Source organism: Diospyros lotus, chromosome 4 (genome assembly GCF_014633365.1).
Source record: "Diospyros lotus cultivar Yz01 chromosome 4, ASM1463336v1, whole genome shotgun sequence".
In the NCBI taxonomy this organism is placed as follows: domain Eukaryota; kingdom Viridiplantae; phylum Streptophyta; class Magnoliopsida; order Ericales; family Ebenaceae; genus Diospyros; species Diospyros lotus.
The window spans coordinates 4,050,418-4,170,718 of record NC_068341.1 but is presented as its reverse complement, the minus strand read 5'-3'; the positions used below and the strand labels follow the sequence as shown (position 1 = coordinate 4,170,718).

At 35.9% G+C, this 120,301-nt stretch overlaps 4 protein-coding genes across 4 annotated transcripts; 1 reads left to right on the top strand and 3 right to left on the bottom strand.

Annotated features, from left to right (window-relative positions):
- Nucleotides 1–11,285: 11,285 nt before the first annotated feature.
- LOC127800466 (sugar transport protein MST4-like) lies at nucleotides 11,286–39,066 on the bottom strand. The gene is made up of 5 exons (XM_052335084.1): nucleotides 38,747–39,066; nucleotides 37,515–37,843; nucleotides 16,712–16,836; nucleotides 12,405–12,696; nucleotides 11,286–12,286 (listed from the first exon to the last, which is right to left on the bottom strand). Exons 1-5 carry the CDS (start codon nucleotides 38,880–38,882, stop codon nucleotides 11,582–11,584), a joined length of 1,587 nt encoding a protein of 528 aa, XP_052191044.1. The 5' UTR covers nucleotides 38,883–39,066; the 3' UTR covers nucleotides 11,286–11,581.
- On the bottom strand, nucleotides 11,286–103,620 carry LOC127800467 (sugar transport protein 13-like). Its single transcript, XM_052335085.1, has 6 exons — nucleotides 103,342–103,620; nucleotides 102,251–102,576; nucleotides 100,957–101,081; nucleotides 99,851–100,142; nucleotides 99,001–99,741; nucleotides 11,286–11,545 (listed from the first exon to the last, which is right to left on the bottom strand). The coding sequence occupies exons 1-5, from the start codon at nucleotides 103,475–103,477 to the stop codon at nucleotides 99,037–99,039; spliced, it is 1,584 nt and encodes a 527-aa protein (XP_052191045.1). The 5' UTR covers nucleotides 103,478–103,620; the 3' UTR covers nucleotides 11,286–11,545; nucleotides 99,001–99,036.
- Nucleotides 50,367–52,200, top strand: LOC127800469 (adenylate isopentenyltransferase 5, chloroplastic-like). The gene is made up of 2 exons (XM_052335087.1): nucleotides 50,367–50,617; nucleotides 50,841–52,200. Exon 2 carries the CDS (start codon nucleotides 50,892–50,894, stop codon nucleotides 51,999–52,001), a length of 1,110 nt encoding a protein of 369 aa, XP_052191047.1. The 5' UTR covers nucleotides 50,367–50,617; nucleotides 50,841–50,891; the 3' UTR covers nucleotides 52,002–52,200.
- On the bottom strand, nucleotides 73,725–75,947 carry LOC127799162 (uncharacterized). Its single transcript, XM_052332917.1, has one exon. It carries the CDS (start codon nucleotides 75,945–75,947, stop codon nucleotides 73,725–73,727), a length of 2,223 nt encoding a protein of 740 aa, XP_052188877.1.
- Nucleotides 103,621–120,301: the final 16,681 nt, after the last annotated feature.

The window sequence follows — 120,301 nt, the reverse complement described above, 5'->3', positions numbered from 1 at the left end:
TAGTCTTGTGTGAATTGATTATCTTTATCTGCTCTTATTAAAAAAAAAAAAAAAATTTGTGTTTCAAATAACGCTATTCCTAAAGTTTTGAAGTTATGCACTGATAGCCGGTTAAGTTTGCAATACGAAACATGGATGCATTGATTTCTTATTTGAAAACGTATGTGCATTAGAATAAGTAATTTGCATTCATCGGGGATTCAAAATTTAAAAATTGGTTATCGATCATAAAGTCAAAGGTAACAGTAATTAGCTGATTAGTACATTGTATGATCCCTCAACAGAAGTGGAGACTATTACCCAAGTAAGTGTTTGAGCCTAATAACCATTAATTCTGAGTGAAATAATACTTACTCTAAATATGCTCTCTTGTTTATCTTATCTTTTCAATGGCTTCAAAATATCAATTCGCTTTGAATGTCTAGTATGATAGCGGATGAATTTGACTGGTTTCAAACTTCGACTTAGATGACTGAGAAGCATGATAGGGGGATCAATTTCTTTCAGTTTGAGCCTATTAAACCTTTTTCTTTCTTTAAATTAACCTCCCTTACTATCCCATTTGAGCCATTTGTAGTACAATTTCTTTCGTTACTCTTGGTTAACCCATAACCATATGAATTTTATCCAACCTGGTGTGATTTTGGGAATTAATCTGTCTTTCTATTTTCATATTTAAAGAGAAAAAGAAAAAAAAAAGAGAAAAAAAAAGAGAAAAAAAAAAGAAGAAAAAGAAAAAAAAAAAGGGGGGGGCAAATTCTCTTAGCTATTCAGCATAACTGTTTCAAAATAAATGCTAAAAAAAAAAAAAAAAAATCCCGACACACCCTTTGCACACTCTACATTTTCTTTGACAACCCGTATTAACCTTATAGCCCCATTACAACCCAGTCTGGTCCTTGTTGATGCTATAAATCATGTGATCTCAGAATTTGAGTTTGGAGTAGGGAATCATGTTTAAATTCAGAAGTTACTCATCTAGAGCATTATTCCAATCATGAAGCTATGTCAATTTCCTTGTTCTTTCATGAAAATACGTTCCTTATATTTGGGATGGCACCGAGTTTTGAACTTGTTTTGCATTTACTTTTATAACGGTGCACCCCCTTGTGTGTACACCTGAGGAATCCTTTTTATTGGAGAGAAAATTCATAGTGAGATTTGAAGTCAAAACTTTGAGGGAGTAAGTCTGTGTGTTGGTTATCCTAATTTCTATTCCTGAGATTGTATGACCTTTAACCAAAAATCTGATTTAGAATGCTAAATTACTTATTCGATTTTATGCATTTTGGTTTCGAATTTGAAATTTTTACATTCATATAGTTATTGTGAATAAAGTTTGGCATGTATAGTCTGATTGCTAAGGGACTAGCAATGTTTAAGTTGGGGGGTATGATTAGTGGTTAATTTTGTAAAAATTTTGTTATAATTATACCCTTCTTTCGATCTTAAATATGGTTTAAATTAGATATTAATATATATTTTATGGTTATATGTAAATTTAAATTGAAAGATGAATGAAATGAAGTTCTAAAGTAAATAATAATAATATATAAAATTATATATAATACATATATATCATTATATGCATGCATGTAATATATATAATATAATCTAATATATGTATGTGCCATGTGTAATACATATATATAATATATAATTTATTAATAACATTAAATTATTTTTATTTTTTTTTAGGCATGAAGAATTCAAGCCCATGAAGACTTAAAGTCCATGAAGAATTCAAGTCCATGAAGAAATCAAACCCATGGAGAAATCAAGTCCATGAAGAATTCAAATCCATGAAGAAATCAAACCCATGAAAAATTAAAGTCCATGAAGAATTCAAGCCTATGAAGAATTAAGGCCCAATTTGAGCAACCCATAGAAAATATTATTTGGAGAAGGCCCAAGGATTATTTTTAATCCTAATGAAGATTAAAAACCAATTTATAGAAATCTATTTTTATTTTTTATGTGAGAGCTTTATTAGGTGTGTTTTTTAGCTAAAATCCATTTAACTATTAGGTGGATATTATAGCTAAAATCCATTTAACTTTATGAGTGCTTTATTAGGTATGTATTTTAGCTAAAATCCATTTAATATTAGGTGTGTATTATAGCTAAAATCCATTTAACTTTAAGTGTGTGAGTGCCCATTAGATATAATTATGTCTAATTGAATAATTGAAATTGTGTGGTTTGTATTGCATCTTGTGGCCTATAAATAGCTCACTTGATTGTATTTGTAAGTGTGATTATTATTCTTGAATAAAAGTTTAGTTGTTTCCTTATAATTCTCTTTTTGAGAATTGTTCTTGTTCTTTCTCATTTTCTTTAATACTTTCTCTTATAATCTGACTTTTTTCTTTCTTCTTTTAAATTCTTATGTCATTTATTATTACTTTATTATTCACCGCCTAAATGGCCGGTTAATTTGTGCCTTTAAATTTCTGCAATTTTAATTCTTGTCATTTAATTATTCACCGCCTAAATGGCCGGTTAGTTTATGCCTTTAAATTTCTGTAATTTTAATTCTTGTCATTTAATTATCCACCGCCTAAATGGCCGGTTAGTTTATGCCTTTAAATTTCTTGTCATTTAAATTCTGTTATTTAAATTACGTCATTTAAATTTATGTCAATTAACTTTCAAATAAAAATGAGTAGTTAAATCTAATCTTGGGTTAAGGCAAGGACAGTGTCCAACGCCAATGATTCCCAAAGAAAGCTGCGCTTTAAATAAGTAACATTAATTTAAATTTCAGTATGAGTGTGTATTAATTATTAAAAAATCACTAGGTTTGGATTGGAGCGTAAGCCTAACTTAGAGCTTTCATGCCATGTATGAGAGTTACTAGAACTGGAAACGCTATCATACCCAAATCCGGATGATTAATTTAGTTGTTTTGTATATTAATTGTAATTGAATTTATGGTAGTTGCTTAAATTAGAATCCCGCATATCATGTATGGGGATTGCTTAACCTAGAACTATCATCATCTCTAATTGCATTTAATAACAAATCCTCATATCTGAAATTAAATTAATGTTGCTAATCTTTTATGCTAAAATTTGGGAATCAACGGGTTGGTACTGAAATTGTCTTAACTCAAGCACTATCCAAATTCATATTTTTACGTTTAATGTTTATTTCAATTTTTGCCTTACTTTATTTTCTAGTATCTGTTGTCTAAAAACAAAACCATAAAAAATCTTGTTGTCAATTTGTCCAAATGCGTGTGCGTGTGTGTGACATTTTTTTTCTTTTGCCATAAATAAATCTCTCAGTGGACGACCTGGATTCATCCAGAAAATATAAATATAAATTTGGACTACAACTGCACTCGTACACTGGCGAGTATAAACCTCTCACTAAAATAAAAAAAAATATAAAAGTTTTATTATGATTTGTTTTTATTGTGTTTTAATTGCAGGGTGAGAGTGCAGCCAGAGAGAGGCGCAGCGGCCATGGAAGCTGGCCGCGTAGAGCAGCAGCGGGGGGGAACGACGCGGGCAGCAGCGCAGCAGTGGGTGGCGGCGCCGGTCGCGAGGGTGGTCGGTGGTGTTGCTGGCAGGAGGCGGCGACGGCTGGAGGAGCTCGATTGTGGCAGGTGCCCGCTGGTGCGCACGCCATGGAGAATAAGAAAGAACAGTGGGCGCGGGAGAAGAAAGAAAGGAGAATGAAGAAAAGAAAAGAAAAGAAAGAAAACGAAAATAAAAGAAAAGGAAAAATATATGAAAAATAAAGGGATTTTGGGATTATTTCGGCATGGAAAGTGATCAGGTATGTGGGTAAAAATTAGTAGAAGCGTTATATGTTTACATTATAAAATTTACGCGGTTAGATTTAATTAATTTAAGCTATGATTTTACTAAATGCAGCAAAATATTTTATTTCGCATCGAGAGCGTAGAAAAGTCAAGAATCAATCGTTTCCAGACAAACTCCTAACTGTTTCCTCATGTTCTTCATTTCCTGTGAGAATCTTCGTTATTTTTCATATTTTAAACCCTCCCTCACTGTGACTCGGTTCTACGCATAAATAATAATAATCCGCGTAGTAACCACTTTATGACTTTTATTTTATTAACGAGTTTATTGTTAATGGAATGAGCTAAACAATGATGTCTCGGTATCTTTCTTTTCGATCGTCACAGAGGTTCGTACCGCTCCGCTTCCCTTGGGAATGATGCCGAACCTGTTGGGCTAGGTTCTTAGAAGATTGAACTACAGTTTAATTGGGATATGTGAAGAGTCTTACTAGGAGAAGTGTAGTGTGTAGTAACATGTGTATTGAGATGGTTTCCTATGTATGATAAGTGATGAGATCGTGAATGTCATAATGGTGTTTAAGTTGTCATGGATTAAGTGTGCGAAATGATGGGTTTAAGTGACTAAGTTTAATGTGTGTCTTAAGGGTATGAGGTACAAAGCCACTGATTGTCGATCGTAGGTCGTGGCAGTTGATGGCTAGATGTATGGGCGCCAGTCATCGGCTGTTATGATAAGCACTAGACGGGTCAGAAGAGCTAGTATTGCCAGATTCCCGCCTTAGTTTTTGCATATCATGATGTGTGTGCTGCATAAGGGCTGAGTTACACTCTCTGATGGGACATGCTTTGTGTGTGATGGGATGTGTGAGCATTTGCATGACCCGATTGGTCTAAGAGCCAATTTGGGTACCCTAAACGAACATGTGCATTTAGAGCATGCCGTATGTGTGTATTCCTATGTGGGCGTAGCATGGCCTGATACTTGGTTTATGGGGCCTTGCCATCACGTTTATGCTACAGAAGCCATTGCATTTCTTATGTGTTGCATTGCATGGTTCTATTGTTACTGTTATTCTGGGCGGGAGTACTATGCCAGTCCGAGTGTCGGGAGTACTGACTCGAGTGAGTTTCGGCTCGGCTTAGATATTAGCTCGGGGAAGGCCCGAGGGAAGATTAATATCGCGGAAGGATATGATAATGTGATGAATGACAAGAAGAACATATGAGCGTATGATAGGTATCAGGAAGAGCATGTAACGAGTATCAGGAAAAGTCGACTAATGTCAGGAAAAGGCGAGTCTTTATGGATAATGATATGGTAGCCTATGTTAGGCTACAACAGGTTTGTATGTGGAACTTGAGTGCCAATGTGTGATTTATGTGGGCCCCTAGTTCCTTTATGTGCAGTTAACTTTATGTTATGCATGTAGAAGTAAGGCACGTATGGATTATGACAGGGTGTGGTTTCATTGGCATGAATTGCATGGGGTATTAAGGGAAGAGTCTTGTCTGTACCCTATAGCCTTTATTTCATGAGCTTGTTGAGTCTCGCGACTCATCTTTGCTTTCCATCATTCCAGGTAAGAGAAACGTCTGTGATAGCAGGTACGCAGCAGGGATTGGGTCCTAACCGTCATGTCATGGTAACAAGTGCAGAACCTCCCAAAACTAGATCCTGGGTGTTGTTGTGCTTGTGTTAAGGTTAATGTTTTATGTTTGAGATATATGTGTTTTATGTAAGCCAAATGGGCACACGGTGATCAGCTATGTAATGACGATTATGAGATACCATATTAAAGGAAGATTATGGCTTAAATAAGGGCTGTGTGTGAGTTGTAGTTGTGTTATTGTTCGGTATCATTTTAGTAATGACCCTCTCACGGATCCTCTATTTGTGGTAGGGGCTCCGGGAGGCGGGCCGTTACAATTTATCACTTGTGTCACATTCAGTAAATGTTCAATTAACATGTACACATATGTCTACTATATCCATCTCATAGATTATGGCATATGACTTACCATTCTTTATTATTAGTATCTTATACTAATCAAAGGTACGTAGTAATCCATGTGTCAATACATAATAGATTAATCATAGCCATCTTTTGAGAAATCTAAGCACTGAAAATCACTTTAAGAAATCTTTGATTCGAAAGCCTGTCATACATTCTTAATACTTAAGAATAATATTTTCATAAAAAAATCTAAGGGCTCACTCATATATTAAGATTGGAGAGTTATGAATGAAAATATGATCATAAAACATGAAAATATATTTTATTATACTTACAAGAATTACATCATTAGTCTCATAATTACAATTGCTAGATATCATTTAAATATAGCATTAGGGCACTAACACTGACAACAAGGTCAAAAGAAATTGAGAGAAATATACAACAACAAATTGTCGCCCTAGAGAGTGAATAGGCCAAAAGGAAAAACATATCAGCTCTATGGGAACCCATCACATGAAAAGGCCTCCAATCAACAAAGACAATCTCGAAATCCACAGTAGTAGCCCGATCGACGTGTCAACGAAAAGGAAAGTTAGATAGATGCTCCCACAAGAAGACCTCAAGCCTGGCACAATAGGGAAGAAAGAGATAGACGGGCTAGCAAGGGGAATGTGGAAGGGGAAGAGGTAGGGGGCAATTGAAAGGCCCATAGGGAGAAAGAATTAGAGCCGATCATTTTGTCGCCAATGATAACCCTATTTTATAATGAAATTTGGTGCAGAAGTACATTGTTAAATTTCACAGTACTAGGATGGAAGTCACCACGATGGAAAGAAACAAGCTAGATCAAAACCATAACAAAAACCCCAAAATTGCCTAGAAAATGGATGGGAAATTGTCAATTCCAAAGACCACCAATCGCCAAAGACAACCCCATTCCTCGATGAATTTTGACGAAAGAGCAAACAATCAAAATCCACAATACTAGGCCAGTTGACCACGAGGAAGATGGAGGCTTGGACAGAAGGAATCGCGAGACAGCTGCATGCACGACACATGGGAAAGAGAGGAGCAGGGAAAAGGAGAAGAAGGCAAACTTGACCTGTATGCGCACAGAGGCAGCGTGAGGAAATCTATGACCGAGGGGATAACTTAACTGGAGGACCTGCCAAGAAAACATACTCACACACCACAAGATTAAAAGCATATGAAAAAATAACGTGGAAAAATAGGAAGAAAGGATTATATCAAGCAAGAAGGAGGAATGCGCCAAAAATAGACAAAAGCCAAATCTTACAAAGTAAGAGAGAAGCGTATTAAAGCTAACCGAGACTAAATCGAGGTTTGGATTTGGTAAGCAAGCTGAGTAGGGGAACGCATATTGTCATGAAAGCAACGGTTATTGCACTCTTACCAAATGAAATAGACAACTGCCTGAAGTGTAAGCCGAGTCAGCATTATCCATGAGGATTTTCCACGCTATTGATGAGCGGCCATGAAAATCCCACGGGACTAGCAACACCAAGGCTAGATAAACTTCACCTGATGTCTAAGCTGAGAAAGAAATTGCCAAGAAAAAGAACAAGCCAAAAAATAACACACAGTTGTGGCGCTCAGAAATGCCCCTGCAAAGTTAACACCTATTAAGAAAAGGCAAATTGAGATTAAGGCAATTGAGAGTGGACAAAAGCTCCTTAATGGCAAGCCAAAGAAAAAAAGCATAGAAGGGGATGCCTGACCCATGCTAAACAAGATGAAACTAATGGACCTTATTACCTTTAATCTGCAAGGCCTTCATTGTAGATCGCACTAAGAAGTCACCATCAACAGTTGGGAGCTACTAGGGGCAATCATGGGAATATATGTGTAGAGGACCCGACATCGAAGAGAGAATGAGCTGAAGAGCCTGAGAGGGGCCTGACTCAGGTGAACACTAGGCGTCTTGAACAATAATGTCAGACACTTTGGCAGTAGAGCGACGGGATAATTAATGAGGAAGGAAGTGAGAAAAGAAATCAACAAGCACCCTCAAGGGATGCTAGTGATCATGCCATAAAAAGATCCTATAGGCATCCCCAATAAACCACCCAAAGAATCGACAAACGTTACCTCTAAGTTGGAGAAGCTTGTGCCAATACCAAGGGCTAGAATAGGGGATCAAAAGAAACCAAAAGCACTACTCTCTAATAAAATACGAGTGAACCCATAAGGATTTAGACGAAGCCTGCATGAGACTCCAAATGAGCTTAGCCACCAGGGTTTGGTTTCATAAGAATAGGGGATGAAGACCTATATCACCTTCATCTTTAGGGTAATAGATGTCTAACCAAGCCACTTGGACCTTATGGGAGGATAATTCTGAGCTACTCCAAAGAAACACACAAATGATCTACTAAAGCTCTTTTAGGACTTTTTTTAAGGAGAATAAAGATAGATGCCTAGTAGACATCGATAGTATGAGAGCAATAATTGAAGTCTACTAGCAAAGGATAAATGGTGACTACACCAAGTACTCACCCAAGAACAAAACCTAAATACCGAATAGGCAAGGAATCTTGACGGAACAACAAACAAAGAAATCACTACAGATAAATCGATGGTTTACTTTTAGAAAATCTTAAAAAGATATTTTTTTAGTCTTTCTAATTTAGAATACAAAATTGAAATATTAGAAAATTAGATTTTTTATTTTTAATTATAGATTTAGTCAATGAATAAAGAAATTAAAAAAATATCGATTTACAAAGGGGCAGCCCTATCGCAAACATAGAAGCAACACCAGGGTTCCTCTTAAACACCCCCCCCCCCCCCCCCACACATATATATCAAATTCACCATAGAAAATTAATAGAAATCCATTGACATTTTAATTAAACTGTAACACCCCCCCCCCCCCCCAACACACACACACATATATATATCAAATTCACCATTGAAAATTAATAGAAATCCATTGACATTTTAATTAAACTGTAATACAGGTAGAGCCAGCCCAAGAAAGTTAGGGTCTTAGGCGAAAAGATTTGTTGAAATCTTTGAGTATTAACTTTTTTTTATAAAAAAATAAATAATCTATTTTTTTATACAAATATTTCATCATTTTATTAAAAAAAAGGTTAAAATTCAATCAATTACAAACTATAATAATCTCTTAACAATAATAAATTTTTAATTAAAATATAATGACTCAGAGATAAAAAAAAAAAAAAGAAGAGCCAAATAACTTACTACAATAAATAAATAAAAAATAAGAACTAATTTTTCTTAAAACTCTAAAAAAGTCCGTGCAATGGTGAAAGATTAAAAAATGGTGAAGGAAAGTTTAAAAAAATTATAATATTTTGTATTTAATTTTTTATAAAATATTTATTATTAAAAAAATAAAAAATATATATATTACAAAATTTTAAAATTTGGGACCTTCCAATTTTGGGGTCTTATGCCATAGCATATATGGCTTTATGGTTGGGTCGACCCTAGATGCAAGTTGTATTCAATCAAAGATTAGGGGGGATGCAACTGCAATTCAATCAAGAAGAGAGAAAACAAAACTCTTAACCAATTCTTCTATCAAATGATAGTACATATATGTATAGAGATATAAGTGGTAATTAATGTAAAAATGTGGTGTATGCTTATTATATTAAAGAGACCATAACTTCTCTTTGAGTATGAAATTAACTTAAACATCAGAAAGTTCACGAGTGATCTTACCTGCACACTTAATCAATTTCCTCATTTGCAAGTCACTCGTCATCAAGACACTTACTTGTCATCAAGAAGGTCACTCGTCATTAAAAAGAACACTCGCTATTTCATCAAGACAGTCTCTTACACTTAAAAATTTATTATTATATGTTAACAAAAACATGAATAATGGTGAGAAGTTAGAAAGCACAGGTGAATTGGAGATTAGAAAGTGAATAACCATAGCAAATAAAAAAAGAAAAGAAAGGAAAGGGTTTTTGATGAAATTTCAATATGGGCTAGGACAAACTAAAGTTTGGCATAATTTCTGAGAAATTTTAAAGTAGGTAAATGGGTGTCATTTGATCCCAATTTTTTTTTTAAATTACGTGTTATCACTCGTGTTTTTGTCAAATTTGCTTTAGGATCATCGCGAGAGAGGTAAATCAGAGATGTGTCTGGGTGATCAAGATTTTTTTTTTTTAAGCTGCCGTCCACTAGTACTTACCAAAAATCACTCCTAAAATGATGTAATTTTTTTGTTTTTTTTAAGAATCGATCTCACAATGACAACCTCTAACATGATTTTATAACCCTTTCTTTTGCCACCCAACTATGCTCTTGGGGCATTTGATCCCAATTTTTGTCCAGATAGAGGGTGCAAGTTAGTGAATAAGTGGCACCAAATAATTCGAATTTTGAACAAGAATTGATGGGTCAAATGAGTAGCGAAATTTGGTTGCGAGTATTTGCTTGTTACTGGGAAAGCTAGCCAACATTTTATTTTTTTTCAAAAACCATGACAGTCATTACTTGGGGCAATTTTTTATAACAATTTGAAAGGTCGAATGAATGAGTTAGTATTATTTTACAAAGTAATTTTAATTTATAAAATAAATTAAAGAACGAGCCAAGGGGCCATACCCATTGGACTTGCTGGCAGGTGGGCGGTTCTAAACTGGCCCGCACAGTGCAGGCTGACGCGTGCCAGTCCGTTTTACTTTTACATTGTTTTATTAGGTACTACTCATTTAGTCCCATTTATCATTTTGTTTCTACCCATTCAATTCAAACCCTTTTTTTAATTTTAATTTTATAACTAAACCCCTTATTAAAAAAAAATATATAATTCAACATGTCCATATATTTTGTGATTCAAAAAGTAATAGGATTTATTTTTAGAAAATCTTAAAATTATATTTTTTATGCTTTCTAATTTAGAGTGTAAAATTGAAATACTAGAAAATTAATTTTTTTATTTTTAATTATAGATTCAATCAATGAATGAAGAAATTAAAAAAAAAAAATTGATTTACAAGGGGGCAGCTATTACAAACAGAGTCATGCTATTTGTACAGAACATATATTACAGAAATATTTACAGAAGAGTCAAAATATCTATTTTGCCCCTGTAATTAATGACCTAAATACCCAAAACATCTCTCTCTCCCTATCTCTCTCTCGCTCTCCCTCTCACACCATCGACTCCAGCGGCGGCGGCAACAGCGACAAGCGGCAGCGAGGCGAGGCGACAGAGGTGACGGGGCGAGGCGGCTGAGACGAGGCAGTGGCGAGGCGAGGCAAGGCGGCGGCGAGGCGAGGTGGGGCAAGGCGAGGTGAGGCGGTGGCGGGTGAGGTTGCAGCGGCGAGGGAAGGGGGGAGAGGGAGAAGGGGATGAACAGGGATCAAAATATCGCGAAATATCATGATATTTTGATGTCAAAATATCACGATATATCATCCTATAAGTATTCTGTAAAACTTTTTTCTGTACAAATAGCATTTTTCATTACAAACGTAGAAGTAACACTACTGGGGATCCTGTTGACCACATATATATATATATATATATATCAAACTCACCATTGGAAATTAACAGAAATCCATTGATATTTTAATCAAACTGTAATGCAGGTTGCAGTCTTGCAGACCCCTCATTCAGCCAAAGATTAAGGGGGGATGCAACTGCAATTCAATCAGGAAGAGGCGAAACAAAACTCTTAACCAATTCTTCTATCAGACGACTGTATATATATGTACAGAGATATAAGTGGTAATTAACGTAAAACCGTGGTGTATCAATTGATTTATTTAATCTAACTTTCACTAATTCACTTGATTCCAGGTTTAGCCGAAAAAGATGGATCCTCATCATCAGTTTCTACAACTGGGAAGCGGGATCAAACCCATTGGTGTGACCAATTTTATTGCCATCCATATTCCCGCCAGCCTCTCCCTCATCGTCCATGAACCTCTTCCACAGCCAATGCTGCTTCCACACTCTCTCCGTCATCTCCTCTATCGGCACGTTCTTCGTCTCCGGCAACAGAAACAGCACGAAGATCGACATGATCACCACCCACCCGGCGAAGATCAGGAAGATGCCATACTCGAAGTGGCACAGCATTGAGAAGAAGGCCTGAGCCATCACAAACGTGAAGAGCAGGTTCACGCAGACCGCGACGCTCTGCCCCGCCGACCGGGTTTCCAGAGGGAAGGTCTCGCTCGGGATCAGCCATCCCAGAGGCCCCCAGGACCAGGCAAAGGACGACACGAATGTGCACACCATGATCACCACCACGATGGCGTGGCCTTCGTGGAGGCTGGTGGAGTGGTCCTTGACCTTGATGCCCAGAATTACGGCGATCACCGTTTGGGAGAGGAACATCTGGACGCCGGCTTCCAGCAGGAGAACCCGGCGGCCCAGTTTGTCGACGGAGTAGATGGAGACCACGGTGGAGATCACGTTCACTGCGCCGGTTATGACCGCTGAGTAGAGGGAGGCATCGTCCTTGAATCCCAGTGTGCTGAAGAGCACTGGGGCGTAGAACATGATTGCATTGATGCCAGTGAATTGCTGGAAGATCTTTAGTAGAAAAACCATTGTTAATTGCATCGCAAGTCCTTTTAAGTAAAATTTACAACAACAAACAATAAATTAATTAAATAAGATCGTACTATATGGGCCGGCTATATGAATTTACCTGTAAGAAGACGGCAATGATGAGCTGAGGGCGGTTCCTCCTCTTGAGGAGGCTGCGGAAGGGGTGCTTGACTTGTTTGGCAATGCGGCTGGCCTCGAGAAGCTCCTGGAACTCAGGTTCAACGTTGTAAATGCCTCGGATCCTCCTGAGAACAGACTTGCCTTCTTCCAGGCGGCCGCGCTCGATCAGGCTGTTGGGGGTGTCCACCACGAAGAGGGCCCCAAGGGTTAGGAGGCCGGCCGGGACACCAGCCAACCCTAGTGACAGCCTCCAGCCCCATCCTGCTTCGATCCTGCAAGGAAATTAAACACGTTGATCAGTACAAATTTTACACTATCAAAGCCTAAAACCCCCACTCAGCAAAAAGCAAAGAAGTCTAAAATCCCTGCCGACTAGTTTAGCCTGTAAAAACTAATTAGTAGTTTTAAGTCACCTTATAATTGCTTGACCAAAAAAAGTCACCTTATAATTGCTTGACCAAAAACCATTTTTTATATAATGATACCTTTGCCACCAAACGGTGAGTGCAATTTTGTGCACCCCATTTAAATGTGGATAACTAAAATGGGAGAGAGAGGGGCAAATAGGATTGCGCGTGGCCAATGTAAGTTGACCCATTTCTTCTCGTCTCATTCTCTCTCACACAACACACACTCTCTCTCTCTCTCTCTCTCCATCTTCGGCCAGTGTTGTACATGAGATTTTGGAACCTTGAGTTAAAATGTAAAAATGGGCCATCGAATAATATTTAAATTTTATTTTTTATAATAAAATATAAAAAAATAAACAAATATTTATTTAGATACAGGGGCAAAATAATGATTTACAAATATTCATATAGACACAAGAGAAAAAAATAAACAAATACTCATTTATGCACAGAGGAGAGAGAGAGTTCATTATGCAAATTTTGGATTGGGGGGAGTGATTTATATAAGGGTAAAATCATCATTTAGACACATGGACAAAATAGTCATTTTCTCTCAATTTTATGAGCTCCCCTAAATTAACATAATTTGTGGGCCCTGAACTATGGGCTCTTGAATTGCACTATAGGTATGAGCCTGCCTTCGGCAAGACCTCTTCCACAAGTGAATAGGAGGTGTAATGACGGGGATGGTGGCAGTTAGCGCTGGTTCAATATAGGATAAGGGCTTGCTACGGTAGCCACGAACTTGAGGCAGAGAGGGAGAGGTTGAGGTTGCTGATGTCTTCCTCTTCAACTTGAACGCACATAGTTTCCGGAATACAACTATCTATAGGGTATGTTTGGCTAAAGCTAAATTAATTTTTTTGTTTTGTTATATATATGTATATTATATTATGTTAAATAATTAAAATAATATATATAATAAATTTAAGATTATTAAATTTAATGTTATTATTATAATAATTTTATATTAAATGCTATATTTTTAAAATTATAAATATATTTATTAATATATTTATAAACGAGTTATTCATAAATTTTTAATCGAACATGTTCAGGAGATTATAATTGAATATGTTCACAAACTTTAACAAGTTGAGTTTTACTGAGTTCAAACTCGACTCTTTAACAAATTAAGATTCAATGTTAGCTTCAAACTCAACCCGTTTATCTTAAAGAACAAAATCAAATGATGTGTCGTTGAGCTGAACATCGAGCTACTTGTGAACAATTCAACTCATTTATAACCCTAGCGAAGAGAGAAAGGGGACAAATTTGGAGCTTTCATATTCTATTATCAAAATTGGATTAGTCATTAATTATAGGTTTCCTAATTAACTCCATGAACTAATTTTTGTTAATAACTTTAAAATCAGCTACTTTTAGTGCTACTTGAACCGACGGGATGATAGGCTTGATGATCGAATCAGACTTCATCACCATCTAGATGAAGCTTGATGGGGCTTCATGCAACTAGATGGTGCAATGGAGGTTAATGCAAGGCAATGATAGGATGTAGCGGCGATTGCGCTAGGTGTTGTAGCGGGGTGACGACAGAATGCAGCGGTGATGGCGCGAGGTGCTGCAATGGGGCAATGAGAGGATGCAGCGATGATCGACGAGGCGAAGGGGATGAGGTGAGGAGGAGTTTGCTGGAGACGACTATGGTAAAGGAGAGAGAAGGCAGCAAAGGGAAAGGGTGGTGAATCTACAAATTGGATGGGAGCATTTTTGTCATTTGATGCCTTTGGTCATCTTCTTGATAACTCAACTGTTTGTAAAAATAACATTTTTCATTTAAAATTATTAACTGAAGCAAATCAAATAGGAGTAGATACTTGAAACTAATTAGGCAATATTAATGAATTAAAGCAATTAAATTTATATATTTTAGCTGAAGAACTTGGGGTCGTAGCCATTGTTGAAGGTGGCAAGAATGTAGTAGGTGACGATGTGGCCGATGAAGCCCCAGACGAGGAGGTCGACAATGTTGAATCCTATGGGATTGTTGGACTTGAGTAGGCTTGGGTACTCTTTGGCCTTGTTGTCGCCAGCCATGAAGTGGGTCATGCTGTTCTGCTCGGTAGCCCTTGGTTCGCCAGTTCTCCCTCTAGAAGTTGAAGAACATGAACCTCCCTAGGAACAGGGACAACCCCATGCTCAAGCTTATCACCAGCAACGAGTCTAACTTCGTTTTTGTGTCGTCGCCCTAGCTCCGCCACTTATTGGCGGCCGTGAGTTTAACGAATGAAGGTATTGAGGGGAAGAAGCAGGAGTCGGTTGGCTTGTTAAGGGGTCTGAGACCTTGGAAGGTGGGTGCGGAGAACAAGACAAAGGCCATGGAAGAAGAATGAAGCTTTGGAAGAAGAAATAAGATGAAGAAGAGATAGTGGATGGGAACTATCAAGAAGAGGTTATATGTTTGTTTGGTATTTGTGAAGCAAAGTCTGGAGAGATAAAGAGAGTCGCTGCTAGTGGAGGGGACGTGGAGGTGGAGGGCCGTTCTCCGATGACGGTAGGAGGCATGACACACCAGAGGTGGAGAAACACTGCTTGTGGTGGAAGGGTCGTTGGAGGTGGAGCGAGAGTGAGAAGAGAGAGTGTGTGTCGTGTGAGAGAGAGTAAGAAGAGAAGAAATGGGTCAACTTACATTAGGCCGCACGCAATTCCATTTGCCTTTCTCTCTCTCTCTCTCACTCACTCTCCCCCTATTTAATTTAATGGTGGGTAAAGTTACCCACCGTCAAATAGGGTGCATAAAATTGCACTCTCAAGTGGTAGCCCTGACAAGAACACTTTATTTTTGGTATACTGACCAAAACAATTTGCAAGGAAAACAGTCTCAAAACATTGTGGATCGACCACTTTCACATGGGTTTTTAGGCGCCCTTCTATTTTTGGGATTACTGCCCTTGCACGGTTCTCTACTGCTCGTGCCCTTAATTTCGGCATAGGAAATGAATCGCAGGTGGAGTCTTTACCTCACTGCACAGGACAAGGAATCGAACGCACAATCTATTGGTGCGAATCCCAGCTATCGTGACCCAACCACTTGCATTCTTCTGGTTGGACTAGTTGGTCAACCAACAATGATACTTGAATTGATTTAAGAGCAGTGTTACTTTGCCCAATTGCAAATTTTTCAAAAGGACTAGAATACCCTCGCCCCAATTAAAATTTTTTCAAAAGCTGCCACTGCCTTGCCTGCTACTCTTTCACCTCTCTATGGTCGCCAATGCAACCACCGACTGCTGCTGCCTTCTCCTTTCTACCTCATCGTCGTTGCATCATCGTATCAGCGGTTGGAGAGGCGACAAGGCAAAGGCAGCGGCGATTAGTGGTTGCATCAGCGATCATGGAGAGAGAAGAGAGCAGTGGGTAAGGCAGTGGCAACTTTTGAAAATTTGCAATTAAGACAAGGGTATTTTAGTTTTTTTGACACCCTTCGATAAGTCCCTCAATAGCTTTGTCAAACAAAGTTGATTAATTCTTGATTTAATCAGTAGAAATGTTAAATTTATAGGAAAAAAAATGCTCATTCTATCTTTACTTTAACAAATTATATTGCGATTAGTTATTTTGGCCAATCAAATTGTATAAAATTATATTGCGATTAGTATCATAATTTATATCCATCATCCATCAGCATACATTTGTTAATCTACTTTGATGTAAAATTTCAATGGGTGGACCTGGATTCCTGGAATTTTGAGGCATTGAAGTTCAATCCTCGCGTCTATCCCCCAAAGACAAGTCAAGAAGACCCAAAATTTGGACAAAACTTTGTTGGTTTCCTCTCATTTTATAATGTAGAGTGTTTAGAATAGATATATATAAAATGAGAGGGGATGAGAGGTTAGCGAAAAGGATAGCTTACTTTGAAGTGCCGTAATTGACCAGATTGGCGAAGAGGATACCAATGGTCACGTTGAGTTGGAACTGTATGTTAAGTCCCCCACGTATTCTTGCAGGTGCTATCTCTGAGAGGAACAACGGAATTGCCTGAAAAAGATTGAAGCAAATTTATAACTTTTGAGGGTGTTTGGCTTACACTTTTTTAAGAGGCTTTTTCAAGTTTTTTTTTATTTAAAATTGTGTAAATTTTTAAAATTAACTAACATTTAAGTCAATAATGTGTTTGGATTAATGTGTTTTAAGCATAGAGGTTGCACCATAGTTTTTCAGCAAGGTATTTTTTGACATTGTGCTGTGAAAATCTTAGGGTGGCATGTGTTGTACATTTTATGGTGGGGGTACGGTGATTTGGTGATTGAGATCATGGTGATTATCGGTACTAGATAGTCATGGTCATTGTCGAAGAATGGGCAAATATTTTTAAGAATTCTTGCTAAGGTGGTGGTTTGTTAGAATTTTTAGTGAGAAATCCTAATTAGTCTTGAAGATTATTTTCTATTCCTAATATTGATTTCTTATTTAGTGTGTAATCCTATTTATTGGTCAGTTGTTAATTGTTATTAGGTAAGAAAACCTTAAGCTTGGTGAACAAAGAAACTAGTCTATAAATAGGATACTTGGTTTGTTATTCAAAGTGTAAAAATCACTTGTGAGAGCTAGGAATTTGGGGATTTCTTCCCCAAATTCCTGTGATTTTTTCCTTTTAGGTTTTTCTACCTAAGAATCTTTTGTGTTTGAGTGTGATTGGATCTTTTATTTTCTATCTAATGTTTTCTTTTCCATCACATTGATCATTAACCCCAAAATTAGGGCAAAGGCGAACACTTCATGGAAGGAAGCTGAATGGAAATTGGGATTTTAAGGACCTTTCCAGACACCATCCAAAAAGTGTGGCGAAGACCCATTACTTTAAGCTTTTTTTCCTTTGTTCTGTTCCCAAAGGGTCTAATTCACATGTTTTGAACTTCTTAATACCCGTCTCTCTATCACTCTCTCTAATCACTTTCGAACGTCATCTAATATTGTTATTTGTAACGTGAAGATTTGGTGTGTAATATGGAAGTTGTCTTATATAAATACCATTTGTGTTGTAAATGGATAAAAAAAAGGGGGGGGCATAAGGTATAAATATGCCCTCCAACTCTTCACTTATAGCGATTTCCCCTCCCCCCCAAGTTGAAAGTGAACTTATCATGCCCTTGAACTTTTAATTTTTCTACAATCACATACCTCATCTCTCAAATAAGTGCGCGTGAGATTAGGGGTGGATCCAAGAAGCAGGTGGGCAGTGGGTTGCATGGGGTGGGAAGAGGGCGAAGAGTTGGAAATGGTGGGTTGGAAATGGTAGATTCAAGGAACATGTGGGAACTGGGCTTAAGCTACCCCTTGGATCTACCCATGAGTAAGATACAAGCATACTCTTAGTGGGTTGTGGGCGAGGAAAGAGAGAAGAAACAAAGGTTATTGACCAAGAAGGGAGGAGGAAACAAAGGTTACTGACCAGGAAGGGAGGAGGAAACAAAGGTTATCGACTAGGAAGTGAGGAGGAAACAAAGGTTGGTGGTGAGAGATGAGGGAGGAAACATAGATTGAAGGTGTGAAGATAATAACCGACTGACAGAGCTTCCTCGCACCAACAATCAATAGAGGTTCCTCCTCACTCAATGGGTCAGTAGGCCAAGACGAAAACGGTGATTGATGGATCGATCGACCAAGAAGTGGGTCGATCGGCTAAGGTGAGAAAGGTAATGGGTCCCCGGCGTGAGGAAGCTCCATCGGTAATGTTGTTGCCAAAATACAACAATTAAAATTTATGATGTGGGGTCCACTCGAGCTTGGTGTCGGGTGAAGTTAGGTTGCCGTAAGAGATGTCGCCTCAAGGGAAATTGCCGCTAGAATGCTCGCCGCAAGGATTTGCCACAAGCTCTCGCCACAAGCCTTCGCCACGAGCTCTTGTCACAAGCTTTTTTCACAAGGCTTCGCCACAAGGTTTTGCCACTAGCTTTGCCAAAAGCTTCGTCACAAGCTTCGCCATAAGGTTTTGCCACTAGTTTTGCCACAAGATTCGCCATAAGGTTTCGCCATTAGCTTTGCCACAAGCTTCGCCACGAGTTTTTCCACAAGGTTCGCCACAAGGTTTTACCACTAGCTTGGCCTCTAGGTTCGCCACAATACTTGGTATTCGCCACTAGGTTTGTCGCAAGACTTTACCTTCGCCGCTAAGTTCGCCACAAGACTTTTCCTTCGTCGTTAGGCTCACCGCAAGACTTTAACCTTCGCCGCTAGGCTTGCCGCAAGGATTCGACCCTGTTAATGCTGAGAAAATGGGTTAGAAGGCTCGCGGGAATCTTCCCCGCGAAGACCCTCCGATGCCAAAGTCAGTCCCGAATCCCAATGACTATTCACGAAAATAGTAAAAGTGCATTCAAAGTGTCTAGAGTTTACCGAAGTTGGAAGTCCCCATTAATGTCCTGTAGCTGGGTATTTATAGGGCATGATTCTCAAGGGTGGCTGGTGTCGACACGTGGCGGTTGTTGAATGGGTTAAAACCAAGCCAAAAAAGTGGGCAAGGTTGCTACAACGCAGTCACGCAGCAGTGTGCCTTGCGGCCAACATTGCCGTGAGGCAGCTTCTCCTTGCGAGAAACAGCCGCGAGGCTGTTGTGCCTCGTGGCATGCAGTCGCGAGGCTGCACCTCGCGGCGTGCATCCGTGAGGCTGTTGTGCCTCGTGGCATGTAGCTGCAAGGCTGCGGTGTGCAGCTGCGAGCCGCGAGGCAGCCGTGCCTCGCGGCTGCAGGCTACCAGCTGGCGGCAATTGTTGCCGCCAGCTTCTTCACTTCTCTCATCATTTTTTTTTTATTTTTTATCCCCTCTTTTTTCCATGGCACCACAATTGCCCCCTACTTTTCTGTTTTGTCTTTAGACGAAATTGAAGAGTAAAAATATTAGTCAAGGAGTCGGGTTTAGCACCTTAACTCAACCAAGTGCTTCAGAATGCCCAAAAGATCTTATTTCGACCAGGGGTTGGAGTACCAAATTATCTCTAGGCAACCATGCCCTTGATAGATAGACTCCACTACGGGATTATTACCGGGTGTCCGAGCTTATCGGGAGGTCTAGGCACCGGATCAGCTAAGGAGTCGGGTCTAGCTCGGGAGCATAGCATCGGACTCAGTCAATGGATCCCGACGAGCCTCCGGGCATAGTTTCCGGAGCATCCGGTGATCCTATGATGGATCATGACGCTCTGGCTATTATATTCTCCATGTCCGTCTTTCGGGGTTAGCTTATTTAAGGGAATCTGGGTTTAGCCAGTGGTCCAGCACGGGATTCCTACCAGACATCCGAGTTTTTCGGGAGACCTAGGCACCAGATCAACCAAGGAGTCGGGTCTAGCCAAAAAGGCATAGCACTAAACTCAAACAAGGGATCCAGGTGAGTCTTCAGACATAGGCATCAGATGTTCTGGTAATCCCGGGCCAACTCGTGGTCATAGTGATAAGGGTCAATATTTCCTATATCCTAATGAATTATATCCCTATTTTGGCTTTATATTTATGCTTAAAGTAAATAATTATTCGTATTACATATTATTTCAGGATGAAGCAAGGAAGTTGGCTTCTACAATTAATTAGGGGCATAATCGAAGACAATGGATTACCCATTTTTATTGCTCAAATTCAAAGGCCAATTATGGAGTTTAGAGGATGTTTCAAGTGCACTTGGCCCAACTATCAAATGGAATCCAACCAAAGGTCCAAGACCAACCAAAGGCTCAACAAAAGCTCAACTTGTAGAAGACTTTTCTTTGTTTTGTATTTTTTTTATAAGTGATTTACCACCTAAAGTCTTTGGTATTTTTTGTCTTTTACCTAAGGTGAATGTTTTGTGAGTGCCCATTAGATATAATTATATTTAGTTGAATAATTGTGTGATTTGTATTGCATCTTGTGGGCTATAAATAGCTCACTTGGGTGCATTTGTGAGGAATGTGGTTATTACTTAAATCAAAGTTTAGTTTTCTTCTTAAAGTTTCTCTTATAGAATTGCTCTTATTCTCTTTTGTTTTCTCTTGTAATCTTACTTTATTCTTTTTGTTCTTTTAAATTTTATTGTTACTTTATTATCCACCGCCTAAATGGCCGGTTAATTTCTGTAATTTTAATTCTTGTCTTTCAATTATCCACTGCCTAAATGACTTGTTAGTTTCTGCTATTTTAATTCTTGTCATTTAAATTCTGTTATTTAAATTACGCCATTTAAATTCTTGTCATTTAAATTACGCCATTTAAATTCTTGTTAATTAACTTTTAAATGGAAATGAGTAGTTAAATCTAATCTTGGGTTAAGGCAAGGACAGTGTCCAACGCCAATGATTCCCAAAGAAAGCTGCGCTTTAAATGAGTAACATTAATTTAAATTTCAGTATGAGTGTATTTTAATTATTAGAAAATCACTAGGTTCGGAATGGAGCGTAAGCCTAACTTAGAGCTTTCATGTCACGCATGGGAGTTACTAGAACTGGAAACACTATCATACCCAAACCCGGATGATTAATTTAGTTGTTTTGTATATTAATTGTAATTGGATTTATGGTAGTTGCTTAAAATGGAATCCCGCATATCATGTATGGGGATTACTTAAACTAGAACTATCATCATCTTTAATTGCATTTAGTAATAAACTCTCATATCAGAAATTAAATTAATGTTACTAACCTTATGTGCTAAAATTTGGGAATTAACGGGTTGGTGCTGAAATTGTCTTAACTCAAGTACTATCCAATTTTATATTCTCACATTAAGCATTTATTTCAACTTCTATCTTGCTTTATTTTTTAGTATCTGTTATCTAAAAATCATAAAAAAAAAATTGTTACCAATCCATCTAAATGTGTGTGCGTGTGTGACATTCTTTTTCTTTTACCATAAATAAATCTCTTAGTAGATGACCTGAATTCATCCAGAAAGTATAAATTTAAATTTGGACTACAACTGCACTTGTACACTGACGAGTATAAACCTCTCACCTAAATAAACAAAAAAAAAATTTATTGTGTTTTGTTTTGTGTTTTAATTGCAGGGTGAGAGTGCAGCAAAATTTTGGCGCCGTTGCTGGGGAGATTGAGGCAAAAAAAAAAAAAATTATAAATTAAAAAAATAAAATTATAAATTAAAAAAATAAAAAATATATTTAGATAACTATTAATTACTAAACAGTGCAAGAGACTACGGTCAGGTATGATTATTGAAACATTAATTGATTTATTAACATCATTATCTGTCATTGAATTGTCATTTTCATATTCTTCATGTCTCAATATTTTAGCATTTATGTGTCTTCTAATGCATTTGGCCATTCCGATCCCAGTGATAAGAGGTTTTCTTTTAACCAGAGTCAGGGGGAGAATTCTTATCTGTCAGGCTACCACCCAGATCTTTACACTGATTACCCTAGTTCATATGACAATTGGAATTATCCTTGGAATGATGACTCTTTGTTCCAATCTCATGAACCTTTCTCTCCAGTATCTCACCAATTCAAGTTAGAACAAGGGGTTAGATCTGATACTTATCAACCTCAGGATGAAAATTTTTTAGAGGACACCCTTCAGGAGTTTATGCAAGGTCAAATGAGTTTTAATGCACAAGTGGCCGAATTTCAAAAACAAACCACTAGGACCATATGTGACATTTTAGAACAATTGATTGAGCTTACACAGACCTCGAGCGTGAGTGAGCCTGGCGAGTTTCCGAACCAACCTAATCAAAATTCCAAAGGGGGGAAATTGTCATTCAATGCACGCATAGGTCAAGAGTTGGTCCAATTTATATCCATCCCTAGGAATGATGAGTCAATTGAGAGACTTGATGAACCTATGATGGTACAAGCAATCATAGAAGAAAAATTGGACTAAAATGATGTGAGAAAAGAAGAAACCTAGGAGGAAGAAAAGAATAAAATCCGAGAGCCAAAATGTGAAGATGTCATAAGTTTATTCACATTTAAGCCTAAATTTCTATCTTTTAGGCTAGTCGATATTATTGAGGATCAAATTAAACCAAACATGTGTGAGGTGTTTGTGCAAATTAATGTGCCGTACTCTGATGTAATAAAACCAACACCTCCGGATGATATATTTTCAAAATATGTATGTGCATTCATGAGAAAAATCAATTTACATAATTTTGAAAATAACTTTAAAATTGGTGTAACGAATGGGAGTTATTATATGAGTATGTGTGCAACCACTCATTTGATCCTTAACTGGAAAAAAAGAAAAAAAAACTCTAAAAAAAATAAAATAAAAATATATAATAAAATATTTTTTTTAAAAAAATAAATAAATATATATATATATAAGAAGTATATATATATACATATAAGTTGTTCCTTTTCTGCATTACTTAAATAGTGTTTCTTTGTGTGCAGTTTAAATAAAATTTTTACATACGAGTTCATGCACTAAAGACTGTCAGGTATGCCTATCTTCTATCCTTTTATTACTGATTGAGGACAATGCACAATTCAAGTTGGTGGTAAGGTGTACTTAAGAATTGATTTATTGGTGTTTGAAATTGATACATTGTGCAAATAATTTTATTTGACTCGATAATATTGTCTCGTGTGGTATATATATAATTTTATTAGGCTTCTAAAAAAAAAAAACCCTAAAAAAATATATATAATAAAAAAACAAAAAAAAATTGAATTGAGAGAGACAGAATTAACATTGGTGGTAGCCATTTTTCTCGGGCAGTGCAATCATACTGTCCTATAAAGGAAGAGGCACACTGCCAAATGTTAAAAAATGAGGCACCGAGCGTTGAAAAAAGAGACACGCCTGACCCTACAATTATGGCGTGCCTCGAGCCGAATGTAGAATAGTGATACACATTGCTCTATAAGAGACTCCATATTTGAATGAGGTAAGCCACACTTCTGCAAGCAAGCTCAGTCTCCTTTCCTTCGTGTTGTTCTCCGATCAGGTACTCTCGTTCATTTTGCAAGATTCATAGTTTTTAGTTTTATTTTATTATAGTTGTGTTTTAATAAAAAAAAAAATGGATCTTCAACTCTCAAAAATTTGCAAGTACTATTCATCTCTCCCAATGAATGATTTAAAAAAAATTTATGCCTCTAGGTGTGAAAGACTTAGAATGTTGATGTATAATAACATCCCTGAAGATATTCGCTGGTTGATTGAAGCAAAAGTTCGATTACTAGGCAAAACGTCACCTAGTTTTAAGCATTTTTCAGGTTTGGGAAAGAGTAGTTTTGCGAAGAAACGAAGAGCAAAAAGAGTAAATGGTTGTCACAAATGTGCTCGTTGGACCTGTAACACACAATGCAAATCTGTGGGGTTTACGTCCGTAAATCGAGAAGATAAAATTAGTTTCATAAAGGATGGGCTGAGTAAGGAGTCTTTGGATGATATCCGATTGACTCTTGAGACGCATCCGTGTGGAATAGTGCAAAGAGAACTTCTTGCTTTATAGACCCAGTTCATAAGTGACCACCAACGCTATAGTCTTGGGAATTTGACTAAAAACGACCATGTTTGCCAATTTTTAAGAAAATTGGATGGGAAGCTTATCCCCACTTCATAGAAGGTGTTTAAACCGTTTCTGGACGTAAAACCAGAGGAAGATGTGAGCCACAATCACAACTATTTGTACATATGCATAATTTTTATTTGTGTTTATTTCTTGTTGAATTTTTGTATACCTACTTTTGATCACCAAATCTCTTTTCAGGGCATACATAAAGAACAAATATAAATGGAAGGTCAGTTAGTTCGTCGAATCAACACCATATGTGTACTATGTGGCTCTCAACTCGGGAGCGACAGTAGTTACGCACTTGCAGCAAGCGAACTAGGCCTAAAATTGGGAGAAAGAAAAATTAATTTGATATACGGAAGGGGAAGTCGTGGATTGAATGGTTGTGTTTCACAAGCTGCACATCTTGGAAAAACATATGTGGTAGGTGTAATGCCAATCCCTTTCTCTGAACCACGTATTTTCGGGATTACACGTGGTCAACTTATAGAAACGATTTCTATGTCCGAGTGCATGGCTTGTAAGATTTATCAGTCAGACGCCTTCATCGCTTTACCAGGAGGTTTTGGTACACTTGAAGAAATCTTCTGTATAATCTCCTGGGCTAAGAGCAATCTCCATACCAAACACATTGGACTTTTAAATGTTAACCATTTTTTTGATGGGTTGCTCTCTTTTCTTGATCAGGCTGTGGAACAAAAGTTCATTTCTTTTTCAATAAGAAAGATTCTCATTTCTGCATCTACCATTGAGGAGCTACTAGAAAAATTATACGCTTATGTTCCACAGCACGATCCTTATGAGCCTCGGATAGATTGGTCTAAGGTAATCAGAAACAAGCGCCAAAAAGGTTTGATTAATTTAGATTTATCTCTGTAAGGCAAGTCTATGATAAGATGGCTGAGTAAGGAGTACTTTTTGTACTCTTGAGACGCATCTCCTATGACTTGTACGAAATTTCTTTTCTTGTGTTCCTAAAAAAAACTGTGGAATGTTGTTAGACGAGTCTATGATAAAATGGCTGAGTAAGGAGTACTTTTTGTACTCTTGAGACTCATTTTGTTTATCTTATGACTTGCATGAAATTTTTATTTTAGTGTGAAAATATAAAAAATATACATATATGGTATGCTCATTTGTTTGTTTGAGTTTTAGCAGTTCACAGTAAATCTATGGACTTGTGAAGTTACAGATTTTCCTAACAACCCTAATTTATTACTGCAATTCAAGTTGGGGGGTGTAAGGTCTAGTTATAAATTATCTGATTCATATTTAACTGTGAGTTTGCTATTGCTAGCTTGCAGTCTTGTGTGAATTGATTATCCTTATCTGCTCTTATAAAAATAAATAAATAAATAAATAAATATGTTTTAAATAACGCTATTCCTAAAGCTTTGGAGTTATGCACTAATAGCTGGTTAAGTTTGCAATACGAAACATGAATGCATTGATTTCTTATTTGAAAACCTATATGCATTGGAACAAGTAATTTGCATTCATCGGGTATTAAAAATTAAAAAAAAAAATGGTTATCGGTCATAAAGTCAAAGGTGATAGTAATTAGCTGATTAGTACACTGTATGATCCCTCAACAGAAGTGGAGACTATTTTCCAAGTGAGTGTTTGAGTCTAATAACCGTTAATTCTGAGTGAAATAACACTTACTCTAAATATACTTTATTGTTTATCTCATCTTTTCAATGGCTTCAAAACATTAATTCACCTTGAATGTCTAGTATGATAGCGGATGAATTTGACTGGTTTCAAATTTCGAATTAGATGACTGAGTAACATTGTTTTGTAGAAGCATGATAGGGGGATCAATTTCTTTTATTTTGGGCATATTAACCTTTTTCTTTCTTTATATTAACCTCCATTGCTAGCCTATGTGAGCCATTTGTAGTACAATTTCTTTCGTTACTATCGTTTAACCCATAACCATATGAATTTTGTCTAACCTGGTGTGATTTTGGGAATTAGTCTGTCTAGCTATTTTCATGTTAAAAAAAAGTGAAAAAAAAAGAAAAAAGAAAAAATTCTCTTAGCTATTCAGCACAATTGTTTCAAAACAAATGTTAAAAAAAATAAATAAATAAATCCCACCACACCATTTGCATACTCTATCATTTTCTTTGACAACCTGTATTAACCTCATAACCCCATTATAATCCGGTCTAATCCCTTTTGATGCTATAAATTATGTGATCTCAGAATTTGAGTTCAGAATAGGGAATTATGTTTAAATTAAGAAGTTATTCATCTAGGGCATTATTCCAGTCATGAAGCTATGTCAATTTCCCCATTCTTTCATGAAAATACGTTCCTTGTATTTGGGATGACACCGAGTTTTGAACTTGTTTTACATTTACTCTTATAACGGTGCACCCCCTTGTGTGTACACCTGAGGAATCGTTTTATTGGAGGAAAAATCCACATTAAGGTTTAAAATCAAAACTTCGAGGGAGTAAATCTGTGTATTGGTCATCCTGATTGCCATTCCTGAGATTGTATGACCTTTAACCAGAAATCTGATTTTGAATATTCGACTGTATGCCAAACTACTCTACGCATTTTGGTTTCGAATTTGAAATTTTTATATTCATGCAAGTATTGCGATTAGATCATGGCTGGTGTATAATCTAATTGCTAAGGGACTAGCAATATTCAAGTTGGGGGGTGTGATAAGGGTCAATATTTCCTATATCCTAATCAATTATATCCCTATTTTGGCTTTATATTTATGCTTAAAGTAAATAATTATTCGTATTACATATTATTTCAGGATGAAGCAAGGAAGTTGGCTTCTACAATTAATTAGGGGCATAATTGAAGACATTGGATTACTCATTTTTATTGCTCAAATTCAAAGGTCAATTATGGAGTCTGGAGGATGTTTCAAGTGCACTTGGCCCAACTATCAAATGGAATCCAACCAAAGGCCCAAGACCAACCAAATGCCCAACAAAAGCCCAACTTGTAGAAAACTTTTCTTTGTTTTGTATTTTTTTATAAGTGATTTACCACCTAAAGTCTTTTGTATTTTTATGAGTAGTTCACCACCTAAAATCTTTGGTATTTTTTGTCTTTTACCTAATTTTCTTTCATTAGTTAAGTGAATGTTTTGTGAGTACCCATGTAACATCCTGTTCGAGTGATAGGAAGATCCGGAACAACTTACCCTGATGGGCCTACGCGAACTTTCCAGGGGAGTCACCCATCCCTGGATTACCCCAGGTCAAGCACGCTTAACTTGGGAGTTCTTTGCCAACATCCAGCCCAAAAGGTATCCAGCTGGTGTTGTTTCCTTTCTTACACTATCCTCAATATATACTAACTTCTCTGGGCTCTCGGGGTATTACATTCTCCCTCCCTTAAGCACATGACGTCCTCGTCATGCGACCTTACAACTGGTCCCAGAGCTCCCCCCGTTGCATGGCCGATGTGGGATTTGCCTAAGGTGCCTACACGCACCCCCCATAGGGGCCTACACACACACCCCTCAAGACTCAGCCTCTTCGCTGAGGTTTACCCCACCACTGCGCTCAGAGGCTCGGGGGTCGGCTCTGATACCACCTGTAACATCCCGTTCGAGTGATAGGAAGATCCGGAACAACTTACCCTGATGGGCCTACTCGAACTTCCCAGGAGGGTCACCCATCCCTGGATTACCCCAGGTCAAGCATGCTTAACTTGGAAGTTCTTTGCCAACATTCAGCCCAAAAGGTATCCAGCTGGTGTTGTTTTCTTTCTTACACTATCCTCAATATATACTAACTTCTCTGGGCTCTCGGGGTATTACAGCCCATTAGATATAATTATGTTTAGTTGAATAATTGTGTGGTTTGTATTGCATCTTGTGGACTATAAATAGCTCACTTTGGTGCATTTGGGAGGAAGGTGGTTATTATTTGAATCAAAGTTTAGTTTTATTCTTAAAATTTCTCTTAGAGAATTACTCTTATTCTCTCTCTTATTTTCTTTTGTAATCTTACTTCATTCCTTTCTTCTTTTAAATTTTTATGTCATTTATTGTTACTTTATTATCCACCGCATAAATGGCCGGTTAATTTCTGCCTTTAAATTTCTATAATTTTAATTCTTGTCTTTTAATTATCCACCGCCTAAATGGCCAGTTAGTTTTTGCTATTTTAATTCTTGTCATTTAAATTCTATTATTTAAATTATGCCATTTAAATTCTTGTTAATTAACTTTTAAGTGGAAATGAGTAGCTAAATCTAATCTTAGGTTAAGACAAGAACAGTATCCAACGCCAATGATTCCCAAAGAAAGCTGCGCTTTAAATGAGTAACATTAATTTAAATTTCAGTATGAATATGTTTTAATTATTAGAAAATCACTAGGTTCGGATTATAGCGTAAGCCTAACTTAGAGCTTTCATGTCACGCATGGGAGTTACTAGAACTGGAAACGCTATCATACCCAAACCTGGATGATTAATTTAGTTGTTTTGTATATTAATTGTAATTGGATTTATGGTAGTTGCTTAAAATAGAATCCCGCATATCATGTATGGGGATTGATTAAACTAGAACTATCATCATCTCTAATTGCATTTAGTAACAAACTCTCATATTTGAAATTAAATTAATGTTACTAACCTTATATGCTAAAATTTGGGAATTAACGGGTTGGTGTTGAAATTGTCTTAACTCAAGTGCTATCCAATTTTATATTCTCACATTAAGTATTTATTTCAACTTTTATCTTGCTTTATTTTCTAGTATCTGTTATCTAAAAATCATAAAAAAAAATCTTGTTACCAATCCATCTAAATGTGTGTGCGTGTGTGGCATTCTTTTTCTTTTTCCATAAATAAATCTCTTAGTGGACGATCTAGACTCATCCAGAAAGTATAAATTTAAATTTGGACTACAACTGCATTCGTACACTGACGAGTATAAACCTCTCACCTAAATAAACAAAAATAAATAAATAAAATTTTTATTGTGTTTTGTTTTGTATTTTAATTGCAGGGTGAGAGTGCAGCCACATAGGCACCAGATTGCAACTGGGCTCATGTAGATTTTACATGGTTCGGCTTATAGTTTTTCCTACTCCACGGGAATACATGAGATATATTCTTTTATTTATCAAGGGATGTTATTACAATGGAAAATTAAAGACAATTTCGGCCTCTGACCGGGTCGAGTAACGCTTCTGATGACAGGCTTGACTCTACGTCTCGTGCTTCGTCCCTTCCCCTTGGGCTAAAGCTGAGAAGTACCTCTCGAGGTGCACGGTGTTCCAAGCTTTTCCTATCACCTCGCTTTATGGTGTTGGTAGTGTGCACCTGTTGGGGTCTATCATTTTCTGGACTTTGTACGGTCTTTCGCACTTCAGGCTGGGTTTCCTTTCCCCTTCTATTACCTTCCCATGCGTCCAAAATTTCCATTTGGGTGACAAACTGTTTTGCTCAGTCGAACAACTCAGTCACAGAATTTGGCTCGGAGAAAGTTAAGGATCTTCTAAGCGGAGCGGGGCGTATGTAGTTCCGTTTAGTAGGGTTGACACCGCTAACCCGACTGCGAGATCCCTTACTTCCTGCGCCGTGGCTCTGAATCGCTCGATGTATTGCTTCAGGGATTTATTCGGCTTCTGCTGTAAGCTCATTAGATATATTGCACTCTTCTTCTTCGGGAGATAGACGAAGAACGTATTTCAGAATTCTTTCTTCAACTATTCGAATGATCGTATATGTCTTGCTGGTAATTCGATGAACCATTGTTGAGCTTGTCCTGTCAGGGAGAGTGGGAAAGCCCTGCACCTCGTGACCTCATTCCATCCATGTAGCACAGCTACTGCGATAAAATATTGTAAATGCTTCTCGGGGTTTTCCCTTCCCGAGTATATCGAAAGGTGCAGCAGTTCGAACCCTAGTTGCACTGGTCGCCTTTGGAGTTCCTCAGATAGAGGGAACCCTTTCGAGGGAGTTACCTTTGGTATCATCATTACCTGCTTTTGTTCTAGCACCTCTTCTATGAGGCGTTTAATGCTAGACACGTTGAGTATTTCCTGCTTCCTTTCATTTTGGCAAAGAGATGGGTCGTAAGGCACTCCTGAGTAGGTGTCTTCTGCTGTCTCTCTATACGTGGGAGTTTTTCTCGCCCTTCTACTATTTTTCCTTCTCGAGTCCATTACTTTCGAGACTTGATTATTCAGCCCTGGAGTTCTGATTCTTGTCCCCTGCCGAGGGGTTCTGGAAGGGTTGTCTTGGGATCTCCGATGTTCTATCCTTGTATCGATTTGTCCCATGTGAAGAATGTGAATGTCCGGCCTTAGTTTACGTAACAAAGTAGTGACTTCCTGTAGTCTTCTCATAGTCTCCTCATTGTTCACCCTGAGTTCATTATTCTGTTGTTTCAGCTCCTCAAAGTTCTTCCGCAATAGTTCATAATCTGAGAGTAAGATTGTGGGTGGAGCTATTCTTAAAGTTCCCACGAGATTTCTATTTGGAATTGAAGACTGTCCAGATGAGTGTTGTTCCTGGTTAGCGGGCGCTGCATGTGGGACTTGTTCCCCTCGCCCTGTCACGTATCTCCTCAATCCAACTACGTGTGCTTATTCTTGCATCGAATGTTCCATGCCCCTCAGTCCAGTGGTATGGTTGCATTTGAGCACAGGAAAATTCTCAGAACGCACTTCGTTGCTAAGGTGATCTACCGAAAATCCTAGTACTGTAGAGTACACTGGGTAGGGGCCTTTCGTGGCTCCTGCCCTGGTATGAGCGCTCCTTCGGGTGGGGTCAGGCGGGCTCGCCCAACCGGCTGATCTTATCCCTCTCAGCATCTTGTGCTAAGATTGGCTTTTTGTTACGTTTCCCACAGACGGCGCCAAATTGTTGTTGCCAAAATACAACAATTAAAATTTGTGATGTGGGGTCTACTTGAGTTTGGTGTCGGGTGAAGTTAGGTTGTCGTAAGACATGTCGCCTCAAGGGAAATTGCCGCTAGGATGCTCACCGCAAGGATTCGCCACTAGCTCTCTCCACAAGCCTTCGCCACTAGCTCCTGCCACAAGCTCTCACCCCAAGCCTTCGCCACTAACTCTGACCACAAGCTCTCGCCACAAGCTCTCGCCACTAGCTTTTGCCACAAGGTTTTGCCAGTAGCTTTGCCACAAGATTCGACACGAGTTTCGCTACAAGCCTCGCCACAAGACTTGGCCTTCACCGTTAGGTTCACCGTAAGACTTTACCTTCGCCGCTAGGTTCGCCACAAGACTTTTACTTCGCCACTAGGCTCACCGCAAGACTTTACCTTCGTTGCTAGGCTCGCCGCAAAGATTCGACCCTGTTAATGCTGAGAAAATGGGTTAGAAGGCTCGCGGGAATCTTCCCCGCGAAGACCCTCCGATGCCAAAGTCAGTCCCGAATCCCAATGACTATTCACGAAAATAGTAAAAGTACATTCAAAGTGTCTAGAGTTTATCGAAGTTGGAAGTCCCCATTAATGTCCTGTAGGTGGGTATTTATAGGGCACGATTCTCAAGGGTGGTTGGTGTCGACACGTGGCGGTTGCTGAATGGGTCAAAGCCAAGCCAAAAAAATGGGGGAGGTTGCTACAACGCAGCCGCGTGGCAGTGTGCCTTGCGGCCAACACTGCCATGAGGCAGCTTCTCCTCGCGACATGCAGCCGCGAGGCTACTGTGCCTCGCGGTATGTAGCTACAAGGCTGCGGCTGCAGGCTGCCAGCTGGCGGTAATTGTTGATGCCAGCTGCTTCACTTTTCTCAACACTTTTTATTTTTATTTTTTATCCCCTCTTTTTTCCATGGCACTAAAGGTAAATCATCGTCCTCCCACATCTAACCACTTTTTCCTCCCTATCTCTCATCAACAATCTATGTTTCCTCCCCATCCCACGCTAGCAACCCACCTCCCTATCAGCACGTGCAACACTTGGGAAATTCTTAAAATTATAAATGTAATTCTACATAAGGTGTATGTAATACCCAAGAATTTTCAATGGGCTCAAGAGTAATTTATCTTAGGGGTAAAAATGCAATTTGCAGATAAATTGAGCTTATAGGGTAATTTCGATTCAATAATGAGTGATTGAATCGACTACAAGGAGTGCCCTGGAGCTGAGATGTCTAAAGAAATCAATATGGTATTAATGAGTATTTTGAGGCATGATTTATGGCATTGAAATAAATTGAATCAAAAACGATTTTTAGTATAGCTAAAATACAGTTGCGATTTAGGTTAAGAAATCGAATAATCGTAGGGAACTTCTAAGAAGTCAAATGTACCTTGGGGACGTTCATATTTGGTATGTAGAGCAACCTTTTAGCGGTTTCAAGAAGAAACAAAAGGGTTTACGAACAAAATGAAGATTCGGGCCTAAGTGCAGTTTCCCAAAAATGCTAGAAGGAGGTCAAAATGATGTTTTTTTGAAATTTTTTGGAATGAGATGGAAGTTTTAGAACTTGGGAGTCTCAATGAAAATTGTGGAAAGTTCAGGGGCTTGGTGAAAATGGGTCAAAGCATAAGAGACAAAATTAGAGGGGGCAAAAATGCAAAATCCAAAAAATATTGGTAATGGGAAATCGACCAGTAGTTTTTTCGATCGCCAACTACTGATTTTGGCCACGGGGAACCCATAAGGGTTGGTCGGAGATGCCTTAGGGTTAAGGATTAGCTAACAACAGCCATGAGGGTGGCCAGATTTTGATAAAAAAAATCGATAAAAAATCTAGTCGTTTTGTCGAAGCTCTGCAAGTGGCAATTTTGGTCAGATTTTGATGCTTTTAGGTTGATCTAAGTCAGGTAGAAGCTTTAAGGGCTTTGGGTTGGTTGCGAACAAGCATTTGGAGGCTTGAAATCGCCTATAAATAGAGGTATTGGAAGATGTTGAAATGAAAAAAAAAAAATTAAACTCTCAAATCTGAGAGCTCGGGAATAAATAGAGGGCAACGAATAATGGTCTTTTGTTCCCCAAGTCTAGATGATCATACTTGTAAAATTTGAGAAATTTCCATTGAGAGATGAAAGAGATATGGAGCTTCAACAAAAAATTGAGCTTCACCGAAAAATCAAGTTGAGCAATCAAACAATGGCTCCAATAGACTGATTTGAAGCTATAATCCTGTAAAGGATGAAAAGAAGAGTCGTAGGTTCAAACGGGAGGCAAAACGAAGCTCAGATGAAGGAGATATGGCTGAAAAACCAGGCGGAACGCGAGCTGCCGACGTGATGGAGGAAGAAGACAACTAGCGCATGTAGTGCACACGCCAACTGGACCCCATGAGTGAGGGCACATGGAGCAACTTGTAGGGGCGTGTTAGAGCGCGTTTGGGCTTAGAAAAATATGAAACAAATTTCTAAATTCATGAAAAATCAAGATCTAGAGGGTTGTGCAAAAAGTTTTGCGTGCAAATGAAGCTTCGAGGTAAGTTCGAAATTTTCTTTTAAAGTTCTTAGAATATAATGAATTTTTGTGAAAAAATATTGGAGAAAGTAGTTAAAGAGGTATTTATTTGGAATTTTAGAAAGAAAAATTGGAGAAAAATAGAGAAAAAATAAAGAAATTGAGGTATTGAGATATTTTGTGAATAAATATGTCTTATAGGTTTGTTGTGCTCGAGATTAAGTGATTTGTTCAATTTTTGAGATTTGGCACAAAAATCGAGACGATGCACATTTTTTGAGGTGTTCTGAACTTAGTGCAAAAGGTAAGTGGTTCAACCCAAAACCAATATTATGCAAATGATTCTATCATATTGACATGCTATGTTAAGTTACGAATCATATATAGTGCATTTACATGTAATGATGATGAATTATGCATATGTTCACGATGATATTATTGATCATGTTATGCATAGGGGTTTGGGATTAAGGACTAGTGCCGCTACTCTGTCAAAGGTGCACCCATACACCTCAGCCTGGTAAGGAGACTGTTAAAATGGAGAGTAACAGTTGAGTGCGGTCGACTCAAACGAAAGGAATGATGTTATGTTGCATTGCATACACGCATGAGATATGAATTATGTACCCTTATTTAGATGATTCATCATCTAACTTGGGCTTTTCTCCTAAAATATTCAAACATTTCAGATGGAGATTGTAGTAGAAACAATGATGAATGAGGCATGATATGACACTTAGTAAAGTGCAAAATGTAATGATTGAATGTTATGTAGCCCATATGTTTAAGTTCTGCTACATCGAATTCTGAACGTTTTGAGGAATGATGATGAATCTTATTTATGGTTATTGGTAAAGTTAGGGTTTGAGACACGTGATGACGTGGCCGATGAATTCTACGTGTAGATTCGATGTTCTATTTTTCTTCTTGAAGATTTGGTTATGTTATGTTATATTTCAAGTCATGTTAAAAAACTTATGTTCTGTTGATGAATAGTCTTGTACTATGGGATATGTTTGAAGCGATCATGTATTATTAATATGGTTCAATGTATGCTTAGATTCGATTCATGCTTCCACTATTGGTGAATACTTAGCCTAGCGTTTATGATGTATGATGATTCTCATGCTAGGTAGGTTAATGGAAAGTTTGGGAATTAATATGATGTTGAGATTATTCTTAAGGGAAAAAAATATATCCCAAATTTCTTAAAGTTATAACATGCCCGAGAAAGTGGGGTGCTACAGTGTAAGTGAAATTTTTGGAAGATTGGGTCTATAGGGTACACTATCACAGTCTTGAGTGACTAAATCGATTGCAGGGAGTGCCCCAGACCCTGGATGTCAAAGAAAAATGATATAATATTGATAAGCATTTCGAGACACAATTTTAGGTGTTGAAAGAAATTGGATCAGGAAAGGTTTTCGGTACAACTAATTTCAAACCTGGAAAACTGAATAATCATAAAAGATGTAATACCCGAGATTTTTATATTCAAATATTTGAGGAAATAAGACATTTTAAATGATTATGAAATTCTAAAAATAAAAGTTCAGTTTCTAAGCTAGGAAAAAATCGTAAATATTAAAGTTCGGATAAAAGTATAATTCACCTAAGACCTTGAGGTATTAGTGTAATAAATCATTTCTCCAGGGGCATAAGTGCAATTAAAAAATGGCCCAAGGACCAAGTTAAAAGGGGTTTAAGTGCAATTACCCAAAAAGTTCAAGGTAAAATGTAATTTTTAAAACCTTTTTTTCTATGGGCATATAGGAGATTAAGGATAAAGTCTCATGATGATTTTAAAGATAAGATAAAGTCTCATGATGACTTTAGAGATAATGTTGAAGGCTTATGATGACTTTAAAGATAAGATGAAAGCTCGTGATGACTTTAGAGATAAAGATGAAGTCTCATGATGACTTTAAGGATAAGATTTGATTGGATAAAATTTGATAAGATTTTATTGAATATGATTTGATTTGAATTTGATTCGAATAAGAATGATTGTAGAAAATCTTAGAAGATTTGGAATGGTTAAATAAGATTTTAGAAGATTTGAAATGATTGGAATATTTTGGAAGATTTGGAAAAGATTTGAAATGATTAAGAAATATTGTAATATAATATGACTTGGTGGCCAAGTTTCAAATTCTATAAATAGGATGTTCATGGCCAAGGGTTTTCTTATTTAAAATTGTGATAAATTCGTGTTGGACGAGAGTGCTTTGGGTTTAGTGTATAGAGGGCTTTTAAAGCATACGCGAGGCATCACGCGCGTAGAGCAATTGGGCAACGTGTGAGGGCGTGTAAGGAGGTGGTTTGGTCAAAAAACTTGAAGAGTTGCACGAAAATCGAAATTGAGCACAAGATTTGAGGTGTTCTAAGTTTCGTTCAAGGTGAGTGTTCTTATTTAAAAACTTGATTTATTGTGAGTAGTTCTATCCTAAATACTTGTTTTAATTCTACCTAAACTTAATCTGATTACATGCAAAAAGGTTTTGTTGCATGTGAACAGTTGAACCTGTTATGGGTGTGTTCATGTAGGAGACTCGTCCCAAAATATTTTATGCATGTGCATTGAATTTTGTGCGATAAATTATGTATATAAAATGTTGTTTTATATGATGCATCAAGTTGTGATATGTGGCATTGGCATGTGTTTGTGTTGTTTATATGGGATGTTAGCCTAGGATGTTGTCCGGATAATGTAGCCGTAATTCCCTAAGGGTGTTACCAGAATAACATATAGGGGTATCCCGTGCTAGGTGTGCTTGCCGGGATGGCCGCCTAGGGTTATGTGTCGGGCTACGTGGATAGGGAAGTTACACTAGAGTGACTGGTTGTCCGTGTGAGATATGGGTTGGGAATGGGTAATGTTTTTAGTTTGCTTTTGGGTAGAAACGTAATCCCTGACGTGATTGTGGTGAGCCAGGTTCCTGCATTGATGTTGACCTTATTGGGTCGGGAGTGATAACGATTATTCTCAACATGTTAGGGAGATGCGTTGATATTGCCCCTCTTAACCTGGGATTGTGTTGTGACAATGTGTCGGTGGAATGATATTGCCTTTAGAGAGATTGCTTTTTCGCCAAGGTTGGGTTAAAAACTATGTTGGATTCTCTTGGATTGAGGCTTGTCGGATTATGTCAGTTTTGTTTCATGTCTTGCATACATTCATGAAAAATGTGTTTTGAACTCTCACTTAGATGATTCAGCATCTTATTTGGACTTTGTCTCTAGAATATTCAAACGTTCTAGATGAAGGCAACAACGCTAAGGGGAAAAGAATTGACGAGGATTGACGACGATTAGTAGATAGTTTATAGCATATCTTTTAATTATGATGTGTATTTTGATGATGTCATGTTAAATGATAAGTACGACTTTTCATGTTATGAATAAAATGAGTTCGGTTATGTACCATTTGAGATTACGATCTAGTTTTCGAATTTATAATGATTTATTTGTCTTACCTTATGATTCTTACTTCGATATGCTGAGAAGGTATAACGGAATTGTCGAAGAACTATTTATGTTAAGTTTATGTTGAAAAAAAATATATTTTTGAAATCTTACGTTATCTAACACCATGAGAAAAGTGGGGTGTTATAGTACGTTTATCTAATACGCACTTATTTGAGAGATAATGTGTGATTATAATAAAATTAAAAATTAATGGCATAATATCTTCATTTTAAGTTAGGAGGGCAAATGACTATACAAAAAGAGTTGAGGAGATATTTATACTTTATGCCCAAAAAAAAATCTCATTAAAAAATGAATACTAAAATAAGAGTGGTATGTAAAGAACCTGATTAGCGAATCCGACGCCACAGCCGAGCAAGATGCGTCCAATAATGAGCATGGCAAGGTCCTGAGCGGCAGCATTGAACACCACACCGACGAGGAAGAAGAAGCCGGCGATGAGCATAGTGAGCCGCCGGCCGAGCCTCCTGGTGGTGTAGGAGGCGAAGAAGGTTGCGATCAAACCGGCTAAGAACAGAGATGACGTGAACAGTTGCAGGCCTTGATTGTCATATTTGCAGTAGTTCCTGTCCAGATCCAGATGCTCCTTTTCGGTCTTTTTGTAAACCAGTGGGAAAAACTTTTTCAAGAAAGGTTCCATTGAGGTAACACCAGCTGTCTTGACACAAATTACAAACAAAAACCTATTACAAAAACATTACCAAAAATTCTACTTCCTACATTAATATTATCCAATTAAGTAGTGTTTGTTAAAACGAATAAGTTAACATTATATTATCATATAAATAAATTTATTTAAAAAGTTGAAAATAAGAAATTACATAATTTTTTTTAAATAAATTTTAAAAAAATAATAAAAAATACTTTTATTCAGAATTTTGGTTAACAAATATAATATTGTAAAAGAAAATTGATTAAGTAATCAATTAAATAAATTAATTAAAAAAGGAAAAGGAAACATATTATAGGGGCCGGGTTGTTTTTAATTGTCTGAAAGGAAAAATAATTATGCATAGTTAATTAGTTATTAACAAACACCAACTAAACAACAAGGACCCGGCTCCACACTCCTCCGAGAAAAAGAAAACAGCGAAAATGACCCCTCACATTTGGGACGAAGTTTTAAGTGACATTTTTGGTATTTTACACGCTGCTTGCAATCCATTGGCTGGTGGTTGCACTGTTTCAGAGACAGAGAGGACCGGCATCTCCGACTCCTACCCCTGTGATGTGGATCTTTTTAGTATGATTTCATTATTCTTATTTTCTAAAATATTTACAAAATAAATAAATATATATATATATGTATAACATTTACGTGTTCCTCCTCTTTTGACCTAAATCATAGTATGAAGTGTGAAGCAATCAATGATCAAGAAGAAGAGATGCAACAAGAGGCAAAGGTGATCGAATTACAGGCCGATCAATGCTCACGGGCATGAAATGGCGGAGAAAGAATTGAATGATCAAGAAGAAATTAAGACTAGTTGATCATAAACATATACAGATTAAATTAAACATTAATTTAAGACCTCAAGAATATGAATGAAGAGTAACCTGAAACGCCGATGTCGTAACCAAACATGAGGCCGCCCGTGGCGGCCATGAGGCAGGAGATAATGACGATGGGCGTGATCTTGGCCTCGAACTGCGTCCCTCCGGCAGCTGGAGCCGTTATTCCTCCACCCGCCATGGATATATATAACTAACCAGAGAGAAAGAGAGAGAGAGAGAGAGAGATGCTGGTGCTGTACTCTATTATGGATGTGAGGAAGAGAAAGACGAAGAAGGAGGTGATGAGTGATGAAAGGAGTTAATCTAGATTAGAGCGGAGTGCATGGAAGCTGAAGGCTAGAGAAGGGAACGCACGAGGCACGAAACAGATGGGGTGTGTGTGGAGCCGAGGGACCACCGTTGCCATTTTTGAACGTCTAAGCTAGTTGACGGTTCTATGTTCTTCCTTGACGGCTATCAAGTCAAACAACGTGGCCGTCCTTGCACCCCTCCCTCCCATTGTCGGTGACTTCAATTTTAATAGATGAGATAAATCGTAAGAAGTCATCTCATCGCTCGTATTCTTAATTTTGGTAAAAAAAATAAATTCTAAGTAAATATATATATATATACTTAATCCTTAAGATAGAGGTCGTAGACTTTGTTAAAATAGGTAAGATAAGATTATATGAAAATAAAATTAAAATATTTTTTGAATTGAGATATAAAATGATCAAAATAAGTTTGGAAACTATTTCAAGATTTTTATTAAATTGTTAAATTTTTTCAAATGCATTGAAAAATATATGCATCATTTTTTTTTATCGGTAATGTTCAAGATATGCTTATATATCTGGAAAGAAGAAGGCATAAACATATTTAGAAAATATCAGATAAGAAATAATGTGACTTCATTTTTAAGGGTTATCAAATAAATTTAACAAATACAATGAAAAACACTTTTGTTTAAAATATTTTTCATATCTCACTTTTTCATGTTTATATCTTAGTTAACAAACAATACCTAAATATATATGGAGACTGTTTGGCTTACCTTTTTTTCATATGGCTTTTAAGCCTTTCTACTTAGGTATCGCTTATTAAAATGAAAAAGATAAGGTTAGAGTGCTTTTCAGACCAAGATATGGAATAGTTAAGATAAGTTTTTGAAGCATTTCAAAATTTTGTATTAATCTGTTTGTTAAATTTTTTGGAATGCACTGAAGCACATATGTGTCATTTTTTCTTATCTGTAAGATCCAAAATATACTTATCTAGAGGGATGGAGAGATAAACATATCTTGAAAATGTCATATAAGAAATTACGTGACTTTTTTTAATGATTAGCAGATAAATTTAATAAATACAATGAAAAACACTTTTACTAAAATATTTTTTATATCTCATTTTTTTCGGTCTATATCTTGATTAACAAACACTACCTTAAAAGTTGTATAAAAATTTAAAAATAACTAACATTTAAGTTGATAATGTATTTAGATACACGTGTTTTAATATGTTATTTATATAGTTATGTTTTTTTTTAAAAAAAAGCTAATAAGTTATCAAAATTTAATAAAAAAAACTAAAATAAACAAGTCATTGAATAATATAAATAAAATTCATAAAAATACTAATTTTTTAAAAATAAAAATTAATTAAACAAGAAAAAACGCAAAGCGTTTACAAGAATAAGTAGGGGCATACCTCGCAAATATACACGAAAACTACATGAACCAAAAAAAAAAAAAAAAAAGCAAAAACAAGAAATAATGGAGCGTTGCAAGGCTACAACTAAAATGCCTCAACCAGTCGAGTGAATGGGAACACCAACATTTGGTGTATCACTATAAATATTTATCGTTTTCAAAACATTTTTGAAAAACATGAATATGAACGAAACGAAATAAAGTTTAAGGCCACTTTGCAAAACTTAGTATAAATAATCATACACTACAAGAAAAACTCAATTTAGTAACGAAAAATTTTCGTCGCCAATTAGAGACGAATCTGTGATGGAAATTTCAGCGCTAAATTTTTGCAACGGATTTGTGACAAAATTTTCTATCTCTAATTTTTTTAATTTAGCGACGAAAAATTCCGTCACTAAGTTTTTTTGTATTTTTTTTTAAATTTAATATTTAGCGACGAAAAATTTCGTCGCTAAATAACTAAAAAATAAATAAAAATGTTTTAGTGACGCACAACTTTCGTCACTAAATAATAAAAAAATTAAATAAAAATAAAATAATTTAATGACGAAAAATTCTATCACTAAATAATAATAAAAAATTTAATAAAAATAAAATGATATAGCGAAGGAATTTTTTGTCGCTAAATAAGAAAAAAAATTAAAAAATAACTCAATCCTAACACTATTAGATCCTTAACAAACTTCATGTCTTTCTCATGAAGGTTTATTTTCAACTGAAAGTTCGCTTCCATTAAACATCTATTGTCTTCCTGAAGTGTTAATATCTTTTTTTTTCTCCTTGAAGCTTTTTCTTCTAAAGCCCTCATTTGTTCTTGAAGTAATGTCAGTCGTGTTGCGTTTTAACTTATCCAACAAAACTCTGCATAATTTTTTTTCACGACTGGTTCGTTCATCATCGATTCATTGAAACCATTTGCAATCATCATCCTGTCCCACCAAACCATCCAACAATCAATTCTAAGAAAATCATTAACAATTATTACATTTAAAAAATAAAAATTACCTTCTAGAATCGACATCATAAGAATCTCCTTCTAGAATTAGATTTAGTCCATAAAGTCAAACACCAAACAGGCACACCATGTTCATACATGATTCCTTGATGCGAGGTTAAAGAGTTGATTGAAACTTCACCAATTTCTAAATCGAGCATCATCTTAACTAAAATATTTAAATTTACATATAATTGTTAGCACTACATAGTTTACATTGCAAGAACATGCTGCGTAAGAATGATGATAGGGTTTGTGCAGGACCAAACTAGCTGGGACAAGGACTCCTCAAGCTGAGTTGATTGCAATGTGAAACTAGTAACATATAAATCTAAACAAAACATACCAGATGCCAATCAAGTAAGATAACAACACAACTTAATTAATTGAGCCCAAATCACAAATATATTAACATGATCGGGTTCCCATGTTCCTCAAATTAATACTCATAATCAGTTTTTGCTTTAATTATTGATTAGGCAAGTCTCCATGAACATTACCCTAAAATGTCAAAAAGCAACCAGCCGTGACGTTTAAATTATGTTGTATGTAATCATGTTCAATTAAAGTTGCACTTAATTTATAAGATGGCATAATTAGACATGCATGTTCTGCTACATAAACATTAATTATTAATATAAGAAATGTAATTTAGACATTTTAGAGTGACACCTAATGTGATATAAGAAATGTTCAATTAATGTAAACATATAATGCACTAATACAAAAATATTACTTTTGAACATTTAAATAGCATTTACGTATTAATTAACATACAAATACGCAAATTCATTTTAATGAAAAAAGCAATAAAAACATAAGTCTTGGTTTCTCTTAGGATAAGGTTTATCCTATTCATATTTTCCCTCATAGTTCAATCCATCCAGGTACAACTGTACTCTCTAGGGTGGATTTAATTGCCTTTTTGTAAGATTGAGCTAAAGATTTGAAGAAAACATCACCACATCAACAACTTGGAGACAGAGAAAAGCTATGCCAGCAAGCATAGGCTTTCATAGAAAATTAAAAAAAATAATCATCAGAGAGATAGTTACACAGGAAGCTGTAGCACTAAAACAATTGCATTAATTGGAATTCAAATAAAATATTAGGACTAATCCATAATTAACTTGTGCAAAAACACTGCATAGAATTTATGTAATCAAGACTCTAAAAAAATATGTGCAAGAACACTGCATAGGTTTACAACTAATGCCCAACCTTATAGTTTACATCTAAAAAAGTATGTAAGAACATTTTCAGTAGCCATTTTCATTACCCACCATTAAGCCCTAAAATTTATCCAAATTTATGCCAATCCCATATCTCAAACTCTAGGTTTTCAAGACCTAAATCAATGAATACAAAAATCACAAGAAAGAAAATAGAGAGAGCAATTCAAGCCTCTTGATCGAAAATATACAAGAAACATCAAGATATACAAGAAACGCAAAAACAAACAATGTAAAGAATATAGAGAGTAAGCAAAACAAAGAGTAAAATAGTGCGACCTAAACCCTAAATCAGAGAGAAAGAGAGATTATCGTCGGCAATGGGGGAATAACCCGTGACAGTTAGGACGGAGAGCCAACGAGCAAGAGAAATAGAGTCGTCGACAATGGGGAACAGCTGGTGACAATCACGACGGAGAGAGTAAGAGAGAGCGAGCGATAAATAGAGCACAACGTAGAGTAAAATAGTGCGACCTAAACCCTAAATCAGAGAGAGAGAGAGAGATTATCGTCGGCAAATGGGAGAACAGCCCATGACAGTCAGGACGGAAAGCGAGTGAGCAAGAGAAAGAGAGTCGTCAGCAAATGGGGGAATAGCCCATGACAGTTAGAACGAAGAGCGAGCGAGAGAGAGAAAGAAAGTCGTCGACAATGTGGGGTGAGGATAGTGCGAGCGAGAGATAGAGCGACTAAACCCTAATTTGGAAATTGGGTGAGGATAGAGGCTGACCCGAGCATCAAAATTGAAACTGAGGTTATCGCGAGATTTTATTGTCAAAATCTCACGATAACTTCGGTTTGTCAACCCGTGCGTCAGCCCATTTGTTCGTGTAGCATTATTCATATATGTATGTATGTAAAATTACAAAAGCGTAAGGTCCTCTTGTAGGCTACTACAAGAGCGAGAGAAGCTGAGAAGGTAAGAGAGAAGGGAAGAGACGACCAGAAGGCTGAATCTGGAAACTAGAGACAATGCACACGTTAAACATGGTGGCGTTCACGGCGGCCGCCGCGACAGGGCTGGCGGCGTTGGAGGCGGAGCAATCGGGAGGCATAGCGTTCGGATCGGTGTGGTTTTTCATCTATGCCGGCGTATCCTGCGTGCTGGTCCTCTTCGCCGGCATAATGTCCGTCCTCACTCTCGGACTCATGTCCCTCGGACTTGTTGACCTCGAGATTCTCCAGCGCAGTGGCACCTCCACCGAGAAGAAGCAAGCAGGTCCTCCAATTCTCCCCCAATTCTCTCTACATACGTTATTCTTCTGTGATCTATGTATTATATAAGTATTTATCTGCGATGTCTTTTTGGAATTTTCCAGATCCAAAGAAGGCGTGCATGATGAGTGAATTGTTTTTGAATTGAGAAGGAAGGGAAAGCTTGAAACATGTGCTCGATTTGGAAAAAAACTAATCGCTTTTTAAGTTGTTCAAGTAATTTAGATTTGAAGGAATTAAGGACGACATGCATGAGTTGTGGATTAAGTTGTTCAAGTAATTATAACTTCTTGTTGAACTGGAGAAGACATGCATGGGTAGAGACATGAATGATGTACTTGGATAATGGGGATATATAGTGATGCTTCCGCAAGAAAGTATACCTTTATTTTATTCAGTTGATTTAAACTATATGTAGTAAGTATGATTTCTGATGCATTGTAACGTTGTTGTATTTGGAGCTAGCTAGAACTTCTGGAGGGAAAAAAAGAGGAAATGGAAAAGGTAGGAAAAGTAAGGGAAGGGAATCAAGCTAAATAATCTGCTTTTTGCTTTTAGAATATGTCAATATGAGAAGAAAATTATAAGTATTTGTTGAAAATGAAGAATCATTTTTTGGTTTCATTACCATTAAAATAGTCGTTAAGCTATTCCTTTTCTGTTCATTTCTGTTTTCCTCAATAAATCATAGTTCAAAACATATCATTGATGAAATGCCAATCTAAATACACAAATATGCTTCAATATGCATACAAGAATGGCAATTAATGGAGGAACTCAAAGTTACTGTTTAAGTTCTGATTTCTTTTAGTTTGTTTCAATGAATGTTGTTTTCATTGATAAACAAGGCTGAAGTCATTCCTATTATCCTATACAAAATGTTTGAATGCATATAGATGAATGGCAATGGGCGGAACTCACAGTGAATGTTTAAGTCTTAGTTTTTGAGTTTGCTTCAATGGATGTTGTTTTAATTGAGGAAACAAGGCCAAAGATTATACTGGAATTTTTTGAATACTGCATTCTATCAAACTGAATCTGAGCAGTAAAATTCCATGCCCTGAACATCTGAAGGATACAAACATAAGACAAGACCATCTCGAGAAATTTCAGTTCTTTAATGAAGATCTGTCTGGGCACTGTGGTGTAATTTTGGGAGATTGACGGTGCTAGTGTGAGAAGGTTTACAAAGTAATATGCAGTTTTTGCATTCTCACTTTGAGCATCTATGCTGAAATAAAAAATGGAATATTTCATACTTTTACATGATTTCCTTAACAAAAAAGTACAACGATACTGAATTCATGACCCAATCTTAAATCAATTGCCATATACAAAAAGAAAAATTAATTCTATATATAAACACCCACAAAAGTTATTTTCTTTCAACCACACATATCCCTTCCGTTTCTTCCTCAATTCCCTTTATTTTTTATTTACTGAAATTATTAATATATTATTTCAGGGATGGAGATTTTTACAAATTGTAGTGTTGTATTATATTGTGATTATTGCATTTTAAATATATAGTGTTGGTTTAGTTTAGACCTTATTTTAAATGTGTGATCGACACTTATTTTATTGTATTATATTGTAATTATTATGTTTTATATATATACGAATGGTTTAGATCTTATTTTAGAGGGATGATCAACACAAAGACGCAATGAAATGAAAGACCCGCAACCCTAGTTTCAATTTTAGGTTTGTTGGACGATTGGTGAATGAAGGCAACTAAATATATTGGGAAAAAGAAAAGAAAAAAAACTAAGGGCATGTTCTTTTTGCTGTTTTCAACCCGTTTTGAATTTTTAATTTTTTAAAATATTAAAAATGTTTTCTTTTTTCTATTTTCAAAAATAAAGAAAAAATTTGTAAAGGAAACCCAAAACAACATTTTGTTATTTTGGATATTTTCTGTGAAAACACACACACAAAACACCAAAACACAGAAAATGGACAGCCTCCCCTCCCCTCCCACCCCTACCCCCAGCCCCAGCCTCAATTCTCACATCTCTTCTCTCTCTCAAGCTTCGGCCAAACACCGACCCCGCCATCTCTGTCGCTGCTAGAGCCGCCATCAACCTCGCCCGCCAACTCCGTCGACCTCACCCACCACCGCCGAAAGCCACCATCGACCCCCCTCTCCCCCCAAATCTGGCAGACCCCATCCATTCTTTCTCTCTCTCTCCTCTCTTCTCTCCAAAACACCCAAAAATCACAAACCTGAAAACACAGCACCGCCTCCGCCACCGCCGTCGACCGCATCAGCCACTGCCACCGCAACCACCACCGTTGACCACGCCTGGCACCTGCCGTGCGAGCTGTCGTCCACCACCCATCGTCCCTCCCCTTGCATCGCGTCCACCATCATCGCCTCCCTTTCGTGCGAGACCCCATCCATTCTATCTTCTGTGTTTTTAATTCTTTTTTTATTTGATTTTTTTATTTTGTTTTATTTGAATACGAATATGTAATTTGATACGTAATATAACTTTTTTTGTATTAATTTTTTTAATAATAAATGTTTATAACTTTTGTTTATAATTAAGTCACCCATGATGATGACATGATGTGTGTAATACCTTAAGAACCCAGAGAATGGTAGTATATGTCAAGAATAAGTAAGTAAGAAAATAACACTAGCTGAATACCTTTTGGGCTGAATGCAGACAAAGAACTTCTAAGTTAAGCGTGCTTGACTTGGGGAAATCCAAGAATGGGTGACTCATCTGGGAAGTTCGCGTAGGCCCATCAAGATAAGTTGTCTAAGACCTTTCTATCTCTCAATACGGGGTGTTATAAAAATATGTGTCAACAGATCTATTGAGATTTTGTGGATTAGAGAAATTCAGTGGAGAATATTAAATGTATTATATTTTTTGAATAAAAATTAAATTATCGTTAAGTGTTTGTAGTTAATAGAGAAAAATATTAATACAATAGTTGATGTGTTATATGGGATATATTTAAAAAAAATAATAATAATAGAATAAAGGAAGTGAAGGAAATTTAAAGTGAAGTGGCCATGAATAGTGATATGCATATATGTGACGATATAAAATATTAATAGCAAATGTTAATTTAAGTTAACGCAAGTTATGCTAATATTATATTATATTGACTTAATTAACATATCATTTGTATTATAAAAGCAAGAAAACTGGGGATGAAAAAGAGTTCCACGAGCTGTCACCTCAACTAATACATATGTGTGTGTGCGTGTGTCCCTGGCGGCATGTGAAAGTCAAACGCTGTGGAAGAAATGAGGGAGAAAAGATAATTGAAATGAGAAAATTGGCAGGAGGACTTGATTACGCTAGGGAAAAATAATGCTGAATTTTTCCAAACCAATGGCGCCCAAAACGGTGTCGTTTTAAGGCTGAGGCAGTGGTGCACGTTGGGCTGCCACGCAGCAGTTTCTGGTGGCCCTTCCTTTTTGCTTTTTAACCCTTTGTTGCAGCATGCAAATGGTGTAAAATTGAATAGCAAATGGAGAAGAGAAATTACAGAGGAGAAGGTAGCGTGTAAATACTAAAATTGGGGGAGAAATTTATGATTAAACGCGGTTTAATTGAGATTTAATTAGTCAGGTGAATAGTGAAAAATATATTAATAATTTCTTACGATTAGAATTTAATTTTGGGTGCTATTTGATTAATTTTGAAAGATTATGTTAATTTGTAGAGTGTATTAAAATAGCGGTGTATGGGTGTAAAAATGCCGAAATTAACTAAATAGAGGCAAGCTCCCTACTTTCTTTGTGAGCTTCTTCCGTTTATGAATTCCGTGCCTTTTCTTAATTCAATTCAGCTTAGCATATTAATTATACGAATCGAAGATTTTATTAGTATGAATTAATTTAAATTAAATATGAGATTCGTTGAAGTTTTATTGGTTGTGTGCCTACAGGAGTATTATATCACCCCTGTTTAATTGGAAATGATGTTGAACCTAATCTGGGGCTAGGTTCCTAGAGGATTGGTGGTATTTAGTTGTGGTTATAGTTTCCCACAAGTGGGAGTCTTAATAAATGGACACATGAGCTGTTGACCGGTGAGGTGACGTGTTGACCATTTAGTGACATTGGAGTGAACCGTCGACCGGGTTGGGGATGGTCGTTGACTGGTTGATCCTTAGTCACAGATTGTTGACCGATGCCTGGTCACTATCGATCGACTCTGTCATTATGTGATAAATTGCATGGCATTGCAGTGCATGTGACTGAGTTTGCATTCATTGGGGATCATGCTTGTGTGTGTTGGGGGTGTGAGCATTGGCATAACACAGTTAGCTTGCTAAGTGCTGACTTGTGTATATTATGTGAGCATATGTATTTAGAGCATTTGCTTATATGAATTCCTATGTGGTCTTAGTATGGCCTGATGCTTGACTTATGGGGGTCTTGTCATCATGTTAATGCTTCAAAAGCCATTGCATTTATTACTTGTTACATTGCATGGTTATGATACTGGATATTTATGCTAACCAGGGCCTTGGGCTCATTTATTTATGCTAGCTAGGGTCGCGGGCTCATATATCTTTGCTAGCTAGGGCTTCGGGCTCATTTATTTATGCTAGCCAGGCCCTCAGGCTCGTATATCTTTGCTAGCCAGGGTCTTGGACTCATTTATTTATACTAGTCAGGGCCTCAGGCTCATATAATCATGCTAGCCAAGGCCTCAGGCTCATATGATTTATGATAGGGCTTCAGGCTCATATGGTGTGTGCTAGTCAGTCCATGGCAGCTGCAAGTTTGTATGCAGATTTGGATGTTAGGTTGTGCATTTCTTATGTGAGCCCCAAGGACTCCCACTGTGTGCATTGGCTTATTTATTTATGTTAATGGCTGCATGTTGTAATACATGGCATGACACTTTGATTTCCATCATGACATTTGATGGGTAGTACTTAGTGTGAGAGCTTTAGTCCCAACCGTACCGTATTTCTTCTATTGTGTTTGTTGAGTCTTGTGGGTCACTTTATTTTACTATCATTCTAGGTTGAGAAGAATGGTGCCCGGGGATGGTTGTTATGACGGTTGTTATTATTTTTTTTGGATTCTATGTGTACAGGGCAATCCCAGCTAAAAAGATCTTTGGGGTGAGTTATGATCAGGGGCTCTGATTATGTATACGTGGTATTTGATTAATTGATATTTTATTGAGTAAGAAAATGCGCTTGAAATGCATATTTATATTTAATTTATTCCATCTGTTATATACTAATGGGGGTAAATTTTTAACCCATCCGACTGAGTTATCATCTAGCTGTAACTAAAGATGTAGGAAATTTTGAATCGTCACATATGTCCGTAGCTAGCTAAAAGAATCCACTGTTTAAGGGTAACTTTTACAATGCTATGCCTCGAGGCTCAAGCTTTTGTCCAAACCTATGAATGTGAATGTGAATATTGTCTCTTTAGGAATATACCCGCTGTTTAGTCATGGAAAGTGATTTCTTTTTTTTTTATTATTTTTTCTTTTTACAAAAATCTGAATCATGCCATCCAATGTTAATTAAATGTGTAGAAAACTAGTTTTCGATCCAAAAAAATTAGAATATATATATATATTTGAAATAAAAGAGAGTGAAAAGAGAAGATAACTGATGAACATGTAAGATGTGAATCACTTGAGTAGACAGGTAATTAATATAATAGATAAGTGATTATAAATTTATTTCTTAATTAATATTTATTTTAATGTTACCATTTTATAAGTTTTAATTTTTCTGTTATATCTACTTCGTGTCATGTCTCGTTAGAAAGTAAAAAGTTTCAAAATAAGTGTGATGTTTCTAATAACGATTTTGACTAATATGGAGAGTCTTTAGATTACAAACCTACATAAAAGTTTTAAAATTTTGCCAATGTCGCTATTATCTGATCTCATCGACACTTAAAAATAAATTTTTTATCTAAAAACTAATAGTCTAAATAAGATTTTTTAATGCGATGGTGGTATATTAAAAAAAAAAAAATTATGTCAAATCATAGGTAAGTTTATCTATTATCTTGTTAACAGTAAAAAAAAATAAAAAATATTTAATCAATTTTTAAATATAAAGATATTATATTAAACACATTAATTGTAACTGATAACGATTTATTTGAATATCACATATTAATATACTAATTTTTAACACACTATACTAATAATTATAACAAGTATAATCTTACGAAACATATTATTTATAGCAAATAATTATATTATTTTATAATATACTATTAATATAATATATGAATATAATTACACTGTTAATATAAGTAACTAATAATTATACTATGACTACCTTTAGTTCATGTAGATATATTTTATTTTATTATTACTCAAATGTATATTGGTAACGATATATGTAATAATATGGCGTATTGAAATTAAGGAGCTGTGGGATCTGCCAGCGCTATAAATAGAAGATCTCTGATGTCTTATTGCAACTCAGCTTGCCAAGCTTAAGGGGCCTAATATATATACATATATATATATATATATCCTGGCAGCAACTCTATAGATATACATTCAGTCGCTCTTCGTCTTCTCTTATGTTTTTCTTTCACTTCTTCTTCCTCTTCTTCTTCTTCTTCTTCCTCTTCCGCTTCCTTTTCATGCGTCTCTCCTCTATATATATTAAATATAAAAATACAAAATAGAGAAGAAACCTGAAGCACACAGCACAGCTTCTATCAACTTCTATACTCTGCTCCTTTCTTCTGCTTTGTGGGTGTTGCAGAGGGGTTTTCCATCATCTTCACCACTTTCTGGCTTCTCTGATTTCCAAGGTATGGCTCGCGGTCAAAGCTTTTTTCTGGGTTATATATCTTCATTTTGCATCTATGTATATGTACGAAAAAGACAATATGAATATTGATAAAACAACGAAGAAGGCAACAAAGAACTAAGTTTTAATCTGGATAGTTACAATTGACATTTCATCAATTCTTATGGAATTTGATCGTGTTCTTATACTCTGTTTCTTCGCTGCCCCCTTCTTTTCTTTGACAGGAATTAGCAGGATTTTGAACTTCTTCTCTTTGTCAGCAATTAGCAGGATATATGATGAGAGTCTCACTGTCTGCCTGCAAGCAGGCGCAGCCCCTGGTGAGCTTCCCGGGGGGGCTGAACATGGAACCCTTCATCACTCGGCGGCGGAAGGACAAGGTAGTGGTGGTGATGGGCGCCACGGGAACCGGAAAATCCAGGCTCTCCATCGACCTCGCCGCCCGCTTCCCCGCCGAGATTGTCAATTCCGACAAAATGCAAGTCTACAAAGGCCTCGACATAGTTACCAACAAGGTCAGCGAAGAAGAGTGCCACGGTTTCCCCCACCACTTGCTCGGCTTCGTCGACCCTAGTGCCGACTTCACCGCCGCCGATTTCCGCCAGCACGCGTCGCTCGCCATCGACGCCATCGTCAGCCGCTACCGCCTCCCGATCATCGCCGGCGACTCCAATTCTTACATCAAGGCCCTGGTGAACGACGAAATTGAATTCCAGTCTAAATACGATTTCTGCTTTCTTTGGGTTGACGTTTCCTTCCCCGTTCTTCACTCATTCGTATCGGAGCGAGTCGACCGGATGATCAGAGACGGTTTGGTAAACGAAGTCAGGGAAATCTTCGATCCAGAAGCGGATTATACCCGCGGGATCCGCCGAGCTATTGGAGTTCCGGAAATGGACGAGTTTTTGAGATCCGAATCGACCGGCGATGAAGAAACCAGGGCGACTCTGTTCCGAGAAGCGATCGAGAAGATCAAGTCGAACACTTGCAAATTAGCTTGCTGCCAGTTGCAGAACATTCTCAGGCTGCAGAACCAGATGGAGTGGAACCTCCAATGGATCGACGCGACGGAGGCGTTCCTGAAGCGGCGGGGCAACGCCGGCGGCGCCTGGGAGAGCCTGGTGGCAGAGCCAAGCACCATGATTGTGGACCAATTCCTCTTCCAGGACGACTTCGTGGCCGCCGCCATCTCCTCCGCCTCCGCCCCTAGCTCCATCATAGGCGCCACCCCGGCCGCCGTCGCCGCCGCAATTCACTATAGAGAAGCCCCCGGCTTTAGTGAATTAATAACAAGGAACGCTGTCGCGACGCCACGCAGCGAGATGGAATTGGAACTTCCACTGGTGATATATTTTTTATGGTTTTCCTTTTTCGCCCTAGTATAGAAAGGCGGGAAGAGCGGTTACTTTCAGGTTCGTTAAGCACCTGCACCGAAGGCCGATCAGAGCTGGATTTATAATTTTATAATAATAATAATAATACGTATATTGATAAGAGTGTAGTGGCCGTATAATTTTATTTTTCTAGTATCGTTTCATGTTGGTTTCCTAGGAACAGAAATGGTTCAGCTGTTTCAATGAAAAAGAAATGTTCTGTCAGTTTTTTCTTCCTTTGTGTTGTGCTTATGTGTTTTAAGTGAGGAGTTGCTGTTTCTTTTAAGTAAACATGACCAGTATAGATTCTAGTAGAAAAAAGATGACAGATGAAATTTCTCAAAGAAAACCTGATGCGGGTTTTCTATTTGGGTTGGGGCAGAGTTGAAGCAAACCCACCCAATACCCAATCCTTCGTGATCCTTAGTCCCCTCTTATTTGTCACTTCTAAGATTTGCTATTTAAATAGGGCCATTTTATCGGCTTATCCTTAGTCCCCTCTTGTTTGTCACTTCTAAGATTTGCTATTTAAATCGGGCCATTATATCGGTTTCTTTCGCATGTGCAACTGACTGCAGTATATATATATATATGTTGTATATATTGCTTGCTGTATACAGAGAGTATATACTAAAGCCCTACCACAATGCTATACATATTGTGCATAAAAATCAAAATATTTATTGACAATTATATATTATCTAAGTTATTTATAATTATAAATATTAAATACTTCCCAAGTTTTAAGCAACAGTACTGAGAGTTTAGAGCATCAATGGAGGGAGTATCGGGAAGAAGGTCTCATGGAGGGACAGGAACCAACAATGTTAATACAATGGCACCTAGGAGTATATACAACATATAATGTTGATCTCATCTCAATACTGATTGGCATCTGTTCTAATACATAGATGTGGATGTTATGATTTTAATCAAAAATATTAAAACAATGGCACCTAGGAGTTTGATTTCCTCTTATCGGGTAAGCTGGCAAAAAATAATCACAAGGCATCTAATTTTTTTGCGAAATAGATATATCTCTAGGAGAATGACAATCAAAGCTGAAAATACGCACCGCAGGGGTAACGTTGGATTTCAGAATCAATAACAGAGTCTTCTAGAACAGAAACAAGTCATTGCACACACAGCATAATTGAAAAATATCCAGCAAATCCAACAACACAAGTTCCCAACTGCTAGGTTTGGTAGAGAAACTTATCAAGGCAATATTGAATAAAGTAAGATAGCCATGTAAAACATGGAAACACAACTTGAATATTAGTGATTATTTGGTGTATTGATAGCTTAAAATTAGTGATTATGGTATATCATATCATAATAGGCACTTGAAGATGTATATTTTTTATTTTTTTTTATGTAATTAAATTTCAGGGTAATGTTCTATATATATAGCAGATGGTAGTATAGTGGTGATTTTTCAGAAGGCTATATATATAGCAGGTTTCTAAGCCCTAAAGTTATAGAAGTAACCAATTTAGAGAGAGGAGGAAGTATTTTTGAGAAAGTTTTGATAAGCTTGAAAGGGTAATTCTTTCCCTGCAATTGAATTCAAGATGCCTGTAAATGTCAGCTTGAAGTTTGCATAATATATTGCTCGTCTAGAGCTATTTACTCCACATGCAAATCATGAATATGTTCCTGAAAATGAACTCAGCGGATTCTAATACTCGAACTTGGGGTGACAGGGAATGAGAAATGAGGAGCTGTTGCTGAAATATAATGGTTAAAACTGATGGAAGCTTAGAATCAAGGTTTTCTCCGACGGCGGGGCTGGGCCGAGCGGGGAGAGGGCAACGACGTTGGGGCTGGGCAGAGATGGGGTTCCGGCGAACGGCGGAGATGGGAGGAAAGGGGTCGCGGGAGAGGGGGGGAGAAGGAAGGGGGGGAGTTTCAGTGAGTGGGCGGGAGAAATTTGGGAGGGGGTGGCGTAAATGTCGAGAAAGAAAAAGAAAATTAAAAAAAAATAAAAAAATTTCCTATAAAACTCTCGGTCGGTGTTCCGGGACATGTATGATAATCCTAGTATGAAATATGAATAAAGCCGTGTAGGCCCCCACAGTTTGGTGGACCCCACCGAACTTTGTGTGCCTCTGTGGGGTTTGGGGGAGAGATTTTGGGTGCTTTGGTGCGACATGTTTTTGACATTAGCTGTACTATTATGAGAGTGAGACAACGAGTCTTATTGTTATAATAATAATATATAAACCACATTTGGAATATCTCTTGGGATAACGCTATACGGACGAATGGATCGACAAACGAGTTGACAAACTCGATTAAATTACAAAGTTAACCCTTTAGCTAAAATTATAAGTTAACCCCTAATTTTCCCAATGACTTTCTGGGTTGTCAATTTCATTAGAGTTTAACAAATTGGATGCCCAGCTCTCTCTTACTTTCCAACTCTCTCTCTTATTCTCCTGTTCATGAAATTTGTTTCGCTCGGTCTCTCTTACTCGATCTGTCTCTTAACAATGTCACTCGATCTCTCGCTCGCTCTCTCTATTACCCACTGAGGTTGTTTGGCTTACCATTTTTTATTGAACCTTTTAAGTTAGTTAGTAATTAGTATAAAAGTTGTGTAGTGTTTAAATTGATAGTGTATTTGGATAAATATGCTTTTAAGCCGCCAGTTAATAGTTATGTGTTTGATTTGTAAAAGTTGATAAGTTATCAAAATTTGACAAAAATACTAAAGTAGACATTATGCTAAATAATATAAATAAAATTTATAAAAATATTATTTTTAATAAAAAATTATAAATTAATTTCTAAATATTAGATAAATTATACATACTTATTAAAAAATATATTAATATAATATATATACATATTTTATTTTTTTCTTAAAAAATATTACCATTAATATATATATAATATATATATATATACCTATATATACACTTACCGGTCGGGGACGCCACACACCAGCGATGGAGGAGGCAGCGATCGAGGCTGGAGGCGGTGCTTGATGGCAACGGCGGTCATGGAGAAGGGTCGACGACTGGAGGCGACTTGTGGCAGCAAATCTGGAACTAGATCAGGTGATGGCGCGACCCACCAACACAAGCTGCTTGCGGCAACCCAACTGCACGACAATGATGGCGATGTCGGTATGGAGGAGGGGCAACGGTAATAGTAGAGCACAACTTCAGAGAAGATGATGAAGAAGAAAGCTTTGGGTAACGGTAATGAAGGATATTTTGGTATTTTTATTGGTTAACGATGCAGAGATTTTTGGCAAAACTGGGGGTACCAACTTTTGCTAAACGCTGCTCTAGCAACTTTTTAGTGGGATAGCGTATAAGTTGAAACGCTAAGCCAAACAGTTAACCATAAATGCACCACAGCGAATCAGCTGAAGAAATGGCTTATACGCGGTCAAACCGCTAAACCAAACAGCCTCTGAAACCCCATTGCTGCCGGCGTCTCCTCCAACTCACCCCCTATGTCGGAAGCAACAAACACTAATGGTGTGAGAGATCGAACACCCCCACCCCACCTCGTTGGCTTCATCTCCCCCTCTCGCTCACTTTCTCTTACTCTCATTTGTCTTCACCGTTACTGTCTGAAGCCCCATTGCTGCCAACGACGAGCTTTCTCTCTCTGTATTTTTTTTAATCGATCTCGTCTCCTCCTAGCATCAGCGATAAAGGCTGATATCTAGTGGAAGCAAGAACCCGAGGTCTTTGTATTTTTTACATTGGTATATTTTTATGTTTCAGCCTCTAATGCCAACATAGAGATATTTTTATGTTTTTATGTATTTTTATGATGCAAGTGATGTTATGTTTATTCTGTATATGCATTACTATTTTTTGTTTGATGCATGGCACCTAAAGCTCGAACAATGCGTATTTGAAAATCTGTGTATTAAAAATCCACATATGCATAAACGATTATAAAAATGATTTGATTCCAAGCATTGTTAATTTGGAAAATGAGCTCATTTGGGACACTGTTTATATATATATAGATAGATAATATATATTTCATATCACTATGGTTTGATGTCTTTGGATTTTGATGCATTCATTATATGAGAAGGTTTGCATGGCAGTGGGATGATGATCTTACAGGATGCACTTAACACGGCATAGCCAAACTATATTTATGTGTAACTTTCATGTGATACTTAATTGATAACTGTGTTTTTTTTTTTTTTTTTCTATTTTTTGGTTACATTTCAAGTATCCAAAGTGATCAATAGCATGAAAGATTTGATTAATTACAGTTGAGAAACTGGTCCTGGACTGATGGGTAAGTCTAATAAGTTAAATTATTCTAAAATTCTTTTGTTTCTGAATTTTAAAGGTTACTAGTGGCTTGTTCAACAATTATATCAAAGATTTAGATCTTAAGAATTTTTATATGTTCTGGTATTGTTTTTAGTTGAGTTGATGTCTGGTATGAAATAAATTATCTTATTCTAATCTACTATTTAGAATTTTAGATGCTTTTGTTTTTTACTTGAAAACATACTTTGGTTCAAATGAGGCCTGTTTGAGGATCCGGTTGGAGAGTTCTTAACAGCTTGTTGATCTTTTCTGTTACCTAGTGATGATACTGGACCGATCACCGAGGTCTGTCTCGAACCAAGTACCTGCAGGGGCGGGACTGTAATCCCCCGAGAGAACTCCGACGCTCAAGTCAGTAGAAGAAATATGCCTAAAATGAAAATTGAACTAGGAGTCAGATGATCTGTACCTGTAGAAATCGACCTCTATTTAAAGATAAGGTAAAGCACACTTTGAAGAGATAAGATAACTTCTGAACCGGACGTTGGAGAGCATCTCGGTTGATTGAGTCAACCTCGTTCAAAATCAAATATGAGATGAATGATGAAGATATAGGTGACACGTGGCACTTTCTTGAGGCAGGCACGTGGCGGCACCATATTGGGGATCTCCAAGGGTAGTATAGTATTTTTGCCCTTAGTAAAATATTTCCTCATCACTTGCCCCCCCACTCCTTGAGCTGCGAGGGAGAGGAGCTCGGGCAGCTAAAGGAGTAGTCCTCTCAGCTTTCCTGAAAAAATAGGTTTTACAAAAAAAAAATAAATGAATAAGATTAAAGAGCTCTATTATTGGCTATTGTTGGCTTGCTTCCCAACTAAAAATCCCATCACCACTCCCCATGGCCCTCCAAGAATTCTATAAAAAGGGGGTGGGGATGGTTCCCTCCTCACAAACACTATTGGAGTGGAAACATACTTGGAGGTGTAGTGAGAAGGTAAGAGATCTTTCATCTTCCTCTTCTCTTTTATTTTTTATTTTTTTATTTATCTGCTTTTTCATTTCATTTTTTTTTTTAAAACTCTCTCATTTGCGTCGCCGAGACCAGAGGTCTCGGCCACGTTTGGAGCAGGCCGCGCGGCTTGCCTGTGCGCGCGGGCCGAGGCCGCGTTGGCCGAGCCCTCGCGCCTCAACCGCACGGGCGCGCGACTTGCCCGCGCGCGTGGGGCCGAGGCCGCGTCGGCCGAGTCCTCGCGCCTCAGCCGCGCGAGGGACTCCTTGTCCTTTTTTTTTTTTTTTTTTTTTTAGAGGCCCTTGGTCTCGACTTTGAGACCTTTTTTCCCCTTATCCCTTTTTTTTTTTTTTTTGTGCAGGATTCTCACGGGGCTTGAGAGATTCTAAGTGGTGCCTTCAAGTTCATCAATGGACGGACCGGCTCCTTCTTAAGGGTTCTCTCGTGCGTTTTTCTTCCATCCTTGGAATTCTTCTCATCAGCCGGTATTCCTTTGCCTCCATTCTCTTATTTTTTGTGGCTTTTTCTTGTCTCTCTTCCCATGTCACGTTGCTTTGGTAAGTCAATCTCCATGGCCTCCTCTAGCAACTCAGATGGGAATAGCTCGGACTCTTCCAGCTCCTCTAACTCATCTTCCCAGTCTAGTAGGCAAATAGGAGACGCTGGGACCTCTCGGCCTCGTCCTCATGCCCTATCTTTTGATAATGATACCGACACAGAGTTAGAGCTTCACCATAACGGTCTCCTTGATGACCTAACCTCTGCCTATTCTTCCTTGTCCGAGGATGAGGTCTTCGGACTCGCCCGAAAATATCATCTCCCCATTACGGGCTATTGGTATTCTACACCCTCCAACCTTAGAGCCCATCAATACCCTCCGGGGGCTTTAACCATCTATGAAACCTCTCTTGAAGCAGGGTGTCGGTTCCCTTTCGAAAGCACCCTTGCCGAGATTTTTCGACTCGTAGGGTTATCTCCCTCTCAACTAGTGCCCAACGGGTGGAGGAACTTAGTATCTTTCATTATGTGTTGTCAGGGGAGAGGTATTGTCCCCAAAGCTAAACTCTTTTTAAAATTATTTCGCCTCGTATGTGTTGATAAGTCCGACTTTCGCTATTCTTTCATGGCATACCCTGGCTGTAAGTTTCTCGTAGACACCCCGTTGATTAATGGTTAATTTTGTAAAAATTTTGTTATAATTATACCCTTCTTTTGATCTTAAAAATGGTTTAAATTAGATATTAATATATATTTTATGGTTATATGCAAGTTTAAATTGAAAAATGAATGAAATGAAATTTTAAAGTAAAATTTAATAATAATAATAATAATATATAAAATTATATATAATACATATACATCATTATATGCATGCATGTAATATATATATATAATATAATCTAATATATATATGTGCTATGTGTAATACATATATATAATATATAATTTATTAATAACATTAAATTATTTTTATTTTATTTTTTAGGCATGAAGAATTCAAGCCCATGAAGACTTAAAGTCCATGAAGAATTCAAGTCCATGAAGAAATCAAGCCCATGAAAAATTAAAGTCCATGAAGAATTCAAGCCCATGAAGAATTAAGGCCCAATTTGAGCAACCCACGGAAGATATTATTTGGAGAAGGCCCAAGGATTATTTTTAATCCTAATGAAGATTAAAATCCAATTTATAGAAATCTATTTTTATTTTTTATGTGAGAGCTTTATTAAGTGTGTTTTTTAGCTAAAATCCATTTAACTATTAGGTGGATATTATAGCTAAAATCCATTTAACTTTATGAGTGCTTTATTAGGTATGTATTTTAGCTAAAATCCAGTTAACATTAGGTGTGTATTATAGCTAAAATCCATTTAACTTTAAGTGTGTGAGTGCCCATTAGATATAATTATGTCTAGTTGAATAATTGAAATTGTGTGGTTTGTATTGCATCTTGTGGCCTATAAATAGGTCACTTGATTGCATTTGTAAGTGTGATTATTATTCTTGAATAAAAGTTTAGTTGTTTTCTTATAATTCTCTCTTTGAGAATTGTTCTTGTTCTTTCTCATTTTCTTTAGTACTTTCTCTTATAATCTTACTTTTTTCTTTATTCTTTTAAATTCTTATGTCATTTATTATTACTTTATTATTCACCGCCTAAATGGCCGGTTAATTTGTGCCTTTAAATTTCTGCAATTTTAATTCTTGTCATTTAATTATTCACCGCCTAAATGGCCGGTTAGTTTATGCCTTTAAATTTCTGCAATTTTAATTCTTGTCATTTAATTATCCACCGCCTAAATGGCCGATTAGTTTATGCCTTTAAATTTCTTGTCATTTAAATTCTGTTATTTAAATTACGTCATTTAAATTTATGTCAATTAACTTTCAAATAAAAATGAGTAGTTAAATCTAATCTTGGGTTAAGGCAAGGACAGTGTCCAACGCCAATGATTCTCAAAGAAAGCTGCGCTTTAAATAAGTAACATTAATTTAAATTTCAGTATGAGTGTGTATTAATTATTAAAAAATCACTAGGTTTGGATTGGAGCGTAAGCCTAACTTAGAGCTTTCATGCCATGTATGAGAGTTACTAAATTTCAGTATGAGTGTGTATTTTTTTATTTTTTTCTTTTTGTTTTTGCCTTAATCTCCCCGGCAACGGCGCCAAAATTTGACTGCACTCTCACTCTGCAATTAAAACACAATAAAAACAAAACATAATAAAACTTTTATATTTTTTTTATTTTAGTGAGAGGTTTATACTCGCCAGTGTACGAGTGCAGTTGTAGTCCAAATTTAAATTTATATTTTCTGGATGAATCCAGGTCGTCCACTGAGAGATTTATTTATGGCAAAAGAAAAAGAATGTCACACACACGCACACGCATTTGGACAAATTGACAACAAGATTTTTTATGGTTTTGTTTTTAGACAACAGATACTAGAAAATAAAGTAAGGCAAAAATTGAAATAAACATTAAACGTAAAAATATGAATTTGGATAGTGCTTGAGTTAAGACAATTTCAGTACCAACCCGTTGATTCCCAAATTTTAGCATAAAAAAATTAGCAACATTAATTTAATTTCAGATATGAGGGTTTGTTATTAAATGCAATTAGAGATGATGATAGTTCTAGATTAAGCAATCCCCATACATGATATGCGAGATTCTAATTTAAGCAACCACCATAAATCCAATTGCAATTAATACACAAAACAACTAAATTAATCATCTGGGTTTAGGTATGATAGCGTTTCCAGTTCTAGTAACTCTCATACATGACATGAAAGCTCTAAGTTAGGCTTACGCTCCAATCCAAACCTAGTGATTTTTTTAATAATTAATACACACTCATACTGAAATTTAAATTAATGTTACTTATTTAAAGCGCAGCTTTCTTTGGGAATCATTGGCGTTGGACACTGTCCTTGCCTTAACCCAAGATTAGATTTAACTACTCATTTTTATTTGAAAGTTAATTGACATAAATTTAAATGACGTAATTTAAATAACAGAATTTAAATGACAAGAAATTTAAAGGCATAAACTAACCGGCCATTTAGGCGGTGGATAATTAAATGACAAGAATTAAAATTGCAGAAATTTAAAGGCATAAACTAACCGGCCATTTAGGCGGTGAATAATTAAATGACAAGAATTAAAATTGCAGAAATTTAAAGGCACAAATTAACCGGCCATTTAGGCGGTGAATAATAAAGTAATAATAAATGACATAAGAATTTAAAAGAAGAAAGAAAAAAGTAAGATTATAAGAGAAAGTACTAAAGAAAATGAGAAAGAACAAGAACAATTCTCAAAGAGAGAATTATAAGGAAACAACTAAACTTTTATTCAAGAATAATAATCACACTTACAAATGCAATCAAGTGAGCTATTTATAGGCCACAAGATGCAATACAAACCACACAATTTCAATTATTCAATTAGACATAATTATATCTAATGGGCACTCACACACTTAAAGTTAAATGGATTTTAGCTATAATACACACCTAATATTAAATGGATTTTAGCTAAAATACATACCTAATAAAGCACTCATAAAGTTAAATGGATTTTAGCTATAATATCCACCTAATAGTTAAGTGGATTTTAGCTAAAAAACACACCTAATAAAGCTCTCACATAAAAAATAAAAATAGATTTCTATAAATTGATTTTTAATCTTCATTAGGATTAAAAATAATCCTTGGGCCTTCTCCAAATAATATCTTCCATGGGTTGCTCAAATTGGGCCTTAATTCTTCATGGGCTTAAATTCTTCATGGACTTTAATTTTTCATGTGCTTGATTTCTTCATGGACTTGAATTCTTCATGGGCTTGATTTCTCCATGGGTTTGATTTCTTCATGGACTTGAATTCTTCATGGACTTTAAGTCTTCATGGGCTTTAATTCTTCATGCCTAAAAAAAATAAAAATAATTTAATATTATTAATAAATTATATATTATATATATGTATTACACATGGCACATATATATATTATATTATATTATATATATTACATGAATGCATATAATGATGTATATGTATTATATATAATTTTATATATTATTATTATTATTATTAAATTTTACTTTAAAATTTCATTTCATTCATTTTTCAATTTAAACTTGCATATAACCATAAAATATATATTAATATCTAATTTAAACTATTTTTAAGATCAAAAGAAGGGGTATAATTATAACAAAAATTTTATAAAATTAACCACTAATCATACCCCCCAACTTAAACATTGCTAGTCCCTTAGCAATCAGATTATACACCTACCAAACTTTATTCACAATAACTGTATGAATGTAAAAATTTCAAATTCGAAACCGAAATGCATAAAATTAAATAAATAATTTAGCATTCTAAATCAGATTTTTGGTTAAAGGTCATACAATCTCAGGAATGGAAATTAGGATAACCAACACACAGACTTACTCCCTCGAAGTTTTGACTTCAAATCTTATTATGGATTTTCTCTCCAATAAAAAGGATTCCTCAAGTGTACACACAAGGGGGTGCACCGTTATAAGAGTAAATGCAGAACAAGTTCAAAACTCGGTGCCATCCCAAATACAAGGAACGTATTTTCATGAAAGAACAGGGAAATTGACATAGCTTCATGATTGGAATAATGCTCTAGACGAGTAACTTCTGAATTTAAACATGATTTCCTACTCCAAACTCGAATTCTGAGATCACATGATTTATAGCATCAAAAGGGACCAGACTGGGTTGTAATGGGGCTATAAGGTTAATACGGGTTGTCAAAGAAAAGGTAGAGTGTGCAAAGGGTGTGTCGGGAATTTTTTTTTTTTTTTTTAGCATTCATTTTGAAACAGTTATGCTGAATAACTAAGAGAATTTGCCCCCCTTTTTTTCACTTTTTTTTTTCTTTTTTTTTCTTTTTTTTTCTTTTTCTTTTTAAATATGAAAATAGATAAACAGACTAATTCCCAAAATCACACCAGATTGGATAAAATTCATATGGTTATGGGTTAAACAAGGGTAACGAAAGAAGTTGTACTACAAATGGCTCAAATGGGCTAACAAGAGGTTGATTTAAAGAAAAAAAAATAGGCTCAAAATGAAAGAAATTGATCCCCCTATCATGCTTCTCAGTCATCTAATTCATAGTTTGAAACCAGTCAAATTCATCCGCTATCATACTAGACATTCAAAGCGAATTGATATTTTGAAGCCATTGAAAAGATAAGATAAACAAGAGAGCATATTTAGAGTAAGTGTTATTTCACTCAGAATTAACGGTTATTAGGCTCAAACACTTGCTTGGGTAATAGTCTCCACTTCTGTTGAGGGATCATACAGTGTACTAATCAGCTAATTACTGTTACCTTTGACTTTATGACCGATAACCAATTTCTAAATTTTGAATCCCTGATGAATGTAAATTACTTATTCTCATGCATAAACGTTTTCAAATGAGAAATCAATGCATTCATGTTTCGTATTGCAAACTTAACCGGCTATCAGTGCATAACTTTAAAGCTTTAGGAATAGCATTATTTAAAACACATAATAATTTTTTTTTTTTTTTATAAGAGTAGATAAAGACAATCAATTCCCACAAGACTACAAACTAGTAATTACAAACTCACAGTTAAATATAAACCAGATGATTCATGACTAGACCTTACACCCCCCAACTTGAATTGCAGTAATAAATCAGGGTTGTTAGGAATACCTGTAACTCCACAAGTCCATAGATTTGCTGTGAACTGCTAAAACTTAAACAACAAATGAGCACACCATATAGATATATATTTATATTTTCACACCAAAATAAAAATTTCATGCAAGTCATGAGATAAGCAAAATGCGTCTCAAGAGTACAAAAAGTACTCCTTACTCAGCCATCTTATCAAAGACTTTGCTAACAACATTCCACAGTTTTGTTTTTTTTTTTTTGTTTTTTTTTGTTTTTTTTTTTTTTTTAAAGAACACAACCAAGAAAAATCCTGCAAGGTGTACAATAACTAGATGCGTCTCAAGAGTACAAAAAGTACTCCTTACTCAGCCATCTTATCAAAGAGCATTTCTCACAGTGATAAATCTAAATTAATCGGACCCCTTTGGCGCTTGTTACTAATTGCCTTAGACCAGTCTATCCGAGGCTCATGAGGATCGTACTGTGGAACATAAGCATGTAATTTCTCTAGCAGCTTATCAATGGTGGATGCAGAAATGAGAATCTTTCTTGCTGAACGAGAAATGAACTGTTGGTCCACAGCCTGATCAAGAAAAGAGAGTAACCCATCGAAAAAATGGTTAACATTTAAAAGTCCAATGGGTTTGGTATGGAGATTACTCTTGGCCCAGGAGATTATACAAAAGATTTCTTCAAGTGTTCCAAAACCTCCTGGTAAAGCAATGAAGGCATCTGACTGATAAATCTTACAAGCCATGCGCTCAGACATAGAAGTCGTTTCTATAAGTTGACCGCGTGTAATCCCGGAAATATGTGGTTCAGCTAAAGGGATTGGCATTACACCTACCACAGATGAATTTCCAAGATGTACAGCTTGTGAAACATAACCATTCAATCCACGACTTCCCCCTCCATATACCAAATTAATTTTTTTCTCTCCTAGTTTTTTACCAAGTTCGCTCGCTGCAAGTGCGTAACAAATATCACTCCCAAGTTGAGAGCCACAAAGTACACATATGGTTTTAATTTGACGAACGAACTGCCCTTCCATGTTTGTTTCTTTTGTATGTCCTGAAAAGAAGTTTGGAGATCAAAAGTAGCTATATAACAATTCAACAAGAAATAAATACAAACAAAAATCTTGCGTATATATAAGTAGTTGTGATTGTGGCTCACATCTTCCTCTGGTTTTACGTCCAGAAACGGCTTAAACACTTTCTATGAAGCGGGGATAAGCTTCCCATCCAATTTTCTTATAGATTGGCAAACAGGGTCTTTTTTAGTCAGATTTCCAAGACTATAGCGTTGGTGGTCACTTCTGAACTGGGTCCATAAAGCAAGAAGTTCTCTTTGCACTATTCCACATGGATGCGTCTCAAGAGTCAATCGGATATCATCCAGAGACTCCTTACTCAGTCCATCCTTTATGAAACTAATTTTATCTTCTCAATTTATGGACGTAAACCCCACAGATTTGCATCGTGTGTTACAGATCCATCGAGCACATTTGTAACAACCATTCACTCTTTTCGCTCTTCTTTTCTTCGCAAAACTACTCTTCCCTAAGCCTGGAAAATGCTTAAAACTAGGTGAAGTTTCACCAGCTAATCGAACTTTTGCTTCGATCAGCCAACGAATATCTTCAGGGATGTTATTAAGCATCAACAACCTAAGTCTTTCACACCTAGCAACATAAATTTTTTTCAAATCATTCTGCGGGAGAGATGGATAGTACTTGTGAATTTTTGAGAGATAAAGATCCATTTTTTTTTTTTTTAAAAAAAATTATACTAAGAAGAAAGTAAAGAACTATAAACTTTACAAAAGGGATGAGAGTACCTGATCGGAGAATAACACAAAGGAGAGAAGATTGAGCTCAAGAGGGGTGACTTGCCTTATACAGATATGGAGTCTCTTATAGAGCAATGGGCATCACTATTCTACACTCGACTCGAGGCATGCCATAATTGCACCGTCAGACTTGACGTCGTTTAGCGTCTCATTTTTCAACATTTGGCAGTGTGCCTTTTTTTTTTTCAACGCTCGGCGCCTCTGTTTTCAACATTTGGCAGTGTGCCTTCTTTCTTTATAGGGCAGTGTGATTGCACTGCCCAAGAAAAGATGGCTACCACCAGCGTCAATTCTGTCTCTCTCAATTCAATTTTTTTTTTTAATTAATTTTGTTTTAATTTTTTTTTTTTTTAGGTAAAATTTTGTAGACACCTTACCCCCCAACTTAAATTGCGTATTGTCCTCAATTGGCAATAAAAGGATAGAAGATAGGCATACCTGGCGGTCTTCAATACATAAACTCGTATGGAGAAATTTTATTTAGACTGCATATAGAGAAACACTAGTTAAGTAATGAAGAAAAGGAACAACTTATATGTATATATATATATATAAAATTATTTTATTATATTTTTATTTATTTTTTTTTAGAATTTTTTTTTCTTTTCTTCCCATTAAGGATCAAATGAGCGGTTGCCCACCTAATCGTATAATATCTCCCATTCACTACACCACTGTTAAATTTATTTTCAAAATTATATAAATTGATTTTTCTCATGAATGCACATATATATTTTGAAAATATATCGTCCGGAGGTGTTGGTTTTATTATATCCGCGTATGGCACATTAATTTGCACAAACATCTTACACGTGTTTGGTTTAATTTGATCCTCAATAATATCGATTAACCTAAAAGATGGAAATTGAGGGGTAAATGTGGATAAACTTATGATTTTTTCACATTTTGGCTCTCGAATTTTATCCTCTTCTTCCTCCCAGGTTTCTTCTTTGCTTACATCATTTTGGTCTTTTTCGTCCTCCAAGGCTTCATTGACATCTACCTCACTGTGATCAACCACTTTCTTTTCTTGCACCAAAGGGTGTACTGTCCTAGGGGCATCAAGTTTCTCAATTATTTCTCCATTCCTTAAGACAGTCACTCCTATGTCCTGCTCCTGACTTTCACTTTTGATGATGGGTTTTATTACTGGGATTTTGAGTGAGTTGGGATGGACAGGCTCTGACATGCTCAAAGTCTGGGTTAGCTGTGTCAATTGGTTCCTAATGTCCTCTGTAACTCTAATGGTATGTTCTTGACATTTGGACATTTGCGTAAAAATTTCCATTTGGCCTTGCATAAATAGATTGAAGGTATCTTCTAATGAACTCCCATGAGGGGGTTGATATGCATCGAATGTAGACCCTTCATTCGTTTGAAATGATTGAGGCTGGGAAAGGAAGTGCTCATGTGGTTGGGCTACAAAATCATTTTTCCATGAGAAATTTGGATGAAAGTGTGAATTAGGGTGATATGCATCAAAGTCCGAATGATAGTTTTCCTCATGGTTCTGGTAATACATTCTCTCATAGTTGTGTGTGTGTGTGTAACTAGATTGACCATACAATACCTCCTTAAAAGCAGGTATTATAGGGCAGTCATCCGTTAAATGAGCTGAAGTCTCACACACAGCACACCAAACCTCAATTTCATAGTAAGTGGGTAACAAATGGGTAGTGTCTGATTGCAAATCAAAAGTGGTTTGCCTAAGAGAGTATAGATAATCCTTAAGAGGTCTAGACAAATCAGATTCAAAATGATAATTTTCATCATGATAAGTATCTTGTGCTGACAGATTGTAGTAATTTTGAGACATGAATGTAAAGTTGACAATCCAATTCCAGGTAAAGACTCAGAATGATATGAAAATACTGTTTCAAAATTCTACCTGATCTCAGTCTCATATACAATGCACAAACAAAAATAAAGTAAAAGAGAAATAGAGTTACCGATTTTATCAAGAGATACTTATTCTTTTTTTTTTTTTTTTTTTTTTTCTTTTTGTTTTTGCCTTAATCTCCCCGGCAACGGCGCCAAAATTTGACTGCACTCTCACCCTGCAATTAAAACACAATAAAAACAAAACATAATAAAACTTTTATATTTTTTTTATTTTAGTGAGAGGTTTATACTCGCCAGTGTACGAGTGCAGTTGTAGTCCAAATTTAAATTTATATTTTCTGGATGAATCCAGGTCGTCCACTGAGAGATTTATTTATGGCAAAAGAAAAAGAATATCACACACACGCACACGCATTTGGACAAATTGACAACAAGATTTTTTATGGTTTTGTTTTTAGACAACAGATACTAGAAAATAAAGTAAGGCAAAAATTGAAATAAACATTAAACGTAAAAATATGAATTTGGATAGTGCTTGAGTTAAGACAATTTCAGTACCAACCCGTTGATTCCCAAATTTTAGCATAAAAAAATTAGCAACATTAATTTAATTTCAGATATGAGAGTTTGTTATTAAATGCAATTAGAGATGATGATAGTTCTAGATTAAGCAATCCCCATACATGATATGCGAGATTCTAATTTAAGCAACCACCATAAATCCAATTGCAATTAATACACAAAACAACTAAATTAATCATCTGGGTTTAGGTATGATAGCGTTTCCAGTTCTAGTAACTCTCATACATGGCATGAAAGCTCTAAGTTAGGCTTACGCTCCAATCCAAACCTAGTGATTTTTTTAATAATTAATACACACTCATACTGAAATTTAAATTAATGTTACTTATTTAAAGCGCAGCTTTCTTTGGGAATCATTGGCGTTGGACACTGTCCTTGCCTTAACCCAAGATTAGATTTAACTACTCATTTTTATTTGAAAGTTAATTGACATAAATTTAAATGACGTAATTTAAATAACAGAATTTAAATGACAAGAAATTTAAAGGCATAAACTAACCGGCCATTTAGGCGGTGGATAATTAAATGACAAGAATTAAAATTGCAGAAATTTAAAGGCATAAACTAACCGGCCATTTAGGCGGTGGATAATTAAATGACAAGAATTAAAATTGCAGAAATTTAAAGGCACAAATTAACCGGCCATTTAGGCGGTGAATAATAAAGTAATAATAAATGACATAAGAATTTAAAAGAAGAAAGAAAAAAGTAAGATTATAAGAGAAAGTACTAAAGAAAATGAGAAAGAACAAGAACAATTCTCAAAGAGAGAATTATAAGGAAACAACTAAACTTTTATTCAAGAATAATAATCACACTTACAAATGCAATCAAGTGAGCTATTTATAGGCCACAAGATGCAATACAAACCACACAATTTCAATTATTCAATTAGACATAATTATATCTAATGGGCACTCACACACTTAAAGTTAAATGGATTTTAGCTATAATACACACCTAATATTAAATGGATTTTAGCTAAAATACATACCTAATAAAGCACTCATAAAGTTAAATGGATTTTAGCTATAATATCCACCTAATAGTTAAGTGGATTTTAGCTAAAAAACACACCTAATAAAGCTCTCACATAAAAAATAAAAATAGATTTCTATAAATTGATTTTTAATCTTCATTAGGATTAAAAATAATCCTTGGGCCTTCTCCAAATAATATCTTCCATGGGTTGCTCAAATTGGGCCTTAATTCTTCATGGGCTTAAATTCTTCATGGACTTTAATTTTTCATGTGCTTGATTTCTTCATGGACTTGAATTCTTCATGGGCTTGATTTCTCCATGGGTTTGATTTCTTCATGGACTTGAATTCTTCATGGACTTTAAGTCTTCATGAGCTTTAATTCTTCATGCCTAAAAAAAATAAAAATAATTTAATATTATTAATAAATTATATATTATATATATGTATTACACATGGCACATATATATATTATATTATATTATATATATTACATGAATGCATATAATGATGTATATGTATTATATATAATTTTATATATTATTATTATTATTATTAAATTTTACTTTAAAATTTCATTTCATTCATTTTTCAATTTAAACTTGCATAAAATCATAAAATATATATTAATATCTAATTTAAACTATTTTTAAGATCAAAAGAAGGGGTATAATTATAACAAAATTTTTATAAAATTAACCACTAATCACCCGCTCTTCTCTGCCCCACACCGAGATAGGAGGCTCTCAGGGCACCGAGCCCCTCTCTGACATGCTTGAAGAAGAAGCGCCTATTCCCGCAAGGGCTCTTCACCGACCCAACTGGAATGTCCAAGAAACAGACCACAGCAGCGAGGCTTGGGTGATGACTCAGCTTATTTAGGGCCTTCCCACTCGGGCAGACATGGAGGGGGCCGCCGACCTGACTTCGGAGACCTTGGAGTCTTGCTACGGCCAGGGCTTGGTTCAGGTTAGCCCTTCGGACTTTTAATATAGAGAACTCTCGTCCCCTATATTCTAACTTTGTGCTATTTGAACAGAGTATTGTCGCTCATAACGAGCTCCAAAGGCGAATGGCGAGAAATTCACAAAGGATGTTGGAGATGGATAATGCCCTTGCCGACTGCCATAGAACCATCGAGCAGCGGGACGAGGATCTGAGGGCTCAACATCAACAAAACGAGGAGCTTGAGGGACGCCTTCAGGGGCTCGAGATTAGCCACCATGCCCTGGAGGAAGAGTTAGGACGGACTCGGGAGCGCAACCGGGAGCTTGAAGAGAAGTATGCAAACCCCACCCAACTCCCTGAGGTGAGAGGATTTATTAGACATGAGCTACAAGGGGTATGGAAGAGAGGTTTCACTCGCTGCACGAAGGAGGTGCAAAAAGCCTATCCTGACCTCAATTTTTCTCCCGTCAGGTCCATGGAAGATGTGATCGCCGAGCTCAGCCGAGCATCATCCTCCCAAGCCCCAGCAAACGAATCCGAGGAGTCCGAAGAAAAAGAAACCTAGTTGTTAGTTGCATGTATCTTCTTTCCCCAAGTTTGGGTTATATTGGACTTCTGATCTTTCATTGCATAAAAATGCTTCGTATTTATGCCTTTTTTGTAATAGTTTGAGCCAAGTGATCTCTGTTACCTGATTTCTCGCCCCTCTATTTTGCTTTTATTTTAGGGGTGGTCCCCTTGGGGCCATATCTGACCCTTGACTCTTCCTTTTTATTAGGGGTGGTCCCCCGAGGCCATATTTGACCCGTGACTGTTCCTTTTTACTAGGGGTGGTCCCCTGAGGCCATATTTGACCCGTGACTCTTCCTTTTTATTAGGGGTGGTTCCCTGAGGCCATATTTGACCCGTGACTCTTTCTTTTTATTAGGGGTGGTCCCCTGAGGCCATATTTGACCCTTTGTTCTTGCTAACTCCAGTGGAGATGAAAGGACTCAAAAAATTCCATTTGGAGGCCACTGAGTTCGGGGAAGGGAGAACCTCTCCTTCCTTTTTGCCTCTTGCCCCCTCTTCTTATTATTTTTTATATTCCGTAGGACAGTCTGCACATATAAAAAGAACAATAATGAGGTTTTATTGAGAAACATACATAGCTTCAAGATCCTTGGGGGTAACCCATTATTAATAAAATTTCCTCAAGTTCTGAATATTCCACGCATTCTTTATTGGAGTGCCGTCCATAGTTCCAAGCCGGTATGCCCCAGGGCTGAGGGTCTCGGTAACCCGATAGGGGCCTTCCCAAGTCGGCGACAACTTGTTGGAGTCTCGGGGGTTGCTCACACTCACTCGTCGAAGGACCAGATCGCCAGGTAGAAAACTCCGAGCTTTCACCCTTCGATTATAGTACCTCTCAATTCGCTGATTATAAACGGCTTGGCGGACCCTTGCTTCGTCCCGAAGCTCCTCCACTGTATCTAAATTATTCCTCAAGGCTTGTTCATTGGATTCTGGATCAAAATGCTCCACCCTAAAAGTTGGGATCCCGATCTCTACCAGAATAAGGGCCTCTGAGCCGTAACATAAGTTGAATGGGGTTTCTCCGGTGGACCCCCTCCTCGTGGTCCGGTAAGACCAAAGGATGCTCGGTAACTCGTCCACCCAACTTCCATCTGCCTTGTCCACCCGGGCTTTTAATCCATGGAGCATAGTCCTATTAGCAAGCTCAATCTGTCTGTTAGCCTGTGGATGAGCAACTGAGGTGAAGTGCTGCTTGATCCCCAATTCTTGACACCATTCCTTGATCGTCCGATCTGTGAATTGGGTCCCATTATCTGAAACAATCACCCGCGGGATCCCGAACTGACAAACCAGGTTCTTCCATAAAAATTGCTTCACTTTTCGCGCAGTGATGGAGGCCAGGGGCTCGGCCTCTATCCATTTGGAGAAGTAATCTATCGCCGCGATCAAGAATTTTACTTGACCTGCGGCAGGCGGGAACGGACCCAGAATATCAATCCCCCATTGGGCAAAGGGGCACGGCTGAACCAGGTGGGTGAGCATGGCGCTAGGAACATGAATTAGGTTGGAGACCCGTTGGCATCTTTCACATTTCTTGACCAGCTGCTCTGCATCAGACACCATAGTCGGCCAGTAGTACCCTTGTCGAAGGGCTTTCTGATAAAGAGTTCGGGCTCCTACGTGACTCCCACATATTCCCTCATGGATCTCTCTTAAAACATAGTCAGCCTCACATGGCTTTACGCACTTCAAGAGTGGTTGAGTGAAAGATCTCTTGTACAACTCTTCGTTGATTAGTATAAATTTCTGGGCCCTCCTTTTTAGCTCCCGGGCCTCTAAGTCACTCTCTGGTAGCTTTCCATCCTTCAAATAACTAACAAAAGGGTTCATCCAACTTGGCTCTAGATCGAGGCATAGCTGCTCCACCATCTCATCAATGCTTCTTTGAGGTAATGTCTCGATAAGAATCTGTCTAGAATTGGTTGGAAAAGAGGCCGATGCGATCCGGGACAAAGTGTCTGCTTCCATATTCTGGGATCGAGGCACATGCTCAATCTTTACAGATTGAAAACGACTCATCAGTTCCTGAACGAAAACCAAATATTTGGACATGTGGTCCTCCCTAGCCTCGTATTCTCCCTTCACCTGCTGAACAACAAGGTTAGAATCAGATTGTATGTTGAGATGCTTCGCCCCAAGCTGTGCTGCGAGCCTCAACCCAGCTATGAGGGCCTCGTACTCTGCCTCATTGTTAGACACCCGAAAGTCAAAATGCAGAGCGTATAACCAGGACTGACCCTCTGAGCTCTTTATCATTAGCCCAGCTCCTCCGCCCCCAGAGTTTGAGCTGCCATCCACTGCCAACATCCATGGTCCTAGGCTGTCTTCTAGAGGTCCGCCAAGCCCAAATCCTTCGGCGATGAAATCAACTAAGGCCTGGGCCTTAATAGCTGACCGAGGTCGATACTCTATGTCGAATGCTGTTAACTCCATTGACCACTTCAACATTCTCCCTGAGAGCTCTGGCTTCCCCAAAATCTGCCTTAGAGGCTGGTCAGTAAGCACGATGATAGAATGCGCCTGAAAGTAGGGTCGTAACTTTCTCGCTAAAATGACCAGGGCAAACGCTAATTTCTCCATGGGGGAATACCGAGCCTCTGCCACCGACAATCATTTGCTCGTGTAGTATACTGGCCTCTGCCTCTTATTCTCTTCACGCACCAGTACCGAGCTCACTGCCTCTTCTGCCACGACCAAGTAGAGGTATAGCGGCTCACCCATCTTTGGCTTAGTAAGGACTGGCGGTGAGGCTAGACATTCCTTGAGCTCGTTGAAAGCCTCCTGGCACCCAACGTCCCAGACAAAATCTTTGGTCCTGGATAGGGCTTTGAAAAAAGGGAGGCCCTTTTCTGCAGATCGGGAGAGAAATCTCCCTAGAGCCGCTATCCTTCCAGTGAGTTGCTGGACCTCCTTAATGCTTCTCGGGGTCGGCATGTCTAGTATCGCTTTAATCTTCTCGGGATTCACCTCTATCCCACGATGATGCACGATATACCCAAGGAACTTTCCTGCAGAGACACCAAAAGCGCATTTAGAAGGATTAAGTTTCAATTGGAACCTGCGCAAGGTTTTGAAGCACTCTTCTAGATCTGTCGAATGCTCCTCTGCCAGCAGGCTCTTCACTAGCATATCATCCACGTAGGCTTCCATGTTGTGACCCAATTGGTCCTAAAAAAGCCTATTCACGAGCCGTTGGTATGTAGCCCCTGCATTTTTTAAGCCAAAAGGCATAACAGTATAGCAATAAGTGCCCCGATCAGTGACGAATGCTGTCTTCTCCTGATCTTCTTTATGCAACGGGATCTGATGGTACCCCTGAAAAGCATCTAGGAAACTCATGAGGTGGCATCCGGCCGTGCTATCAATTAGGGCATCGATCCGGGGAAGTGGGTAACTATCTTTTGGACAACCTTGTTGAGGTCAGTGAAATCAATACATAACCTCCACTTACCTTCCCCCTTAGGAACCAAAACCACATTGGCGAGCCATTCGGTACCCCTACTTTACTCCCAAACGGTGCGTCATTACTGCCGGGTCTATGCCTGGAATGTCGTGGACTGACCATGCGAAAATATCTGCATATTGGCGAAGAAGGGATACAATCCGGGTCCGAATAGGGTCTTTCAATTGGGCGCTCACCCTCACGCATCTATCGACTCTGTTCGGGTCCAATGGTACCTCTACAAGCTCATCCACTGGCTCAGCAGTCTTTGGGTCTTCTGGACCTTCTAGTAAAAAACTGATAGTGGCGGGAGGGGAAATCCCGACCTCCCCCACAGTAGGGCTCCGTCTTCGTCTTGAATCCTCTTGTGGCTCTAACTGCTCCTGCACAACACCCTTAACTGTGCTAATGGATGCCATGTAACATTCCCGGGCAGACCTTAGGTCTCCTCTGACTTCTCCAACCCTCGCCGCAGTGGGGAACTTAAGCACCATGTGATAAGTACTCGGCACAGCCCGCAGAGCATTTAGCCCCGATCTTCCGAGGATCATATTGTAGGCCGAGGGGACATTCGCTACCAAAATGTCTAACATGACCTGGGCAAACCGAGAACCCTTTCCAAGAGTCAACAAGAGCTGGAAGACACCATCCGCATATACCACTTCCCCGTCGAATCCAATCAAGGGGACACGAGCGGGCTTCAACTGTTCCATTTCGTATCCCATGCCTAAAAAGGCTTGTCGATACAAAACTTCAGAAGAGCTCCCCGGGTCCACGAGAATCCGCCGAAGCTCCCATTTTCCCAATTTTGCTGTGATGACTAGCGGATCATTAGAAATCGGATATCCGGGCAAGTCGTCATCGGTAAAGGAGATAACATCCCCTGGTCGAGCCCTTTTGACTCCCGGACGTCGATGCAAATCAGAAGTCTCCCTCGACTCCTTGCCTGGCACCACCCCAGCCGCTAGAGTATGAAAAATCAACTGTTGCGGAGGACTCCCATCCCCATGGCGATTCTCTCTCCGGGGCGGGGTTCTGGTTCTGCGTCGTTCCTGAGATCTACCGCACCTGCGAGGGGGGCTCCTCGATCCCCTTCGTTCACCCCTTTGTGGTTCTGTATCCTTAGCTACAAATCTCCTCAGGAAACCTCGATTGATGAGCTCCTGGATCTCTTCTTTAAGTTGATGGCACTCCTCCGTGTCATGTCCATGATCTCGATGGAATTGACAATACTTGTCTTTACTCTGCTTGTTAGCCGGGGCTTTCATGGGTCTCGATTTTTTCAAGTAATCCTTATTCTCAATTGTGGCCAAGATCTCAGCCCGAGGAGTATTAAGCAGGGTGAACCTGACTGGACTCCATCGAGGGCCCGACCTCTCCCCCCGTCGGCCCGATTTATCTTCAGGCTTTTGCTCTTGGTTCTGACTTCTCTTCTCTTTCTTATCTGAGTATTCACTTCTCTTGACCCGCATCACCTCCTCGGCATTAATGTACTTGGTGGCTTGGCTCAGGATCTCTGTGAATGTTTGGGGAGGCCTCTTAGCCAGTGACTGGGTAAAAGGGCCAACCCTCAAGGCATTCTGAAAGGCCACCATAGCGATACTCTGATCAAGATTCTCAATACTCAATGCCTCCATATTAAACCTGGCCACAAAATCTGTTAACGACTCCCCTTGGTTCTGCTTGAGATTCACGAGGGTCATGGTAGACCTCTGGTGCCTCCGAAGGGGAGCGAAGTGAGCCAAGAACCTATTTCGAAGCTGTCCGAAGTTAGCGATCGACCGATGTGCCAGACTTGAATACCAGGACCGTGCATGTCCTTCCAAAGTGGCTGGGAAGACTCTACACCACATAGCATCAGGTGCCGCCTGGACCATCATGTGAGAGGTGAAGAGATTTAAGTGATCAGCGGGGTCAGTTGTGCCTCCATATGGCTTAATAGCTGGGATTCGAAGGCGCTCGGATGGGGTAATTGCCATGATCTCCCGACTTAATGGCTGATTAGAAACAATGTCGTGTGGCTCTTCTTCCCTCCGTCTCAACTCTGCAACCTCCATCTCCAAATGCCGCAAACGTCTTTCTCGCTGAGCCCCTCCAGCCCGGGCATAATCGGGACTAGAGGACTCCTCCTCCTCCGAGCCTAGCTTCCCGTACTCGCCACACCTAGAGGGTCCCGCTCCGTCTCTCGTCCCGATGGGACTCCTTCCCAGCGCGGGGGGATTCGCCTCCTCGGAATTCTCTATGACTAGAGTGGCGATCCCCCTGATGTCGACTATCATGATTGGAGTGCTCCACCGGTCTCATCTCTGGGGGCTGCTGTTGGGCCAAAAAGGTGTTGAGCAATTCCGACAGATGTTGGACCTGTCCCTCTAGCTGGGTGACACGATCCTAAGGTGGCGAGGGATTCGGGGGGTGACCTCCTACGGGGCCGCTCTCAGGTGGGTGGTTTTGACTCTGATCTGGGACGGGCTGGGTCCTAGCAGCTCGTGATGGATTTCTTCTTGTCGCCATAACGGGAGGAAACTTGAGCTCGGCCGAGGTACTCGACAAATAAGGGCAGATAAAGTAACCGGCCCCACGGTGGGCGCCAAATGATGATACTGGACTGATCACCGAGGTCTGCCTCGAACCAAGTACCTGCAAGGGCGGGGCTGTAATCCACCGGGAGAACTCCGACGCTCAAGTCAGTAGAAGAAATATGCCCAAAATGGAAATTGAACTAGGAGTCAAATGATCTGTACCTGTAGAAGTCGACCTCTATTTAAAGATGAGATAAAGCACACTCTGAAGAGATAAGATAACTTCTGAACCGGACGTTGGAGAGAATCTCGGTTGATTGAGTCAACCTCGTTAAAAATCAAATATGAGATGAATGATGAAGATATAGGTGACACGTGGCACTTTCTTGAGGCAGGCACGTGGCGGCACCATATTGGGGATCTCCAAGGGTAATATAGTATTTTTGCCCTTAGTAAAATATTCCCTCATCACCTAGCATAATACATACCAGTGGCAACATAATAATGGCTTTCAACTTGCTCGTTTGTATGAGATCATTGAGCTTGTTAGATGTATGGCTTATTTTATTTTGAGTTTATCCCAAAGCTAAATAATGATCATTATTCTTCAAAACCTCAAGAGCAACCCAAAAATTTGACAATTTGCCTTGTTTTTTGTTTTTACCTTAGACACTATATTTTTGGTTGAGTCCATGATGACATGTTATGTAAATTGGCTTGAATCCTAGTTCTAGCTGTTATTTTATTCTTTATAGTTAAATTTTCAATGCTTTTGTATCCACGTGTAGTCCTTTTTTTTTTTTTTTTCTTTTGAGTTTTCAAAGCACCTGAGTATAAGGTGCAGTATGAGAACTGTTTATTGATATAAGCTTTTGTAGGATTTTTTTTTTTTTAAGTAACAAAACCATAATCTCTCTTTTGTGTTGCTTATATTGACCCCTTAATTTGGCGACGAACAATTGCAGTCACTAAATAATAAAAAAATAAATAAAAATAAAATAATTTAGCAACGGATAGTTCCGTCACTAAATAATAAAATAAATTAAATAAAAATAAAAAATAATTTAGCGACAGACAATTGTCATCACTAAACAATAAAAAAATTAAATAAAAATAAAATTATTTAGCAAAAGACTTTTCCGTCACTAAATAATAAAATAAATTAAACAAAATTAAAAATAATTTAGTGACAAACAATTTTTGTCTCCAAATAATAAATAAAAATAAAACCATTTAGCGAAGAAAAATTATGTCGCTAAATAAGAAAAAAATTAAATAAAAATAAAACTAATTAGAGACGAAAAATTCTATCGCTAAATAAGAAAAAAAATAAAATCACTTAGCAAAGAAAATTTCCTCACTAAATAATAAAAAATTTAAATTAAACTAAAATCAAATAACTTTATCGCTAAATATTAAACTAAATAATAAAAAATTAAAAAATAATAAAAAGTATTTCGAGATGGAATAGTGTCGCTAAATATATATATGTCAATTTTATGAGTTATATGATTTAAAAATCTTATCCACTCTAAATAAAACTAGTGTAGAAGAAGATATCACTACAAAAAATCCATAATTTAGTAACGGATTTAGTGACGGAATTTTTCTGTTGCTAATTAGAGAGGAAATTTGGATTTGCGACGGAATATTCCGTTGCCAAATTTTTTATTTTTTTTAAAATTTAGCGACGGAATATTCCTTCGCTAAATAATTTAATTTTTTATTTTATTTTTTAGCGACCGGTAACCCCGTCGCTAAATTTTGCATTTTTTTTATTTATTTTATTTTTATTTCTTAGCGAAGGGGCTGCCCCATCGCTGAATTTTTTATTTTTCTTTTTCTTATTTTTTATTTTTTAGTGACGGGAGAGACCCGTCGCTAAATTTGTATTTTTTTATTTTTTTTATTTTTAGTTTTTTTATTTTTAGTTTTTTTATTTTTAGTTTTTAGTCACAGGGTTTCCGTCACAAAATTTTATTTTTTTTATTTTTTATTTTTAGCAACGGGTGTGCCCCCGTTGCTAAATTTGCATTTTTTATTTTATTTTATTTTTATTTTTTAGCGACGGGACCGCCCCGTCACTAAATTTTTTATTTTTATTTTTTATTTTTTATTTTTTATTTTTTATTTTTTATTTTTTAGCGACGGAAGAGACCCCGTCTTTAAATTTGTATTTTTTTATTTTTTTATTTTTATTTTTTAGCCACGAGGGTTTCCCCGTCGCTAAATTTTGTATTTTAATTATTTTTATTTTTTAATTTTAGTGACAGGTGTGCCTAGTCGCTAAATTTGCATTTTTTATTTTTATTTTTAGCGACGGGGTTGCCCATCGCTGAAATTTGTATTTTTAATTTAATTTAATTTTACTTTTTAGCGACAGGGCTGCCCGTCACTGAATTTTTTATTTTTATTTTTTATTTTTTATTTTTTAGCGATGGGAGAGACGTCGTCGCTAAATTTGCATTTTTTTTATTTTTATTTTTTAGCGATGGCGTTTCTCCAACGCTAAATTTTGTATTTTTATTTTTTTTATTTTTTTATTTTAGCGACGGGTGTGCCCCATCGCTAAATTTGCATTTTTTATTTTTATTTTTAGTGACGGGGGTTGCCCCATCCCTGAAATTTGTATTTTTAATTTAATTTATTTTTATTATTTAGCAACGGGTGTGACCCGTCACTAAATTTGATACGTTTTATTTAATTAAATAAAATATATTTAGCGACAGAATATTCTGTCACTATTTAATAAAAATATTAAATTTAAATTAAATATAAAATTGTTAAATAATTAAAAAATTAAATTAATAATTAAAAAATTTAGCCAGTTGTTACAAATGAAAAAGATAAATTAAAAAAATAAAATTTATTAATTATGTATTAAACAAAGATTAAGTATATATTAAAATGTATTAAATGCATATTTTATGTATTTTATTTACAAACCAAAAATATGTAAATTGATATGATATTGTAAAATTTATACTAACAAATATGTATTAAACTAATTTTTAATCAAATAAAACTTAAATATTTAAGAGATAAATTAATTACAACATTTAAGTGGTATATTAGTTGAGTTAAAATTTACAACATTTATTTTTTTTAGTGTTAATTTATGAATTTAAAAGATTTAAAATTTAAAATAAAATTAAAATAGCAACTGGGTATAGTATATAATTAATATGTGCAGTTAATATCATAAGGAAACTTGCAGTTTGAATGGTTGTGAGCGCGCACGCATGCACAGGCGACTAGAGATCGAAACTGAGGAAGGGAAGAAGGAAGGCGTTGGGATAATTGCAACAGCGTGCGCACATCCTTCTAGCGTAAGCTAATATATTTTTTTTTAAATTAAAGTCAATGACGGAAACAGTTCCATCGCTGATTAGTGACGAAATTGTTTCCGTCGCTGATTATAATTTATTTTAATTTTTTAAATATTTTAATTTTTATTGTGTATTAGCAACAGAAGGTTTTCTGTTGCTATTCAGCGACGGAACACTTTCTGTCGCTAAAATAATATTTAAATTTTTAAATATATTTTACTTTTTATTTTTTAATCAGCGACAGAAATTTTTGTCGCTGATTTCGTCGCTAATCCCATTGCTGAAATTTAGCGATGCCATTTTTAGTGACAGGAAGATGCTCGTCGCTAAATCCTTCGCTAAATTTTTTAGTGACGGATTTTGATGTTTTAGCGATGAATTTTTCCGTCACTAAATTCTATTTTTCTTGTAGTAGGCAACTCGTAATATGAAAATTTTTTCACTATATTATTCATGTGAGTGAAGCCGCCATCTAATCAAAATATGATTACGTAATAAAAAAATTATATATAATAGAATACAAATTTTCATATAACAATTTTTGATTGAATGGTTTATGGTTCAAATGAAATCATGTATCTTATAAAAATTTTCTCACTCATTTGTTGAACTATCATTAATTTTCTCTATAATAAATTAATATTTGATAATACCAATTTAATTATTTGGATCCAACCACGCATGTTTCTTAATTAATTTTTTTATTTCTCTTCATTTTTTTTTATCTTCAATATATTTGATAAATCAGCACATACTCATGATAAAAAGACTAATGTGATTGAATGAAGCTAAAAAGTAATCTAAAGAATATTACATATGACACTTTTTTAATTTGATATGAACATGCATGCTACGCATTATCTCATGTAAATTTTTCTTCTTATTAATCTTATTATTATTTTTTTTTTTATGGTTCAGATAAGTTCAACCATAGATTGAACAAACATTGTAAGTAAACATTTTTTAAAATTAGAATAAGTTCTCATTCTTCTAAACAACAAACATTACAATAATTTATAAATAAAGATTCAATACAAAAAATCTACCATAAACATTTGAATCATATCATTATCTCAAAGTAATTTTTTTATTATTTTGAATTTTAAATGAGATTGCAGAGATCAATGAGATCATTCACGTTTTAGAGGAAAAATATATATACACATATGAAAAAAAAAATCAAATTAATGTATTGATCAATGATCATAGATTTATAAATAGAGGTTCAATATAAAAAATATACCGTAAACATTTGGATCATATCATTATCTCAAAATAATTTTTTTATTATTTTAAATTTTAAATGAGATTGCAAAGATCAGTGAAATCATTCACGTTCTAAAGCAAAAAAATATATATACACATATGAAAAAAAAATCAAATTAATGTATTGATCAATGATCATATGGATAAATGCATCCAAAAAGATAATATTACTTAAATAATTTTGTAGAAGTACTTCTCAAATCAAGAAGTACTTCTCAAAAAATATATAAAAATTTCAAAAAGAAATTTATTCTATCATTGGAATGGATGCACCAAATTTTTTGAGTAATACCCATATTAAGATTGTTTTTGTTCGTAATATTCTATAATTCTATATGTATGAATTAATCGACCAAGATTTATGAAGAATCGCAATATCAACACAAGTAGAGATCGTACATTTGACAGTGCTTGATATGTTGCATAAAGTAAAAATGAAACTAAAAGTCTAGCAATTAATTAACATCAAGTATCTTCAATATTTATAGTGCAAATTAAAAAACATAAATAAATAGCATAGTTATTTAATAGAATAATCTTGATCAATGAGAAGTATAATTTTTAATTATATATTTTATTTATTTGTGTATTTATATTTTATTATTTTTAAAAATAATTTATATTGTATTATTTATTTTGAAAATAAAATATTATATTTTAATATTTTTTAACAAATATTAAATTAAATAATATTTATATTTTATTATTTAATTTTATAATACAATATTTTATATTTTATATTTTATTATAAATATTATATTTGATTACTTTTATAAAATCACCCACCCCAAAATCCCTCTATTTTTTTCAATTTCCCCCCACACCTCTCCCGGCCACAGCCACGTGTCCCCCCTCTCTCCTCCAGCCACATGTCCCCAACCCCAAACTCTCTCCCCCTCCCCCTTTTCAATTTCCCCCAACCCCACTCCCTTTTCAGTCACGTGTCTCCTTCTTCTCACTTCCCTAGCCGTGTCCCCTTCTCCCCAAGTGCGATTTTGTTCGCCCCTTTTAACGAGGGTGAACGTAACTCTCATTAGTTGAGAGTTAAAATTGCTTTTGAACGTTTTCCCCGTTAGTCAAATTGCAGCCTAATTTTGAATACCCATTCCCCCATTCTCTCTTTCTCTCTCTCTCATTTATGCAACCCAATCTTTTGTTTGCTCACCCACTCAACAGCTTCCATCTTCCTCATTCACTCTCTCTCTTTCTCTTTCTCTCTCTCCACCATCTCCGGCGTGCGTCTCCACCAGCTCGGGCCTCCCCTCCAGCAGCGTCCACTTCCTCCCCAACCTGCAACTGTCTTTTCCTACCTCACTCGCGACCGTTGTCGCCGTTAGCCAACTCTTCCTGCCTCGCCTTAGACTACTGTCCTCGTCGCTTCCTCCCTATCCTGTGACCGTCGTCGCTGTCTGCCACCATCGCCGCCTCTTCCTACCTCGACTGTTACATTTCCACAACTAAGCAACCCCGATTTTCAAATATTTGCTTCTTCGTTGATGCTCTGTTTCCTTAACCAGGTTCGATCTGCATACTGCTCTTGTTCGTTACAGTATGTGCAAATTAAAAATTAAGTGTGTAAGATGATATATGTAGCGACCTGTAAATCGTAATTTAACTTAATTACTAATTTATTGTGTTAATTTAATTTAAAGGGAATATTAATATATCTTGTCAATATTATTAATAATAATCTATGTTGTTTTAAGGAAATAGGAAATTAGGGTAATTAATTATTTTATTTTGAAATATTTAAGGAAATAGGAAAAAATTGAAATAAATTAAATTGAGAGATTTTTGGAAGTTTCGGGTGATAGTGTAAATATTAAAGGGGGGTGAGTATTTTGGAAGTTTTGGGGAAGGGGCTGGTGTGATTTCCAAAAAAGGGACCAAGGGTCCTCTTAAATAAAATTGAGCGCGGTATATGTTTGAAGGAGGTGGTTGGCGCGGGTGGTCGCGGGCGTGTGTGGGAGGCGGCTAGTCGCAGGTTCGAGACAAGGGTGCGCACGTAAGGCTGGAAATTGGTTGATTTTTTATCAGCCTATAGGCGTCCAAAACGATGTCGTTTTGGATAGAGGCAGTGGCCTCCCAGCGGCCGCCACGTGGTCGCGTTCTAGCCGCTTGTTTTGGCCAATTTTAAGCCTAATTCTGGCCGATTTTTTATAGCAAACAAAGCAACAAACAGTGAGGATTAAATTCAATGAAGAAGAGCTCGAACCAGCGCTGGAAATGGAGGAAAATGGGAGAAATTAGGGCTTAAATCAACTTTAAGTGAGGATTTAATTTGCCTGGTAAATAGAGAAGCTAGTAATAAATATTCTGTACGGTTGAAATTTCGTTTGGAGCTTAATTTTGTTAATTTTGGCAAATTATGCGATGTTGCAATTCGTATAATTTTTACCGCATTAGGACAGAACAAGCCTAAGGATTTTTTCTTTAAGGTAAGTTTCTTACCCCCTTTGCGACGTTCCTTCTATTATCAATTTATTTACCCTCCATTCGTTGGTTTCGGCCCGTTTATTAATTATGGAATTATGAGTTGTTTGATGTAAATTAAATTTAATAAGCCAGTTTAGAGGATTTTATTTGTTGGTTTGTGCCACCCCTATGCTTGTGGGAATGATGCCGAACTCCCTCGGGGAATAGTTTCTTAGATTATGGATACATGGCTGCTAGTAGGCTAGAGCTGTTGGGCAATGGGGGCAGGGGTCGGCTGTGTAGCGACATTGGAGTGGCTATGGTACGGTCTTTCTTAGGCCGTCGGCCAGACACTCCTAGCCACTGACCGTCGACTGATGCTAGGCACTGCTAACTAGCTCTACCGTTATGTGGTTATAGCATAACTGATTATATTTTATTTCTGTTGCATAGTTCGGTATGCACATGGGTATGGGCTGCATGGCGGGGTTTCCATGTTCTGGTTATTTTTGGCGACAGACATCCTAGTATTGTTAGTTGCATCTAGCATGGGCATATGCATCGTGTGTGATTAACTATATGGGTGAAGCATATGCCTGATGCCTGGATGTATGGGCGCCAGTGTATCTAGTTGATGCTTACTATGCCTCGCATTTTATATGCGCATTGCATGGTTACTATATGTACAGTGGTCTCGGACGGGAGTATCGTTCCGAGAGAGCCTAGAGCTCGATTATTCAGAGGCTCGGGTGTCGGGAGTACCGACCCGAAGAGTGCGCACAGGTTTGTTGAAGACATATGTTTCCTCACAGGGCAGCGGCGGGTTGGTATGGGATTTAGGTACCGGGTGTCTTGTGTGGGCCCAAGGACCAGTATGTAATTTCCTTATGCTATGCTATTATGTTGTAGTGTCTCATGGATTGTGTGTATGTGTGGGACTGTGTTTGGGGTGATCTCCTCTTCTATTTAATTTATAGCTTTCATTTTCTTATAAATTTGCTGAGTCTTACTACTCATCTTGTTTTTCATCATTCCAAGTAAAGGTAAAGCGAAAATTGAGGGAGAAGATAGCACCACCTAGCAGCCAACCGTGTTGGTATGATGTACAGTTAGCTTGCCCCCGTTGTCTCTGTTGTTTGGCAGAATTTTTGTCCCTTATTTTTTACTGTGCTAGATCATTCTTTGTATTCTCTATTTGACGGCACAAGCTCCTATATGTATATATATATATATTATGTGACCGTTGTTTTAATGGGGTACCTATGTGCGTGCATATACATAGTTTTGCTTTCACTGATGTATTTCTTATGTATGCATGCCTGGGTAATTTCCTTGTCTGGTGTTCCATTCTTATCCCTATCGTAAGCGCTCTCGTTTGGGTAGTCCGAGTGGTTGGGATATCCAGGCAGGGGTGCTTACAATATAATTGTTTTGCTGCAGTTAGTATTTAATTTTCTTTTTAAAAACTATCTCACACACATAGTGTTGTCATGTTACTTGTAAAATTAATTGATACCCACACTAAGAATATATTGATATTTGAGAAGAAATATTAGATGTGTAATGAAATAATGGGCAACAAGAAGCTAACTTGAATATATGTTTATCCTAATTTGGACATTTAATTGAACTTTCACTAACACTTGGACAACATTGTGATTATGGCAGTGCCATTCTTTTAAGTATAAAGTCCTTAAAAAGTCACAATTATAGTTTATCTCACTGTTATATTTTTTTTCAGTTGCTTAAAACATACAGCCTAATTTATCATAATTAAATTTATTGTTTGACATAGTGGGGAATATTTTCCCATTCTCCTCTTTGGAAGTTGTTCCTTGTTAGTTACGAGATTCAATTCAATTTCATCAGATTTTGTTTTTCTTCTTCTTAATATCAAAATAGGAAGTATGAAAAACTGTTTTGAACTGATAAATTTATCTTCTTAAAATTGATGTAAATTTTGCTGTGGGAAAATGTTTTTTTTTTGGTCTTTTGATTTTGGAGTTTAACTAGTAATTGTGTTTTCATCTAGGAAATGAAATATTAAAATTTTGGAGTTTTCGATTTTGTTACTATGTCTTCCTCGAATAATCGAAGAATAAGGTAGGACACAAAACCACTCTTTATAACATAATTGAAAATATTGAAATAGTTTTCTATGGATGAATGCTTTGTTATTCATGCATTTTTACAAGTTAATATAGATAATAATAAAAATCTAAATATGGATGCTAATATCAATAGTTCTTGTGAAGAAATGAGTAGAAGCCAACAATTCTCGAGTTTATCAACATTAAACTTCATGAATGAACTAACATTGTAGAAAGCAGTGGTTTACTAAGTGTAAGTTATTCATTAATGAGGAGAGTTGGGCAATATATTTTCCAGTTTGGAAAAATGTGAAGTGAACAATATAATAAACATCTTCATGAGTTTATGTGAACAATATGTTTCGTAGCAAAACAATTATTTATATTTTTATTATTACTTTTGTTGAGCCACCATAAGCATTTGGAGTTTGTTTAAACTATATTATGAGTGTTTATTTGAATTAAATTATGAGTTTGTAGCAGTTACAGTTTTTTTTCTTTTGTATTTGAATTTATTTTTATTAGGTTATTGATCTGCATTCATTCATGGAATCACTTAAGTTACTTTGGCAGTTTTGAAATTGCTTATTGAGTGTTAAAATTCCACTTTTGATATGCTGAGCTTGTCGGTATGTTTGCGGTCAGTCTTAGCCAGCCTTAGCTGCTAGCTTTTGGGGGGGTGGGCCTTTTATCTGTAAAACTAATAATGTTCATACGTTATACCAAAATTGGAGAATATAGAATATTTTCCACATCCAAGTTCCAGCAATGCTTCCTCAACTGTACTTGGAGTTGCATATCTTTGCTACTTTCCTGCTCTCCCAGTTGCTTAGGGTTGCCGTTGCATTTGAAGGCTTTGCTTATCTGCCGTGGGAAAGGTTGGTTAGGACTCTTTGAGGTTTATGATTGCTATTATGTGATAGTTCTCAATATAATGGTCAAGTTCAACATAATACCAAACTCTAAGGTGTCAAAAGGCACACCAAAATTCTAGCAAAAGATGGACACATTTGATTAAAGATAATACCAACTTCAACATAATACCAAATTCTGCGGCCTCCATATTCTAAGAAAAAATGGACACAAATAGAATTTTATAATACCAAGTTTAACATAATTCAAATCAAATTAAACATAATTACATTCTTCATCGTAATAAAGACTATAATCCCTTTTACACAAGCAAAAAACTACATAAACGTACATTCAGACACAAAACTACATAGAGATACACCATAACAACTAAACAATAATGTCATTAACATTGCTTGCATGGGCAGCCCAGTTAGTCAAGAGAGGGGGCACAAAATGCCTTCCGTAATGAATCTTGGATCAAAATTGAGGATCGAGTCTCGCAAACGACAGTGTGAGTACCTCTTTCCAAAGTGAGGGGGCTCCTTGTGTGCGGTGAGCCCGGCTCTAGCCACTGCGTCCGGTTAGTTCACCATGATTAATCTCCTTCTACGTCCTGTCAGGCCGGGTGTGAGAGACACTCAGGATAAGCGATTTGACCTTTTGGACCAATAATGTTATTGACATTTCTTGAGATTATTGTTGTAATCAAATGAGCAATTTGCAATGCTGTCTATTGATTGAGACATTGGACTGTGGTATGATGTGAACGGACCATTTGTCATACTTAGAATGAGGTCATTTTAACGTAATGGTAAAATAATTACAAATGTACAACATGTAATAAATGTTTGGTGTTGATGTTGTGTTATGGTTATTTTATTATATTATGGAAGTAGTGTTAATAATAGTAGTGCTTGATAAAGTATTAACGTGCTTATTAATACTAAAAGCACATAACAAATATTTGGTTAACATTTTTTTATTGTTCCACAGACATACAAAAATGACAAAAATGAAAATTAGTATTTATTAAGCGTTAAAATAATTATCTTAAACTAAGACTATTTGTTATGACAAAAAATATTTTTCAGTTAAATATTCTTCAAGGAAAAATATTGTGTCAAATCCAAAAAATAATATGCCTATTTCTTTTATATTTTATTTCACATCAAAAAATAAATAAATAAAATTACATGATACTACTTATTCCTAATATCATAATTTTAATAATTGCTCATGACTTATGCAAAGTTGACACTCATTTTTTTATTGAAAACAATTAGTTGAGCCAAGCTGTTAAAGTGAAAGAAATAATAATCAAAATAAAGAAAATGCTTAAACACAACAAACAAAATTATTAGAATAAACAATCTAATAATAATATATTTACACAGCAAACAAACAAAATCACTGCAAACAAAATTACTGGCACTGCTCTTAACACTCGATTGGCAATGCAGATGCATAGCCAAAAAAATAACTGAAAATGCAGATGCATAGAGCCCCAAACCCCAAAAATAATTTCTATTCCAAACATACAAACACCTAACTGGAAATGCAGATGCATTGTAAAAGAAATAAAAACAAAAGAAATGCAAACAAAACCACTATCTACTCATTTTAGCAGCCATTCTTTCTTATTTCTAGTAGTCTTTAAAAGATTAATTAAGGGTTTAAATTAGGATAAACATACATTCAAGTTAGCTTCTTGTTACCCATTACTTCATTAGACATCTAATATTTTTTCTCAAAAGTCAATATATCCTAAGTGAGTGTATCAATTAATTTTACAAGTAACATGATAACACTCTGTGTGTAAGATAGTTTCTAAAGAAAAATATTAAATCCTAATTGCAGCCTAGGTTGCACGGAAATGGAAATCGGAAACGTTTCCTCGGAAACGGAAATATGAAAACAGTATTTTTCTAAAAAAGTAGGAAACGAAAACGTGGGATAAACTGTAAATTTAAAAAATATAAGGAGTTTTTTGTAAATATAATTTTTAATGTAAAAAATAAAAAATACTCAAATATAAACAATAAATATAAATTCTATAATGTATTCAAATAAACATAAATATAAAGTTCACAATACATTCAAACAACCATCAACAATATTTAAAAAGTTCTATTATAGCAATTAAAAATAAATAATTATATATACTATCAACAATATATGAAGTAACATATATATTTTCGTATATATATAACTGTTAACTTATATATACTATTAACTTATATATATTTTTACATATATATGTATATATATATATATTGATACGCATACTGTTAAGTGTTAACTGTTAACATATATATATTTTCACATATATATACATAAATATGCAAACTGTTAAGTGTTAAACATATATTAAACATATATATTTTCATATATATATATATAGAGAGAGAGAAAGGGGAGGGGGTTACTTATAGATACAATTGCAGAAAGAAATGGAAGAACAACAGTGGCAACAGGAGAGCCGGGAAAGAACGATCGACGGCTGGAAAAACTTGAAGGATGACGGAGCACCGAAGCAGGTGATAGAGCACAGGAGCAAACGACGGCGCGACAAGGGCAATCGAAGAAGAAGAAGAAAAGAGGGGAAAATGGAGGAGAAAATTTTTGTAGGGATCCAGCTGGCTGGGCAATTGTTGAAATGTGTTTCTGGGTTGGGAATGAGTTTCAGGTGAGTTCTTAAAATTTTGAAACGGCCCGAACATTTTCAAAAATTACACAAACGACCCGAAAAAAGTTTCGGGTCGTTTTTCCTATTTTCGAAACAGGAAATGGTTCGAAAACGCCGAAACGACGTTGCCGAGCCATTTCCATGCTTCACAGACCGCAGCAAAACAACTATAGCATCTTACAGACATTTTTTAATTTGCACATATAGAAACAAACAAGAGCAATGTGAAGATCGAACTTGGTTAAGGAAGCAGAGCACCAACGAAGAAGCAAATATTTGAAAACTGGGGTTGCTTAATGGAAATGCAATAGCCAAGGCAGGAGGAGGCGACGACAGCGGTCGCAAGATAAGGAGAAAATGACGGCGACGGCAGTCGAACCCCGAGGCAGGAAGAATGGCTAACGGCGAAGGAGATTGCAGGCGAGGCAGGAAACGGCAGAAGGCGACAGCAGTTGCACGTGAGGCAGGAAGCGGCAGACAGCGGTCGCAAGCTGGGGAGGAATCGGACGCTGTTGAAGGGGAGGTCGGGCTGGTGGAGATGTATGCCGGAGATGGTAGAGAGAGAGAGAATGAATAAGGAAGATGGAAGTTGTTGAATGGGCGGGTAAACAAAATATTGGGCTGCATAAAAGAGAGAAAGAGTGAGAGAAGACAGAGAGAATGTGGGAATGGGTATTCAAAATTGGGCTGCAATTTGACTAACGGGGCAAGCGTTCAAAAGAAATTTTAACCCTCAATTAACGAGGGTTACGCTCAACTAACGGGGGTGAACAAAATCGCACTCCTTCCCTCCCCCCCTCCAGCCACGCCCCTCCTTGGGCCACACATCCCCCCCGACGGCTCCCTTTCAATTTCTCGCTTCAATCTGTCGCCCCCTCCCCAATTTTTTAAATTCCCACTACCTCACCCCCTATTTAATCTTTTTCCTCTCCCTTTTTCCTTCCCCTCCTCATTTTTCTCCTATGTCGTCTTTCCCTCCTCTACACCACTGGAGTTTTTTTTTTTACCTATATATTTTATTTTTAGTATTTTATTGATTTAAGTGTTAAATATGTTTTGAATGTTTCTTAAATAAAAAATATTGATATTAGTTATAAATTGTTTTATTTTAATTGATATGTCAATTTCATTTTAATATCGATGTTATTTATATTTATTGCATGTATGTTATTGTTTATTTTACGTTTATAGAATTATATATTTTGTATATATTATTGTGTATTATGTATATATTATTGATCATTTATATGAGAAATCATTAAAAAAATGTGTAAATTAGAAATAAAAAATTATTATGCCAATTAACATTTGTAAATGACATATTAATTATATATAAAAAATTTAACAAATATACAATTTTTTTGTAAAAATAGTGTTTTAAGTAGTTATTTATTAAATATATTATAATAATTAAAATAAAAAATCTTAATATTTGTATTTTAATTAGTTCTTATTTGTATTTTAAAATTAAAAATACAAATATAATGTTATAAATATTATTGGTTAGTTAGGTATTCATTTAATACAAGCTTTTAAATTAGAAATACAGATATAATGTTATAAAATTTAATTTTGTAAATTAAATATTAAATATATAAAAATAAAAATAAATATACAATTTTATATTGTAAAAATAGTGTTTTAAATAGTAATATTTATGAAAATGTTTTATTTTCATATAAAAATTAATTTATATGAAATTAATTATATTTTACCATTTATATGATTTAATTTAATTAATGAAAATATTTTATTTTTCAATTTTTACAGTCTGACCTCATTTAAGATAATTAAATTTTAATTTAATTTAATTTAAATAAAAATTTAATTTTTTTAAATTAAAAATATATTTTAGTGATGGTTCCTATCGCTAATTAAATTTTAATTTAATTTAAATAAAATATATAATTTTTTTAAATTAAAAATATGTTAGTGACAAGGTTCCTCGTCATTGATCTATGACAGGGTCTCCCCGTCGCTGATTTGTGACGAGGTCACCCCGTCACTAATTCTGTCACCAAATTTTAGCGACACCAGTTTTAGTGACAGGTGTTTTCCGTCACTAAATTGGATTTTCTTATTTTAGTGTTAGTGACGGATTCTCCGATCACTAAATTATAGATTTTTTATAGTGATACGCAATAAAATCGTAAAACAAACCATGGGGAGTTTAGCAATATACCTCACTAAAAGTTCAGTTTCAAAGTAAAATATAAATTCCTCCTATGGTAGCAACCTTTGCTTACCAATAGTTGCTAAATGGCTCCACCAAGTACTCACCTACTACTATGACCAGTAAGTCAGATGACTGGTCCAAACTTTGAAACTACAAGGGCTTTAGTCAATCCACGCTTCGAAAAATGATAGAGACCTACAAGAGAACCTATGTGTTAAACAAGCCTATTGTAGGTGATTAAGTTGGAATTAGGTTCAAAATAGAAATCCTAAATCCAATAGACTTTTTATTGGATTTGTATTACTACACTAGCAATAATCAAACTGTAACATCTTGCATTGGGCGATAGAAAAGACATGAACAACTTACCCTGATGGGCTTACGCAAACTTTTTAGAGGGTCACCCATCCTTGAGCTTCTCAAGCACGCTTAACCCGAGAGTTCTTTACCAACATTCAACCCAAAAGGTATCCAACTAGTGTTGTTTCCTTCCTTACTTATCCTCGATATATACTACCATTCTCTGAGCTCTTGGGGTATTACACAAACAATGGAGCAATGGGAGCAAGAAAGGAATGGATCTCAAAGGGCTTTGGAATGAGAAGAAAAACACAATGGATGAGAGAGAAAACTTAGCAACAATTGTAATGCAAAACCCTAAACATTTTTCTTCTTCTTCTTTTTTATATCATACCCTAAAACCCTAAATGCTCCCAAATTTGGACAAACGATTAGGAGAGAAAAAAGAGACAAAGCTAAAAAGGGAAAGGTGCCCCCCAGGCATGTCATTCTCCTGTTGGAAATGGTCATGCAAAATCGCAGTGTTCGCTATTGAAAATGGTCAATCGTTTTACATTAGTTAGCAAGGATTAGTTAATCAATTTCTCAAACTATCGATTGGTTTGGCCTTGATCCAGTCAATAGCCTCCAAGGCCAATCAATCGATTTTATCCCATCATTCTAAGTTTCTACAAATTGTATCTAGGCCCGTCATTAATTCTTAATGACCATTTCATCATCTTATGATGAAACCGAAGCCCCCGTTAACTCTTATTGGTATGCTTGTTAACTTTTGACGATCACAACTTTCATAGAGATATGTGTGTGACCTTTTAGGTTCACCACTAAGTAACAATCATGACACGTCAAACATTTTGGTATATAATAAGGATCTCTCCATTTCTTCGATATACCTTGAAAAACCCTAAGTGACAACTAGTATTATATCAGAGCGATCTTATCAGTAATGAAATCTTATTTTAAAGAGAATCTATTTGGACTTTCAATTCCCATATACTATAATCCCTCCATTGATTAACATCTCGATCAAGTGAGAGTCATGGACTGATCGAACTCATTAACTCAATAGCTATGCCAAGATCAAGTGTGGTGTGATTGAGATGACATATCGAAACTCCTTCCGACATTAGAAACATCTTTCCAATCATATGTTCCTTGGCCAGGGATTTATGCAATCACAACCACTATTGATCACATAGAATGTTTGCCTCATGCATGAGGTAGACAGATCCCATTAGCAATCACCTGCCTCCATACATCACTGCACAGAGACCACACAATGCATTTCTCACTCAGAAGCTAAGTGGTTCTTAGTAATGACAAAGCACCAACATACAAATACAAGACAACTATGTTACCTTCGATATGTTGCCTCTAGTCTAAGGACCAGTAATATAATCAAAACTAGTGACATATCATCTTAGCCATACGATCTATCACTTGTGTCACATTCAGTAAATGTTCAATTAACATCTACCCACGTATCTACTATATCCATCTCATAGATTATGGCATGTGACTCACCATTCTTTATCATTAGTATCTCATACTAATCAAAGGTAATAATTTGTGTTGGTACATAATAGATTAATCATAGCCCTCTTTTGAGAAATCTAAGGATTGGGAGTTACTTTAAGAAATCTTTAATCCGAAAGTCTTTGTCACATATTCTTAAAACTTAAGAATAATACTTTTACCAAGAAATCTAAGGGCTCACTCATACATTAAGATTAAAGAGCTATGAATGGAGATATAACCATCAAACATATTTTATTATATTTTCAAGAATTATATCATTAGTCCCATAATTACAATTGTTAGATGTCATCTAAATCTCTCATTAAAGCATTAACACTAACAGCGAGGCAGAAAGAAACTGAGAGAAACATACAACAACAAATCGTCACCCTAAAGGGTGAATGGGCCAAAAGAAAAAGCATAACAGCTCTATGGGAACCCATCACATGCAAATGCCTCCAATCAACAAAGACAGCCCTGAAATCCACAATAGTATCCCGATTGACATGGCAGCGGAAAGGAAAGTTAGATAGATGGAGTCGCAAGAAGACCTCAAACATGACACAATAAGGAGGAAAGAGAGAAACGGGGTAGCAAGGGGAAGAGGCAGGGGGCAGTTAAAAAGCCCATAAGGATAAAGACCTAGAGCCGATCCTTTTGATGCCAATGATAACACCATTTTACGATGAAATTTGGTGCAAAAATAGATTGCCAAATTTCATGGTACTAGGATGGAAGTCATCACAGCGAAAGGAAACAGGCTAGATCGAAACCACCACAGAACCTCGTAATTACCTAAAAAATGGAGGGAAAACTGTCAATTTCCAAAGACCACCAATCATTAAAGACAGCCCCATTCCGCGATGAATTTTGATGAATGAGAAAACAATCAAAATCCATAATACTAGGCCAATTGATCGCAGGAAAGATAAAGGCCTAGACGGAAGGAATCGCCAGATAGCTACATGCAAGGCACATGGGAAAGAAAAGAGTGGGGAAAAGGAGAAGAAAGCAAACCTAACCCGTATACGCATAGGGGCATCATAAGGAAATCTATGACCAAGGGCATAACCTAACTGGAGGACTTGCCGAGAAAACATAGTTAGACACCATAAGATTAAAAGCATATGAAAAAACAACATGGCGGAATAAGAAGAAAGGATTATATCAAGCAAGAAGGTGGAAGGTGCCAAAAATGGATAAAAGCCAAACCTTGTAGAGTACGAGGGAAATGCATCAAAGCTAATCGAGACCAAACCGAAGTTTGGATCTGGTAAGCAAACTGAGTAAGGCAGCGCACATTGTCACAAAAGCAACGATTACTACAAAAGATCAGCATTTTAGCAACGAAAAATTCCGTCGCTAAAACATAAAAATTCGTTGCTAAATTTTTCAGCGACGGATTTAGTGACGGGTACCTTTCTGTCGCTTAAAAGGGCGTCGCTGAAATTTAGCGACAGGTATTTTTTAGTGACGGAATCAGCGACGAAGGTTGTACCTGTCGCTAATCAACAACGGAATTACCGATGGGGTGGACCCCGTCGTTAAATTTTAATTTTTTTATTAAATTTTATTAAATTTTTTTTATTTTTTAGCGACGGGTCTGTGCCCGTCCCTAAATTTTAATTTTTTTTATTTAAGTTTTTTTTTTATTTTTTAGCGATGGGCAACACTAAGATATTACTCCCAGCTATTATTCTCAAGCTTTCCACCAGATTCGAACCCCAACCTTTCATGACCAAGTTTCGAACGCGAGCCAGCCGATCTGGAAGCCTTCTTGGTTATACACCAAAATTTCTCAAACTTATTTAATAATATTAATTTTAAAATTAATGTTAGTAAAAGGAAATGAATATTAATTTTAATTTTATTTCATTATTAATTCAAATAAAACTTTATTAATTATTATATTAGCAATGAAAAATTATGTTTTTATTTTGATTTTAATTTGTAATATATTTAAAAATTATTAGTTTAATTTTTACTAATATTAATGTTACTAAAAATTATTATAATATGTTTAAATGTAAAATTTTTAATTTTTTACATAATTTTTTGGATTTTTTAGCGACGGTTGACCCCGTCGCTATATTTTGATTTCCTTAATTTATTTTTAGCGATGAGAGTACCCGTCGCTAAATTTTAATTTTTTTATTTAATTTTATTTAAATCTTTTTTATTTTTTTAGCAACGGGGTACCTGTGGCTAAATTTTAATATTTTTATTTAATTTATTTAAAAAAAAAATTTAGCGACAGGGTTGGCTTGTCGCTAAATTTTAATTATTTATTTATTTATTTTTATTTTTTAGCTACTGGGCTAAATTTTAATTTTTTTATTTTTATTTTTGATTTAATTTTGTTTTAATTTTTTTATTTTAATTTTAATTTTTATTTAATTTTTTTATTTTTTAGCAACTGAGTTGTGCTCGTCGCTAAATTTTATATTTTTTATTTAATTTTTTTATTTTTTATTTAAATTCTATTTATGTATATTTTAATTTTTATTTATTTTTTTATTTTTAAGCGATAGAGTTGTGCCTGTCGCTAAATTTTAATTTTTTTAATTTAATTTTTTTTTATTTTTTAGCAATGGGTTGACCTATCGTTAAATTTGAATTATTTATTTATTTATTCTTTTAAGTTTTTAGCAACGGGATTGACTCATCACTAAATTTGAATTATTTTATTTAATTTTTTTTTTATTTTTTAGCAATGGGGTTGAGCCCATTGCTTTTTTATTTAATTTTTTTTATTTTTTAGCAACGGGTTGAACCCGTTGCTAAATTTTAATTTTTTTATTTAATATATATATTTTTTTAACGATGGGGTTGAGCAGCATTGCTAAATTTTAATGTTTTCTATTTAATATTTTTTATTTTTAGCGATAGATTTTCATCGCTAATTCCGTCGCAAAATTAAAAAAATACTTAAAAAAACTAACGACGAAAATTCTATTGCTAATTAGCGACGAAATAATTCTGTCCTTAAATTCCGTCGCTAAAATACATTTTTCTTGTAGTGGATTATTGCACTCTAGCCAAATGAAATAGACAGTTGCCTAAAATGTAAGTTGAGTCATAACCGTCCACGAGAATTTTCCACTCCATTTATATATGAGCGGCCACAAAAATCCCACGGGACCAACGGCACGAAGGCCAGATAAACTTCACCTGACGTCTAAGCTAAGAAAGTACTTGCCAAGAAAAAGAACAAGCAAAAAAAAAAAAAAACACATGGCTGTGGCGCACAAGAATGGCCCTGTAAAGTTAACACTTGTTAACAAAAGGCAAACAGAGATTGAGGCCATCAAGAGTGGACAGATGCTCCTTAATAGCAAGCCAAAGGATAAAAGTATTGGAGGGGTAGCCTGACCCATGCTGAACAAGATGAAACCAAATGACCTTATTACCCCTAATCTGGAAGGCTCTCATCGCAAATTGCATTGAGAAGACACCATCAATAGTTGGGAGCCACCGGGGGAGATCGTGGGAAGAGATGTGTGGAAGACTCGACATCGAAGAGAGAATAAGCTGAAGAGCCTAAGGGGGACCTAACTCAAGTCGACACTAGGTGCCTTACATAATAATGTCAAACACTTTGGTCGTATAGGGGATGGAGAATTGACGAGAAAGGAAGTGAGAAAAGAAATCAACAAGCACCCCCAATAGATGCTAGTGATTGTGCCATAGAAAAATCCTACAGCCATCCCTAATAAACAACCCAAAGAATCGACGAACCTTACCCCTAAGTTGGAAAAGCTTGCGCCAATACCAAGGGCTAGAATAAGGGATCGAAACGAACCAAAAGCACTATTCCCTAATGCGATACAAGTGAATCCATAAGGATTCAGACAAAGTATGCATAAGATTCCAAATTAGCTTAGCCACTAGGGTTTGGTTCCATAAGACGAAGACCCATCCCACCTTATCTTTAAGGCAACAAATGTCTAACCAAACCACTTTGGCCTTACGAGGGGATAATTTCGAGCCACTCCAAAAAAAATGCACGAACGATCTACTAAAGCTCTTTAAGGACTTTTTTTAGGGAGAATAGAGATGGAGGCCCAATAGATACAAATGATAGAGAGCACTAATTGAAGTCTACTGGCAAAAGATAAAAGGCAACCACACCAAGTACTCACTCGAGAACAAACCCTATCAAGGATGGGACGACAATCACTATAAGAGAGCTTCGTTGACATCAAAAGGGCACCTAAATATCAAATATTCAGAGAATCCTAATGGAACAACAAACAAAGAAATTACTATAGATAAATCGATGGTTTATTTTTAGAAAATCTTAAAAAGATATTTTTTATTCTAAATTAGAGTATAAAATCGAAATATTAGAAAATTAGACTTTTTATTTTTAATTATAGATTCAGTCAATGAATAAAGAAATAAAAAAAATATAGGTTTACAAGGGGCCAGCCCTTTCGCGAACATAGAAGCAACACTAGGGATCCTCTTGACCACACACACACACATATATATTAAATTCACCATTGGAAATTAACAGAAATCCATTGATATTTTAATCAAACTGTAATGCAGGTTGCATTCAGCCAGAGATTAAGGGGATGCAACAGCAATTCAATCAAGGAGAGGGAAAACAAAAAGCTTAACCAATTCTTCTATCAGACTACAGTACATATATGTACAGAGATATAAGTGGTAATTAATGTTAAAACGTGGTGTATGCTCACTATACTGGTGAGACTATAACTTCTCTTTGAGCATGAGACTGATTTTAAGTGTCGAAAGATTCATGAGTGACCTTACTCGTGTCCCTAATCAATTTTTTTTCCTTAAAAATTACTATTTATTAAGGTATCTACTTGTCATCAAAAGGGTCATTCATCATTAAAATGGTCGCTCATCACTTCATTGAGATGGTCTCTTGCACTTAAAATTTTTTTATTATTATATGTTGACAAAAACATGAATAATAGTGAGAAGTTACAAAAGTGAATTGGAGATTAGAAAGTGAATAACCATAGCAAATAAAAAAAGGAAAGAAAGGGTTTTTATGAAATTCCAATACGGTCTAGGACAAGCTAAAACTTGGCATAATTTCTGGGCAAATTTTAAAGTAGGTAAATGGGTGTCATTTGATCCCAAATTTTGACCAGATGGGGGGTGCAAGTTAGTGAATAAGTGGCACCAAATAATTCTAATTTTGAACAAGAATTGATGGGTCAAATGAGTAGACAAATTTGGTTGCGAGTATTTGCTTGTTACTGGGAAAGCTAGCCAACATTATATTTTTTTCAAAAACCATGACTGTCATTACTTGGGGCAATTTTTTATAACAATTTGAAAGGTCGAATGAATGAGTTAGTATTATTTTACAAAGTAATTTTAATTTATAAAATAAATTAAAGAACGAGCCAAGGGGCCATACCCATTGGACTTGCTGGCAGGTGGGCGGTTCTAAACTGGCCCGCACAGTGCAGGCTGACGCGTGCCAGTCCGTTTTACTTTTACATTGTTTTATTAGGTACTACTCATTTAGTCCCATTTATCATTTTGTTTCTACCCATTCAATTCAAACCCTTTTTTTATTATTTTAATTTTATAACTAAACCCCTTGTTTAAAAAAATATATATAATTCAACATGTCCATATATTCTGTGATTCAAAAAGTAACAGGATTTACTTTTAGAAAATCTTAAAATGATATTTTTTATGCTTTCTAATTTAGAGTGTAAAATTGAAATATTAGAAAATTAATTTTTTATTTTTAACTATAGATTCAATCAATGAATATAGAAATTAAAAAAAATGGTTTACAAGGGGGCAGCCCTATTGCAAACATAGAAGTACCACTACTAGGGATCCTGTTGACCACACACACACACACACACACACACACACACACACACACATATATATATATATATATATATATTAAACTCACCATTGGAAATTAACAGAAATCCATTGATATTTTAATTAAACAGTAATGCAGGTTGCAGTCTTGCAGACCCCTCATTCAGCCAAAGATTAAGGGGGGCGGGTGCAACTGCAATTCAATCAGGAAGAGGCAAAACAAAACTCTTGACCTATCAGACGACTGTATATATATGTACAGAGATATAAGTGGTAATTAACGTAAAACCGTGGTGTATCAATTGGATTTATTTAATCTAACTTTCACTAATTCACTTGATTCCAGGTTTAGCCGAAAAAGATGAATCCTCATCATCAGTTTTTACAACTGGGAAGCGGGATCAAACCCATTGGTGCGACCAATTTTATTGCCATTCATATTCCCGCCAGTCTCTCCCTCATCGTCCATGAACCTCTTCCACAGCCAGTGCTGCTTCCACACTCTCTCCGTCATCTCCTCTATCGGCACGTTCTTCGTCTCCGGCAACAGAAACAGCACGAAGATCGACATGATCACCACCCACCCGGCGAAAAACAGGAAGATGCCGTACTTGAAGTGGCACAGCATTGAGAGGAAGGCCTGAGCGATCACGAACGTGAAGAGCAGGTTCACGCAGACCGTGACGCTCTGCCCCGCCGACCGGGTTTCCAGCGGGAAGGTCTCGCTCGGGATCAGCCATCCCAGAGGCCCCCAGGACCAGGCAAAGGCCGACACGAATGTGCACACCATGATCACCACCAGGACGGAGTAGCCGCCGTGGAGGCTGCTGTAGTGGTCCTTGACCTTGATGCCCAGAATTACGGCGATCACCGTTTGGGAGAGGATCATCTGGACGCCGGCTTCCAGCAGGAGAACCCGGCGGCCCAGTTTGTCGACGGAGTAGATGGAGACCACGGTGGAGATCACGTTCACTGCGCCGGTTATGACCGCTGAGTAGAGGGAGGCATCGTCCTTGAATCCCAGTGTGTTGAAGAGCACTGGGGCGTAGAACATGATTGCATTGATGCCAGTGAATTGCTGGAAGATCTGTAGTAGAAAAACCATTATTAAGTCCTTCTTTAAGTAAAATTTACAACAACAAACAATAAATTAATTAAATATGATCGCACTATATGGGCAAGCTATATGAATTTACCTGCAAGGAGACGGCAATGATGAGCTGAGGGCGATTCCTCCTCTTGAGGAGGTTGCGGAAGGGGTGCTTGACTTCTTTGGCAATGCGGCTGGCCTCGAGAAGCTCCTGGTACTCGGGTTCAATCTTGTCAGTGCCTCGGATCCTCCTGAGAACAGACTTGCCTTCTTCCAGGCGGCCGCGCTCGATCAGGCTGTTGGGGGTGTCCACAACGAAGAGGGCCCCGAGGGTTAGGAGGACGGCCGGGACAGCAGCCAACCCTAGTGACAGCCTCCAGCCCCACCCTCCTTTGATCCTGCAAGGAAATTAAACACGTTGATGATCAGTAACGAATTTTACACTATCAAAGTCTAAAACCCCCACTTAGCAAAAAGCAAAGAAGTCTAAAATCCCTGCCGACTAGATTACTTATCCTGTAAAAACTAATTAGTTTTGAGTCACCTTATAAATGGCTTGACCAAAAGCCATTTTTTTTTATAGTGATATCTTTGCCACCAAGCGGTAGCCCTGACAAAAACACTTTATTTTTGGGATGTAGCATTATCCTTTTGGTCAAGCACTCTGCAAGGCAAACGGTCTCAAAGCGTTGTGGACCGACCACTTTCACATGGGTTTTTACGCTCCCTTGTATTCTTCTAGTTGGACTAGTTGATCAACCAACAATGATACTTGAATTGATTTAATCAGTAGAAACGTTGAGTTGATTGGAAAAAGTGCTCATTCTATCTTTAGTTTAACAATTATTGTGATTATTAAAGAAAACGCAAAATGCGCATTTTATTCATTGGAGCAGTTATTTCGGCCAATCAAATCGTGTCAAGTATCATAATTTATATCCATCAGCAGCCATCAGGATACATTTGATAATCTGCTTTGATGTAAAATTTCAGTGGGTGGACCGGGATTCCTGGAATTTTGAGGCATTGAAGTTCAATCCTCACGTCACCCCCCCCCCCCCCCCCCCCCCCCCCCCCACACAAAGACGAGTCAAGAAAACCCAAAATTTGAACAAAACTTTGTTGGATTCCTCTCATTTTATAATTTATATTGTTTTAAAAGAGAAATATAAAATGGGAGGGGATGAGAGGTTGTCGAAAAGGGTAACTTACTTTGCAGTGCCGTAGTTGACCAGATTGGCGAAGAGAATACCAATGGTCACGTTGAGTTGGAACAGTATGTTGAGTCCCCCACGTATTCTGGTAGGTGCTATCTCTGAGAGGAACAGCGGAACTGCCTGAAAGATTGGCGCAAATTTATAACTTTTATAAGATCATCAAATCCCTTTAACATATGAAGAATCTTGATCGTCTACGCAAAAACCTATTTGATAATATAAAAAATGTGTCATCTGGATTAATTAGTAATATTTGTCACTGGCTTTGTCCAATACTGTTATGTCATCACGTATGCATACCACCAATTAGGATTTTACATAGGTTCTACAAACGTGACGCTCTAATTGGAGGCATAATTTTTTATTATTAATCCATTTTTTTAGTTATTGAAGCTCTTTGGAAGCTAATTTATTCTAATCAACGCAAACACAAACACACACACAAAGCTTCCACGAACAAGAAAAGGCATCAATTAAATAAGTGGTCAAAATTATAAGAAGCAGATAGAAGTGATCATTTTTTGTTAAATCTTTTTCACCATAATAAAATTAAGAGAGAAAACGTTAATCTTCATAATATTTCCTTCAATTTTCATAAGATATAAACTGTTTTTATTAAAAGGGTAATATCAGCCCCATTTCCTAGAACATTTATAAAAAAAAATTGGGAAAAAAGGTTTACATATTCTATCCCAATCTGTCAGCACTCTTGTGAAAATCAATATTGATCAAATGTTGTCCAATCGAGTAATCGGTTAAGAAAAGCGTAAATTAAAATATATTGGCCAAAGTAATAGATAGATAAGTGATGGAAGGAAAAAAAATAAAATGATCAAAGTGGTCTTGTCAGAGAGAGAGGAGGTGTTGGATTTTTCAAACCCGACAATGATGGAAAGGTGCAGTATCAGTAAATTCAAAGCCATCGATCATTAACCCTGGAATCAGAGCAGAGGCCAACACTTCAGGGAAGGAAGCTGAATGGAAATTGGGAATTTGGGCTTTTGAGGACTTTTCCAGACACCATCCAAAAGGTGTGGCGATGGCCCATTGCCTTCAGCTTTTTCTTCTTTTGTTCCGTTCCCAAAGGTCTTGAGTCACAAGTTTTGAACTTCTTAATACCCCTCTCTCTAATCACTTTTTGGACGTCATCTAATCTTGCTATTTATAACGTGAAGATTTGGTGTGTAATATGAAAGTTGTATTATATAAATACCATTTGTGTTGTAAGCGGATAAAAAAAAAATCTCATCAAAAAATGAATACAAAAATAAAAGTGATATGTAAAGAACCTGATTAGCGAATCCGACGCCACAGCCGAGCAAGATGCGTCCAATAATGAGCATGGCAAGGTCCTGAGCGGCAGCATTGAACACCACACCGACTAGGAAGAAGAAGCCGGCGATGAGCATAGTGATCCGCCGGCCGAGCCTCCTGGTGGTGTAGGAGGCGAAGAAGGTTGCGGTCAAACCGGCCAAATACAGAGACGACGTGAACAGTTGCAGGCCTTGATTGTCATATTTGCAGTAGTTGCTGCCCAGATGCTGCTCCACTTTTGTCTTTCTGTAAACCACCGGGAAGAACTTTTTCAAGAAAGGTCCCATTGAAGTAACACCACCTGTGTTTGACACAAATTACAAACAAAAACATTACCAAAAATTCTGCTTCTTACAGTAACATTATCCAATTAGAAAAGGAAATTGATTGAGTAATCAATTAAATGAATTAATTAGAAAAGGAAAAGGAAACATATTATAGGGGCCGGGTTGTTTTTTAATTGTCGGTGAGTTATGTCTAAGCTTTTCCAATCTTCTGAAAGGAAAAATAATTATTAACAAACACTAACTGAACAACAACAACCCCCCGGCCCCACACTCCCCCGAGAAAAAGAAAACAGCGAAATGAAATTACGTAAATTGTCAAAATAACCCCTTATATCTGTATGAAGTTTAGGTGACATTTTTGGTATTTTACACGCTTGCAATCGATTGGCTGTTGGTTGTACTGTTTCAGGGACAGAGAGGACGACTGACGAGCATGTCCTACTCCTAGCCCTGTGGTGTGGACCTTTTCAGTATGATTTCATTATTCTTATTTTTTTAAATATTTACAAAATAAATAAATAAATATATATGTATAATATTTACGTGCTCCTCTTCTTTTGACCTAAATCATAGTACGAACCGTGAAGCAATCAATGATCAAGAAGAAGAAATGCAAGAGGCAAAGGTGATCGTATTGCAGGCCGATCGATGCTCACGGGCATGAAATGGCGGAGAAAGAATTGAATGATCAAGAAGAAATCAAGACTAGTTGATCATAAACATATACAGATTAAATTAAACATTAATTTAAGACCTCAAGAATATGAATGAAGAGTAACCTGAAACGCCGACGTCGTAACCAAACATGAGGCCGCCGGTGGCGGCCATGATGCAGGAGATGATGACTATGGGCGTGATCTTGGCCTCGAACTCCGTCCCTCCGGCAGCCGGAGCCGCTATTCCTCCCCCCGCCATGGATATATAATACAACTAACCAGAGAGTGAGAGGGAGAGGGAGAGAGAGAGAGAGAGAGAAGGAAATGCTGGTGCTGTACTCTATTATGGATGTGAGGAAGAGAAAGACGAAGAAGGAAGTGATGTGTAATGAAAGGAGTAAATCTGGATTAGAGCGGTATATATAGAGGTAGAAGGGGAGAGAAGGGAACGCACGCACGAGGCACGAAACAAATGGCGTGCGTGTGTGTGGAGCTCTGGGACCACCGTTGGGATCTTTCCACGTGTAAACTAGTTGACGGTTCTCTGTTCTTCCCTGACGGCTATCAAGTCAAACAACGTCTCTCCCTCTCCCTCTCTCTCTCTATATATATATTTTATATAAAAAAATATATATATGCTTAAGTATATATGATCTCTTGTGTGAAAGGATTCAAAGAGGGATAAAAGTCGGCAGATATTGATTAACCACAAAAAAAGAGTCGGCTGATTTCAGTTGGTCCCGTTATATATAAGGAAGTAAATTGATAGAAGAAGTACCAAAATGTCCAACTTCATATTAATGGCAATAAAAACGGAATTTTTTGTCAAACCATTGCGCCCCCCCCCCCCCCCCCCCCCCCACACACACACACACACATTTAGGCAGTATAACTCATCCTACTTACATTCATGTGTGTTGCATAAATTAATCTCATCCTAGATTTCATATCTTTTATAATACAAAATCTTATTTAAATAATGTAATGTAATGGTATGATTTGTTTAAGTAACCATTGGTTTTAAGTCTCATTAGACACTTGGCAGTATCAAGTCATAGGTTGAAGTCCATGGTAAGGATGAGGAAAGTACTCTGATTTTTCTGTTAAAGAGATAACGTTGTTAATTCTCATTAGATTTAAAAATGTATAAAGTTTCCATGTATCCATGTGGTCCAATAAAAGTATCATAAGGTCTAAAGTCAGGGGTCAAATATAAAAAGCATATGAAATAAGTGTATAATTTCTTCAATTAAACCGAAGACTGGATATAAGTTCTCAATTAAGAGTGATTTTTTTATTTAAAGTTCCTATGACGAATTGTTTAACCAAGAAAATAAATGGATTAGTGAGAAAATGTGACCCCATGCATCTCAAGATTCAAAACAAGCCATCCTAATCTATTTCAATATTCACACCATCCAAGTTGTATTTTAATGAAAAAAATATTACATTTTAAATTACACAATGATGATGTACGTATACACAATGATGTATTAATATTTAAAATATCCTTATTTAAGGCAGGTGATGAACAATGAGGCGATGGATATTTATGTCATTTATGTGCCTTATGTAGTCTAAAATATACATAAATGATGTACAAATAACATGACTCGATATATGTTTGGTGACAGGGAGAGATCTCGTATTTGAGTATTTTAATTCTTAATGTTATCTTTTGTTAGAATTTATATAATTTTTAATATCTACCTGTAAACAAACGAATTCTATTACAATTTAATGAGAGTTTGGGTTGAATTCTCTAATCTCTAAAAAATAGTTATTAACCCCAAATGTCAACCACAAGAGTGGCTTGAGTGTGGCGCAAATTAAGGTAAAATCATGACTCATACTTAAATGAGAGTTTCTTAATTCATAGTCTTATCATTTACTTAACCAAAAAAAATAAAAATTCAACATTGATAATTTTAAGCCTAAAACAGAAATATTAAACCACGTGTTAATTAATTAATCACGAAAATTAAGTTAATTAAGGACGTAGTAGTAAGATCATAGTACCACGTCACGATTAGATTGGAATTGGATGTAATATTACACATTACCCTTAATTAATTAGCAAGCAGGCAAGATAAGGATGCGTCACTTTCTATACTGATGCCATTAGGGAGGTAGGTATCGCCAAATTCAAATCAGGGGGGAGGGGGGTCTCCAAATTGGATCCACATCGATTCCGAGACTTACAAATTCGTTTTCCATGGAAACAGGAAAAGGGCTTCGCAACTTTCTCTTGAACCCATCATAATCCGCAGCTTTTATTAGTTCTTATTTCTACACATGGAGATGGGGTACTGCCAAATATTATCGTCACTGTTTGGGAGGGGGTGTCCTATTCCGACATTAATTTGTACGATGATCCACCAAACTTGCCTTGATGGAACTATTGTAGAGATCAATCCTAGTCACATCTCTATCTCTTCGAACTGCAAACTACACCATCTATTGAGATATCCTCAAATTGCAATTGTAGATAAGCGATGGATTAGATGACGTTAGGTTGAAAAGGGGGTTTGATATTTTCATTTTGGTGATTTCCTTCTCACGTGCATGCATTCCGTGAAAGGCCATATAACATATAATATACTAAAAGTCTAATAATAAGAACAAGGGATCAAAGCGCAGCCCACAATCTGCCTGCCTTGATGGCTCATGGCTTCATGGATCAGCTGGCAGAGGTTGGAATGGAATGGAAGTTTAGATTTTGGTAAGGAGTATTGACCCTCGATCCTCCTACCACAAAGATTACAAACTAAAGTCGTATGTTGTTTCGTAAGATTTAATACTAAGACCAAATGCGAGTCAACCAAATTTTTTGGCTTTGACAATTTTATCCATCCTTATCACACAAACCCTGTAATCCTAGTTAGTGGATTTCTTTTTTAATAATATATATATATATATATTCACATAAATTTTGTTCATACCATGAACAAACTCCCTTTGAAGCTTGCATTGGATCGATATATTTAACAAACTCCCTTCTAAATTTTTTGATATATTTAACTTTTATTGAAATATTTACATTTACCTAAATTTTTAAATAAAGAGAAATAATAATAGAACAAATCCGTCAAAAAATATTTGTCAAAGTATGCTCAATTAATCACCAATCTTTAGTCCAAAATTGACCAATACAAGGATGTGTCACCCCGTGGACTTCATTATCCCTTGCCTACTTGTCTTTTAACTAGCTTATTTGTACCCATCTACTCTCCTAGGACAAACGCCTCTTTGATAAGAAAATAAGTAAAAAATAAATATCATGAATATCATTCGTTATTTACTGTGCCTTAATCCCTTGATATATAGGTTTCTTAGCAGAAGATTTTTTCAAGCATTTTAGATCACAATCTCAAACTATCTTTTGACTCGACCTACTCTCTTTATTAAGTCCTTGTGGTCACGCCTAGCTACAGGTAGGCTAGCTAGCTTTTTTTTTTTTTTTTTGACTTTTTTATTCAATTTTTCTCAATTTGGTTTAGTTATTAAAAAAAAAGATATAAAGAATGTACAAATTCTTGTTATAAGAATGGATAGTATATTATTATTTAAACTCTTATAATCATTTATGTTGTTGGTATGATCTTAAGAGATTAATGCATATATAATTGAGTAATGCTAGGCGTTATGACTGATGACAGTCATGACGCCTAGCTGGCAGTACACCATTGGGACACTTAGCATTATTCTATATAATTAGTCAATTAGTAAAAGTACTTTGTTAATTAAGCTCAAACGCGTGGACGTGTTTTCAATTAGAAAAAGGCTTATTATTATTATTATTATAATCTTTGTTTGAAGTTTTTGAAGGCTTATATTATTATTATTATTATTATTATTATTATTATTATTATTATTATTAATCACTGTTGTGGTTTGTTGAAGCTTTACTTAATAGGTACACTAATTTAAGTATTATGCACTGCCACTACTTACTTGCAAACACTAATACGCCGTGTATTTTTTAATACACAAGTGACGCAGACCCAATTATGAAATTAATTTGAAAATATACAAAAACGAATTCAGATAATAATGTGGTAATAATCATATCAAAAAATACGAAATTAAAAGGCGATGAGCTGGTTGAGAGAGTTGGTTGGGTCACCAAATTTGACCGTTGAGGCGTTTCTTTTTATTTATGCCCCCAAAACAATGGAATCGAGGGCAATAGGGGTAAGTGTAGGGATCTGAGGTGGATGTGTGTTTGGATAAGGAGAAAGCGAGAAAGAAAAAGAGATAAGGTCATGGGAAAGACATTAAAAGTGGACCGACGCCTTTGCAATTCGCATTTCACTCCCACGAGAGAAACTGGAAAGTTGGGGTGGGGTGGGGTGGGGTGGGGGGCAACCAAACAGAGTATAATACCTCTCTCTCTCTCTCTCTCTCTCTCTCTCTCTCTCTCTCATTTCCCGCCCTTTTAGAAGGCTCACCAACTCCTACTAATTTCTATCTACCCTATGATGCGAGGGGACATGGGTGACCCAATAAGTTACATCATTCGAAATTGTGATTGATGGTGTGGAGGTGATGAATTAGTCCTCCAAAATTGTGGCTTTGTTGGATCTGACTAACATAGCATTAGGGAAAAGTTGACTGATTTGGATGCATTATTATTAAAATAACACATATTTCTTTAATTTCACTTATATTCCTTTGCAGTTTGCACACGTTAACCAGCCGCCTACCCATTTCATCATTCATCTCAATCCATCCATCCATCCATCCTTTTAAACCAAATTATTATAATTATTATTATTCAAAACACAATCTCTTTCCTATCATTCACTCTCTCTCTCTCTCTCTCTCTAAGAGTTTAATAACATTAAGATCACGTTAAGTTTTCATGGTAAGTATTAATCATGTGACTTTGTCTTAATTACCGCCCAGCTTGAACATCAACAACTGTTTTGATGCCATCACGACCACATTGTTCCACGTTTAATTAATGTCTCTTATATTCTTTGATTTTATAAATATTTTACTTTCACATCATTTTTTGTAAATTTTTTTATAATTAAATATTCATTAAAAAAATCACAGAATATCTACAATTTATATTAGGGACATACTCTGAACATCATAAAGAAAATTGAATACAAGATGAAAACTGTTACTAATCTATCAATATAAATGATATATTCTTTCTAACATAAAGAATACATGAAATATGTCAGAGGAAGTGTTCAGAATGACCGCAATAGCAATTTTGAAAGCACGATCAGCTCATTTTCTTATCTCTTTAAGATTTTTTTATATGAATGTTAATATTTTATAATAATTTTTTTATAATTTTTTTAATCTTCTAAGGGAAAAAATAAAGAAAGGATTATATTTTAGTCTCCTAATATACGTTGAAAGAGGGTTCACACACCTTCATTTATTTAATTTTAATCATTAAGCACAATATATATTTTAAGAATACAATTACATAATTTAAAAATAAAACATTCAAATATTACTCTCCAATTACAATAATACCAATCAACTGAACTAACAAGATGTAGGAGAAAAGTTTTAGAAAACAAATTTGTAAATAGCAGACCGCTGAATTGGAACTGATGTTAGAATATTTAGAATAGTAAAAATTATCAAGTTGTCTCTAAAATAATAAGAAGACTCATCTTATCACGTGTCTGTATCATTAAGTAATACGGAGATCGCATAATTTTTTTCATTTTAATTTTAAGGACAAGTATCAAAAAATAAATTGCTAATCGCTCGTTTCAAAGCCGGGCCGGGCCTATAACGAGGCTCATGAGGCGGTTGCATCAAGGCCCATAAATCTGTGATTTTTTTTGGGCCCATAAATTTGGAAACCCCTTCTGCAAATGCTGAAATGCAGGCAAATCCAGAAACCCTACTCCAATGTTGCTCGATTGCTCGCTCATTGTCAGTTGTTTGTCTCTCCCTCTCACTCGCGGTCGGTTGCTTATCTCTCACTCGTTGTCGGTTGCATGTCTCTCTTTCTCACTCGCTCTATGCCTCTATCGGACTGTCGTTGAGGTCGCTTGCCTCACTCTCGCTCCATCTATATATCGCTCGCCTTCGCTGATTTGCCCATCGATCTCTCACGGCTCGCCCTCACTCTAGCCTCTCGCTCGCTACCTCTCGATTGTCGCTCATCACTCATCAGATCTAGAGTTGGCAATAGTTTAGTTTGGTTTCAATTTTTACCAAAACCATAATCAAACCAAACTTAAACTACTAAAACTAAAATCAAACCATTACCCATTTGTTTTAAAAATTAAAAACCGTAATCAAATCATTCAGTTTCGATTTTAACCATTATTTTTTTAGTTTGATCCATACTAACAAATAAAGACAAACTCTAATAAAGTAACCTTCTTCTTGCATAAAATTAAAAATTAATTTCAAACTTCTTGAATATAATTATTTGATTGATAAAAATAAAATAATTTAAGATTAGGTTTTATTTTTATTTGTTAATTAATTTATAAATGTTAAATATTTTATATATTTGTAATGCATTAGTTAAAATATTTGTAAAAAAATGCATTAGTTAATATATATATATTATGTGTATATATAATATATTAAATAAATAAATATTATATATATTTATGTATATTTGATTTGGTTTAGTTCGATTGCCCACACATTCTGTTTGGTTTCGGTTCAGTTTTTGTTTTGATTTAGTGAAAACCATAACCAAATTATATCCATTGAAATAATGTTCAATTTTTCCTAAAATCAAACCATTACCTAGTCAAACGATTTTTAATCGAGTTGACCTGTTTAGTTTCGATTCGATTTTTCACGATTTTGGTTACAATTGCCATCCCTAATTAGATCTGCTTCTCAAAACCTCTAAGCTAGAACTTCCAAATTTTCTTCAACTTTCTTTCTACCTGACTTCTTAATTAACGGTTAATTGCTCATTCCTTTATTTCGTTTCGTTTGTGATGCATTCGAAGATTTGGCTCACTTGCCCGTGTCTATTCATTGATTTTGGTTGAATCTAACAAAAACAAATTTAATTTTTAGAAAAATTAAATAAGAATAGAAATGGCAACGATAAATTTGATCTTTATAACACAATTGTTTTTATTCTCTCGGGGTAGCTCAAGTGGTCAACCCCATAGGTTTCGGATATTAGGTATGCCAAGGTTGTGTGTTTGAATCTTAGGCAATGCGGTAGGTATCGCTTAACTACACGAAGGGTCACGAGCACGGATCTTTAACCCTGAACTTACCCTTATTTGGCCTGATGATCCGATTTGAATCAACCCATAAGTTATAGGGAGGCAACGCTCGCGCCAAAAATGCCACTAGGCCAACGTTAAAAAAACACACACAATTATTTTCTGTATTTACACAATTATACTACCATACTTGCTTGTTATTCCTGGTTCTTCTCATCTTTTGTTCCTATTTCAAGTGATCAGTATTTAGTTGATTTTGATTTTTGATATTAGAATGTAATGTTTTATTTAAATTTTATAGCTTTTGTGATAGGATTTTAGCCTATAGGCTATAGATAGGTATTATTGATTTAAACAATTAATATGCCTTTTTAAGTATGGCACTTCTTTATGTTTGCACCATCAAGATCCTGCAACCCTTTTTTCCCAAAGGGACCAAGTAGGCTTGTCACAATTATGACATTTTATTTTATTTCTGGACTTGGGTATATCTCACATTGACTATGTTGTTTATAGAGGAAAGAATCCTCGAACAAGTTGTTTACGTAAATTTAATCGATATTTTTATTTTCAAAATTAATTTTATTCTTTAATATGATATAAATATTTATTTATTTTTAATATTTTATTATAAAAAATAAAATTTAAACATACTTTACTGCATGACTTGTTCATTATATCTCTAAGCACCAAAGATTAATCTTTATCTAAGTGGTCTCTTTTTTAGATGATTAAAGATCATCCCTATGCTCATCTTGTACATGTGGTCTAAGTGGTCTCTGTCTTGGATGCATTATTATTAAAATAACACAGATTTCTTTAATTTCACTTATTCCTTTGCAGTTTGCACACGTTAAGCAGCAGCCTACCCATTTCATCATTCATGAAGTTTTCATGGTAAGTATTAATCATGTGACTTTGTCTTAATTACTGCCCAACTTCAACATCAACAAATGCCATTCATGACCACATTGTTCCACGTTTAATTAATGTCTCTTATATTCTTTGATTTTATAAATAAATATTTCATTATCATGTCATTTTTTGTAATTTTTTTATAATTAAATATTTATTAAAAATATCACAAAATATTTACAATTTATATTAAGACATACCCTAAACATCATAAAAAAAAAAAAACTGAATAAAAGACGAAAATTGTTACTAATCTATCAATATAAATGATAAATTCCTTCTAACATAAAGAATATATGAAATAAATCATAAGAAGTCTTCAGAGTGACCGCAATAGCAATTTTGAATGCACGATCAACACATTTCTCACCTCCTTAAGATGTTTTATACTAATGTTAATATTTTATGATAAATTTTTTACCATCCAAGAGAAAAAATAAAGAAAGGATTATATTTTAGTCTCCTATTTCAAGAGTTTAGGGCTCAACCTTAACTTATATGCGTTGAAAGAGGGTTCACACACCTTCATTTATTTATTTTTAATCATTAAGCACAATATATATTTTAAGAATATAATTATATAATTTAAAAATAAAACATTAAAATATAACTCTCCAATTATAATAATACCTACCAATCAACTTCAAATAATAAGATGCAAGAGAAAAGTTTTAGAAAATAAATTTGTAAATAGCAGATCACTAAATTGGAACTAATGCTGGAACATTTAGAATAGTAAAAATTATTGAGTTGTCTGTAAAATTAACAAGAAAACTCATCTTATCACATGTCTATATCATTAAGTGATAAGAAGATGGCATAAGCACCAAAAATTATATCTTTTACCTAAATTGTCTCTTTTTTAGATGATTAAGGATCATCGCTATGCTCATCTTCAAATGTGAAGTCTCTCACCTTAAGATCTTTCTTTGCTAGCCCCACATATGGGGAGAGATGGTTGATCACGAAGTTCAATTATCAAAGATCAAACATGAAATCTCTCACTGATTATACAACAGCTACGATCTATCTTTTGAAGACGTACTCGCCCCCAATTGCTTGCCCATGCTCGCGGGGCGCTCGTCCTGTAAATATTAAGACATGTGGCCTTGTTCACATGAGAAAATTAAGACAATACATTTTGAGCCGTAAGGCATGACGTGAGGTCCTTACACTTAAGTTATAATAATCGAAAATCCGAATCTCCCTTTTAATTTGGTTGTTTAGCTTGAAAGCACAAGTGGCCACGTCACATGGTCTTGCGAGTAGGACGAAGCGAAGAGATAGGGGAAATCAAATTCGAATCACAAAGCTAATGCCCATAGGTTTATTGGTGCAACTGTCCAATTCGTCTTCATCTTCATCCCACCACCCTACTACTCATCATAATTTAATGGTGATAGGCCCCAATTTCATAATCAACACGACTTCTTGGTTCTAATGGTTGAAGTCATTTTTTTATATAAATATAATGATACAGAGTCGATCACTTTTCTTCTACTTTAAATAGAGCACCTGCAATAATGATGGGGCCTTACCCCTAGTTTCACTCCAAAAGTCAAGTCAAATTTTCAGATCAAGAACAAGCTTAAAAAGTGTAGTAAAGGGTGTAATTCTGAATTTTAGAGAGAAAAAAAGTTCGATCCCTTACCTTCTTCTAGCCTTCTTCCTTTTATCTTCTTGTTGGGATGAGGATTCTTTTGAAATCCCCAAATCTCCATCCTGTTCTTCACAAAGTCTTACTGATATGAATATCATGATCGCCCTCGCCCCCAAAGAGTTCGGGATAGTTCTTATCTTCATGATCCTCGACGGGATGGTTGATCCCAAAAAACTCGAAGAATTTTCATCGGGTAACAGACCAACTGGCTTGGTGATACGTATCTACCACGTGTCCCTTCTAGACCCAAACAGGATAAGGTCAGTGGAGTATCTCTCTAGTAGACACGTGGCACGGTCGCCACTGGTTATATTTTCGAAACATTAGAGTAATTATCAACCTGAGGAAATTTTCCCCTCATCAAAATATAATTTACATGTAACAGAAATGCCTGCCCAAATTGGGGGGGTTAGATGAACACTTTGGGTCCAAAAAGAGCCTGTGTCTTTGGGGGCCCATGGGGAACGCCAATTTTAGTGAGATAACAAAACCATACAAATATCCAAGGCCCATAAGTGGCCCACAATTACCATATGACTAGTGAGGCCCTTAAAGGTATTCATAGTTTTGGGCTTTACTTAGGCCCAGTAACCACACCCAATTACAATCTCAGGTCAGGCATGACCAAGTACCCCAATTTTATTTTTTTTTATAAAAAAAATATTGATAGAGATGTTAATATATTTATGAAAAATTGTAAACATAGCATCAACCTAAAAAATTAAAAAAAAATATTTAAACAGTTAAATACATTTAGTAGGCATTATAAATAAATTAATAAAAATAGAACAATTAATACTTTAATGCACAGCCTTAGCTCACTAATACCCTTAATTTTGGGAAGAGTGTAATTATCTATTGGGCCACAACTCCATATCACTCATTTTACATGAGTATATTGCAAAGAGCGACAACCATTATCATTATTATTATGTATCCGTGACAATAATCATTTGGTGCGATCATATTGCACTAATTAAAATTAATGTATTTTTTATCGGTGTTGGACACAACAATTAGCATCAATTATACAATGGTGGTAAAGTGTCAATTAGTCCACGTGACAAACCCAAGTTAGTTCACTTGGGGGCTGGCTCCAAATGTCAATACTCAAGATAAATACATACCCTAACTTCACTTTCCTGCCACAACATCATACATGCATTTGTTGTTCTTTTGACACTCAACATGGCAAATCAAATCCCATTTCCCATTCAATCACTGCTTCTCTCCCCCATTCCAACACAATCTCTCAACGTGTCTTAAAATTTGAGTATTTCTCTACTTAAATTTGTGAAAAATTTATCAAAAGTTACATATAATAAATGTTATTTGCGTACGATATTAATGACAAAAAATATTAAACTAACTCTCATAAAATATATCTATTAAGATAAATTAAACAAAAATTCAATTATATGAATTTAATCCTATTTTATTTTCAGCACACAACTTTGCTATGCCTACCCAATAACAAACCCATAATCTCTCCTATACGTATATATATATGCCTTTTGGGTCAAACTTTACCTAACTAAAATTTATTTTAGTTATTATAAAAGAGTAAAATTAAAATATACAAAAAAAAAAACATATTCTTTCAAACTCAATAATTTTACCAATAAAACCAACCGGAGTTAAATTAAGTTGGGTGAATTTAAATTTATAAAATATAAAATTTTGATATTTGACCTAAGAGCCTTGTCTCACCCCATTTCATGGCATTACTACATAAGCTAGTAATTAGCTAGGAAGTTGGCAGGACAAGTTTTTGAACTTTACAAAATTAGCCATTAAGTTAGCTTAAAAGGTGTCAAATTAATTATTATACGTTTATAATCGCGATAACAATATTTATAATAGATATTTTTAACATTATCTAAATGTAATTTAATTTTACAAATAGCATCAACTCTATTCCAATCATAATAATAGCACTGTGACTCGTACAATTACAATTTGTATCTTTTCAAAATATAATAATTAATTTAACTCTACACCTCTTAAAATATAGTAATTTATTGGATCATCTCATTTTAATCTTTGTATCCAATGTACAATGACTTAGGTGACGGTTCATCTAACTTTTTAAAATAGCCTCCCTTTTATTTGATTCTTCTAAGAAACTATATCAAAAGTTGAAAATAGAAGGTAAAATGGCCTAAGTATTTGGGGGATATTTGACTAGATTAAGGGTGGGTGGGGATTGGGGAACAGCATGTTAGATGCTGGTTAACCTAAGCTATAATTAATGAGGAATCATTAGTCTAGTAACTAAATCCAGGAAATGATTCATTAATGGCTCAGTCAAATAATTAACTGAATAATGTTTTCGCTATCAAAGCCATGAAATTATACAATGGACACTTCTTGATATTGGTTCCTACTCCTAGTTTATTTATGTCATTATTATTTTCTAAGTACAATTGGAACATCTAAATCCATATGCCGCCTAAATTGTCCTACATGTTGGTTTCTATTAGTCCTTCTCAGTAATATGTATTCCATTATATATATATTTGTTATGTTCCAGAATCTGAAATGCTTGAACAATAAATAATATGTTATATATATTCAGCTTTTGGTTAAACAAAGACAATTATCTTATCGATTTAATCGTAATTATGGATTTACATGGTGAAAAAAACACTCTAAATTAGTGGCGCTATTTGCATTTTAAGCATTGTAGTGTCAACCAATCACCTTACAAGTGACGTGATTTTTCTTAGTCTACGATTTGATTTGTAAGGCAAGCGACATTTTCTATAGAAATATTTAGATTTTGAGAGGTTTAAAATGTTCGCTCTTAAAAATTTAATATATGCACTCATGTAGAGATAATTTACTTAGTAGTAAATAAATGTGTTACGTGGGTGGTGAATTAGCTCTATCATAAATATGCAATCGCATCAATAATCAAGTCTTAATCCTTACAATCAATAAGAGACAAATTATATAATGAGTAGAGAAATGTAGCCATATGGTGAGGACGATAAAAGAATATATATAAGAAGAAATACACAGCATGGCAGCTGTTTGGGGAAGGACAAAATTGTTTTCAAACATAGATTGAGAGGCCAAAAGTTACCCAGCTGTTTATATTTGCCCGAAAACGACCATTTGTTGGAGAAGAACACACACATAACTACAAAACTATGAATGAAGAAGACAAAACTACGCAGTGATTTACACTCTGATTTGAGAAACAATTATCAGTTGTTAGTGAAGAGTAAAATGCTAACATATTGGCATATAATTAAATCATAAAATACTAGGTTTTATTTGCTTATTTATATAAACCCAATTAAGAAACATAACTAAAGACAAAGGAGGTAAAGAAGCAGAGCTAATTAAGCTAGCTGTGGGATCCATGGTTTTGGACCTTTTGATTGCCATCTCCCTCACTTATTAAATTTAATCTCTTTTGTGTAAGGCAATTGGAAGGGATTACACATAAAAAATTAATTTGGACACTTATCTCTTCTAGACTTTGGCTATGTTGTTGAATCACGTAAAATATATGAAATCTTCACTTTTATACATAATTCTATTGATTTGTTTTATACATAATCATTTCTTGCATGCATAAACATCCTTTTAATAATTTTATGAAAGCACACAACTTTTGGAGGAGGTGCAAAACAATTCTTGGTCATTACTTATTTAATTAAGTTATTGATTAATTTAACATTGTTGCCCTTGTCAAGTAGGCCCCGTTGATATCCAAATCTATTAACTAAATTAGGTGTATCCCTCTTTTGATTTAAAGTATTTTGAGAGAGTAATTAAATTTTTCCACCACTGGTCTTCTAACTAATCACTCTTTTGCCTTTTGGAGTCGATTTTATAGTTTTAGTCAATTTTAAATTTCCCCACCGTTAGTCTTCCTGTGATCACTTGTGCTTTGCTCTTGTGCACTTATAGAACTTAGATTGAAAAATTTAGTATGCGCGTTTAGAGATCTCTTAGTTAATTTTCACATCATCAGGTTTATGAGAAGAAAAAGATAACTCAAATTTTATTTTGACCATGAGTTATTTTTGTATCTTGTTGATTATGTTGGATGGAGACTTGGTGGTTATTGGGGATGCTATCAATGGTGAGTCTCGGGTTGTTTGGATTTGTTGTCACATTTGCGCCCGATGGATTTTGCACTTCCTTTCTCTTAGAACCCTTTTGTGTTTGTTTTATCTTTATCTTGTTCTTGAATTATTATGCATTAATTTTTTTATGATTACTTGTACTCTCCCTATTATAATTTCTCTAATCTCGAGTCTATCTTGATAAACTTTCTCATTTAGTGGCGATCTTGTGTCACTTGATCGTCTTTCAATTAACTTGTATCGTAAAATTAACAAACATTAAACTTATTTAAAGACTAAAATTATGGTTAAGCTCTTTATTAACCCTTATAAATTGTTGATATTAATAATTATAGCAATACGCTTTTAATAATGATACAAGAGTGACACATCTTAATTAATTGGCTCATTTAATCTAATCTAATCTAATTAAGTAAGAAAGCAGGGTCGGTTCCAAGAACATCTACTACAAGCAAGCAGTTGGATGCAATTGCCCGAATATAATAGTCCACGTGGCACGTCAAAATTCAAACCATCTCCACATTTTGTTGAATAAAATAAACAATTAATAAACCAATTAATGTATATGGCATGTACAGCCTTGGATCTTGTGATTAATAAAAAAAACAAGATTATTATGTTTCTTTCCCTTTTATTTAAATAATAGCGCACAAGAGAGCTTGTCGCGTACCACTACCAAATAAAATATTCCGAGACCATACAATATTATTAATTAATAGTTAGGTTTGGTTGAATTAAATAACAAAGCTGGGTTGAATAGAATAGAATAGAATTATTATTATTATTATTATTATTATTATTATATATATAATATGAAAATTGAGAGTGGCTTTCCTTTGTATATCACTTAATATATTCCTCAAGTGAAAGCAAAGTTAATTAGGCTTAGCCCCCCAATGTTCTCATGTCATGTGCATAGATATAACATCACTTCATCACAAGCAAGCAAGCAAGTATAGTGTATATTAATTTAATATCCAAAGTTGGCACAAAAGTCACTGTATAATACTACACGCTTTGTCCCACACCACGCCCATGAGCTTTTCTTTTGTTGCTTTATTTACTTTTCCTTAAGAGGAGAAAGCACAGCAGGCGATTGTTTAGTTAAGTGATTTCATTTGTTTTTCGTCCCATTCTTTCCTTTTTCATAATTTGAAAGAAACTATAAAAGCGGTGACTCTTTTATAATCCATCACCTTTCTTATTTTCCACTCTTTTTCCATTCCCTACCACATGTTCCAAATAATACGCCACAATTTTTGTCCCTACTTTTTCTATTAATTCTTAAGTTTTTTTTATTAATTTATTAATAAAAAAAAATGCTATTAGACACTTAAGAGTGATATTTGATATGATAGTCTTCTTGTATTGACGCTGATGATAGATATTGCTAAAATATCCAAAGTAATCCAAACCCTAAAAATTGAGTCTCAAGATAAAAAGAGTATCCAAAAAGAATTTTGGCTCCTTAATGGTTATTCAAAGTCAAGTGAGAGCGATAATTAACCCTCTAAGCCGATTTAACAATTTTCATCTCAATTGATCACATAATTTCATCTACACCCAAAAAGAGTTTAGCTTCTTGATCGTGAATTCAAAACCAAAATACGACCTATAATTGCTCATCTAGCAAATCTCATCTCAATTGATCACGTGATCGATCTTATATAGATCATTCTCAGAACATATATCACTTATATAAAAGTATTGTGTTCAATGAGTGTGGTATACAATTTATTACGTTTTTATCATATAATTATTATGTCAATTTAGAGTATAACGACTAATTTAAATATCGAAAGACTTATTAGGCAAAAATACCTTGCTTTCTTTTTTCTCACAAGAGTATTTAATGCATGCTTAGACCCATAAATTATTAGGAACCATCTCATATCTATAGACTAAACAAAGTAAATATGAGTAATCATGAATTGAGTGGTGATTTACTTTTCTAACATTTATCAAATATAATATATATTTACATTAATTAAACACACAAAACATTATATCAATATAGAAACGTGGCTATGAGTGTCACGTAAATATTAACTATACCCATACGACAAATGAGATGGGAGATATCAGTTAATTTGTTTAATTAGTGTCACTTTTAACATGAAACATATATCAAAGGCCATAACCATGCTTTTATCAATTGCATCCCAGCTACACTTAATATCCAACTGGTGGGATAACGTTTGGTAGCCTCCCCTTTTATGGCAAACAAAGTCCAAGATGTTGGTTTTTGTTTTTTGTTTTTCTTATCATTGGTAGATGATTAAATAAACAAATCAATTATATGCAATTATATATTGATGAAAGACCCATTGTTTCTACTGCTCTTTTGGTCATCCTTTGTTAAATTTATTCAGAGCTAATATATACTTCTATGTTGTAGAAACCCTAGGAATGTGTCCTAGGCAGCAGTATATGGGGCAGGTTCATTCTCATGCTTCCATATATAATTTCAAATAAAATAGGGGTGACAATTTGATTAAAAAAAAAAAAAAATTGTTTCCCTATTTTTAACATGAAGGGTTTGAAGCATGCACATATCAAAAGATTAAATCAAGTTTATAATAGAATAAGAAAAAAATACTATTAATTATTCAATGCGGTTGTTAAAAATGTAACTTTACCCTTGCTTTTTAATTTCGACCACTCAAACATTATTCTAAAGTATAATTGGGTCCATTTTAATACCTTAAAAGTGAAAAGTTTTGAAGCTTATAAAATGGGTCGAAATAGTGATATTTTCATGCAATTTTGGGCGACCAAGCTGAACAAGGTCACTAAGAATAATAATTTGAATTAAAGATATAAGACTGTCTCTAATATAATTAAGGTTGAAGTTTGTCTCTAAAAACAAATAATTATGATAAAAATATGAATTTAGGTGTCACAATAAGGTTTAAATCGCTCCAATCATTGAGAATAAAATAAGAAAAACTAGTTAATAGTTACGGGTCTTAAATTGACTGCCTATTAACATATATTTAAAATGTATTTTAATTTTATTAAATTCATTAAATATCCCAAAATAGGCAGCGGTGCGGTAGTTGACGGCTAGGTTTATATTTTCACGGCAAGACTGGGGCCAGGAGGGATGATGACGTAGCAAGCTTGGTGCACACGTGGCAAGGACTTGGGGATTTCACGATAGCGAGGGTGTGAATGGACTTGGAAGCGACAAAAACAAAAGCAGGGCGGATTCATTATGG

Bases quoted from the DNA above. Each gene is read 5' to 3' on its own strand.
- LOC127800467 (XM_052335085.1), bottom strand. From the start codon at position 103,477: ATGGCGGGGGGAGGAATAGCGGCTCCGGCTGCCGGAGGGACGGAGTTC. The intron at 102,577-103,341 runs GTTACTCTTCAT...TGTCAAACACAG, and splicing joins TTACGACGTCGGCGTTTCAG to GTGGTGTTACTTCAATGGGA. The intron at 100,143-100,956 runs GTAAGTTACCCT...ATTTCCTTGCAG, and splicing joins GTCAACTACGGCACTGCAAA to GATCAAAGGAGGGTGGGGCT.
- LOC127800469 (XM_052335087.1), top strand. From the start codon at position 50,892: ATGATGAGAGTCTCACTGTCTGCCTGCAAGCAGGCGCAGCCCCTGGTG.
- LOC127800466 (XM_052335084.1), bottom strand. From the start codon at position 38,882: ATGGCGGGTGGAGGAATAACGGCTCCAGCTGCCGGAGGGACGCAGTTC. The intron at 37,844-38,746 runs GTTACTCTTCAT...GTGTCAAGACAG, and splicing joins TTACGACATCGGCGTTTCAG to CTGGTGTTACCTCAATGGAA. The intron at 12,697-16,711 runs GTAAGCTATCCT...ATTTCCTTGCAG, and splicing joins GTCAATTACGGCACTTCAAA to GATCGAAGCAGGATGGGGCT.
- LOC127799162 (XM_052332917.1), bottom strand. From the start codon at position 75,947: ATGATAGTCGACATCAGGGGGATCGCCACTCTAGTCATAGAGAATTCC.